The following is a 144179-nucleotide window of genomic DNA, read 5'->3' on the forward strand; positions in this document are numbered from 1 at the left end:
ATTGGGAAGGTTTGAGGAGGCATCAGGAATCAACATTTTCATTTTCATTATACAGGATACCAGTGTCTCAAAAACAAAAACAAAAACAAAAAAACTCAGGGTCTCATATGGTTACTGTCTTTCACACTTTTTTAAAAACATTCTGGTATGTTTTTTTTTTAAGTTTATTTATTTATTTTGAGAGAGTACACAGGTAGGGGAGGGGCAGAGAGAAAGAGAGAATCCCAAGCAGACCCCTACTGTCAGTAGCGTCAGTACTGTCAGCAGAGCCCAGTGTGGGGGCTCAAACTCATGAACCCCTGAGATCATGACAAAGTCAGACGCATAACAACTGAGACACCCAGGAGCCCCCCTTTCATGCTTTCTTAAATGGAAAGCCAAAGAAACACATTTAACATTGCATTTGTATGTATGTGTAAAACAAGAACAAATTTCAGAGAATACCCTGACACAGAGTTCTATCATCAGCACTGTGCTTGTCCTAAAAGTTGAAACACACAAGAAAATTCCTTACATTTTCTTCCCTCCACAGTCCTGCTTCTTTTTGCTGTTCTGAATAAAACCCAGACTCCTCTAACTCCTCTTTCAAATGTATATTTGCCTGGCTTTTTAAATGCGTATTCCACCTTAACTGTGGTTGCTTGACATTGGGTTTCAAAATGGGTACCTCAATAGCTTTTCCAAAGTACTTTGTGTGTTTTCTTTTGAGGACTTCCCCAGATGGGCAGGCGATCCCCAAACTATTTCTGGTGGGGAGATGTCTCCTTTTCTTCTCTGAAACAATCCATGAAATTGCGGAGATAAGAACAGTGGTGAAGTAACCAGTGATTTCTGGCTGCTGGACGCTCCCCTCATTCTTCCTTCTTGCAGAGTTTGAGAAAACAAAAACCCTATCTCAGAAATACCATAGTCTTATTTCCAAAACTAGGGCAATGACATCTAATCTCCACTAGTTTTTTCAGTTAAAAAAAAAATAAAAATATATAAAACAGTAACACTGGCGTTGACCCGCTACTGTAAGCCACGCACAACTCATAAAGGAAACACCAGTCTAAGACCAGTTGGGAGGATTTGTTGCGAGGCTCCAGGTGTAGAGAAAGGCTCTTCGACATTCAGCGGGCCGGCAGTACCCGCCCCTCCCCCCCGCCAAACTCATGGATCCTTCCAAAAGTCCCCCAGTAAGAAGGAAGATTCCAAAAAGTCTTAGTACAGGGTTTGGGGACGTTTCTGGAAGAGGAAGGAAAGGGAAAGCCGCATTGCCCCCAAATCAAATAGAACCCGGTGAGGAGTTGCAGTAAATGGAGACGTAAGTTCACACCCGGAGGCGATCCCCCTCTGGCGGTGGTTCTGCACTCATGAGTTTACTAACTTTTCACTCGCGAGGGTGCTGCATCTGCTGGGCGCGCACCTGCAGCCGCGCACGAGCCCGCGCATGAGCCCCGCTTCCGCTCTGGCTGTTACTGCTTTAATTCGTCGTCAACCGTAGGTGGGAACAATCCAGACGCGGGGGGCAGTCTAGCTTCCTTTTCAAAGGACATGTCCTAGGACAATTATTCGCTGTTAACGTTTGTTTATTTATTTTTTACATTTATTTATTTTTGAGAGAGAGCGCACAAGTGGTGGAGGGGCAGAGAGAGAAAGAGACACAGAATCTGAATCCAAAGCAGGTTCCAGGCTGAGAGCCTTCAGCACAGAGCCCAGGCGGGGCTTGAACTCACAAACTGTGAGATCATGACCTGAGCCAAAGTCAACGCTTAACGGACTGAGCCACCCAGGCGCCCCGCTGTTAACATTTATTTAAACAACCTCCCGCCCTAGAAATGGCAGGACTGAAATGGTTCCCTTCGGGTTTCAAACACCCGCCCGACCATCTGGATATAAATACCGGATCCGGAAGCCTCTCCCTCTCATCTGTCCGGGGTGGTGGGCAGGAGCTGCTGACACTCCCAATTCTGCCCGTTGAAGGGCGCGAGAGCCTGAGCGAGCCCTTCTTACCAAAGTTGGTGACTGATGACGACAGACGGTGGCGGGAGGCTGCAGGGTCCAGCCATGTGCCGGAGTCACCCGCGCGGGCCCCACAGACTTGGCGGGTGCTCCCACCTCCCGGACCCTTGCCTTCCCAGACAAGGTGCACCGACCCTGCCCTGGGCCAGCCCACCCGGTGTTCCGCAGCAGAGGCCCTGGAAAGTCAGAGAGGCGCGTGGCCTTGCACCAAAGTGCTGACTACAGGAGACTCCCAGAGCCCCGGAGGGGGCCACCGGCTTTGATGGGGGTGGTGGAGAATACGAGGAACTCCGCGAGGCCAGACGTCCAATTGGAGAGGGCACAGGAGAAGGTCATAGCAGGTCCAGCTGGAAACCGGGGAAAGGTTCTGGAATTCTAGACAGACCAGGCAGCGGTCCCATAAAATAGCCCGGAAATTGAAATTTTCGTCCCCAGAAATTCCTCGAATGCCCTTGGGGGGGAGGGGGAGATCCTTAAGTTTTCTAGGCCTCAGTTTCAACAATTCAGATGTTTGATACTTGGATAATGTATAAGCATTTATCATAGTATTAACTCTGTTAGTAAAAGTAGCAAATTAAAAAAAAAAACTTTTTAAAAGAAATATTAAACAGTCGGAGTAAATAATAACTGGTTATGAGACATGCAGGTCTGTGTGTGTGTGAAAGAGAGATGCTAAGGATACGAGTAATTTGGGCTTTTTTTTAATGTTTTTATTTATTTCTGAGAGAGACAGAGCATGAGCAGGGGAGGGGCAGAGAGAGGAGACAAATCGAAAGCGGACTCCAGGCTCTGAGCTGTCACCACAGAACCCGACCTGGGGCTCATCATGACCTGAGCTGAAGTTCAAGTGAAAGTTGAAGCTGGCCACCCAACCCACTGAATCACCTAGGCATCCCAGGATACAAGTAAATTCTAACCTTCCACATGAGAATTTGTAAAGTAAGAAACATTTAAACTACCTACTTCCAGAGCTGGAAACCTGGATCATGGAAGCCATACAGGAAGGCAGCCCTTCACATCTAGTTACACGTGGTGCACCTGTCCCATTTGTTAAGACCCATTAGTGTCCCTCCTGCCATGGCTGGGGAGTCCCCGTGAAGGCCAGTGGTGTGATCAGATCTGGGACCTACCTACCTCACAGGTTTAGAATTCTAGCTCTTATTCTGGGTAAGATTTAGGAGACAGACCTTCCCAATTTCCAAAGCTCACAATGCAGGCTTTAATATGCTCTTTCTCAAGCAAAATATTACTACAAGCTAAAGAGTTTTTGGTTCCCAGACATCCCACAGATCTGGGAGAGAACTTTTACCTGACACTGTCTTTCCACAACCTGTTGGTGGCTGAGGCATACAAGGGCCCTCTTCAGTGAATGCTGGATTCAGTAACCATTATGGGGCAGAGGTCTTTCCAGCCTTCAATTCCTGTACTGACAATTATCTACTTTCTTGCCATGCCAGAGAGCTAGCAACCCACACTTCTCTTTCCAGGGCTTTGCCAAAATGCTAACTGAAGTCTGATACCTGTCAAGATCCTCTTAGCCTTATGAGAACCCTTCATCAACACCCCGTTATATTAAAAGACCCATTACAGCTTGTGCCAGTGTTTAAAGAAAAAAAAAAATCATGACACTTGTTAAAACACCGTAAGGCAATCTATTCAAGGGACTATTCAAGGGACTATTGGGATACATGTAGGGAGGCAGTCGGGTCTTGCAGTGGGGCAGAGAAATTGGACTCCACTCTGAATACAACAAGGAAAAGTGGGAATTTATAGCCAAGGAGCATGGTGGGAGTGAGCGGATAGAAAATTACTAAGAGGAAACATTAGGAGCAAAGGGGGATTCTGGCTAAGCCAACATGACCTAAAGGGACTCCTGCAGAAGGCAAGCCAGGATGATCTGACAGCACCTGAAGGATATCTGATCAGGCATCTCCAGGGCCACCAGACTCAGCAGGATAGTTGTTAAAACTGGACAGTACAGATGAACATGGACCCCCAAAGCCAGGTCTAAGTTGAAAAAATGCTCAGGGAAGCCTGAGAGGAGTTGGGTCGGGGGGAAAATCTTTGCCTACAACAGCCCATCCTTCTTCTAGCAACATGGAATAGATATTATCAGCGTGATTCATGAGGCATGTGCCTTCTCTAGAATGCAGGCAAAAAGAAGCATGAGAAACACCGACCGGCAGTGATACCCACCGTGTGTGAGCCTGGTGGTTGCCTGGTGGTTGTGGACGTCTGACCTCACCTCCAGGTTTGTCATGCGGTTCTACCCAAACAGCAAGTGTTTTCAAGACCCTTCACCTTTGTGTTAGCCTCCCAGGTACCCTTCCCTCCTACGTTTCAGCTCAGGTCATGATCTCAAGGTTCGTGGGTTTGGGCCCCGTGTCAGGTTCTGTGCTGACAGCTCAGAGCCTGGAGCCTGCTTCAGGTTCTGTGTCTTCCTCTCTCTCTGCCCCTCCCCCCTAACGTTCTCTCATTCTCTCTCTCTCTCAAAAGTAAATAAACAAAAAAATTTAGGGGTGCCTGGGTGGCTCAGTCGGTTAAGCATCCGAATTCGGTTCAGGTCATGATCTCATGATTCATGAGTTCTACCCCTGCACTGGGCTCTGTGTGGGCAGCTCAGAGCCTGGAGCCTGCTTCAGATTCTGTCTCCCTCTCTCTCTGCCCCTCCCCTGTTTGCACTCCATCTTTTTCACTTGGAAATAAATAAACTTTAAAAAATAACAATAATAAATTGGGTGCCCTGAAACAGCAAGAGTCCTGGAGGCCAGCCTGAAATCAAGGCACCAGCCAGGCCATGCTCTCTATGAACGGAGGGATAGTTCCTTGTCTTCTCACTTCTGGTGATTACCAACAATCGATGCTGTTCCTCGCCTTGTAAACACATCACTCCAACCTCTGCCCCTGGTGTCACATGGCTTTCTTTCTGTGTGTCTGTCTTCACATGGCCTTACTTTTTTCCTAAGACTTTTTTAACTTTTTTTTTTTTGACAGAGGGACAAAGAGACAGAGTGTGAGCGGGGGAGGGGCAGAGAGAAATGGAGACACAGAATTGGAAGCAGGCTCCAGGCTCTGAGCTGTCAGAACAGAGCCCGATGTAGGGCTCAAACCCACAAACTGTGAGATCATGACCTGAGCTGAAGTCGGACGCTTAACCGAGAGCCACCCAGGCACCCCTTTAAGACTTTATTTTAAGTAATTTCTACACCTGACATGGGGCTTGAATGCACAATCTTGAGATCAAGAGTTATGTGCTCTACCGACTGAGCCAGCCAGGCACCCCACATGGCCTACTTACAAGGCATCATGACATTTCGGGCTCACTCTAGTTCAATATAACTGTGTGAACTTGATTACATCTTTGAAGACCCTATTTCCAAATAAGGTCACATTCACAGGAATCAAGGGTTACAACTTAAACATATCTTGCTGGGGGACACATTTCCACCCATTCTGCCCTCAGTTTCACCCCTACCTGCACACTAAGCACATTGAGCATGAGGGAATGGGGTGGAGAGAGGCTGGCAAAGTGGAGGGGCCTCTAGAGTATCAGGAAATTCCCGAAATACTTGGAGTACAGAATTCACGTCTGGGGCAAAAATATGTAGATGGATCCAGGTGTTTAACAGCAGAAGAGTAAACTGGTACACACTGAAATGTCAAACTTGAAAACACTTGAAAGTTTCCCATGCAACTAATGGCAGAGGATGAATTAGAAGGACCTATTCAGGGGCACCTGGGCGGCTCAGTTCATGATCTCAAGGTTCGTGGTTTCGAGCCGTGCATCAGGCTCTGTGCTGACAGTGTGGAGCCTGCTCGGGTTTCTCTCTCTGTATTTCTCTCTCAAAATAAACTTTTCAGTATCTCTGGCTGTGTGCTGGAGAACTTATATAAAATAATTTGTGTCTGATCCCTGTGAGGCAGGAGTAGAATCACCAGCTCTTGCATGGAGAAACTTATCTATGCCTCCCAGCAGTTAAATAATTACAGGGCAAGGAGGCAGATACTGGACTTCTGTGTGCCTGGGACTGAGAGAAAATACCCAAGGTAAGGACACCAGGGTTATAGAACTTAAACTATAGCCCTGAACCTCAGGGTTCAGGCTGTATAAAGATAGAGGGAACAGGACAGGGTCTGTGCTCTGAGAGGAGATCAGGACACACACGTGGTGGGATGCATCGGAATGTGGGATCCAGCATGCAGTGAGCCCTTCTTTTCTGCTGGACAGACTTCAAACTCTTTATGTGGTGTTTAGGGCTCAGGCTTCCTGGGACTCCAGTGAGCATGGTGATAAATGCAGGTGGTAAGCCTAGCAGATGCCAAATGTAACCTGTGTAATGTATCTTTTCTTCTTTCTCCTTCTCTTTCTATCTCTCTCTTTCACACACAACGTAATATGGGCTCCTTGACCAGTTTCCTCTCCCTGAGCCTCAGTGGCCATCGGGACTTGAGCATGCAGAAAGGAAGGTCAGAAAGCACAAATACGCATAAATGGAAACATCCAAAGAACTGCAGTGACCGGTGTTTACCTGCTCAAAAAGTCAAAACCTGTCTAGGAGGAGAAGCATGAAGATCAGTGAGGACTAAGAAGCAGACAGGCAGGGACACCTGGGGGGCTTAGTCGGTTAACCATCTGACTTCGTCTCAGGTCATGATCTTGAGGCTTGTGGGTTTGAGCCCCGCATCAGGCTCTGTGCTGACAGCTCTGAGCCTGGAGCCTGCTTTGGATTCTGTGTCTCCTTCTCTCTGCCCTTCCCCCACTCACACTCTGTCTCTCAAAAATGAATAAACATTAAAAGAAAAAAAATTGAAAAAAAAAAAAAAAAGAAGCAGATGGGCAGGGAAGACAGACGCACCAGAGAAGCTATGTGTCCCCAGGAAACACGGACTCACAGGTCCCCAGGGTCTTACAGCGGCTGGGAAATGCCACAGTGCACCTGTCTCGGTGTGACTTACTTCTTTACCTGAGACGTCCCAGATCTACTTGCTATACTTAGCTCTGACTGCACCGTTAAGCAATCCTCTTCTCCTAAGAGCCCAGGACCCTTAGCTACCCCCACTCTCCTGAGCCCACCTCTAAATGGCATCCACACTGCAGTGTCCCTGATACCCTTCTCTTCCTCCTTCCTTCAGCTGGAACCAAACCTTACAAAAGACTTTTCTCTTCCCCCTTTTTTTTGTCTTTTTTTTTATTATATGAAATTTATTGTCAAATTAGTTTCCATATAACACCCAGTGCTCATCCCAAAAGATGCCCTTTTCAATGCCCATCACCTACTCTCTTCCCCTTTTTTATCAAGCCTCACTCTAGCCTCCTCTGGGCATCATCCCTCAAGACACAAGCCCAGAAATCTGGTTGTTTCGGCTAATCTGAATTTGTCAAATTACAGGCTGGCTCCTGGTGACCTGGCTATGTTGGCATTAACATCCCGAGGCTCACAAACAGCTCCCAAAAGCTAATGTTTGAGGTCTCATTTTTTTTTTTTTTACATTTATTCATTTTTGAGAGACAGAGCGTGAGCGGGGGAGGAGCAGAGAGAGACTGGGAGACACAGAATCCGAAGCAGGTTCCAGGCTCTGAGCTGTCAGCACAGAGCCTGATGCTGGGCTCGAACTCATGAACCATGAGATCATGATCTGAGCCAAAGTGGATGGTTAACCGACAGAGCCACCCAGGCACCCCATGAGAGTTCTATTTCTAACAAGCTTCCAGGGAATGTGGATGTGGCTGGTGTAGGACCACATGGGAGGCAGCATACATACCTGTATTTGTTACAGGTCCACAAGCATATTTTGTGCAATCGTGACCCGAACCCCAAGGGAAGGCATAATTGTTGCCTTTCTTTTTCTTTCTTTATTTTCAATGTTATTTATTTGGGGGGGGGGGGAGAGAGAGAGAGAGAGAGAGAGAGAGAGAGAGAGAGAGAGAGAGAGAGGCAGGGGAGAGAGACAGGGACTGTGAGATCATGACCTGAAGCGAACTTAACTGGCTGAGCCCCCCCGGGTGCCCGTAAGTGTTGCCCTTCTGTGTGCAGACTCTGGGTTTTTAGGAGAGCCGTATACATCACACTTCACTGTGCACAGTTTACTTCCTGCGTTTGGCAACATCTGTCAAGTCTTTTGCTATATCCCATTCGCTGTCCCAGTCTGCAACACAAGCATGAAATACCAAGTCCTCCCTGCTCTCAGGCATCCACACCCTCCTTCTCCTCCCTGTCAGCAGTGGGGTGGGGTGGGGGGAGCGGTTCTCCAAAGACAGGGACCAATAGCATTTGCGTTGGGGTGGGGGGTGGGGAGAATGAAAACAGAGAGACGGATTTAGGATATGTATGGATTTAGGATATGTCAGGTATGTACACAGAGAGACATTTAGGGTATGTATGTATAAAGATATTTAGGAGATATATTAGATAGAGAGCACGCACACACGAATGGGGGAGAAGGGGAGAGGGAGAGGGAAAAGTGAGAGAGAATCCCAGGCAGTCTCCACACCCAGCATAGGCCCTCGAGGCAGCTGGATCCCAGGACCCTGGAATCCTGACCTGAGCTGAAATCAAGAGTGGGCAGCCCAAAGGACAGGGACACCCAGGGGCCCCAGGGCAGAGGAAGAGATTTAACATATGTATACATGTAGAGAGCTATTTAGGATAAGTGTACAGATTGACAGATTTAGAGATAAGGGATTGGCTCTGGAGCCTCTGGAGGCTGGATGAGGTTCAACCACATTATGGAGGAAGACTAACCAGGTTTACTCAAAGCTTCCTGATTTCAAGGTTAATCTCATCTAGAAATACCTTCACAGCAAATGTAAACCAGTGTTTGATCAAAATCTGGGCACCTTGACCCAGCCAAGTGGACACATAAAATATACCATCACACCCTGCTTCTCATCTTACTGGACAGTGTCCACCATGGACTCCCAGACAGCCACACATTCTCACTCTGTCACCAGAGGCCACCTTCCCTATCCTCCTCCCTTCGCAGCTCCCCTGGGCCCTGGACCCCAGCCCCCTCCCTGCTGCTGGAGATTGCTCCCACACAGCCCCTGGCTCCTGCCCAGCCCCTCTACCCAGTCCTAGGAGGGTGTTAGTTCCTCATGAGGTGTGATCTGCCAGCAGCAATTACCCCATTCTTCAGTCACCTATGGGGGATTCCAAGGCTCAGCACTGCCCAATTTCTCTCCACCTCAGGGCAGCTGCTCCCCCTCCTCCTCCCTCCCTTTCCCTCCTCCAGCCCCTCCCCTCCTCCCCCTCCTCCTCACCTTCTCCCTTTCCTCCTCCCCCTCCCCTTCCTCCTCTTCCCCCCTCCCTTTCCTCTTCTCCTTTCTCCCCTCTCCCTTTCTTCCTCCTCTCCTCCCTCCTCCCCCTCCTCCTCCCCTCCCTCCTCCTTCCTCTCTCCTCCTCCATTCCTTCCACTCCTTCCTTTCCTTCTCCTCCCCCCTCCCTTCCTCCTCCCCCTCCTCCTCCCCTCCCTCCTCCTTCCTCTCTCCTCCTCCATTCCTTCCACTCCTTCCTTTCCTTCTCCTCCCCCCTCCCTTCCTCCTCCCCCTCCTCCTCCCCTTCTCCCTTTCCTTCTCTCCCTCCTCCCTCTCCTCCTTCCCCTCCCTCCTCCCCCTCCCCCTCTCCTCCTTCCCCTCTCCTCCTCCATCTCCTCCCCCCCTTCCTTCCCCTCTCCTCCTCCATCTCCTCCCCCTCCCTTTCCTCCCCCCCTCCTCCTCCCTTTCTTCCTCCCTTCCTCCCTTTCCTGCTCCCCTCCACCTCTCCTCCTACTCCTCCCTCTTCCTCCCTCTCCTCTTCCCACCCCCTCCCCCTTCCTCCCCCTCCTCCTCCCTCCCCCCTCCTCTTCCCCTCCCTTCCTCTCCCTCCCTCTCCCCCTCCCCCTCTGCATCTCCCCACTCTCTTCCTGATCTGGAAGCTGCCCTGGCCCAGTTCTGCCTGCTCTTCCCAGAGGCAGCATCTGCACCCACCCATACTTGTCCATCCCAGGGTCACTGCTGTTGTGATTCCACATTTCCACCTCCAGCCTCCATGTTCTCCCCCAAGGGTCATCACTACTTGTCTCTTGGGCATTTCAGACCCAGCAAGTCCAAAATTCCACAACTGCCTTCCAAGCCCTTTCCAGAAACCTGCTTCACTGTTTCCTGGACAAACCCTTCAGTTGCCCAATTCAGGCCCAAACCACACCGTTCCTCATTCCTCTAACATCCACAGCACATCAGGGGGATCCCAGCCACAGCTTGCCAGATCAACTATCTACTGCCTCTTTCCCCTGCGGCTTCTAACTCAGCCCCTGCTCTCTGTGTCCTCCAATGTATTGCATACAGTGATCACAGTAGGAAAGTCCCATCAGGCCATGCCCCTTCCTGAAAACTTCTGAAGGTAAAATCCAGTCACTCTGTTCCAGCTCCTTGTTCTCTCACCATGCGTGCACAGAGGGAAACAAACTCCTGCTTCACAGCCTTTGCATGCAGTTCTCTCTGCTGCAATGCTCTTCCCCACACACCTCTGTTCTGCTTGTTCAGAGCACCTGTTGAAACTTCCACACTCTCTCTGTTCAAATGTCACCTCATGGAGGTCCTTCTAGACTGCCCTGGCAGGCTCCTCCTTACCTGGGTTTTATTTTATTTTGTTTCATTTTATTTTATTTTTATTTTCATGGCATCTATCACCAATAGTGTTATGTCACAGAGGCATTTATTTATTATCTGATTTCCCTTCAAGTTTCCAGAAACCAGGATTTTCCATCCACCACAAGGATGGAAGAACTAGTGGCAGATGGAAAGTATTTCAATCAATCAGCAACAGTAACATAAATGGAATAAACATACACACTGATGCAAGATGGCCAATGGTCCTTGAGCAGAGTCTATGTGCAGGGTTCATACCATGGTGCTTCATGCTGTGGTCCCCGACACAGTCCTGTATGGTGCAGAAAAAAAAAAAAAAAGACATTTCCATGGCTTCCAGGCCTATGCACCTACCTGCTCACTCTCTGACACCCCACTCCTTTAGCTCACCGTGGTGACGGTGGCCTCCACGGGGGACCCTGTTCTCACCCCTGCTGGAGCTTGACTGACTCTCTCAGATATCACAGTCACGATGGAGCCTTGACACTGCTCCACTTCTGCAACACAGATCCAACATAGCAGCCACGTTACTGATTGCACCAAGTGCTTGCCTGCACCCTACCCCCACGAGCTGGTTGTGTGCATGGATGTGCCTGAGTGCTGGAAGTGCCTAGTAGATGCTCAGTAAGTTTGCTAAATGCCTGAACGATCCCAAACATGCACCCAACGAGGTAGACAGCTTCATCTGTTTCCTGGATGAAGAAACTGAGGCATAGAAAGGTTAAGCATGCCTGAGATCACCTGGTCAGGAACTGATGAAGCAAGATTTACCCCAGAGGCTGGCTCTAACCCTGGGGCTGAGTGAAATGTAGAGTGAGGGCATATTCTAAGCTGTGAAGGGCAGACAGGTGACAGGGAGGTGTCAGTTTGGGGGAGGGAAATGGAGTAGGCAGCAGGGAATGATCTGATGCTGTACACAGTCATCTCTAGGCTCCGCATTTTATCTGCCGCAGGGCCACTGGCCCTAGGCAGAATTGTGAGCACAGATTCCCAGCACTCCACAGCAGCATCTCCGGCCAGTCACAGGGCTAGGAGCTCCAGCAGAGGGTGTGGGCGTGACCACCTCAACCCAAACTACCTGGGCTAGCCTTGGTCCAGGCCAAGCTGCTGGCTGGTGCTTCTGAAATTGAGTGTGCCTGATTCCTGCTAACCATGAGTCCAGGGAAAACCTGAAGGGGGTGGCTGCACATAAGATACCTGGGTGGCCGTGCATGTATCTGTCATTTGGGGGAACACTCACTGTTCACAAAGAACTTCACTGCTTCACTTTGGTGCATCTCCTGTTAAAGTCGAATCCAGGTATTTGACAAATGGCGGATCCCAGTAACTGCACTAGTCAGGAGTGAAGATTTGCAGTCTATAGGAAACAGGAGGTGCCCAGGCCCTGAAGTGCGAACAACACAGCTAAGGGATCCAGGTTCTCCTCAGTCCATCCACTTTCTACCCATTTGTTCTGCCAGGCCACTTTCTTCAGGGGAACTGATTTCATTTCTGCTTGGCCTTCAAACAGGATCTGAGGCAAATGGGTTCCGTGTCGTCAGGCGCCGCTCTGGTAGATGGAACCTTTTCTTTGCCTTCTCTTCTGTGGGAAAGTCCAACTTCGGTGTGGAGCAGATGATGCAGAGGGCTGGTGGGAATCGGGTCTGCTCAGGGATCCTGGACATGCCTTCTCCCAGGCTCCAGAGCCTGGAAGATTAGGGATGGGTGCAGGAAGACCCCTTTGAGCCACCAGACTATGTTCAGCATAGGGTAGTGGCAAGTGGCCCTGTCTGGGGGTCCGGCGGCCCTGATTCCTGCTCGCCCCTCACTGTTACATGACTTCAAATACCCTTCGCCTCTCTCCCCAGCACAGTATGCACATCTAGCCGTACCCTCCGCTGAAGCGAGGAATGAGCTTCCCGATCAGCCACTCGTGGCCGGGATTCCCCACAGCCCCTTTGCGCATCCCCCAGGGTTGTCCTAATGCTCAGAAGGGCCTTAGCAGGCAGCCCTATCTCAAACTGTGAATCATCCCTGGAAAGCGCGGGCTGCAGCGGGCTGCGACGGGGAGGAGGGGTCTCCGTCTCTGCAGCCCTGGCGTCCCCGGCGGCTGGGCGTGAGGGAGGGGTTCCGGCTGCAGGGGGGTTGGGTCGGGAGGGTCCCAGGCGGACTCCGGGAATGCAGTGGCCCAGGGCGCGCGGGAGCGTCCTCCTTCCGCTGCCCCCTCCCAGTTCCAACATTCCGGCGCGGCTCCGGGATCGGGATCTGCCCTTCCCGGCGTCCCCGGGCCCCCGGCCAGCCTCCGGCCCGCCCCCAGGCGCGTCCCCAGCGCAACACCGGGGTGGTCCAGACCGCAGCCGCGCGGTGGGCCCCACAACGCCGCCGGCCGGACGCCCGTGTCCCAGCGGGCGCGCGCGCGCGCGCGCGCGGAGCGGGGCGGGGCGCGCGGGCCGGGCCCGGCCGGGGGGTGTCGGATGTCACCCCCCGCGCACACCTCGACCACTGAGATGCGGAGACCTCCCCAGTCCTAGAGCGGAGCAGGAAGTGTCCCAGGGGAGGGAGCCGGAGGGCTCCGGCCTTTCCTTTCCTGCGCGTCCGGCGGGCTCCGCGGCGGCCAGGCTAGCGCGGCCCGCCAAAGGGGACGCGCCGTGGCGGTGAGTGCGGCCCGGGGCTCGGCGGGGCCCGCGCGCTCTGCCCGGTGCCTTCCCGAGCGCCCTGGCCTCCCCGCGCCCCGCTCCCGGCCTCCGCGCGCGCCCTGGCCTCCCCGCTCCCGGCCCCGGCCTCCCCGCGCCCCCTCCTCCTAGCCCGCAGCCCCGTCCTCCGCCTCCGCCCTGACCTCCCGCGCGCTCCCCGCTACCGGCCCCTCAAGCCCGGGCCTCCCCGCCTGCAGTCGCGGTCTCTCCGCGCGCCCGGCCTCCCCGCGCGCCCGGGTCTCCCCGCTCGCAGCCCAGGTCTCTCCGCGCGCCCCGGCCTCCCCACGCGCCCGGGTCTCCCCGCCCGCAGCCCAGGTCTCTCCGCGCCAGGGACTCCGCGGGCGGGGCTGTAAGGCTGCACGAATGCTGTTTTGCAGGCGCCTCCATTTGCTGCACTAGTTCAGCCGCGTTTTCGTGCATGAGCGGGAGACGGGGGCTCGACCAGCCAAGGAGAGAGTCCCTCGGCCTCAGGAAGGACGCCCGGGAGGCCGGGCTGGAAGGATGAGGAGCTGCTGCCGGAGACTTCCGCAGCAGCAGGAGGGCTTGGAGTTAGACTCGGGGAAGGAGGTCCGGGCTGCGAGGTGAGGAGCCTGGAGCGGGTTACGCTGGAGGCGCGCCTGGGGTAGGCGGGGAACGAGGACAGCCTGCCTCTCTGTCTGGCCTAGCGTGCCCTCCTCCTTCCTTTCTGCTGATGGGGCTCTGTCCTCCGAGAGCATGCCCCGCCCCCTCCGGGAAGGCCCCCGGGACTTAAGTTAGCTCATTCATCAGGCATCCTTCTGCGTGCCAGGTGCCAGGTCCCGGGGTGACAAAGGCAGACCCGGCTGTCTGCTTAGGATGATCCGCACAGACCCCGAGCGGGATGCCCCGCTGGGAACAGAGTGTAGAAGGTGGGGCCCGAGCCCCCGCCCAAGCCTAGGGGCAGGTCTGAGAAATATAGAGGCCCGGCAGGTGTGCGCTGGCTGAACTCAGGGAACGTGGGGGCAGGTGGAGGAGAGATTGTATTCCAGGTGCTGGAGGCGGGAGGACACCCAGACACACTTGGAATACTTTGGTGTCATTCTGTATTGGTTTCTATGTTGCAGAGCAAGGGGGTCCAGAGACTGGAGTGTTTCTGATTGCCACTCAGTGGCCTTTGTTCTCTCTCCTGGCCTCACTGGTCTTCCTGTGAAATGGGAGTGAGCTGGAGCCTTATGCAGACTGGAGTCCAAGGCCCTCATGTTTCCCCATTCGTCCTTCCCTTGAGTCCCACAGTGCAGAGTCAGGGTTACTGCTCCCTGATGTCGCCCTGTGTGTGTTTACTGGGGAGGTGCAGGTGTGACTGCGCCAGAGTGCCCCCACCTCACTCCTGACGGAGGAAGGGCCATGAGCAGTACACGGTTGCCTTCATCATGGTTTGAAGAGGACAAGGGGGTGGGGTAGAGGCTCGATGGAAGGCCAGTGCATCTTTAAACACATCCTAAAGTTTGCCATCCAGACTTGGGGGCAAGTTGGGTGGAGGCTGATCTGAAAGCACTGATGTTTTTACATACGTAGTTACCTTCTGCTCTACACTCAGGATGTACCTACCTCTTTTGACTCTTCCCATCTTATGCATGGGCATCATCTGGGCTGTGTGCTTTATCCCCCTGGATTCTGCTGGGTGCCATTAATTCTTGCTCTGTGTGAGTCCAGATCCAGCACCGATGGCTGGCCCTGGGCACCAGCATGGCTGATTTCTGGTCCCGGATCCTCTTTGAAGGCTCCTCCCAGGCACCCCAGGCATGTCTGTGTCTTTCCAGCTCCTTTTGTAAAGGTCTCAAGGGCAAGAACGGGGACTTTGGCTGCGAAGCCTCAAGATAGCAGCCTATTCACTTGTCCTGTCCAGGAGGACCTGGCCACGGAAGGTACCACAGAGTCTCAATTCAATCTCTGCCCTGCATGTGGCCCTGTCGGGCTCCCTGGATGCCTGAAATGCCAGTGACATGTTGATATGCTAGCACTTCTCTCCCAGATCCTCTGCCTCATTTGGCTGCCCCATTAGGGAAATCCTGTCATGATGCTCTTGTGTTGGGGGGGGGGGTCTTCCCTATCTCCCCTTGTGCAAGGGCCAGCCACAATGACCCTTGTCCCATGTCCGAGGACTTGTCCCACGGGTTGGTCTCTGCGGGTTTTGTCACTTTCCCCATCACTGCCCCCCAAAAACTGCCGCAGGAGACCAGAACATTGAAGCCAGTGATTTCTGTTTGGAAATAGGGTCGTCCTCTGCTGCTGACCCCCATCAAATCCCATCATGCCCACAGCCCTGTGTCCCCGAGTCTTGGCTCCGAAAGAAAGCGAGGAGCCCAGGAAAATGAGGAGCCCACCAGGAGAGAACCCTAGCCCCCAGGGCGAGCTTCCCAGCCCCGAGTCCTCCCGCCGCCTCTTCCGCCGTTTTCGCTACCAGGAGGCGGCGGGCCCCCGGGAGGCCCTGCGCCGCCTCTGGGACCTGTGCCAGGGCTGGCTGAGGCCCGACAGACACACCAAGGAACAGATCCTGGAGCGACTGGTGCTGGAGCAGTTCCTGGCCATCCTGCCCCGTGAGATCCAGGGCTGGGTGCGGGCCCAGGAGCCTGAGAGTGGTGATCAGGCTGTGGCGGCCGTGGAGGCGCTGGAGCGGGAGCCTGGGCGGCCCTGGCAGTGGGTGAGCAGTGGGACACAGCGGGGCTGGGCAGCACTGGTGGGGAGGGTGCCTCAGGACCCCTGGCTGCGGAGAAGTTCTGTGTAGAGCCCCACACTTCAGCAAGGCTCACACTGGAGTTTGGTTTCCCAAGAAAGCAGGTTCCATTCCTTGAGGGTCCTGCTTTGGGGCATGGTTCTGTCCTATGCGGGGCCCTGGCGGAGCCTATGGCGGTCACTGTGCAGATGGTCAGCAGGACCTCTCCACCTCTCCCTGAGCACCCTCTCTGTGATTGCAGCTCAAGCACTGTGAAGACCCCGTGGTGATTGATGATGGCGAAGGCCCTCCAGACCGAGAGCCGGAGCGGCTGCCGGCAGAAGCCCAGAGTGACCTTGCAAAGAGCCAGGACAGCCAGCCCACGGCCGTAGCACAGGGCCCTGGGCTCCCGAGCAGAACCCCGGGCCAGCCCGGTGGGGATCCAGGTACTCAGTGGGGTTACCCCTCCCTGTGCCTCTGGCTCTGGACTTGGGTTTTTCTTGCTCATCCCCTGAAGAGCTGTGAACTGTTTCCATGGTCTGGGTCCTTCTCTAGAGCAATTCAGTCAGGATCTCCTGAGGATGTGTGCCCCCTTCACTGTGGTAAATCCACACAGAGCGACCAGGGCTGTGGGTGGGTGTCTGAGACCGCACCATCTCCTCTTCTTGAGGGTGCATCTCCAGACTTGGTTTGGGGAGACGCCTGTGTGGGTGGCTGAGCACAGCCACATCTTGTGTCTCCGAACCTCCTTCCCCAGTGAAGAAATAGCTGCTCTCCGGATTTGTTAGGAAGGTGCAAGGAAATCTACAAGTGCTTCAGAGGGAACAGGGTGGGTTTTTCAGGCCTGAATGTCGCCTGGACCTATTTGGCTATCTGTACAAAGAGTGCCAGTGGTGGCTTGAGGCAGGTGGCTTTGACTCCTCTAGCTATGACTGAGAGCACTCTCCAAGTCCTGGTTTCCTGGCCCACCCTTTGGGGATAATCATCACCCATATGGGTCTTTTGAGAATTAAAGGACTTTACCCACAGAATGCTGAGAGCGGAGACCCTGAGCCCTTCTTGACTTTTGGTCGCGGTAACCACCATGGGAAGTTGTGGTTGAGGGGAGTGACCCCTGTGGGGTGCAGGTTGGTGTGGGCAGACTCCCCATGTTGTACTGTAGTTACACATGCCATAGGAAGCCGGGAGTGCACTCCTGTGACTCACAGAAGTGATCCTTTATAAGCTTTTCAGTTAAAAAAAAAAAAAAAAAAAAACATATTAAGTTTCTTTTTGGGTGGAATTAATCTGACTTTAGTACAGATGTCCAGGCACGCTGGCCTTGTGTTAGTTTGCTAGGGATTGCTTGGCAAAGCATCGTACCGGGCAGGCCCAACAATGCAGGTTTACATCCTCAGAGTTCTGCGGGATAGATGTTCTAAACCAAGGTGCAGGCAGGCTCACTTTCCCGTGAGGCTCCTTCCTTGGCTTGTTGATCACTGTGGTCTCCCTGCATCTCCAAATGGTTGTCCTAATCTCTATTTATAAGGACACGAGTCGTTGGAGCAGGGCCCACCCTTGTGACCTCACGTTAACTCATTACCTCTTGAGAGATCTCTCTAAATGCAGTCATATTCTGAGGTACTAGGATTGGGACACAACTCAGCCCAGAACTTATTCTTCCAGATAAACCTTGTGTGTGCACACAGCCTGGGTCGTATCCTGGGAGGGTCTTCAGGAGGGCGGATAGGAGATCCAGGTGCTGCACCAGCCCAGGCAGGTGAGCCAGGTGCTGCAAGGGGCTTTGGGTCAGATAGGTCAGCTCCAGTATTTCCCCGGACAACAGTAAATGGACAGAGTAGGCATGATGCGAGTTAGTTATCAGGAAGACCTTAAAATTCATCATGACTTGTGGGGATGAGCCTCCAGTAGCAGCTATACAGTTCCTATGTTGTTTTTTTTTGTTTTTTTTTTCCTAAGTTTATTTATTTATTTAGAGAGTGAGAATGGGATAGCATGAGCAGGGAAGGGGCAGAGAGAGGGTGAGAGAGAGAATGCCAGACAGCCTCAGCACAGTCAGCACGGAGCTTGACTCAGAGCTTAAACTCCCAACCGTGAGCTCATGACCTGAGCAGAAATCCAGAGTTTGACACTTGACCACCTGAGCCACCCAGGCGCCCCAGTGTAGTTGCTAATCTTGAAGGTCTTCCTCAAAAGCTAGATTTTGTTTGGAGACAGAGCTCTGCAGAGGGATGTGCATAGTGTCCCTGCACTCATTTCTTCTGGGGACATGTAAGGCAGGGCTGTAGTCCCTCCCTCAGAAGGCAGCAGGTAAGAGAGCATATTAAATCACCCCCTACTCCAATCCTGAGCTTCCACAGCTGGGGCAGCCAGACATCACCACAGGATAAACTGGCACCACAGGATAAACTGGCACAGGTGTCTTGCCTGTGCCATGACGAAAGCTTCGTGTCCCAGGTCCGAAAGGTGAGGGACACTGGCTTCCAGTGTTAGCTTTGGCAGTGATTTAACATGTGACCTAGGGTCAGCCTCTGGGATTTCCTCTCAACCAGGAGATGGTAGTACAGCTTTCCAAGTCTCACTCTGTAAAAGGAGCATATTGTTTTTTTAAAGTTTACTTATTTTTCGGAGAGAGAGAATCCCAAGCAGGCTCCACACCATCAGTGCGGAGCCCGATGTGAGGCTCAAACTCACAAACTGCGAGATCGTGACCCGAGCCAAAATCGAGAGTTGGAGACTTAATCGACTAAGCCACCCAGATGCCCCAAAAGGAGCGCATTCTAAAACACAGCTTGGGTTCACACAGCAACTCCCTGCCAGGTACGTGGCTCCCCCCGCCCCCCGCCGGCTAGCAGAAGCCTGAGGCAGGCAATAAGTCCCAGCCAGAGGAGGGACGTCATAGGAGAATATAGCAGAGGTCCCAGCAGCTCAAGTTGAGGGCAGGTGAGATGACTCTAATTGCACACTCTGCACTTTCACGTGACAGTAGCTCTTCCAAGAGTACCTCACAGCTGCTTCCTCATGCAGCTTTGCAATTTATGAACTTAAAAATCTATAGATGATAGTGGAGTCTACAATCATGTTCATTACTAGCAGCTCTTACTGGCACCACAGCCCCGTAGAGCTTTAACCTTTATTTTCCCCCATATCGCGGTTGAAGCTGAGATCCCTGAACCCATGGAAAGTTGCAGAGCTACCTGATGGCAGCATACAGTTATCCTGATGAGCTGAGTAAATACACAGATTTGCTAACCTACTGTATTGTCCACCTAAAACTAATATAACGTATGTGTACTATACTGGAATTAAAATTTAAAAAAATAAAATAATAGTGGCACCTGGGTAGCTCAGTCAGCTGAGCATCTGACTCTTGATTTCAGTTCAGGTCATGATCGCAGGGTCATAGGTTTGAGCCCCATGTTGGGTTCTACACTGAGCGTGGAGCCTCCTTGGGATTTTCTCTGTCTCCTCTGCCCCTCCCTGCTCATACTCTTTCTCTTAAAAAAAAAATTAAAAAACGGGCACCTGGGTGGCTCAGTCAGTTAGGCGTCTGACTCCGACTCAGGTCATGATTTCATGGTTTGTGACTTCAAGCCCTGCATTGGGCTCTGTGCTGACCACTCAGAACCTGGAGCCTGGTTTGGATTTTGTGTCTCCCCCTCTCTCTCTGCCCCTCCCCCGCTCATTCTCTCTCTCTTTCTCTTCTCTCTCTCTCTCTCTCTCTCTCTCTCTCTCTCTCTCTCTCTCTCCCCCTCCCCCTCTCCCTCTCCCTCTCCCTCTATCTCTCTGCCAAAAATAAACATTAAAAAATTGTTTAAAAATTGGGGGCACTTGGGTGGCTCAGTTGGTCAGGCGTCCAACTTTGGCTCAGGTCATGATCTCATGGTTTGTGGGTTTGAGTCCCGCATTGGGCTCTGTGCTGACAGCTCAGAGCCTGGAGCCTGCTTCAGATTCTGTGTCTCCCTCTCTCTCTGTCCCTCTCCTGCTGACACTGTGCAACTCTCTCAAAAATAAATAAGCATTAAAAAAATTTTATTAAAAAACATCACATATTATATACAAAAAAGCTCCCTAGTGACTGAGCGCACATGACCCAGGCATTCCCCCCTGAAGCCTTCTCATTGGTGACATAAATTCTTGTGGTTCACAAGTGCTTTACCCCTTCAACGTCTTGCAGCCCTCCTTTTGCAGATGAGAAGAGACCTGAGATTTATGAATCCACATTTCCTCTCTTTCAGTTCTGCAAGAGCCTGCCCTTCTTCAGGAGGCAAGTCTGAGGGATACACAGCAGGTAACCGCCCTGCAGCTGCCCCCGGTGAGTGATGTGTGGACAGCCCTTGAAGAACCCCATCTCTGCCCGCCAGCTGTGATGGTGGGAGACAGATGTCCTCCCCCTGTGTGTTAGGGTTTCCCCCTTGTGAAAAAAGGGAGACCTCTCTTTTCATATTTCACAGGGTACTGTCTTATGCAGTGATAACCACAGTGATTGTATTTAGGAAATGGAGGAAAAGCAGAGATCATGTCAGTGCTGTACACAAGCGGGCATGTTGTTGGGGAGTTTCCTGGGCGTTTTTCCCTGTTGTGATTCTGCACAAGGCCATGCAAGACTTCCCTTGTTGGGCGTCCCTGTGGGATGGAAAGCTGGTCCGATAGGGGGTCTCACGCACTTCCTTCCAGCCCCATTGCCTCTGGCCACGGTTTCTCATCACACCCCCTTTGTTTCTCTCTAATGATGTCTTCTGGCTGGCACGCGACTTGGGTATTACAGCCTGGTCTGGTTGCACTAGAAAGTGCATGACAAGAAGGTGTGGACCTTGTCTGGTTATTGTTCCTTACAGATGGAGGGCCATCTGAAGGATGGTAGACACACAGTAATCACGTCCCAAGGTTGCTCTCGGCAATCCTAAGCACAATGCATCCCGCGTAACTTGAAGCCTGGGTACGTGGTACCGGGCACATGGGGTGGGGCGCCTCCTTTCCCCAAGAGCTGCGTTCGTGGGCTCTGTTCACGTGTGTCAGCATCTCCCATGTAGTGTGGTGGCTGCTGAGCACAAGTGTGAGCCCAAGGAGGGAAAATTCAGGTTTCTTATTAAAGATTGAGACTTTTGGCCAGTATGACACACAGAGATGCTGTGACCTTAGTATCTAATGAGCCTTGGTATTCGTCTTTGAATTTCTCTGCGTTCCTGTACCCCAACCAAGGTATTCGTCTTTGAATTTCTCTGCGTTCCTGTAAAGGCCCCAGTAAACAGGAGACAGATTTTGGTAAGTCAGTGCTGTTTCATCACTCTGCTGAAGATCGTTTCTGCTCAGTGCAGTGAAAGTCTTCATCACGAAGGTTTTTGTTTCTCAGTCTTTCTAACATTTTTTTTAAGTTTATTTATTTTGACAGAGAGAGAGAGAGAGAGAGTGAAGGAGGGAGTGGCAGAGTGAGAGAAAGAGAATCCCAAGCAGACTCTGTGCATGTGGCTTGAACTCACAATCTGTGAGATCATGACCTGAGTGGAAATTAAGAATCAGACACTTAACCGACTGAGCCCCCCCAGGCGCCCCTTAGTTTCAATTGTAGTAAAATACATGTTACATAAAATTTACCATCTTAGCTATTTTTATGTACTGTAGTGTTTTTAAGTGTTTAGTAATACACATATTCACACTGTCATGCAGCCCACCTCCAGAACTTTCTCATCTTTGCAAACTGAAACTCCTCACTGGTTCCAGGAATAGCTCCCCGTGTCCCCAGAGAGATGACCATTCTATTTTATGAACTCAGCTACCCTAACTAGCTTGCATAAGAATTACACCTTTGTGACTGGCTTGTTTCATGTAGTATAGGGACTTCAAGGTCTGTCCATACCGTATCCTGTGACAGGACTTCCTTTCTGAGGCTGGATAATATCCCATAGTGTGTATATAATGCATGTTGTTTATTCATTTTTGGTGGACCCTTGGTTTGTGTCCAGCTGTCGTGAATAATGCTGCTGTGAACGTGGGTGCATGTAATGTTTATCTTTTTTCTTTGAGTAACTACCTTCGCATGCAGTTGTGAGAAATATCAGAGATCCCTTGTACTCTTTACGCTAAATGGTAATGTCTTGTGAAAACACAGCCCGAGGCTACAGCCAGTGCACTGGTGTTGATACACACATGATACAGAACATTTGTGTCACCACGACCATCCCTCCTGTTGCTTTTTATAGTGAAATCCATGGCTCCTTCACGCCGTCCTCTCGTTGGCCACACTAACCACAGATGTTGTCAACTTCACAAACGTTGTATAGACGGACCCCTGCCTTTGGGGGTTGACTGTTCAGTCGGCACGGTCTGAGGAGCTGTTTATTTCTGAGTGGAATTCCATGGTCCAGATACACCACATTTTTTTGCCCATGCACTTGTTGAACAATCTCTGGGTTGTTTTCTAGTTTGGGCCATTCTGCCTAATGCTGTTGTAAATATTTGTAAGGTTTTTATGTGAGCGTCACTTTGTGTCTCTGGGGTAAATGCCCAGGTATATAGTCCCTGGGTTGTGTGCTAAGTGCGAATTTAGTTTTGTTTTCCGGAGGGACTCTATGCCATCCCATTCCCATGAGCAGTGTGTGAGTAATCTACATTCTCGCTGCCACCGTTTACTGTTTGCACTGTTTTTTTTTTTTTTTTAAGCTGTTCTGATGGGTGTGCTGTGATGTCTCATTATGGTTTACATTTTCATTCCATGAGGGCTAATAATGTTGGGCATCTTTTCCTGTGCGGATCTGGCCTCTGAATATCCTGTCATCTTCTATGGAATATTTCATCATGACTTTTGCTCATGTTCTAATGGGACCATTTGCATTTTTCTCTTACTTTGAGAGTTCCTTATATGTCCCAGATATTTGACCTTCGTTGGATATGTGTCTTGTAAATGTTTCCTCTCATTCTGGAGCTTGACTTTCCTTCCCTTTGACAGGGTCTTCCCACCCCCTCCCCCCTGCCCCCAACCAAGGTTTCATCCATTTTATTTTACTGTATTTAATTTTTATTTTATTTTTTTTATTAAAGTATAGTTGAAGCCCAAAAGTTTTTAATGTTCATTTACTCCAAATTGTCAGTTTTTCCTTTTAAGGATCATGCTTTTGGTGTAAAGTCTAAGAACTCTTTGCCTGGTCTTCAATCTCAAAAACTTCATCCTATATTTTTGCCTAAAAGTTATATAGTTAAACATTTTCCATTTTAAGTCTATGATTGGTTTAATCCATGATCTGTGATCCAGTTGGATTTGAGTCCATGATCTCTAGCTTATTTATTTATGTATGTATGTAAGTTTCTTTATTTTGAGAGAGAGAGAGAGAAAGCAGGGGAGGGGCAGAGAGAGAGAGAGAGAGGAAGAGAGAATCCCAAGCAGTTTCCACACTGTGGAGCCCAATGTGGTGCTCCATCCCACAAACCCACGAGATCATGACCTGAGCTGGACACTCAATCGCCTGAGCCATCCAGGCGCCCCCGTGATCTCTAACTTATAAATGAGGTGTGACACATTAGTTGTGGCTTATTTGTTTGTGCCAGTGGATGTCTGGTTCCAGCCCCATTTGTTGGAAAGGTTTTCGGGGCTCCTGGGTAGCTCAGTGGGTTTAGGGTCTCACTCTTGGCTCTGGCTCAGGTCATGATCTCACAGTTCGTGAGATCGAGCCCTCCGTCAGGATCTGTGCTGTCAGCATGGAGCCTGCTTGGAATTCTGTCTCTCCCTCTCTCTCTCTGCCCTCCTCTGTGCTCTCTCAAAATAAGGAAGTAAACATTTTTTTTTTTTTTTTAAAAAGGAAGATTTTCTTCCCTCCATTGAATTGCTTTTGCTCCTTCGTCAAACATCACTCGAGGGGCGCCTGGGTGGCTCAGTTGGTTGAGCGTCCGACTTTTGATTGTGACTCAGGTCATGATCCCAGGGCCTGAGATCTATCCCCACATCCATGCTGGGTGTGGAGCCTGCTTAAGATTCTCTGTCTCTCTTTCTGCCCCAGCCCTTTCGTGCACACACTCACGCTTTCTCTCTCTGTAAAAAAAGCAAAAACTCTGTTGAGCATATTTCTATAGGTCTGTTCCTGGGTTCTTTACTCTGTTTCATCGACCTAGGTCTGTCTCTACTGATACCGCACAGCTTTGATTACTGCGGCTATTTTCTAAGTCTTGGAAGTGGTGGCCTTGATTCCTCCCATTGTATTGTTTTCAGAAATTACTTCAGCTGTTTTAGTCCCTTTGTAAAATTTCTTTGTAAATTTTAGAATAATCTTGTCCATGTCTACAAAGAGTCTTACAGAGATTTCGATAGGAATTTTGTTTAGCCTGTATATCCATTTGGGGAGCATTGACATTTTCACCCATCTGAGTCATTCTGTCTGTGAATGTGGGATGCCTCTCCATTTACTTATTTCTTTCTCTCTCTCTTTTTTTTTTTTAAGATTTTTTTATTTTTATTTTTTTTTAAGTAATCTCTGTAGCCAATGTGGGACTAGAACTCACGACCTTGAGATCAAGAGGTGCACACTTCCCCAACTGAGCCAGTGGGCACCCCTCCATTTACTTACTTCTTTGATTTCTTTCATTAGTGCTGTGTGCTCCTTAGCTTGTAAGTAGCTGTGCACGTTTTGTTAAATTCATACCTAAGTACTTCACTTTTTGAGCAATTATAAATGATACTATTTTTTTTTTTTTTTTAATTTTGATTTCTAGTATAAGACATGCAGTGGAAGGGAGCCTGAGTGGCTCAGACAGTTAAGTGTCTTGATTTTGGGTCAGGTCATGATCACAGGGTAATGAGTTCAAGCCCTGTATCAGGCTCGGCACTGACATTGTGGAGCCTGCTTGGGATTCTCTCTACCTCTCTCTGCCACTCTCCCCTACTCATGCGCACAGGCTTTCTCTGTCCCAAAATAAATAAATAAACTTAACAACAACAACAAAAAGAAATGCAGTTGGTTTTTTTGTATGTTGATTTTGTATTCTGTGACCTTGCTGGATTGACACATTGTTTAAGGAGGGATTTTTGTTGGTTTGTTTTTAAATAGAGTCCTCTAGATTTTCTATGTAAACCATCATGCTATCTGCAAATAAAAACTTTTATTTCTTTCCAATTATATGCCTTTATATCCTTTTCTTGCTTCATTCAGCTGGTGAGGACTCTGATCATGTTGTTGAAAAGCACTGATGAGAGCAGATGTCCTTGTTCCCAATCTTAGAGAGAAAGCATTCAGTCTTTCACCATTTGGTATGTTAGCTGAGGGATTTTTGTAAATTCTCTTTATCCACTTGAGAAACCTCCTCAATTCCTGTTTCTCTGGAGTTTTTATCATGGGTGGTTATTGAATTTTGTCCAATGTTACGTGTTTTTGTTTCCATTGATCACATGAATTTTCTTGCGACTCTTAATATTGTGGGTTATGTTTATTGATTTTTGAATATTGAACCGGCCTTGCCTCCCTGGAATAAACGTCTTCTTGCCATGGAATAAACGTCTTCTTCTGTTGATACATTACTGGATTTTATTTGCTGTTACAGTTGAACATTGAACACATGAATTTGAACTGTTTGTCCACTTATACGAAGATTTTTTTTTGACAAATGCAGTACTTTACTGTAATGTATTTTCCTTGCGATTTTCTTAATAATGATCTCTTTTGTCACTTTATGGTAAGAATGCAGTGTATAATACATATGACATACAAAATATGGGTTAACTATTTATATCATCGGTAAGTTTTCCTTATGGTAAAGAGCAGGTGATTAGTAAAGTTTTGGGGAAGTCAAAAGGTATACATGGATTTTCTGTTGTAGTGGGGGAGGGTCGGTGCCCCTAATCCCTGACTTGTTCAAGAGTCACCTGCATTTTAAGAATTTCTGTATCTATACTCATGGGTGAGTATGGTGAATCAGGAAGTGTCCCCTTTTATTTTCTAAAAGAGATTGTTTAGAATTGGTTTTATTTATTTGTTTATTATTTTTTAAATGTTATTTTAGAGAGAAAGAGAGTGTGCATGAGGTGGTGAGGGACAGAGGGAGAGAATCCCAATCCGAGGGTCCATGCTCAGTGCAGAGCCCGACCTGGTGCTCAATCTCACGACCCTGGGGTTGTGACCTGAGCTGAAAACCAAGAGCCAGAAACTCAACCCTGGGCCACCCAGGCGCCCCTAGACTTGGTTTTGATTCTTCAACATTTGGTAGAATACGATAGTGGAACCATATGAATGGGAGATTTTGTCGGGGTGGGGGGGAAGTGGTATTTTAATTATAGAGCCAACTTCCTTAATGGTTACAGAGCTGTTCATGTGATCTGATGGTGGTTGAGTTTTGGTAGTACGCGCTTCTCAAGCAGTTGGCTCATTTCATTGAAGTTGTCAAATGTATTGCATGTAGACTTTCTTGTGGTGTTCCTTTATCGTTTTGGTATGGGCATGGTCTGTGCTATTCCGGTTTCATTTCTGATACTGGAAATTTGTGTTTTTTTCTCTCTCTTTTTTTTTTTCTGTGTAAGTCTTGTTAGAGGTTTTCACTTTCACTGACCTTTTCAAAGAACCAGTTCATTGTTTCATTGGTTTTTCTTTGTTATTTTCCTGTTTTCAGTTTCGTTGATTTCTGCTCTCATCTTGACTGTTTTCTTCTTCCTACATGCTTTGGGTTTATTTTACTGTTTGCCTTCTAGGTTCGTGAGGTGGGAGCTTCAATTATTGATTTGAGACTTTCCCTCAAATGTAAGCATTTTTTTTTTTTAATTTACATCCAAGTTAGCATACAGTGCAATAATGATTTCAGGAGTCAAATCCAATGATTCATCCCCTGTGTATAACATCCAGTGCTCATCCCAGTAAGTGTCTTCCTTAATGCCCCTTGCCCATTTAGCCCATCTCCCCTCCCACAACCCCTCCAGTAACCCTGTTTGTTCTCCATATTTAAGAGTCTCTTATGTTGTGTCCCCCTCCCTGTTTTTATATTATTTTTGCTTCCCTTCCCTTATGTTCATCTGTTTTGTATCTTAAAGTCCTCATATGAGTGAAGTCATATGATATTTGTCTTTCTCTGACTGACTAATTCCACTTAGCATAATACCCTCTAGTTCTATCCATGTAGTTGCAAATGCCAAGATTTCATTCTTTTTAATTGCCAAGTAATACTCCATTGTGTGTGTGTGCACATGTGTGTATACATACCATGTCTTCTTTATCCATTCATCCATCAATGGACATTTGAGCTCTTTCCATGCTTTGCCTTTGTTAATATATGTAAGCATTTTTTAATATAAGCATTTTAGTGCTGTAGATATCCCTCTGAGAACCACTTTGGCCATATCCCACAAGTTACAGTATGATGTGGTTTTACCTTCATTTATTTCAGTGTATTTTTTAATTTCTCTTGAGCCTTCTTTGACCCAAGGATTATTTTAAAATGTGGTATTTCATTTCCAAAGGCTTGAAGGTTTTCCCTTTATTTTCTTTTATAGATTTCTGGTTTGGTTCCATTATAATCCAAGAATATACTCTGTATTTCTTTCAAATTTGTTGGGAGTTTCTCCTCTCCCTCCAGGATTTTGATGACCCAGTGTATGGTCTGTCTTGGTATAGTCCTGTGCACACGTAAAAACAGGATATATATTCTGCTAGTGTTGGGTGAAGTGTTTTATAGAAGTTGATCAGAACCTCTTGTTTGGTGGTGCTATCAATATCAAGTTACTTTCTTCTTATTTTCTGTCAGTTGAGAGCAGGATATGGAAGTCAATAGTAATTGATTTGTCTGTTTTCCTTTGAGTTCTGTCAGTTTTTGCCTTGTATATTTTTCAGCTTTGTTGTTTGGTACATACACATTTAGGATTGCTATGCTTTCATGGACTACCCTTTTATTATATAACGTCTCTAGTAATTTTCTTTGCTCTATCTCATTTGGTATTAATATACCTACTCTTGTTCCTTTTGATTAATGGTTGTGTAATATATACTTTCCATCTTTTTACTTCCAACCTGCCAAATCATCATGTTTGAGGTGAGTTTCTTTTAGATAGCATATAGTTAGGGGCACCTGGGTGGCTCAGTCGGTTAAGCGTCTGACTCTTGGTTTCAGCTCATGGTCACGATAGCATGGTTCATGAGATCGAGCCCCACGTGGGGTTCTGCGCTCACTTGAGAGCCTGCTTTGGGTCTTCTGTCTCCCCCTTTCTGGGCCTCTCCCACTTGTGCGCTCGCTCTCTCTCTCTCTCTCCCCCCCCCCCCAAAAAAATAAATAAACATAAAAAAATTTAGATAGCTTATATTTGGGTCAGGTTTTTTGTTTTTTATTAATTTTAAATATATATTTTAAATTTTTTAAAGTTTACTTTATTATTTATTTGGGGAGATAAAGCACTGGTGGGGGAGGGGCAGAGTGGGAAGGAGAGAGCGAATCCCAAGCAGGCTCCATGCTGTCAGCACAGAGCCCAACTCAGGGCTCCATCTCACAAATCATGACCTGAGCCAATACCAAGAGTTAGACGCTTAACGTTTAACTGAGTGAGCCACCCAGGTGCCCCAGATCAGGTTTTTTAATCCCCTCTGCCAATCACTGTGTTTTAAGTGATGAATTTAGGGGCACCTGACTGGCTCAGTTGGTAGAGCATCAGTTCTTGATCTCAGGGTCGTGAGTTCAAACCCCATGTGTGGTATAGAGTTTACTTTAAAAAAAAAAAATGTCTTATTTAGACCATTTATATTTTTTTAATTTTTTTTTTAATTTACATCCAAATTAGCATATGGTGCAGCAGTGATTTCAGGAGTAGATTCCTTAGTGCCCCTTACCCATTTAGCCCATCCCCCCTCCCCCAACCCCTCCAGTAACCCTCTATTTGTTCTCCATATTTATGAGTCTCTTCTGTTTTGTCCCCCTCCCTGTTTTTATATTATTTTTGCTTCCCTTTATGTTCATCTGTTTTGTCTCTTAAAGTCCTCATATGAGTGAAGTCATATGATATTTGTCTTTCTCTGACTAATTTCACTTAGCATAATGCTCTCCAGTTCCATCCACGTAGTTACAAATGACAAGATTTCATTCTTTTTGATTGCCGAGTAATACTCCATTGTGTGTGTGTGTGTGTGTGTGTGTGTGTGTGTGTGTGTGTGTGTGTATCTTTATCATCTTCTTTATTCATTCATCCATTGATGGACATTTGGACTCTTTCCATACTTTGGCTATCGTTGATAGTGCTGCTATAAACATGGGGGTGTACATGTCCCTTAGAAACAACACACGTGTATCCCATGGATAAATGCCTAGTAGTGCAATTGCTGGGTCGTAGAGTAGTTCTATTTTTATTTTTGGGGGGGAACCTCTATACTGTTTTCCAGAGTGGCTGCACCAGTTTGCATTCCCATAGACCATTTATATTTTAATGTAATTATTGACATGCCTTTTTTCCCATTTGTTCTGTTTTTCGTTTCTCTTTTTTTTTTCTTGCTTTGCTCTGGGTTACCTGAACATTCTGTAGCTTTCCATCTTGACTTACCTAGTGTGTTGTCAAGTATATGTCTTTATATTGTTAAAATATTCAGTGACACTTGTTACAGCTGATAAGGCAGACTTTATTCAGGACCACATGGGGAACATGGCAGGGATCGTGCAGTGGAGAGAGCTGGGGCTCACCTCCAAATACAGCAACGGCAAGTGGGAGTTTACAGCCAGGGAGCATGGGGTAGGGAGGTCTGTGGACAAAACATTACTAGGAGGAAACGTCAGGGATAAGATAGGGTTCCAGCTAAACTGACCTAACAGGATTCTCACCAAAGGCAGGCCACAGACATCAGACTTCACCTAGGGGTGATGGACAATAAGGAACCTAATCAGGTATCAAGGGTTGGGGTTCTGGTTAAACTGACTTATCAGCGTTCTTACTAAACGTGCGTTTTGTTTTATATTATACAATTTTAAAAAGTTTTTAAAGGAATTTTTATTTTTTTTAATATGTATTTATTTTGAGAGAGAGAGCACGCGTGTGCATGAGCTCAGGAGGGACAGAAAGGGAGGGAGACAGAGACTCCCAAGCAGGATCCGTGCCACCAGTGCAGAGCCCAACATGGGGCTCGAACTCATGAACCATGACTGTGCTGAAATTGAAGAGTCGGACACTCAACCGACTGAACCACCCAGGTGTCCAAAAATGTGTGTTTTATAAGGAGGTGCCTTATAGGAGGGCCACAGATGGCCCCAGGAGAAGATTCGGGAGCCTGACTAAAGTTTGGTCAATCAAAGAATCTGTCATGCAGCTTTTTTAGTGATTGCTGTGGGTATTAAATTATGTATGTATGTATTTATATATATAGCTATATATATACATAGATATATATATCTGTGTGCATATAGATGTATACAGATGTATATGTATTGATTTTATTGATTCAAACCAGAAATCAATATATCCATATCCAGATATACCTCTATATTATACATATAGATATATAGAGAGATATTTATCTTATCACAGCCCTTAACATCCCTTCATCCCCCCCCCCTTTTGTATTAAAAGTGATTAGGGGTTGCCTGGGTAGCTCAGTTGATTGGGTGTCTTGAGTCTTGATTTTGGCTCAGGTCATGATCTCAGAGTCATGGGGTTGAGTCCCATGTCGGGCTCTGTGCTGAGTGAGCATAGAGCCTGCTTGAGATTCTCCCCCATTTGTGCTCTCTCTCCAAAATAAAAAAATAAAGTTTCTTTTTAAAAGTGATTTAACTAGTTCCTCTAGATACTTTTTTTTTTGGACAGAAAGAGAAAGAGTGTGCACACGAGCAGGGGAGGAGCAGAGAGAGAGATACACACACAGAATCCGAAGCAGGTTCCAGGCTCTGAGCTATCACTATAGAGCCTGACATGGGGCTTGAACTCATGAACCGTAAGATCATGACCTGAGCCAAAGTCAGGTGCTCAACCGACTGAGCCCCCAAGTGCGCCTCCCAAGATACATTTAGAACTACATCAGACTGTCAGTTATTGAGAAAACTTAAATGGAGAAGGAAAGCCTAGTGCATCTCCTATTTTTGCTTACCATTTTCTTCCTTTTGGTTCCTTCTGTGGCTTCCTTTCCACTTAGATAATTTCCTTCAGCCTTTCCTACAGGGTGAGTCTGCTGGTCAAGATGGACTTGGTTGTGATCCATCTGAGAATGCCTGGATCCCTCCATTCCTGCAGGTGTTTTCTCCCGACATGGGCCCCACGCTGCCCCAATTCCTGTCAGTACTTGAAGCATATGGCCCCCCTCTGCCTGCCCTCCGTGGTTTCTCATCAGAGACGGGGATTTTCTTCCCTCATGTGGGGAAGCTGTCATTTTCCTCTAGCCACTTTTCATATTCTGTTTTTGGAAGTTTAATTAGGATGTGTTTTGGTGTGGATTTCCTTGGATTACCTGTTTGGGGTTGGCTCTGCTTCCTGAATGAGCTGGTCTAACATCTTTTTCCAGGGAAGGGAATTATTGAGGCCTGGTTTCTTGGAGGCGTTTTTCGGCCCTACGCTGTGCGCCCGTCTGGGACATGTTCTTGCAGTCCCACAGGCACCGGAGACTGTTAGAGCATCTCCGCCACAGTTGCCTTTTCCTGTCTTCACAGGTTGACAGACTGTCCTGTGCCCTTCATTCTGCTGTTGAGCTCATCCCTGAGCTCTCAGGTTCTCGGTTCTTGTATTTCCATTTACTTGCTCTTTATATCTTCCGTTTTCACTCACTTTGAGATCGTTCTGGTTCTTGGTGTTGCCAGTGATTTTCTTTCTTTCTTTCTTTCTTTCTTTCTTTCTTTCTTTCTTTCTTCCTTTCTTCCTTTCTTCCTTTCTTCCTTTCTTCCTTTCTTCCTTCTTTTCTTTCTTTTTTAATGTTCATTTAGTTTTGAGACTGAGAGAGAGAGAGAGAGCACGGGGACAAGGAGGGGCAGAGAGAGAGGCAGACACAGAATCCACAGCAGGCTCCAGGCTCTGAGCTGTCAGTGCAGAGCTCTATGTGGGACTCGAACTCAGGAGCCTTGAGATCATGACCTGAGCTAAAGTCAGATGCTTAACCAACTGAGCCACCCAGGTGCCCCTGACTTTCTATGTTATGTTATGACACTCTGGGTCCCCTTGAAACCTGTTCAGGTGGGTTTTCACTCTGACCCCTGCTTGAGCAGAAGACCCCTCAGGGTGGGCTGTCCTGTCCTGTTCCTGCCAGGGAGGGAAGGAGTCCAGCCCCCTCCTCAGTCTCCATGGGCACCAGGGAGTGGGGCTCCTGACTGGGGCAGAGCTCCAGCTGACCATGTGGTCTCCCTAGATGACCACAGGTGTGGGGGCGGGCGGGGAGGGGTGAACTGTTCCAGCCAGCAGGACAGGAGCCCTGGCTCCCGCTCAGCTCTCTCGGAGGCCACTACACCCAGCAGTGGGGTGTCAGGATGCCTGGCATCAGCCTCATGAGGGTGTTCGTTTTCTGCCACAGGAGCAGGCTGGGGGCTGTGATGTTTTCTGCGGTGCTGGGTAGAGGAGAGCAGTGATGCCCAGCTGGCTCAGCTGCTCCTTTCCTGGTCTCGTGGCTGAGACCACAGGCTTTGTTCGGGTTTGTTTTTCTCTGTACCTGGGGTGGGGAAAGGGGGGGGGTGTCTCTGGCTTGCCATCTTCTCTGCGTTCACTTCAAGTTGGGATGCATGAGACATAAAGAATGAGAGAGCTCGTCACCTTGAGATTCCTCAGGGTCCACGCCAGCCTTCTTCCTCTCCCCATTCAGACTCCCATGTGTGTTTTATGCATCAAGGGGCTGGGATTTTAGCTATTCTTAGAGGCAGGAATCAGGGAAAAATAGCTCTGTTTTTAAATTGACGTATTTATGTACTCCATCCACTCTCCTTATAAAAATTGGCAAGACTGGACACCTGAGTGGGTCAGTTGGTTAAACATCCCTCTCAATTTTGGCTCAGGTCATGACCTCATAGTTCATGGGTTCAAGCCCCACATTATACTCCGTGTTGACAGTGCACAGCCTGCTTGAGTTTCTCTCTCCCCTCCCAAAAATAGACACTAAAAAAAAAAAAAAAAAAAAAAGAAGAAGAAGAATGAGCAAGATTTAGCACAGGAGTGTGTTACATGTTCCCAGTTCCTGTGAAGATCTTCGAATGTTTTGTTGAACTTGCGCCCAGAGTTACCTGTGCCAGTTTTTTCTCCCTTGCAGGGATTATGCTCTACATCCTTGCTTCTCCCTGACATGTGAGCATTTCCCCATGAGACAGAAGTCCCCGGGGGTCCCAGGGTGGCTGTGTCAGACTGTGTCAGACTCTGTCAGCAAGTAGAGCATCACAGATCCACCACCTGGCCCTGGCACTGGGGTTTGCTTCCATGATGCTAACTTTGTCCACTGTGATTAGTTCCTATTTCCACTTGGGGTCTGTTCCCAGACACCCATCCAAGGCTAAAGTGAGCAGTTTCTACATCTCCTCCACTTTTGTCTTCAGAATCTGCAGAACCAGAACCACACTACCATCTGAGAGCTCTGATTTCTTTTTTTTTCTTTCAATTTTTTTAGATGTGTATTTATTTTTGAGAGAGAGAGAGACAGAATGTGACTGGGGGAGGGGCAGAGAGAGAGGGAGACACAGAACCGAAGCAGGCTCCAGGCTCTGAGCTGTCAGCACAGAGCCCAATGCGGGGTTCTAACTCATAAACCGTGAGATCATGACCTGAGCCAAAGTCAGATGCTTAACCGACTGAGCCACCCAGGTGCCCCTGAGAGCTCTGATTTCTCAACTGTTTACCAACAGGGGCAGTTACCATCTTCAGGAAGAAAAAAAAACCTTTTTCCTCCACTCTGTTAGGCTCAGTGCCCCCTGTACATTGAATTGACACAATGCAGAGTCACAGGATTAAAAAGATTTATTTCCTGTGCCTGTGGGTTGCCTCACAGAAATGAAATGAAAACCCCAAGAAGGCAGTCAGATCCGCAGGCTGACTGATGCACCATTTTAACCCAAGGCGGTAATTGCAGAGAAGTGACAAGACAGAGGAAAGGGATTGTTAGCTCAGAGGGTTGGTAAATTATGGGAAGGCAAGTATTTGGAGAGTAATGGAAAACAAGGGTTACTTGGTCAAGTGTGTTTTGTTGTCTCTGGTCTGGTAAGAGTCCAGTTCTGTCCTCTCTGGAGATGAAGAGTAATTTTGCCCTTGCGGGTGGGAGACCAGGGTGCTTTTCACAGGGAAGCTTCATGTCCTTCATTTAGGCAGATGGGGGAGAGTAGAGAGCTTTTGTTTTGTAAATGTTTATTTTGAGAGACAGAGAAAAGTATTGTGCAAGTGGGGCAGGGGCAGAGAGACAGAATCTCAAGCAGGCTCTGCACTGACAGAACACACCCTCCACAGGGCTTGAACCCATGAACCATGAGATCATGACCTGAACTGAGGTCAAGAGTCAGTCAACCAACTAAGCCACCCAGGCGCCCTGGGTAGAGAACTTTCTCTGTGATCCTGTTTCTCAGTTGACTGAAAGTCCTAATGCCAAAGTGGCGTATTTGGGATGGACCTTCTAATCCCCTTTGAAACCAACATCAGATTCTGTCCTGCAAACCCATGACTTTCTCAGCTCCATCTTCCATCCTGTGGAACTCGTCTTGGGAGGACAGACTTCCATCATACCGACCTCTTCTAGGAGCAAAGCCACTTACAGCTTGTTCAAATGCCGCCTCTCAGGCTCCTCCATAGACCTACTGATGTAGAGTGCATCGTTACTGAGATGCCTAGGTGGTTCGTAGGCATATGTGAGTTTGAGAAGCCTGTTCCAAACTCCTGATTCGACTTCACACATTTTTTAAATACTCTATTAGTTTATTTTTTTAATGTTTTAATGTTTATTTTTGAGGAAGAGACAGAGCATGAGCAGCGGAGGGGCCGAGAGAGAGGGGAGACACAGAATCCAAAGCAGGCTCCAGGCTCTGAGCTTACAGCACAGAGCCCGACATGGGGCTTGAACCCACAGACCATGAGATCATGACCTGAGCTGAAGTTGGACACTTAAAAACTGACTGAGTCTCCCAGGCACACCAAGTTTGGATAGTTTTTGACAAGTGTCTGCACTCACATAACTATGACCCCAGTCAACATAGAAAACATCTCCCCTCTATCAAATCCCAGAAATTCCCCTGTGCCCGTTTGCAAGTCCTGCTCTCACACCCAGGCCAGCCATGATCTCCCTTTTGCCACTGTAGATGATTTTCTCTCATTCTAGAATTTTTTGTAAATGGAATCCTACAGTACATGGTCTTTTGTGCCAGGCTTCTCTTACTCAGCCCAGTGATTTCAGCGTCACTCACATGTCTATCAATTTTTCCTTTTTTATTGCTGAGTAGTATTCCATTGCACACTGACAGCTGGTTTACCCAGTCACTTGTCAACCCATATTTGGGTCCTTTCCACTTTGGCCATTATGAGTGAGACTTCTAGAACACTTACATGTCTTTTTGTGGATACAGGTTTTTATTTCTCTTGGGCGATTATCCAGAAGTGGAATTGTTGTAGGGTAAGGATGTGATTGATTATATGAGAAATGGCTGTTTTCTGTGGTGGTTTACCACTCAACACTCCACCTAATGAATGAGAGTTCCTTTTGCTACACATCTTCACCATTTACTGGTATTGTCATTTTTTTTTTAGAAAAAGTGTATATTTTGCCCATTAAAATAGGTATCTTATTATGGTTTTAATTTTCAGTTCCCTGTTGACTAATGAAGTTTTTCATCTTTCCATGTGCTGTGGATCATTTCTTTTAATCTTTCGTGAAGTGCCCAAATATTTTCCCTGCTTACTGGGTTGCTTACTGCAGTTTTTTGTTTTGTTTTGTTTTGTTTTAAGTAAGCTCTACACCTAATGTGGGGCTTAAACTCATGGCCCTGAGATTGCATGCATACCAACTGAACCAACCAGGCACCCTTCCCCCCCCCACCCCCCACCCCACCCCCCCACCATCTTACTGTGTTTCAAGAACTTTGTAAAATAGGAGTGCCTAGGTGGCTCAGTCAGTTGAGCATCTCATTCTTGATTTCGGCTCAGGTCATAATCCCAGGGTCATGGGATTGAGCTCCGTGTCAGGCTCTGTGCTGAGCATAGAACCTGCTTAAGATTCTCTCTCCCTCTGCCCCTCTGTCCCTCTCCCCTGCTCACACTCTCTCTCTCTCTCTAAAATAAAAACTAAATTAGGGTGCCTGGGTGGCCCAGTTGGTTAAGCATCCAACTCTTGATTTCGGTTCAGGTCATGATCTCACGGCTTCATGGGTTTGAGCCCCCCATTAGGCCCTGTGCTGACAGCACAGCGCCTGCTTGGGATTCTTTCGCTCCCTCCCTAGCTGCCCTTCCCCCACTCATACTGTCTCTGTCTCTTAAAATAAATAAATAAAAAAAATTTTTTTAATTAAAAAGGACTTGTAAAATATATATATATATATGTGTGTGTGTGTGTGTATATATATATATATATATATATATATGCTGGATAAAAGTCCTTTGATATATTATTGGAAATATTTTCTATCACTCTTCTACAGTTTGCCTTTTCATTGTTTTGATGTCTTATGAAGATTGGACATCAGAGGTCCCGTGTTTTTCTTTTGTAATATATACTTTTTATGTCCTAATGAATCTCTGTCTACCCCAGGGTCACACAGAATTTTCTTCTGGAAATTTTATATGGGTCTTTGATTCATTTCAAGATTTTGTTGTTTTTGTTCTTTGTTCTGGTTTTGGTTGGGGTTTTTTTGTTTTGTGTTTTTGTCATGAGGTGTGAGGTTTTTGTGTTTTGTTCTGTTTTTTCAAACAGTTCATTCTATACCACTAATATTACTGATTTTTTTAATGCAACACATTGGATTTTTTTAATTTTAAAATTAAAATAATATTAATTTTTCTTTTATAAGAGACACATACGTCTGCAATTTTAAATAAGCTGGTTAAAAAAATTAGGAAAAGGAACCATGAGAAAATAGAAAAACGTGCAAAGAAAATACATGAGAATTTCAAAGAAGACAGATGCAGATTGGCCCATAAACCCATGAGAAAAATGTTCATCGAGAAAAGGGTAGTTCCAATGCTGATTGCTCCTTGCCCACAGTGTCATTAGAACCGTAGACGTGGCCTTGCCAGGTGTTGGCAGAGATGTGGGTGAACAGTACAGGTGTGTTGCCTGTGGAGTACAGTTGTGGGTACCCCACTGGAAGAACGATGTGGGAATATTTAATATTGGGAAAGAGGTATGTTCATGTCGACCCTGGAGACACTTGTTCGTGGGCAGGGAGACTGATGAGGGAGTTCATTGGACCGTTGCTCTTAGTAGCAAAGAATTGGGGAAAACCCGAACGTTATTGACAGAACCATACTCTGAAATAAGTCCATGTCCTAGAGCTAGCTACATACTACACGCTCAGGGCAGTCTTCAGCCACTAGGGAAAAGTGTGCAGAACAAAAGAATCCTCGCGCAATTCTCCCAAACAGCATGTTCCATGTTGTTTCACACACATTTTTGCATATATCTCTGAGGATTCCTTAGGAAAATTTCCCAGAAGTAGAATGGGTGTGCTTCTGTTAGCATTCTCCCAAATGTCCAGAAACATGCATTTCTGCTAAGCATGTGTGAGGACCCGTTTTCCTACACCCTCCAGGACCCAGAGGAGCATAACACTTTTTAATCAGATTTAATAAATAAATCTTTTTAATCAGATTTAACCTTTGCTTGGGCAAAGAAAAACCAAGAAGTAATTGTAAACCTACGACTGTTAAATTTCACTTATATTCCTGATGATTGACCTTTAAAGAGTTTATGGGGCACCTGCATGGTTCAATCGGTTGAGCATCCGACTCTTGATTTCAGCTCAGGTAATGATCTCATGGTTCATGGGTTCAAGCCCCACATTGGGCTCCATGCTGATGGTGCAGAGCCTGCTTGGGATTCTGTCTCCCTCTCTCTGTGCCCCTTCCCTGCTCATGCTGTCGCTCTCTCAGAAATGTGTTGATAAACATTAAAAAATTAATAATGAAAGAAATACTATGAATTCTTTTTCATGTTTTTAATGTTTTATTTATTTTTGAGAGAGAGTGAGTATGAGCAGGGGAGGGGTAGAGAGAGAGGGAGACACAGAATCTGAAGCAGGCTCTAGGCTCTGAGCTGCCAGCACAAAGCCTGATGCAGGGCTCAAACTCACAGACCGTGAGATCATGACCTAAGCTGAAACCAAGAGTTGGATGCTTAACCGACTGAACCACCCATGTGCCCCCAAAATGAACAATGTTTACATGACATTTATTGTTACCATCCATTTGTCTTGTAACATTCACAGGAAACTTGAAACCCTCACTTCATGCTTCAGCTGGCAGAGATCTTGTAGTTCCATTTTGCAGAGGATATCTTCATTTATTTTTTTTTTTAATGTTTATTGTATTTATATTTGAGAGGGAGAGAGTGCAAACGGGGGAGGGGCAGAGAGAGAAGGAGACACAGAATCTGAAGCAGGCTCCAGGTTCTGACCTCTCAGCACAGAGCCCAGCATGGTGCTCGAACCCACAAACTGCGAGATCACGACCTGAGCTGCAGTCGGACGCCTAACCGACTAAGCCCCCAGGGGCCCTTCTTTATTGTTATGGTATCCTGGTATTATATGCATATGCTATCACTTTTTAAATTAAAAATTGCCATGGTTCATGACTCAAAGTATAAGAAAAGTCTCCTTGTCAGGACACCTGGCTGGCTCAGTCGGTGGATCATCCAACACTTGATCTCAGCGTCCTGAGTTCAAGCCCACCTTGGGTGTGGAGCCTACGTAATTAAAAAGACAGTAATACATTTTTTTTAAAAAAAGAAAGAAGGCAAAGTCTCCATGTAGCACTAACCATAGGCCCCTCTATAGCAGCAGGCAGCGTTCCAGACTTCTGGACACTTGGCACGTGGGGACCATCTAGACCACCTTCCACATGGGTGCTTTTTCCATGGGTGAATCCCTTAGAGGGATTCCTTCTTGGTACAGACAGGCCCTCGTTCCTCCTCACCAGTGTGTGATGTTCCTGCTGGGAAGTAGCTTAGTTCTGTGACACTGGGCACAGATGTCAGATTCTTTCACTGTCACCTGGAATCATTAATGTTGCAGTGAACAAGCTTGTACTTTGCACATATGCAGCATAAACTCTAAAAATGCAATGTCTGCATTGGTGATTCAGTTGGACACCCCCCATGTACCCACCTCGGAGCTGAGGGTGTCAGGCTGCCCCAGCACTGACAAGGAAGCCAGTGAATGATCAGTGGCCATCCTGTCCCCAAGAGGCATCTGCCATTGGGATTATGCTGAACCCAATCCGTGTGAGGTCATCTCAGGCTACAGTTGGGGCAGCCTCTCTGCCTTCCCTTCCTGGGGCTCATGCGGCTGGGGTCTCGAGGGGCTCTGCCCTTCATCCCAGCTTGCTTTCCCCTGGTTCAGAGCTTCCCTGGACTCAGGCATCCTCGTTGTCCCCCTGTGGTTTCAGAACCGGGTTTCTCCTTTCAAGGATATGATTTTCTGCTTCTCCCAAGAGGACTGGTCCCTTCTAGACCCTGCGCAGACGGGCTTCTATGGAGAGTTCATCATCGGGGAGGACTGTGGGGTCTCGCTGCCTCCAAGTAAGACTTACCCCCTCTCTCCTGAGGCCAGAGACTGGGGGGGGGGGGGGGGGCCGGCATCTGATTGCTTTTCACCCCCAGACCTCATGGGCACTTTGCAGATTGACCATCACCCACCCTCTGTCTGCCACATGTAGATCAGGCTCACCTGGCTGTTTCATACAAAACCAAATGCAACATGTTTCCTGTGCGTCTGGTTTTCTGCCATTTTTTTTTTTTTTAGCGTTTGTTTATTTTTGAGAGAGCAAGAGAGACTGAGCATGAGTGGGGGAGGGGCAGAGAGAGAGGGAGACACACAAAGCAGGCTCCAGGCTCTGAGCTGTCAGCACATGGCCCAATGCGGGGTTCCAACTCACAAGGCGTGAGATCATGACCTGAGCCATGCAGGCACCCTGGTTTTCTGTCATTCTTCTATGGCTCTCTTCACGTCTGATTTCCTGACAGCCCCAAAGGATATGCGCTCATCCCAAAGCTCTTCCTTTCATGTGCTCCTTGTCCTGCCCCCTCCCTGCATGCCCCATGGCCCCTCATGGCCCCTGCGGGTGCATCTGCCCTGGTGCAGAGGTCCCGCCCTCCATCTGGCCTGGGCTCCTGTGCAGACACCTCAGTGACAACTGTGTCCTCCTCTCCATGAACAGGTGACCCGGGCACCCAGCTGCATCTCTCCCAGGGAGAGGAGAACGAGCCCCGGGTTCCAGAGTTGCAGGACCTGCAAGGGAAGGACGTGCCCCAGGTTTCTTACTTGGGTGAGTGATGGTTGCAGAGCTGGGGGGAGTTTGCTGCTGGCCAGGGCAGGCCAGCCTCTCCAGCCTCCCTCTGCAGCCCAGTGTCCCTCCCCCTCCCCCCCATCCCACACTCTGTCTTGCTGGAACATGCCTGGCCTCTTCCCTGACTCTTCCAGAAACACTGTGAGGTTTCAGTTCTGTTGAGTGTGGGGATCACTCTTCCCTCAGCCAGAGCCCAGGGTGTGACAGAAGTCTTTCTTCCCACTGTAAGCAGTGCTGGTTTGTGCCGAACAGGTGCCCCCCTGCCCTCAACTCCCACATGTGAGGTCAGGTACTCTCCAGAAGTGAGGCCAGGGAGGAGGAGAAGGAGGCCATAGCTTCTCCTGGCCAGGCACCAGGCATAGCACCTCTGGATGCCTGGCCAGTCTGGTTTATGTGAGGAAACCAAGGCACAGAGAGGTGCTGGGGCTGAGTGGACAGCAGCACAGCTCAGCAGCATTTTCCCACAACCTCCCTGCCCTGGGGCAGTCCATGTCACCAGAACTCCGTGCCCTGATGCCATGAGATGTCCACCCCTTCAGGGAGACACACTTTGCACAGTATGGGCAGCAGCTCCACACCTCGGCCCCTCTGGGACCTGAAGCTGGCAAATCAGACCAGGCTGTGGCTCACCACCCCCAGCTGGGACGAGGTGCAGACTCTCCGGCACATGGAGGCGGCGGCCCCTGTGCTCCCTCTGCACCGACTGGGTCTGTATCCGTGGGTGCAGGGCCCCAAGCCTGCACAAACCCCACCACAGAGTGGCGGTGAGCACAGGGATGCCCTCAGGACCAGACGGCATTCACATCCACACAGATTCTGTCTGGTGTCAGAGCCCATGTTCCTGCTGCTGGCCATTCTGCCTTACCAAGCGGCTGCCCAGGGCTGCTCCCAGATCACAGCAGGGCATATGTGAGGCTGGCAACTGCAGGGCAAATCAGTTTCTCCATTTTCTTCTCTGGAAAGACTTCCCAGGTCTCCAGCCATTCCAGGTGGAAGAGAGAAGGAAACGGGATGAGCTGCAGGTGCCCGAGTTCCAGACCTGCCAGCAGATGGCACTCACCCAGAGCACCCGCCCAGGTAAAGGGGGTGGGGAGAGTGGGGGGCGGTGTGCAGTGTGTATGCGAGCAACAATGTACATGGTAGGGGGTGTAGCATGGTGTGTGCTGGTGTGTAGTGTGGTGCGCGTGAGCACATGTCTACCTGCCTGTGTGCTGTGTGGTGGGGTCCGTGTGTGCGTGCCTGTGCACTTGGTGTCCGGTGTGAGGCATGCGAAAGTGCACGCGTGTGTGGTGTCCAGTGTGGTGCGTGTGTGCGGCTGGGAGGTAGGGTGGGGTCAGGAACTGGACTCTTCGGGACCCCTGCCAGCTGCAGCTGCTTGGGCTGGTTCTGTTCTGCCTGGATCCCTCAGGTTTGGAGAACCTCCCTTCCTTGCCCTCCCTCTGCGGGTTGAAGCAGGGCTGTGATGTAGGGTCAGAGTCCCTGATCTGAGTCCAGGAATTAAGACCAGGTCTGGGATGGCCGAGTTGAGGGGCCCTCTGGACAAGGAGGCAGAGCCTCACAGGAGTGGCCAGCATGCACTCTGAGCTGTGATGGTAAAAGTCACCACCTGCAGAAGCAAGGACTAAAATACAGCCAGCCTTACTGGTCTCGGGGTTCAGACCTCTTTCCAAACACCAGACCCAAGCTCTGGTTCTCCCTGGAGCCCACTGGGTCATGGAGATTTCCCTCAGTTAGGAAGACGGGCTAACGCATGATCTCTTTGACCCGTGGTGGCATTTGGAGGCAAGACTTGGCGTTGGATTGTGGTATTTCCATGCAGCTTCATGCAGGGCCCACAGTCATTTATGTGTGTGTTTGTGTAAATCTGTGTGCTGAGGGTGATCGTTCATGCAGGCTTCAGCAATACCCCCAGAGGCATGTTGGGTCCTTGCTGGCACCTCCCTGCCCACAGTGTGTCTCACCCCCACCGATGTCATTTCACAAGGGGGACGGATGTTCACCAACATGGAGTGCTCTCACCTCCACTCCCCTTCCTGGGTCCTGACACAGAGTCTCTTCTGAAATGGCACAAGCCAAGGTTGCCGTCTGAGATTGGGGAGGTGCTGGATTCCCAGGAACAGGCACTGGTTTTGTTTTGGTGGCCCATGCTGTGTGACATCAGGGGAGGGGTCTGTACCTGCACAGCCGTGCCCACGCAAGATGCTACGGGCCCATCCATTCATGCCAATCACCAGTGCATCTCAGTGCTGCACAGAGATGGAGCGTGTCTTTTAGCTTCCCACATTTCCTCTGTGAGTCAACTAGTTAATATTCATCCTTGTTTTTGTTGGCTTTTCCCTGTTCACATTTGGTGAGCTCTGTTTAGGGCCCAAGTGCAGCACCACTGTAAGTTCTCAACGAGATTGTGTGCACTGGGTCCTTCTGGCACATCCTGTAAGTAGTTAGGACTCTTCCTGGCTCGTAGACGCTTGCCTTCTCCCTGTGTGCTCTTGGAAGGAGACAGCATGGATCTGTCCTCTCTCTTCCTCTTCTTGTAAGGGCTCTCATCCCAACACAAGGGTCCCAACACCAGTAGGTCCCACTGTCTAAACCTAGCCACCACCACCCCCCACCCCCCACCCCCCACAAAGGCCGCACTGCCTAACGCAGGCTCGAACGTATGAGTACTGGGGGAGACAGATATTTAGCCCGTAAGAGGTACTGTGATGTCTCTGTTGTGCATCTGGGGCACGTGGTCCGAAGTCAGGGGCCCAGGAATACCCTGCACTGCAGATATGAAGCCATGTGGTCAGATGCACAACATCTGGGCTATACCCTTCACATTACCAAGCTGGTGTTCTCTGAGAGAATTTCATAGAAACTCAACATTAAGGGCCTCTTACATATATGCACACGATTCTTCCCATTTTTTTTAAACTTTCTAGGTCTTTCAGCCTATAATTCTTGTTCTGCATTTTAAAAATGTAAATTTATTCATCGTCTCCTGTTTGGTTTTTTGTCTTGTAAGTAAGCCTCCCCACTCTAACATTCTAAGAATATATTTTTTATAATGCCTTTATTTTTTTTTTATTTACTTTCAGTCCACGCTGCCCCTCAGCCCCTCTGGCTCTTGGGGGTCTGTTCATTTCCAGTGCACAGAGTGCCCTTCAGGACACGTCAGCTGCGAGCCAAGGCATGTGCCTCTGCTCCTGGCTCACACGCCGGTCTGGCCGTTTCCTGCCTGCAGCACAGCCTGGCCACAGCTCTCCTGAAACTCAGGGCTGCTTTCTCCCTCTGCTTTAAATTTTTCACCTGCCAAACAGGCGTAATCATCATAGTTGCCAGGTGGGGTTACTATGGTTCTTTTTCTTTTTTTTAATGTTTATTTATTTATTTTGAGAGAGAATCCCAAGCAGGCTCCACACTGTCAGCACAGAGCCCAGCATGGGGCTTGAACCCACAAACCATGAGATCATGACCTGAGCTGAATTCAAGAGTCTGGACACCTAAAGGACTGAGCCCCCCCCGCCCAGGTGCCCTCAGATGGACTCGTTGTTGAGGATTAAATAGTTCATGTAAAAGCACGTAGATAGATCAGTAATTCTTGCCTGTTACCCCACCGTTACCCTACTACTCAGTTCAGCGCCCCTGCGTCCGCCCCCACACACCTTGTTACTCATCAGTGCTGAGCCAAGAGCTCCCTCTTACTCTCTTCCTGCTGCTCTGGGCACACCTCGGAGTCTCATGTTACATACTAGGGATTCTTCACATTGTTGTATTGATGACACACAACAGCATTACTGTTGATTTCTTCCTCCCTCTTCAGAAGCTCCACGTCTATTTTTGTTAACTTTCTGATCTGAGTGGATGTCCTCCCATGTGCATTCTATTAGTCTCGGAGGGCTGCGATACCAAGATACCACAGACCGGGAGGCTCAAACAAGGGTGGATTTTCTCAGAATTCTGGAGGCTGCATGGCTAGGATGAAGGTGGCCGCATGGTGGGCTTCTGAGCCCCCTCCCCCTTCTTGGCTTGTGGATGGCAGTCTCCTCCCTGTGTCTTCTCACAATCCATCTCTGAGTGTCTGTGCCCCAATCTTCTTACAAGGACACCTGGTGGAGCAGGTCCTGCCCTAATGACCTCATTTTAACTTAATTCCCTCTTGAAATGCCTTATTTCCAAATATGCTCATATTCGGAGGTACTGGGGTTAGGACTTGGATCTATGGATTTTTAAGGGGCTGCAGTTCAGCTCATTCCACCCTCGTGTCCTACAAAGTCCATGTTCTCTTCCCATGCAAAGTGTATTCACCCTCTCTGGACATCCCTTAATCTCTTCCAGCACCAGCTCTGCATCCGTAACCTTATCTGAATGTCCTGTAGATCAGGTAGAGGTGAGACCCAAGGCACATCCTCTCTGGCTGTGAATCTGTGAAACCACACGTCCAGTGCTGTACTTCTCAAAGTGCAGTGCTCAGGCTGGCACAGGATAGACCTTTTCATCCCAAAAGGGGAAAATTGGGAAGAAGAAAGGTTCCCAAGCAAGTTTGAGGCCCAGTAGGGCAAATTCCATTAGAACGTAAGGCTTGGGGCGCCTGGGTGGCTCAGTTGGTTAAGGGTCCGACTTCGGCTCAAATCATGATCTCGTGGTTCATGAGTTTGAGCCCCACGCCGGGCTCTGTATCGACAGCTCAGAGCCTGGAGCCTGCTTCAGATTCTGTGCCTCCCTCTCTCTGCCCCTCCCCTGCTTGCACTCTGTCTCTCTCTCAAAAATAAACATTAAAAATTTTTTTAAAAAAGAAAGTTTGGGGCACCTGGGTGGCTCAGTGTGTTAAACGTCTGACTCTTTATATTGGCTCGGGTCGTGATCTCATGGTCATGAGTTTGAGCACCAAGTTGGGTTCTGTGCTGACTCAGCACAGAACCCTCTTGGGATTCTGTCTCTCTCCTTCCCTGTGTCTCTCTCTCTCTCTGCCCCTCCCTGCTCATGTGCACACTCATTCATTCTCTCTCTCTCTCAAAAATAAATGAACTTAAGGCTTGGGATCAATCTCTGGCCAGCACTCTGATCGCCCTTGGGCCCCAGGCTGCTGTAGCATCCTGTCTACCTGGGGACGGCCATTGGAGCCAGCCCTCTTTCATCAAGGCCGACTGCCATGTGTCTCCAGATAGCTCTGCTGGACTTCTCTGTGGAATCCCAGAAGTCTGACGGCCTTCCTAAGGTCTCTTGCTGTTTAGTCTGAGTTGGCAGCGTCCCTGCTCACAGTGCAGTTCACAGGCGTTCAGTTCACCAGACCAGAGGGTCCTCCGCAGCTCTTTCCTGGATTGCCTCCCCTCCGTGGGTTACACCCAGAATCCCTTTACCAAATGGTTATCCGGCCACTTGGGCATTCTCTCCAGAGCATACTTTGTAATTTTTTTCAGTGTGGATAAAAGTGGGAATTTTCCAGGTTCTCAAGTCTTTATTCCCCAGTCTCATGTTGTGCTGTGTCCCCTTACCCTAGTCCCCTTAGGAACAAGTGCTTCATGGCTCTGCTGCTGCCTGGTGTCTGCCCCATGCTCTGTGGCTTCTGGGTACTCCTGCCCTGCTTCTGTATCTCCAGCTCCACCCACCCTCAGGTTCCCTAACCTCACAGAGTGCTCCTTCCTCCAGAGACTAAATCCAGAATCAGCATATTTCTGCTAACATCTCAATTCCTGCTAAGACCTCAAGGGGGTCTCGCAGCACTCCCCGCCCCCCCGCCTCAGTCCCACATCTCACACAGTGAGGAAACAGACCAGATGGGGAGCTGCGTGGTGGGCCTGGGGCTACAACTTCACCCCACTCCCCACCCATCTTCCAACATCACAGACTCAGGATTCATGGAGTCTGTCCGCTGCAGTCTAAAGTACAGAGCAGCTCTACCCATCACCACTGGGGGCGGCTGGCAGGTGTCAGAGGTGACACTGAGGGAAAGCTGACCTGGGTGTAGGGTACTGTTGAACAGCCCTGAGGTCAGCGCAACGAGCCTGACTCCCCTTCAACCCTGAGCCCAGAGTGTGTCACCCAAGTTTGTGCGTGTATATAATTTGGCAAATAATACATCAGTGACTTATGTCCAGGAACAAACAGGGCTGTTCATGTCACAAGTGCCACAGAGCCCCTGGAGCTTGTCAGTGCTCAGCACATGGTAGCTGGTACCTTCCTGGCACTGCCTTTCTAGAATATGGTGTCTTTCTCTTTCCTGACAGCTTTAACGTGCCCTATGACATTAGGTAAGTGGTGTTAACTGATGTGTAAATGGCCAAAACTTCACACTGACAAATACAAAGTCCTTAGAGCTTGTAGGGGTCTCTGCCTAGAAAAGGAGGAAGGAAAGGATTGTGTGATGGGGCCTTAAGGGAACAGGACAGGGAAGGGGAAGAGAATCCACTCTGAACCTCCCTGGGGAGCCTTTGCGGGGGCAGGGCTGTGGCATGGGCAGCAGCACTGAATGAACTTCCGCGTGGCTTCCCTGTAGCCGGAGGGGACGCGCTGACCCCCGAAAACGGCCTGGACGAGGAGGTGACCATCGAGATCGTCCTGTCCAGCTCTGGAGACGAGGACTCCCAGCTCAGCCCTTACTGCACTGATGAGCCGCGGGGCCCCGCCGAGAAGCCGCGCAGCCTCCCCGCCTCCCACCGCAGCGGCGCAGAGCGCGGGGACGAGGTGCAGACGTCATCCAAAAAGTCCTACATCTGCCCCAACTGCGGGAAGATCTTCCGCTGGAGGGTCAATTTCATCCGGCACCTGCGCAGCCGCAGGGAGCAGAAGCCGCACGAGTGCTCGGTGTGCGGGGAGCTGTTCAGCGACAGCGAGGACCTGGACGGGCACCTGGAGAGCCACGAGGCGCAGAAGCCCTACCGCTGCGGCGCCTGCGGGAAGAGCTTCCGCCTCAACTCGCACCTGCTGTCGCACAGGCGGATACACCTGCCGACGGGTGGACTGGAGCCGGTGCCGAAGACCGAGCCGAACGCGGCGGGGGCCGTGGGCGGGGGCCCGGGCGGCCTGCTAGCCTTCCAGTGCTGCGACTGCGGGCGGGCGTTCCAGCGGCCGGAGCACCTGGCGCGGCACCGCAGCAGCGCGCACCTGCGGGGCACGGCGCAGCCCTTCCAGTGCCGCTACTGCGTCAAGAGCTTCTCTCAGAACTGCGACCTGCTTCGCCACCAGCGCCTGCACTTGAAGCGCCGCTCCAAGCAGGCCCTCAATTCCTACTGAGGCGGCCCGGCCTGGCCCCTCCCGCGGTGCACCTGCCCGGGACAGAAGCTCCGTCCTCCCATCCTTCGCTCTCAGGTAGAAATGAGATAGTGGCCGACTGAGCATGCGCTCTGTCTCGGCCGTGCCAAAAAGCAGGGAGGGCGCGTCTCCACCAGCTGTGACTCTTCATCTCTGCAGGTCCTAGAGAACCGTCCCTCCAGAGCTTCCCTGGCAGGGAGGGATGGGACCACCCCCCGGGGTCTGGCCCTTGCCAGCCAGTGTCAAGTACACTCCCTTCCCCTGTACTGAGGTCTGGGGGTACCTGCACTGCTGTCCGGCGGCAAGAAGCTTGGGGTGTGCTGATGGGCTGAGGGTGGCAATAAGGCAGGGTGTGGCCTGTGGGCCTATGACCACAGGGCCAAACACCAGGCCGCATCCTGTCATCAGAAGGCTGAGTCTCCATCACTTCTTGGCCCATAGAAACAACCCACTGCTATCAGGCAGCCCTTTTCAGGCTCAAACCGTGCTGGGGGGCTTTATAGCTCCTGCAGAAGGGAAACTCCTACCCTTTTATTTGTGATGGTGTCTGCTTATTAGGGAACAGGAGCTTATCTAAGGCAAAGCCCCATTTTAAACTGTAGCACACCCACCCCTAAATGCTGTTTCTTTGTACCCTTGAAGGGTCTTCATAGGTGGTTTTGGGTGGACGTGCAGTCCATCGAGTCCAGGAAGGGGGGGGTTCAGCCCCCAGTGAGGGTGTCCTGTTGTGTTTGTCTGGGTGAGCTGAGCCGGGAAACCAGAACCTCACGTGAAGTCATGCTCATGCTGTGCGTATGTGACTTAGTGTGCTGGTTGGGGTCGTTTGCAAGGGCTCCTGCAGAAACCAGATGCCTTAAACAACAAAGGCATCATCTTAGTTCTGAAGGCACAAGTCCAAGATCAGGGTGGCCCCTCCCAGGGGAGGGTCTATTTCATGCGTCGTCTGTCACCTGCCCCCGCACCCCAGGGCTTGCTGGCAATTGTTGGTACTGCATGGCTTCCAGAAGCATCACCCCAGCTCTGCTGTATTCTCACATGGTGCTCTGTGTGTGTGTCTGTCCCTTTCTGGAAGAAATGCATCCATATCTAAGGTCTGCCCGTCCTACTCCCGTAGACTCCCATCTTAACTAATTACACCTGCCGTGGCCTCAGTTCCAAAGAAGGTCACACTCCAGTGTGCCAGGGTTAGAGTTGTGGGGGTTGGGGACACAGTTCAGCCCACAATACCACGTGGTCACGTAATGCTCTCATCCCCAATCCACACAAGGACCAATACAAACACTGTAGCTAGCTCTTCCTTCAACCAGAAGCACGATTCAGACCCAAGCTGCTGCTTTCAGGGTGGGGTGTCCTCTGCACAAGAGCCTTCAAAGTTTGTAGCCTGGCATTCTGGATGGGGAGTGGAATCTCAGGCATGGATGGCTGTGGTCTTAATGCTTCTGGGAGAACTGACCATGTCTACTAGGCCCAGTGACGAGAAGGCCTGGGGACTGGTGAGCAGCTGTGGCCAGTTGTAAAAGCCAGCAACCGGTCAGGTGTTCTGTATTATTTATACACCTGCCAGTGTCTCCTTGTCATTCACTTCATTGTCCTGTCAAGACACCACTCCCCCAGACCCAGTGAGAGAGTGCCAAGGTCCTATAGTTAAATGAGGGCTGTGCCTGTGTAATGACAGCTTCATACCCAGGAACAGTAAGTGTCATAAAACCATTTGGTCCTACCCTCAGTAATAAATAAACTATTGGGGCTCTTTGTTTCAGAAGAATTTGCCTCTTGTATCAATCTGCCAGGAAACGGGGAAAATAAACCCCCCAGATCTTTTAAGGCTAATAAGAAAGTGGAAAATTCCAAATAGAAGCCAGATGCTGTGCACATTTGTCTCGTCCAGCTGTGCTTTTGCCCAAAGGTCCATTGGTGAGTGTATTAACCCACCCACTTAAGACACGTCTACAAGGAGCATTGCTTCACTTACCTGGTGTATTTTATGTGTGAAATCTGATTGTAAGTAAGGAACAAGTGGAATGTAACAGAACTGAAACCTAAAGAGAGGCTGTGTGTTTCTTGAGTATCAATCAGACATCATGAGGCAGCCTCCGATTCCCTGACCCAAAGCTGACCAAGGCGCCCAGCAAACCAGGAGTTGACATTGCTCCTGGGAACCGTCATGGGTGATGTAGCTCAAATCCCAGGTTCATCTGTGCAGAAGAAGCCAGGGCTGCCTGCATTGCGGAAAGCTGCAGGTAATAGGAGGGCTGGCCCACTTGGTTCCTCCCTTCCTCTGTGGGCACTGGGCAGGCAGGTGAGGGGTCTCTACCTGGCCATGGAGGTTCAGGAGTCGAGACTTCTCATCTGAGAAGCATCTGCTCTCTCTGTTCCTCTGATCCCTTGGCATTGTTCCCACAAACTGAACAGGTGCATAATAAAAACTCACTGAATTAATATTCGTGTTAGACTTTTAATTTTAGTTAAAAAAGTAAAATGCACAGCTGAGAGAGATGGTCAGTCAACAGGCCAGAACAATAGGGCTTCAGGTATAATGATCTTGAAAATGTTCCTTCTGGACATCAGACATCCCTGTGTGAAACCTTTATGTCTCAGATAGTTTCCGTCATCTGATCTGAGCCTTCTCTGGAAGAGAAAGGAAGTCACTCTCTCTACACCACGGGTAAGTTGCACTCCTGGTGACACCATAGCTATTTCACTGAACTTTGGCCATTTTTTAGTGCATCCTTTGTCTCCTGAACTCTTGCCATTCCTAAGTCACGCTATAACACTGATGGGAGAGAAGGCACAAGTCCACACCTGCCTTGGACTTGGACGTTGGTCCAAGTTGCTCTTCTTCCCTGAGATGGTTTCCTTCCTCCACCAAAAGCAGAATTTGGACCATGCACAAGCTCTTCTGTTTGCAGTGTAATGTAGGGGATTGGATGACCCCCAATCCTATCAAGCCCAGGCACGTTTTTTGGCAACAAAAGTTGATCCTGTTTTGTCTTAAAAGTGATGGTCCGGCCCACTGGTGCTCCTTGCATCAAGACTACATGTTAAGACATGTGTTCAAGAAGGCAGGCTGGCTAGGAAAGGAGCACTGGGGAATCTTCGTGATGCCACATTGCACAAAGCTCTCTACCAAGTAGCAGAGTCACAGGAAAGGTAGGAGATTCAGGGAGAGTCTGAGATTCTCTAGCACCTCATTCTGAAGCAGATCAGGTACAGAAGCTTTTAAGACATGAAATAAGTTAGGCCAAAGTTCATCTATTTGACTCAGTTTCCTATTCCCAGGCAACAGGTCTTCCAACACATTTTCAAGTCACAGTTTATCCACAAAACCCTTGGAAATGAGACCTTCAGCATATCCCCAAGCACAGGAACACATTATTAAAAGTCTCAAGGGATAGAAATAGTAGGAAGGAGATAAAAAAGGAGTTTGCCTCATGGAGAGCCAGCAAGTAGAACATTAGAATGTGAGACTCATAAACGCCCTGGTCAGGGTTCTGATAGCTAGACCCCAGTGGCTGATATAATGCAGGACCATTTGGGCCAGTGGCCACATCTGAATGCTCTTCCTGGGACTCCCTGTACCTAAAGTAGCCACAAGATTCACCCTCACTAACCAGCTAGGCTCCATAGGTTTCCTTTTTTTTTTTTTTTTTTTTTTAAAGCTTTTATTTAAATTTGTTAGATAACATAGTGTAATATTAGTTTCGGGTGTAGAATTTAGTGATTCAATACTTATATACAACACCTGGTGCTTACCACAAGTGCTCTCCTTAATTCCCATCCCCTATTTAAGCTATCTCCCACCTGCCTCCCATCTGGTAACCATCAAGTTGCTCTCCATTGTTAAGAGTCTGTTTCTTGGTTTGCCTCTCTTTTTTCCATGTTTATTTTGTTTCTTAAGTTCCACATAAGAGTGAAATCCTATGGTACTTTTCTCTGACTGACTTATTTTGCTTAGTATAATACTCTAGCTCCATCCACATTGTTGCAAATGGCAAGGTTTTCTTTTATGGATGAGTAATAATCCATGTATGTATATATACACAGATCTTTATCCAGGCATTTGGGTTCTTTCCATACTTTGGTTATTGTCAATAGCACTGCTGTAAACATTGGGCATGTGTCCCTTCGAATCAGCATTTTTGTATCCTTTGGGTAAATATCTAGCAGTGCAATTGCTGGATGTTAGGGTAGCTCTATTTTTAACTTTTTGGGGAAATTCCATACTGTTTTCTAGAGTGGCTGTGCCAGTTTACATTCCCACCAGCAGTGCAAGAGGGTTCCCCTTTCTGTTCATCCTTGCCAACACCTATTTCTTGAGTTGTTAATTTTAAGGCTCCATAGGTTTCACTGTTAGGAGTGAAATCCCAAGTTAGAGTAAGTAGTCTTGGGAGAAAGAACGGTCATTCAGGATTCCTGAGAATCTGGTATAAGCAAGATAACAACAAACTGCATATAAAATGGAGTTAAAACCTGGCCCCAGGTGTTAAATATATGATGGGGATCAAGGTTGCACTTGTGATGAGCACCAGGTGTTGTATGAAATGCTGAATCACTATATTGTAGATCTGAAACTAATATTACACTGTTAACCAACTGAAATTAAATAAAAACTTAAAAACAAAACATGGCCCCATGTAAGAGAAAACAGTGGGAAACTGTATGGGGATGAAAGGGCTCAGTTTCGTCCCTCAAAAAGATATGTCCTAACCCCCAGAACCTGTGAACATGACCTGTTTAGAAAAAAGGTCTTTGCTGATGTAATGAAGTTAAAAATTTTGAGAATAGATGATCCTGAATTACGTGTGTGGGCCTGAAATCCAAAAAGTGTTCTTAAGAGACACAGCAGGGGGGACACATGGGAGAACGCTATATCAGGCACAGGCAGAGATCGAGTGAGAAGCCACAAGCTGAGGAAAGTCTCAAGCCAATAGAAGCTGGAAGATGCAAGAAATGACCAGACCCTAGAGCCTTCAACACCTTGATTTCAGACTTCTGGCCTCCAGAACTGTGAGAGGACACATTCTGGATGTTTTAAGCCACCCAGTTTGTGATAATTTGTTGTGACATCCATGGGTTACACCAGCTTCTGGTGGCTCCAGGTATCCCTTGGCTTGTGACTGCATCAGCCCAAATTCTGTCTTGTCAAGGCCTCTTCTTCACATCTTCTGCTCTTATAAACTCTCATTGGAATTAGGACCAACCCAGGTAATCCTTGAGGGTCTCATGTCAAAAACCTTAATTTAATTAGTCTGCAAAGACCCCTTTCTCCAAACAAGGTGACATTCACAAGTTTCAGGGAACAGATCATCAAGGGGTCCCCATTCAACTCATTATGGTGATTTCTGAGAATCTGATTCTTTCAAGTGAGGATTAAAATCAAAACCAGCCAGTTAATTGATAATGTCCTACGTCTCTGGCAAATTAAAACTGCCCTTGACCGTCTGGTTTTCCACAGTAAAGAGATGCTCCCCCAGGAAATGATTCTCTTCAGTCAAGAGTCTGGAGTGTTAAACCTGAAGGAAATGTGATGAGTTACCCAAAACCCTCCTTGGCAGGTGGGGGCTGTTTGGTTTTGTCTAAGATCAGAGGCATCTAAGGGAAAGAGCCCAGGATACCTGCTGCTGGGCCAGGATCCCTGGCTTTGCACCGTGAAGTGGAGAGAGGAGAGACAGACTGATACCTCGTTGTGTTGTTAAAAGGAAATAATGGGCCCCAAGTGGAGTCACTCTTGCTAAGCACCATCAAAACTTAATAACCAACCAAATTAATTTCGATCTCTCCCAGGAATAGAATTTTAAACCACTCAGTCTGGAATTTCCTGATCAACACTAGTAAGGCAAACCCACCCTTTCCGCAGAAGAAGGTGATTAACTGAAATAATAATTTCTTTTGTTTATGACATCCTTGTCCCAGCCCCTTTCTGCCTATTAAAGCCTTTCATATTGTACAGGTCCTCAGAGATCAGAGATCGCTTCTGCTTGCTAGATGGTGAGCTGCCTAAGTCAAGTCATTGAATACAGTCAATTAGATCTTTAAACTTACTCAGCTGAGAGGTTTTTTCTTTAAAAAAAAAGTTTCTTTACTTGGGGGAGGGGGGGCAGTGGGTGGGCAGAGAGAGAATTCCAAGCAGGCTCCAAGGTGTCTGCCCAGAGCCTGATATGGGACTCGATCCCTCGAGTCCCTCATGAGATCATGACCTGAGCCAAAATCAAGAGTTGGACGCTTAACCTACTGAGCCACCCAAACACTCCTTTTTTTTTAACAGTATCTATCAAGAGGGGCACCTGGCTGGCTCAGTGGAGAGTATGACTTGATCTTGGGGTTGTGAATTCTGGCCCCATGTGGAGTGTAGAGATTGCTTAAGTAAAACATGAAAAATCTTTTTTTTTTTTTTAATTTTTAATGTTTTTTTTTTGTTTGTTTGTTTTTTGAGAGAGAGAGAGACAAAGACAAACAGTGTGCAGGGAAGGAGCACAGAGCAAGGGGGACACAGAATCTGAAGCAGGGTCCAGGCTCTGAGCTGTCAGCACAGAGCCAGATGCGGGACTCAGTCTTACGAGCCGTAAGATCATGACCTGAGCTGAAGTCAGACATTTAACCAACTAAGCCACCCAAAGTGAAAAATCTTAACTATCAGGATTTTCCACAGAAATGTCACCAATACAGGATGTATATGTGCATATATATACATATATATAGAGAGAGAAAGGGATTTATTTATTCATTTAAAATTTATTTTTTTAAATTTACATCCAAGTTAATTAGCATATAGTGCAACTATGATTTTAGGAGTAGATTCTTTAGTGCCCCTTACCCATTTAGCCCATCCGCACTCCCATGACCCCTCTAGTAACCCTCTGTTTGTTCTCTATATTTAAGAGTGTCTTATGTTTTGTCCCCCTCCCAAATTTAAATTCTTTTTTTTTAATGTTTATTTCTTTTTTGAGAGAGTGTGAACAGGGGAGGGACAGAGAGAGAGAGAGACAGAGAACTGGAAGCAAGCTCTGTTCTGTCAGTGCAAAGCCCAACGTGGGGCTCAAACCCACGAACCATAAGATCATGAACTGAACTGAAGTCAAGCTCTCAACTGACTGAGCCACTCAGACACCCCAAGAAAGGCATTTATGTTAAGTAAATTGCTCGCATAATTTCCAGAGCTGGCAAATCTAAAACCTACAGGGCATGCTGTCCATCTGGACACTCAGGAAAACTTGCAGTTCTAGTGTAAAGGCAGTCTGCTAGCAGAATTTCTTCTTTCTTAGGAAAGGTCAATCTTTTATTAAGGCTTTTGTCTCAGTCAGTTTGGGCTTCAGTAATAAAAGTGCCAGAGACTGGGTGGCAAACACTGATTTCTCACAGTTATGGAGTTTGGGAAGTACAAGATGGAGGCTCTAGCACATCTGGTGTCTGGTGAGAACCCACTTCCTGGTTCATAAGCAGCCACCTGCTTGCTGTGTCCTCATATGGTAGAAGGCGTGAGGGGGCTCTCTGGATTTGTATATAAGGGCACTAATCCTATCATGAGGCTCATGACCTAATCACCTCCCAAGGCTCCACTTCCTCATACCATTACACTGGGGATTAGTTTCCAACATATAAATTTTAGCGGGTTGAGCCTAGAGTTGGGAGAGAGGTCCCTGATTTGGAGCATAGCAGGCTCTGAATCGAGGAAAAGAGGCCACCGGAATTTCTTCTCAGCCTTCTTCCCTGCTTCTCTAGGAGGTGGGCTTGGATAAGCACCCGTGCAGAGTGGGGCAGAACAGAAGGTATCAGGATGGATGGCAGCTGGTAGTGAGTACAGAAGGGTTGGGGTCCTGGGGGTACAAACAGTCAGTCCATAGCGGCCTTCATCTGATTGGCTGCGGCCAACCCATATTATGGAGAGCAATCTGCTTTATTCAACATCTACTGATTTAACATTTTTTTAAAGTAGGCTCCATGCCCAGTGGGAAGCCCAACACCCTGAGATCAAGACCTGAGCTGAGATCAAGAATAGGGTGCTTAACCCACTGAGCCACTCAGACGCGCCAACATCAACTGATTTAAGTGTTAATCTCATCCAAAAACACCTTCCCAGGAGCATCCAAAATTTTTTTGACAGAATATCTGGCCACCATGGCCCCACCACACTGACACATAAAATCAACCACCACACTTAGATTCCCACTTCCTTAGGGGACCAATTCTGTGCAACAAAAGCAAACTCTCCAGGTATCTGGTGCACAAAGTCTTGAGTGAGTTAGAGACTTTGGTTCCAAATAAGCCCTATGGCCAAGTTAATGGCTGGCCAGGCCTAGAGTTGGCTTTTCATCATGAAAGTAAATTTGGGTCTGCTCAAGACAGAGCTCTGGAGACGCCTGGGTGGCTCAGTTGGTTAAGCGTCTGACTTTGGCTCAGGTCATGATCTCACAGTTCATGGATTTGAGCCCCATGTTGGGTTCTGCTGATAGCTCAGATCCTGGGGCCTGTTTCAGATTCTGTGTCTCCCTCTCTCTCTGCCCCTCACCCCACCAATTTTTCTGCCCCTCCCCCCTCACAAAAAGTAAACATTAAAAAAAAAAAGTGGGGAGCCTGGGTGGCTCAGTTGGTTAAGCGTCCGACTTCTGCTCAGGTCATGATCTCTCGGTTTGTGAGTTCAAGCCCCTCGTTGGACTCTGTGCTGACAGCTCAGAGCCTGGAGCCTGCTTTGGATTCTGTGTCTCCCCATCTCTTGGCCCCTCCCATGCTCATGCTCTGTCCCTCTCTGTCTCTCAATAAATAAATGTAAAAAAAAAAAAAAAAAAAAGAGCTCTGTTCCAAGCCTCTCAACTTGTGCTGAAATTCTCAGAGTCCCTTGAGTGTCCAGGGCATTGCTATGATGGAGTCAGCCAGAGCCAACCCTAGCCACAGCTAGGGGAAGCCATGGGTCAGGGCTACACCACTCAGGACACCCCCTTGTGGTCAAGGAAGACTGGCCACCCACCAGTCCCACCGCCTGCCAGGGTCCTGCCATTTCCCTCCTTGCTGACTTTGCACACCCACTTAGGGAAGGAAGAAGAGGGTGGGAGGAACATCCCTTATTACCTCTGCACTATCTACAAGAGGTTCTTAGGACAGACTTCCGAGAATGACTGAACCTCAATAGGGTAAAGAATTGGGAGCCAGGAACTTGAACTTTAGAGGTGAGATGAACCCTCACTGAGGTTCTGAGATGCTGCATGGGTGCAATCTTCCCTGCTCTGTCTGGCAGAGAGGACTCGTCTGCTTTGAAGAAAATGTTGAGCCTCCTAGGATGGGCCCTGGGTGTCCCTGGCTCCCTGACTACACCCGTGCCATGATCTGGGCAGTACTCAAGGCAGCATACGGTGGACAGGTTGACATGATGTCCCCATATGAGCACCCAGCCTCTGGGGTCCAGAAGCCTGCGTCCCTGACAAGCTTCCCTGCTCCACACTTGGGTGTCCACCCAGAAGCCTAAACAAACACCTGTCCTCTTCTCTCTCAACTTCCATAACTCGTGCCTCGAGTTGACTGATAAGGAATGGAGGCCCCTCTTCCTTCCCTTCCTCCCTGCCCGCACCCCGCACCCCAATCCTTCTGTACTACCAGCTACCCCCCATCTTAATACCTCCTGTTCTGCATCACTCTGTGCAGGAGTTTATCCAAGCCCACCTCCTAGAGAGGCAGGGAAGCAGGCTGAGAAGAGTATTCTGGTGGCCTGTTTTCCTCGATTCAGAGCCTGCTATGTTCCAAATCAGTGACCTCTCTCCCAACTCTAGGCTCAACCATTGTTTCCACTCTGACGGGTAAGATTGAAACCCCATGCTGCCCACCCTCTCTTACCTGTCATCCTGAGATTAAACTGCCTTGAGTATGAATGTGCCTTTCACAAGCTGAGCAAAACTCAGCATGGGGAGTGGGGACTCCTCATTTATGGACTGATTTTAAAATCCTTTTATACTGTCTCCTATTTTAGAATGGAATAAGAGGGATACAGGACAAAACATTAGCATGCATGGAGTTCTCCAGAGTGAGTTCACTGTCTCCTCAGAGGGAAATGGTTTGTGATGCTATTTGCATCACGGTGCATCCCTGCCCTTGGAAGTGATGATTATAGAACCACTGGGCATCTTCAGATTGCCTGGCTTGGCCTGTTCATTCCATTGATGAGGAAGCTGAAGCCCAAGCAGGCTTGAACAGCTCATTCACAGGCAGCCAGTTAGTGGTGGGACACAGTGTCAGTCCTTGCACCAGGCTCTCCCAGCCTCAGAGTCTTGCAGGATTTTTTACCTCAATACCCAGGATTCGTTGTCTTGCTACTTCGAAAAATGAAGAGGTGGACACAGAATGAGTGGTAGGCAAAAGTTTATTAATTAGAGTATAAGATTCTAATCTAGTCTTAATCAGCTCAGGTCATGATCTTACGGTTCGTGAGTTGCAGCCCCATATCAGGCTCTGTGCTGACAGCTCAAAGCCTGGAGACTGCTTCCGATTCTTGTCTCCCCTTTCTGCCCCTTCCCTGTTCATGCTTTCTCTCTGTCTCTCAAAAACTGAATAAACATTAAAAAAAAATTTTTTTTAATGGACACCTGGGTGGCTCAGTCCGTTGGGCCTCCAACTTTGGTTCAGGTGGTTTGAGCCCTGCGTTGGGCTCTGTGCTGACAGCTCGGAGCCTGGAGACTGCTTCGGATTCTGTCTCCCTCTTTCTCCTCCCCTCCCATGCTTACGCTCTGTCTCTTTCTCTCAAAAATAAATAAACATTAAAAAAAAAAAAGAAGAATATGAACGCTGTCTTTATAGAGGGCACATTCGAAGGTGAATGCTGTGACTATAGGGAAGTGTCCTTGTTTTATAAGGTTCTGGTCCGCACCTTCTTCCTTCCCCCTTATTCCTTCTCAGGTCCTACCCTTACCGGCTGAACAACTCTAGGTACTGGGTTGTCCATTCCTGATTGACTCAACTCCATTGTGTGAAGAGTCAGACTGGTCATACCATACCCCATATAAGGTATAACATATGTTTTATGGTTTAGCTAGGTATTTTGATTGTCAAATTCCTGAGGGGAACCTGAGGGAGAGTGGTGGTATCTGTTACATTCTTAAGAGGAAGGTTATGCCTGAGGGGATTTGTTGTGGTCAGACGCTCCCAGCATTGTTCCAAAATCTGTGTGTTTCCTTTCCCCAGGGAGCTCAGGTAACCCTTCCCTCTCTGCCTATTTTGTCCCATCTTTCCCTATTCTAAGAGCACTTCTGTGGTTTATGGCGGGAGCAGTCCTTCCTGAAGCTGAGTCTTTCTCACCCAGGGCTGGGACCTGCCTGCAGGTTCATGGTCATCTGTACCACCCAGTCTATCCAGTCCCACATTTCCTGTTGCACCCCACCTTTCCAAACCCAGTTTCTGTGCATGGTCTCAGCTTGTACTCACTGAGCACTGCTGGGGAGAAAAAACTCTCTACCTTCTATTCATTAATTGTGAACCTCCAAATTAAATTGGCAAAATATCAATAAGCAAGGGAAAAGACAGGTTTTTTGTTTTTTGTTGTTTTTTTTTTTTACCCACTTATATACATAAAGTCATAGAAAAATGTGATTCAAGTTGGTGGTTAGAATTTGGGGCTTCTATACCTTCTTAGTAGGGGCTGGGGAGGGACTGAGGGGCACTTTGCTCTGGGAGAAGGAATGACTTCTTAGAAGGGTGGGGAAAGGGTACTTATGGAAACACAAAGGATTTTATTGACTGACAAATGGGCCCTTAGGGCCCTTAGGAGAATAGTTGGGAGGTACAATAGCCTCCCAACAAAGTCTGTCTGGGTGTGGTTCTGACTTCTAGTCCCCTTTCCTGTGATAAAAGCCCATCATCCTTGGTTGACTTTTGGTGAAGCTCCAAGGAGGTGAGGGGGTTGAGGATGTCAGTTCTTTTGGGAGGGGCTGTTTTTAGGCAAATAAGGAATTGTAGGAACTCAAATTCCTTTAGCTCCAAACCTTACTTACCCTATAGTGGCATATTTTAGGGTGGCATGTCCTGACCCCTTCCGTGCTTACCAGGAGCTTGGATCTGTGCTGGATGTTGACCACTCTGCCAATCCTGATGTCCTGCTGCACAGACTGCAAAGTGCCTCATGCTCAAACTACTGTAAGTAGCCATGCTGAGTGGATTGAGGGGCTGGGTGGCAGTGAATGCCTTACTTGTCACTGCTGCCCCCACCACACCCCAGGGCTTCCCCTTGGAGGGGGAATAAAGGTAGTAGATGCAGTTGCTCTCCTGTTAGGATGGACAGTCTGAGAACATGGAACACATGACTTTTGTCACTTTTTTCTTGGTAGAGGTGAGATTTTGGGTTAGGTTTGAAGAGGCGGAGGGAGGAACGTGCCTTTTCTGCATCATCATGGACACTTGGGAAGAAGGAATCTATGACACAAAGGCTTGTGCAAAGCCAGACAGTGTCCTCCTCCCCCAGTCTGAGCTCAGTCTCCTCCACCTGGAGGAGGCCCTCCTGGGGACAGTGGAGGTTGGGGGCTGCTCTGGCTTGTCTGTTTCCTCCAGGTGAGATCAGGGCTTGGGTCATAGGGTGGCCCTGGGTGAGCTTCAGGTCCTGGAGAGTAAGGGTGAAGTCATGATAAATCTAGAGAAGGGAGAATAAAATCATTTCTAATCAGAAGACCCTGGTGTGGTTTGAAATCGGGCGAGGAGGAGACTTTCTGGGAAGAAGACCTGATTTCCCTGCGAGCAGGGAGCAGCCCTCATTGTCTACCCTTGTCCTTTGCTACCTTGGCCGTCAGCCAGTTGGTGAAGAACGTATGGATGGCCAGGACACCTGGGCTTGGTTGCCGTATGCCCGTCGATGGACCCAAACTCCTGGTGCCATGGACCCTGTACTCAGAGGAGCAGCTGTTTGAGGAAGGCAGAGCATGGCTCTTAGGGCTACAGCAGAAGTTGGGTGGTGCCCCTATTTCTGGGTATCTTGTATTCTAGTGCACTTTCTGTCTTGTTAATTAGATCAAACCTCAAATGGGAGGCAAGGAAGCGCTGACTGCAGACATCTTGAAGGCATTCAGTTCTCCTACCTCTAATCCCCTGCCCCTCTCCAGGCTCTCTCTGTCTTTCCATCTGTTTTCCAGAAAGGCACGAAAGTGTAGTGGAGAGACCTGAGGGGACCTGACTCCCAGTCCCACCACTTTCTGATGGCTCTAAGTTGTTTCCTGGGGCTCATTTAACTGCTCTGTGCCTCATCCTGAGGCTCATTTAACTGCTCTGTGCCTCAGGGGCAGTGACCCTCATCCTGGACTGGGTAGTCAGAGGTGCAGCTGTGCCTGCAAAGCCCATAACCCAAGCTCGGCACTGGGTGGGGTCATTGGAACTAAGAAGGGAAATGCACATGCACTGTGTAAGACCTAAACCACAACATGCCCCTCCCTATGGTTGATGAACTGAGAAGCAGAAAAAGAAGTTGGAGAATATCCTATGACCTGGAAGAGACTTGGTGTTTACTTTTTCCGGGAATCGCTGGATCTCAGTGAGAAAAGCTTGGACGATCTTCCCCATGTCAACTCTAATCATCAGGATCGTCCTGCAAAAGAGGCACAATTATTATTTCACAGGTGATGCACAATGGTTCAGAAATAGGTTTAGGGAGACCCAGCTGACCAAGACTCCCATCCAGGTAGCCCGTTAGGTAGTCTGGGCATTCATAGTGTGCTGAGCCAGCAGCTTGTCTAAGGCGTTAGATAATAAATTGCACAAATAACTTTTAAATTACTGCTGGGACAGGGTGACAGATGAGGAACACAGAGAGAATGTGTCAGGGAATGAAAGAGGGCTTCAGCTGCCTCCACTCTGACCTCACACTTTCTAGTAGGGTTCTTTCTGGCTTGTCTCGTGGCTCAGGTGGAAGACCCCGAAGGTAAAGCGGCCCCTGAAATGACCCCCTCAAGCAATGAGGACTGCCCGGAGCCACCAAGACACCACCCAGGACTGACTCCAAGACAATGATTGATTTGACATTCTCTGCCCACCTGTGCAGGTACCCACCCACCTTGGCCCACATTTTCCTTATATAAACCTGGAAGGGGGCACCTGGCTGGCTCAGTCAGTTAAGCATCTGACTCCACTTGGGCTCAAGTCCTGATCTCACAGTTGATAGTTCGAGTTCCGCGTCAGGCTCTGCACTGTTAGTGTGAAGTCTGCTTCTGATCCTCTGTCTTCCTCTCTCTCTGCCCTTCCCCCAACTCTCTCTCTCAAAATACATAAATAAACTTTAAAGAAAATAAACCTGGAAGTATTTTCAGTACTTGGAGACATCTTTGACACGTTAGCCCGCTGTTTTCCTGGGGCTGGCCACACTGAAATAAAATCCTTTTCTGTATCAACACACTTGTTTCTCTGCTGTGGATTTTGTCAGTGGACAATGGCTGAACCTGGTCTGCGGGGGACTCCCAAGCCAGGTGCTCTTGCACGCTGGTGCTCTGGCTGTAGGAAGACTGCTATGAGAAGTAACCATAAAGTGAGATGTGGCAAAAAAATAAAAGTAGAATATAAAGGGACAGAACAAGGCCAGGGTGGCACCAAACTTCAAATTTACCTTCAGAGTCAATTAGGATTGGGATATGGTAAGACCAGGTTTGTGTTTTCAGAGATGGCTCTGCTATGGTGGGGTGAAGGGGGGGAAGTGAGGTGAAGGGAGGAGGGAGTGGGGTGAATGGGGGACAGTGTGGTAAAGGGAGGGGGGGTGAAGGGAGGGGTGCAGTGTGGTCAAGGGAGAGGGGAATGTAGTGAAGGGAGGAAGACAGTGGGGTGAAGGGAGGGGGGCAGTGTGTGAAGGGAGGGGAGCAGCATGGTAAAGGGAGGCGGGCAGTGTGGTAAAGGGAGAGGGAGCTGTGGGGTGAAGGGAGGAGGGTAGTGTGGTGAAGGCAGGAGGGCAGTGTGGTAAAGAGAGAGGGGGCAGTGGAGTGAAGGGAGGAGGCAGTGTGGTGAAGGGAGGGGTGCAGTGTGGTGAAGGCAGGAGGGCAGTAGGATGAAGGGAGGAGGGCAGTGTGGTGAAGGGAGGGGGGCAGTGTGGTGAAGGCAGGAGGGCAGTGGGGTGAAGGGAGGAGGGCAGTGTGGTAAAGGGAGAGGGGGCTGTGGGGTGAAGGGAGGGGGGCAGTGCGGTGATGGGAGGAGGGCAGTGTGGTGAAGGGAAGAGGGCAGTGTGGTGAAGGGAGGGGTGCAGTGTGGTGAAGGGAGGGGTGCAGTGTGGTGAAGGGAGGAGGGCAGTGTGGTGAAGGGAGGAGGGCAGTGTGGTGAAGGGAGGGGTGCAGTGTGGCGAAGGGAGGAGGGCACTGTGGTAAAGGGAAGAGGGCAGTGTGGTGAAGGGAGGGGGGCAGTGTACTAAAGGCAGGAGGGCAGTGGGGTGAAGGGAGGAGGGCAGTGTGGTGACGGGAGGAGGGCAGTGTGGTCAAGGGAGGGGGACAGTGGGGTGAAGCCAGGAGGGCAGTTTAGTGAAGGGAGGGGAGCAGTGTGGTGAAGGGAGGAGGGCAGTGTGGTAAAGGGAGAGGGGGCTGTGGGGTGAAGGGAGGGGGGCAGTGTGGTTAAGGGAATAATGCAGTGGGGTGAAGGGAGGGAGGCAGTATGGTTAAGAGAGGAGGGGAGTGGGGTGAAGGGAGGAGGGCAGTATGCAGAAGAGTGGCAATGTGGTAAAGGGAGAGGGGGCTGTAGGGTAAAGGGAGGGGACAGTTTTTTGAAGGCAGGGGAGCAGTGTGGTTAAGGGACGGGGGCAGTGGCGTGAAGGGAATAATGCAGTGTGGTGAAGGGAAGGCAGCAGTGTGTGAAGGGAGAGGAGAATAGGGCAAAGGGAGGGGCAAAGGGGTGAAGGGAGGGGAAGTGGGTTGAAAGGAAGAGAGCCGTGGAGTGAAGGGAGGGCAGGGGGGTGAAGGGTGGAGCACAGTGGGGTGAAGGGGAGCAAATGGCAGTCAGGGTCATAGTGCAGACTGGAGATTTGGGGAGCAGACTTTCAATGTTGTCTTTCTAGCACATCTGGGATACCCTGCAAGAACCAGCCAACAGCAGTAGACAGGCAGGAGGAAGGAGATGTGAGGAGATGAGGTGTGAAGAGGAAAGAATACATCAGCACAAGTGTAGTGTGGGTCTCACTGAGTTCAGGGCAGCCACAAGGGAGCAGCTGGACAGAACATCTGGAGACTGGAGACAGCTTCAGGCTGTAGGGGAGACCCTGGAGTCATGTCCTATTACTGTAATGGCACCTGTGAGAGCAGAGGAGGTGGCCATGGGAGAAATCATGAAAACACAAGGGAGCCTGGAAGGAGGGAGTCTAGCTAAATGTGTATCTAAAAGACAAAGAGAGGGGTGCTTGTGTGGCTAAAAAGGTTAAGCTTCCAAGTCTTGATCTCAGCTCAGGTCTTGATCTCAGGGTTGTGCGTTTGAGCCCCAGGCATTGGGCTCCACACTGGACATGAAGCCTACTTAGAATAAATGAATGAAAGAATGAGTGAATAAATAAAAGACAAAGAGAGACCATACTGATGACTAGATGTCATGTGGGATCCTGGGACTGATGACTAGATGTCATGTGGGACAGAAAAAGCACATTAGGAAAAAAGTAAGTAAGTCTGAATGATGTATGGACTTTAGCTAATAAGAATGTATTATATTGATATATTAACTGTAACAAGTGTACCACACTTGTGTAATGTTAACCTGAAAATAAGAGCTACAATGATAGACAAATGAGTGTTTATTTCAGAATAAAAAATTGCAATTCAGTGAGCACAGATTCAGGCAGAAACCCAAATAGTGTCCCACTTATAGGATGAAAGCAAGGAGTTTCTAAGAGGAAAAAGGAAGGGGGAAATTACAAGAGTCGGAGAATAGAAAAAAAAGTTTTCTATGTGTGATGACAAGCTAAGTTACACTGATAGACTACTGATTCTATCTTCAGAAAGTCCACAACCATCATTCTTGTGATCAGGATGTCCATTACCACCCCCGCTCTCCAACTTGTCCAGCAATTGCTTAAAACACCTGATATTTTCCCAATCCAAAGATTATATCCGAGTTCATACAAAGGCAGGTAAGTGAGCTTTTCTGCAGTGGCCACTCTGGCTCTATTTTAAAATGTTTCTAGTCATGACAGTTTGTCACATTTTCCCCTTTGATCTTGATCTTTCTCTGAAAGCATCCCTGATCAGCCTTCAGAAGGCAGTGCTGCCTGAGACTGGGTTGACCTCTTGGTGGGTGTCAAGCCAAAAGACACAGCCAGGCCAGAATGGAAAAGAAAGGTTTTGCTTGTGACAAGTAAGGAGAACATTTGGGGTATTTCTCAAAGCAATGTTTCCCTGAACAGCAAAATTGGGGAAGTTTTAAGCTGAGAGCACATACATATTCATGAAGGGGCTTACACAATGGGGAATTCAACAAGCAACTGGGGGAAAAGTCATCTTGAGGTGACAGAGTCCACGTCAGAGTCATGGGGCCAGCCAGGGTCAACATTAGTTCCCTGGCTTTCATTGCTCTGGTATTGGAGTGCTTACAGAGGTTTACATTTGCAAATAGAACTCAACAATGTGTGTCAGGTCAATCTTTACCTTTGAATCAGCACTGGGAGTTTACCACTGATTAGTTGTTGTTGTCCTTTGTGTGATTAGGTTGTCCCCTGGCCTGGTAGTGGCTGCTGTTCTTATATTCCTTTGTTTCCTTGACATTAAGCAGTGATGCTAAGTCATCAAGGATTATTGCTCTTGTTTTCTTCAGGAAGACTCATTCCCAGTGTGGCATGTTTCAAGAGGAGAAAAATGATTTCCTTAGGAGCTTTAGGCCACATTTGAGCCACAAGAGTGCCAGAATGGAAAAAGGCTTTACCGTCAAGTTCCTTTAAGGCCAAATGTCTTCTGGAGTTTTTGGATCTTCCTCGTGTGAGGTGTCATAAGCCTTAGAAATCATTTCAAATTGTTGAGTGACCATTATTTGGGTGGTGTCCTTATAACATGAAACTATACAGAGGACACAAAGTTTTACAGGGACAAGAATTCCAATAATAGTAAAAATACTGAATCCAAATAGGAGGATTGACCCAAACCAGGAAGGAATTCTTGGGGGCAGTCAGCTAAAAAGATCAAAGAACCATGGATATCATTGGACACTGCATTTAACTTTCTAGTTTGTGCCTGGATTTTATCGGATTCTGTTTCTACTTTACAAGAGGAGTTAACCCATGTTAAAAACATATATATCAGGGAATCTCAGAAGATAGCAGAGTAGGAGGATCCTAAGCTCACCTTGTCCCATGGATACACCTAGATAACAGCCACATCAATGCAACTAACCCAGAAAATGACACAAAGACTGGCACAACTCTCTCCACAGTTAATCCTAGACAGGAGGTCACATCTAGAAGGGTAAGAGGGGTGGAAAAGTGGTCAGGAATCAAACTCCCAGTGGGACACCCCAATGTGGACAAGGGAGAGGAGCAGATCCCACACCAGGCACCCCAGACCCTTGTACTGGGAAGACAAACCCTTGTAATATTTGGCTTTGAAAACCAGGCAGGGCTTAACTGCATGAGTTTTTGAAGTCAGTAGGGCATAACTACAGGTACTTTAAAATCCATCATGCTTGGTGCTAGGAGAGCTGGAGGACAATAGGAAACTGTCCTCACCCTTATAGAAAGTATAACAAACAACCTAGTGGAGAAACAGCATAGAAGCACCAGTTTGAAAAGTGCCTAGGGTATATGAGAAGGAAATGTATTTACTAATCTCAGAACTTGTGCTGGAGGGGCATGGATTTTTAAGGGATTTCTCTAAGAATAAAAGAACTTGTAGGCACCATTTCCCTCCTCCCACCCAGCCTAGATACCCAGACACCTGTAAGAACCAGCACCACACTTTCCACATAGCTTGCTAACACCACATATCCCATTCCACATTATCCATTAGATTCACCCCATCCAACCTGCCCCACTCAGCAGGAGTCCTTCCAAAACAGTACCTACTGCATCTCATTTCACAAGCAGCCCTAACAGTGGCCAGCATCATTCCAAAGTGACTCTTGCCCTGGGGAAAGGGGAAGATAACCACATATACCAGTTTGATCATAGCTCCAGAAGTGGGCTGGGATAGATATTTGACCTGATTGCCAGTCCCACCCACCAACAAAAATCTTACAAAGGACAGCACAAGAAAAGAACCTTGTAGTTCAAGGTCACAGCAACCCTAGCAGATAGATTAGGGGCAGACATCTGTTCTGACTGTAGGTTCTGCTCATCACTAAAGGCCTCTCATAGGGCAATGCACAGAGAGAACCCTGCATTTTGATATGCCCACATATCCAGCAAAGGGGCTAAGGGAAGGCACCTGGTCTGACTCAACTATAAGCACAAGGTTGCCCCACAAGGTTGTCCTTGACAGCACAAGGACCAAACCCTGCCCACAACAGGCAAAGGGGTCATTGAAGCTAGCTGGACTAAAGGCAAACATGTCTCAACCACAACAGTAGGGCACATGCAGTTAGACATCCTTGAAGCAACTGGTTCTAGTAAACAAGGGACATTGCACTATAGGACACTATAGGACTTCTTCATAAGTCCACTACTTTCCTAATATACAGATATACTATATCTAATCCTAATATACTACAGGACTTCTACTACAGGATATCCTAATATACTACAGGACTTCTTCATAAGTCCACTACTTTCCTAATATATAGAAATAGAGAATGAGACAAAATGAGGAGACAGAATAACATATCCCAAAAGAAAGATCAGGACAAAATAACAGAAAAAAAAAAAAAAAAACGATAAATGAAAGGGAGATAACTATATGTCTGATAGAGAATTCAAAGTAATGAATAAAGATAAAGATAAAACTAAAGGGGGATGTCATAAAGAAATTCACTGGACTTGAGAAAAACAAGGGAGGACATCAATGAGACCTTCAACAAAGACATAGAAATTATAAAAACAGAACCAATCAGAAGTGAAGAACTCAATAACTGAAGTCAAAAATACCTAGAAGGAATAAATAATAGACTAAAGAAAGCAGAAGAATGGATCAGGGACCTGGAAAACAGTAATGGAAGGCAATCAAGCTGAACAGCAAAAAGAAAGAATAATAAATGAGAATAGGTTAAGGGAACTCAGTGACACCATCAAGTATAAAAACATTTTCATTGTAAGGATCCCAGGAGAAGAGAGAGAAAATGGGGGCATAAAATCTATTTGAAGAAATCATACCTGAAATTTCCCTAATCTGGGGAAGGAAACACACATGCAGTTCCAGGAGGCACAGAGAGCCCCCAACAAATTCAACCCAATGAGATTTACATCAGGACACAGAATAATTAAAATGTCAAAAAATAATGATAAAGAGACAAGAAAGAAGCAAGAGACAAGAAAGGAATATATATAAGGAAACCTCATAAAGCTATCAGCTGATTTTTCAGCAGAAAGTTTTCAGGCCAGAAGTGAATGGTCTGATATATTCAAAATGCTAAAAGGAAAAAAAAAAAAAAACCTGCAGCCAAAGATATTCTATCCAGCAAGGTCACCATTCATAATAGAAGGAGAAATATAGAATTTCCCAGACAAACAAAAGTTAAAGGAGTTTATCACCACTAAACCAGCCTTACAAGAAATGTTAAAGGGAATTCTGTGGAAAGAGAAGGAGTACAAAAACTAATAAAAGAAAAAAGTTCACAGATAAATACAAACATAATAAAAGTAATAGGTTAATATATTTAAAAAACAGTACAGAAGATAAAGCACAAAAGCAGTAAATGGACTGTATCTATAAAAATTAGTCAATGAGGGGCACCTGACTAGCTCAGTTGGAAGACCATGCAACTCTTGATCTCAAGGTTGTGAGTTCAAGCCCCACATTGGGTGTACAGATTCCTTAAGATAAATAAATAAATAAAATGTTTAAAAAATATTAGTCAAGGAAATCACAAAAGGATGTAAAGTATGGCATAATATACATAGTGTAGGAATGTGTAGGAATGTGTAGGAAGTGTAGGAATAAAAATTTAGCACTTCTAGAATGGGTTCAAACTTAAGTGACCACCTTAATATAGACTGCTATATACATAAAATGTTATACATCAACCTAATACTAGCCACAAATCAAAAACTTGTAAAGATATACAAAAATGAAAAGGAAAGGAAAGGAAAGGAAAGAAAAGAAAAGAAAAGAAAAGAAAAAAGAAAAGGAGAGGAGAGGAGAGGAGAGGAGAGGAAAGGAAAGGAAAGGAAAGGAAAGGAAAGGAAAGGAAAGGAAAGGAAAGGAAAGGAAAGGAAAAAACGGAAAGGAAAATATCCAAGCATATCACCGAAGAAAGCGATCAAATGATAAGGGAAGACAGCAAGAGAAGAAACAGAGAACTACAAAAAGGATTGTAAAACAAGTAACAAGATGACAATAAGTACCTAACTACCAATAATTACTTGAGTCAAAATGGACTAAGTGCCCCATTCAAAACACATAGGGTGACTGAATGGATAAAAAAGTGTAGAGAGATAGGCCTAAAGGTGCAGAGATGAGAGAACTGGAAAGCAGGGAGCTAAGACTCTCCAGGAGCCGAATCATCGGCCCCTGGATCAAGCCTCTTTTATTTTTGCAAATTGTCTGATAACAGCAAGCACATACAACATTGTATTTGGCATCTTGACAGGCCCTGCACCTGCAGTGTATTCCATACTGGGTCATGAGTACATCTGGCACCAGACAAAACATTCTTATCCCTGGCCTGGTGCTGGTATGATGTCCTTCTGAAGAGAATATGCAGTCCCCGTGGCCTTCTGTCCTGGGAATGAAACAGCGTTCAGTTCCTTCCTGCTCCATCCCTTTCCTTCAGGACATTCTTACAGTGCCTCCAGCTTCTTGTTCTCCAATGTCTCCCCCTTTTTGTTTGTATACAATGGACTGTAGGAGGACATTGCATAACCCAAATTGTCGGTTGGTTCATTGACAGGCTCGTCATCCCTGGCGCCAGACTGTACATGCAAAGATAAATACCCTGCATATTAATACAAACAGAATAGCAGTAGAGAAACTAAAAATCTTAACATGCTCTATAGGGTTTAATTTTCCCAATCCCTCTGATAAAATTTCTAAGATCTTAGAACTGGATAACATGTCCAGATTTGTTTTGGAAGCCTCCTATATCTCTGCTTGCAGATGTTGAATGTCCATAGACACATTAGAATGTCCAAGCAAGTGTCTCTTAACATCATTCCGTGGCAATTTAGTGTTATTAAATGGTAACAGGGTTACACTTATTGATGTAGCATTCCAATCACATTTTAATGATATTTGTCTTTGTAGGCTCACTAATTGATTTCCCAGCAGTATCACAGCCTGTTGCAGGTCTGCAATTTCACTGGACAGTCTACTGTCACTGTCCCATTGTGTCTTCCAAAGTCGGTGTGATTTCTCATGCCATTGTTGCACAAGTTGTACTGTCTGCACAGGTTGGTATAACGAGACAGCTGCAGTAGCTGCGGCAGCAGTCACAGCAATAATGCCTCTAATAGCTGCGACAAGCATTCCAACAAATCATTGGGATCGATGAAGAATTCGCCATAGAGCATGGTCCATCAGATACATTTCCAGAGAATGTTGCCATGGTTGAGACATGTGAACTGGCAGACACAGGCTGGTGCAAGCTCTAAGTATATATAAGCTTTTGGATGACATATTAAAGGGTATAGAATTGTTAAGACAAGTATATAATGAGCAGTAAACACAGGTTATAATGGTCTCAGAATCATTCCAAACTATGTCCTTTTAATAGTACGTATGGCAAATGGACACAAGCCCGTATGTACTGGATACTATTGACCATGAAAGATAAAGTAGAAATATTGCTGGAGCTGTTTTTATAATATGTGTCCTTCCAATATGTGCTACCCTGGTGGAGGGCATCAGTTAATTTCCAAATATGCTTTTGTAATGGTCCTTGTTGTAAATGAGGACTGAGTGCAGAAAATCCCGCACTGTGCCAAACAATTGAGCCATTAGCAGTGGTGCTGATAGTATGATTATGAACACACCATCGTAGATTTTGTAATGAATTTTTAAGGCGAGCTGAGCCCCTAGGGCTCCAATCAATGACACTTCCTTAGGAAGTATTTAAAAGAACTCGCCCTATCTCCCCTCTACATGCTTCCCAAATCACCCATCCATTCCATTCTGACAATGTACGAGTAGCACAAGATGGAAGCATTGGAAGAGTGTCATTAAGATTGGAGCCAATTGGAGAATGGGCTGATAGTAAGAAAATATGTTTGTGCTGGGTCCCATTTTTAATAATAGACAGCCATGCTTGAGGCTTACTTTTGAGGCAGTGTTTCCCATAACCAAAACATATAGGAGAACCTTCAATCCCTATAGTATAATTCATAACAGTTCCTTCTTCATTTGGCCTATGCAGTCCTCTGCTGTCAAATGGCCCAGGTGTCCATTCAGTGTCATTTGTATATACCGGCATGGGGGAGTCATACCAATCTACGCCCTGATTGACAGGTGGATGAGGGATGTAAGCCCAGTAAGTATAGTTATCAGCACTTACCATAGTAGTGATAACCCCAACCATTGCAAGGAAAAGGTGAGCAGGGGTTTGTGGGCTGTGAGCCTGCATCAATATTTTTTCAACATCATGAATCAGCCTCTTAACTTGTCCCCAAGTAGGAGGTTGAGAAGTCCTAGTGCACCTCAGAAAAGGGTGTGGCACATTGGGCACAATTATTGGTTTCTGGATGGCATTTGACGAAACTCTTCGACTAGTGGGGTCAGGTCAAACCGAGGTCGCTTGGATTGGCTCATGCCTGGGTTTCAAGCGGTGACTGGGTAACCACTGGTAGCCTTAATCTGTAGAGATATAAGCATACCCTCTGCCCCACACAACAACCTCTCCCTTTTCCCAGTATCCCTTCTCATCTTTCCAATATACCGACTGATGAACAGTCTTCATTCTTTTGCTTGTGCCAGTGTACCTCAGCAGCAGGATATGTATGGGGTCCTTGTATGTCCAAGAAATGTAAAGTATATAAGGCACGATGTAATTGTTCCCATGGTGTAAGTCTAAGTCCTTCTTCTTCTCCCCCTTTTTGTTTAATTAACATATTTTTAAGTACCTGATGAATGTGTTCTATGATCCCTTGACCTTGAGGGTTATAAGGCATGCCAGTAAGATGAGTAATTTGTCAGGCTGCAAAGAAATGGGCCACCTTATGAGATACATATCAGTTTTAATGCATTGTGGGATACCTAGAATTGTAAAGGTTTCAAGGAAATGAGCAGTAACGTGCATAGCCTTTTCTCCGGTACGTGCTGTGGGCCTATATATATCCAGAGACGGTATCCACAGTAACATGCACATAAGAGAGTTTACCAAAAGCAGGAATATGGCTAACTTCAGACTGCGAAAGTTCATTTGCCTGTAGTCCATGAGGATTCACTACAGAGATGTATGGAGCCACAGTGAGGGGGTTGCAACAAGGACAGGCACTAACAATGTCTTTTGACTGAGCGTGTGATATAGTGTGTCTATGGGCAAGTCCTTGAGCATTAGTATGGTGAAGCATATGCTCCTGTTGTGCCATTTGTAAGGTGCCTTGTAATAAGTCATCAGCAATGGAATTTCCTTAGGCTAATGGGCCAGGAAGGTTAGAATTACTGCGAATATGAGTGATATATAAAGGGTGTTGCCTATGCCGTATTAATTCTTGTAAATGTAAAAACAGATGATGTAATTCATTTTGTGGAACGATATGTGCAGTTTCAATGTTTAGGATGTTAATTAACCATACATATTGTGAATCTGTTACAGTATTGAAGGAGGCAGGTACAAAATGCAACAATTCTTTAATGGATGCTAATTCAGCCTTTTGGGTAGATGTATAGGGTGTCTTAGAAATAGGACCATGTATAGAAGCTTTACCAAGACCGTTTCCATCTGTAAAATATGTCTCAGCATCTGCCAAAGGCTGGTCTTGAATTATCTTTGACCAAATCCATAATGTAACCTTGAGAAATTACAATATCTCTTGGATAGTGATTGTCTAATTTCCCTATGTAATTGGACAAGGCTATTTGCCATTATATATTAGCTTGGTAAGCCACATCAATTTGTTGATATGATAAAGGAATAATTATAGAGGAGGGATCACCACCATTAAGCACATGTAATTGGGATCGGCCTCTCCAAATTATATTCCCAATTTTATCCAGATGTATGGTAAGAATTTTAATGTCCTTATTTGGTAAAAACAGCCATTCAATGATTCCCCCATCCTGCTGTAAGACCACAGTTGGAGAATGTGGACTAGGAAAAATCAATAATTGATTAGGAACATTAAGTCAAATACAAGTGAGATGACAATTCTAAATATGATTTTCAATCCATTGGAGGTCAGCCTCTGCCTTTTTTGTGAGGACCCTAGGGCTGTTAAGGTTGGGATCACTGGCTAATGTTTGGAAAAGATGAGATAAGGTTTAAGTCGGTATTCCCAAAACAGGTTGCAACCAATTTATATCTCCTAGTAACTTCTGAAAATTGTTTAAAGTTTTTAAATTATCTCAGAGTATTTGTACTTTTTGGGGAATGATTGTTGCCTTGTGAATTTTTGCACCAAGATAAAGGAAGGGATCTTGGGTTTGAAGCTTATCCTCGGCTATTATTAGGCCATATTTGGGTAACAATAATCAAGCAGCCTGATAAAGATCTTCTACCGGTGTAGGGGTTTTTGCAGCAAAAAGATTATCATCCATGTAATGGATAATCAATGCCTGTGGAAACTGAATGTGTAATTGTGAAAGCAGCTGATTAACAAAATGCTGACACATAGTGGGGCTATTAAGCATACCTTGTGGAAACACTTTCCGTTGATAGTGTTTCACAGGAGCCATATGATTGTATGAAGGTACACAAAAAGCAAATGTTTCTCTATCATCTGGCTGTATTAGAGTTGTGAAAAAAACAATCTTTTAAATCTACTATAATTAATGACTGGTTCTGAGGAATCATAGTAGGAGAAGGGAGCCCAGGTTGCAAAGCTCCCACAGGTTGTGTAACCTCATTTACCTTTCTTAAGTCAGTCAACATTCTCCATTTTCCAGATTTTTTCTTTACCACAAACACAGGAGAATTCCATGGACTGGTGGACATTTCTACATGACCTGAATCCAATTGTTCTTGCACTAATTGCTTTAAAGCCTCTAATTTCTCCTTCAGAAGGGGCCACTGTTCCACCCACACCAAGGAAGATGTTAACCATTTTAATGGTAAAGCATAACGTTGTTCAGAAACAGTGGCCCTTACGCTAAATTTGGATTCTGTACAGGATATCCCAGTCCCATATAAGGAGACCACATTTCAGCAGCAATTGGTTCCAAATGCCCATTTGCTTGTTGTCCAAGCCCTATTAATGGATTATAATTCATTTTGGACATCATATTGGTTGCAGCAGGGGAAACATAAGGAATATTAATATATGTTCCCCTTTGACTTAATAGGTCTCTTCCCCACAGATTAATAGCTATATCAGTAACATAAGTCTGGATAGTAGCAGCCTGGCATTCAAGCCCTTTACATAGAAAAATTTCAACACTCTGTTGGATATCAGTAGCTTTTCCTACACCTGTAAAGACTGTGGATACAGGTCGAAGTGGCCAATTCTTAGGCCAAAACTTAGAAGCAATGATGTTGACATCAGCTCCTGAGTCTACCAGGCCAGTAAACAACTTTCTATTAATTTGTAAGGTCATCTCAGGCCTTCTGTCCTTCAGAAATGTTTGCCAAAATACCTGTTTGTTGGTAGATCCAAACCCTCCCTGTCATTCTACGGGCATGGAATTTAAAGCAATGTAAGGCAACAATAGTTGGGCAATTTGATCTCCTGCCGTGACACTATAAGGGACAAAAGTACCAATAATTACTAAAATTTCACCCTTAAAATCAGCATCTATAATTCCTAAGTGGACACGAACTCCCTTGTATGTAAGACTACTTCATCCAGTAAGAAGGCCAATGGACCCTGCAGGAAGAGGGCCATAAATCCTAGTTTTAACCTTATAAATTCCCACGGAGGGTTCGAGGACCAGAGAATCTAGAGCAGGGATATCTAATGCAGCGCTCCCTCATGTGGCATGGAGGAGGTCATGGACAGATTTGCATGATAAGCCTTGTTGCTCACAGGATAACAATGTGGAATCTGATCCCCCATATTGTTTATATTCGGACCCTTGTGGGGGGGAGGGCATTATCCCGTTTCCCCAACCTAGATGTCAGGGGAGCTCCATTCTTAGGGAATTTCGATCTACATTGATTTGCAAAATGGTAGCCTTTATTGCACTGGGGGGCATAACCCAGGAGGTTTAGTATTTTGTTCTGGGGGCCATGGTAGATCATGGGGATTGTTCCGACTAGGCTGTTGGCAATCCCTTTTATAATGTCCCAATTTGCCACAGCGAAAACACTTGGACTGTTTGCAAGGTCCAGTACCTTGAATAGCCACAGCCAGTAGCCCCATTTTATAGACCTCTCAGCCAATATCTTGACAGGCCTTTCAATAATCAGTTAAGTCACCTCCTTGAGCCTTCACTGGGTGTAAAGTTTGTTGGCATTTATTAGCATTATCAAAAGCCAGCAGTTGTAAGAGGAGATCCTGTGAACCTGCCTGAGAAACAGTTTTTATAATAACATCCTTTAGTGGAGCGATGAAATCTCCATTGGGCTCGTTAGGACTCTGTTTGACTTGAACAAAAGAAGGTGTAGCCTGTCCAGGGGTAGCTTTTTTCTCCAAGGCATTAAGGCAGCACAATCTAACTTGTATCACTGCTTGATCATCATACTGAAGCTGAACCTGTATGCCAAATCCTTGTTCAGTTCCGGTAAGTTGTTCTTAGGTAATAGGCACCAGAGGATTTGTTGCAGCATTACACCAGGACTGTATCTGTGCTTCTTCATCCCACCAAGTTCTAAATTGCAGAAATTCAGAAGCATTTAAGACAGTGCAACCTAGCACCTCCCAAATCCCATGGAATGAGTCTCTCTGAATTTGCTAAACCCAGACACCAATCCCAACATATAGGGGGAATTAACACCATATTCTGTTTCAAATGTTTCAAACAAGCCTGTTTCAAATCCTTAATGACTTTAAAACTTAAAGGAACATGATCAAATCATTGCCCTCCCTGAGGGCTGCTGATTAGGAGGAATTTGGGTAATGTTGACAGTATAAACTGCAGGCATACTAGCAGGCATTCAGTGTCCCCTGCAGGCGTAGCTTGTTGAAGCATCTGCATCATGGGGGAAACAGGAACTGTGATGCTCTGAGTGGAAGTATCAATAAATGTTTGGTTTTTTCTGTTTTGTTTTTTTGTTTTTTTTTAATAAGTGGAACATTTAGTTTCTGTAAAAGGGTTGACCAGCTCAGGGCCATGGCATAGTGTGAGAGGCAGGGGAGCAGAAGCTTGAACTGCAACTATCTCTTGGCCATTAACCCAAGGCCCTGTAGATTTCTGTTCCTGCGGTGGTGGGAGTAGGGGCTTGGGCTCTGAGTCCTCATTATCTACAAGCTCATGATCACTTTTAGCCATGAAGGGTTGCGAGGACCAATGCCCCCTTCTTACCCGGATTCTGACTGCAAGGGCTGTAAAGCCAGGGAAATTAAATTACATTAAGACCATACAGAGAGAGGGATTACTTCTCCTTGTTGATGAGCACGGTCCAAAGCACGTAAAACCAAATTCCATCGTTTCTGATTCAAAGCATTTCTGCCAGAGTGCGTAAACCTATAACAATGTTTCTTCACTAAATAAAACAAACCCTCAAACCCGAAATGTTTCACTTTTATCCCTGAGCTCTTTAATAGAGTCTGCAAGAGCTGAATATGTGAGTTATAATTAAATGAGGTGAATCCCCATACTTAGCCTGCAGAAATCCCGAAGGATGAGCTTCCCCAGCTCTAAAGGGATCTAAAGTTCCCTTCATTCCCTTGGCATTTCTTCAGCATGCTGCACACTTCCACCTTCAGGTCCCTGTTCCGGTACCAGCTGTAGAGAGACAGGTCCTAAAGGTGCAGTGATGAGAGAATTGGAAAGCAGGGGGCTAAGACTCTCCAGGAGCTGAAGCATCGGTCCACTGGATCAAGCCTCTTTTATTTTTGCAAATTGTCTGATAACAGCAAGCACATACAACATAGTATTTGGCATCTTGACAGGTCCTGCACCTGCAGTGTATTCCATACTGGGTGGTGAGTACTTCTGACACCACACAAAACATTCTTGCCAGGCCTGGCACCAATATGATGTCCTTCTGGAGACAGCAAGAAGCCCTGGCAGCCTTCTATCCTGGGAATGAAACTGCTTTCAGTTTCTTGCTGCTCTGTCCCTTTCTTTCAGGACATTCTTATGGTGTCTCCGGCTTGTTCTGCAACAAAAAAGCAAGACTGATCTATATGCTGCCAACTAGAGACTATTTTCAGACCTAAAGTCTCATGCAGATTGAAAGGAAAGGGATGGAAAACATTTGCCAAGCAAATCAAAACAAAAAGAAAGCTGGGGTAGCAATGCTTATATCAAACAAAATAGATTATATATTTTTTATTTTTAATTGTTTAATTTTTTTAAATTTTTTATTTTTGAGAGAGAGAGAGAGAGACAGAAAGTGAATGGAAGAAGGGCGCGCGCACACACACACACACACACAGAATTCGAAGCAGGTTCCAGGCTCCCAGCTGTCAGCACAGAGCCCAATGCAAGCCTCAAACTCACAAACTGAGATCATGACCTGAGCCAAAGTTGGACACTTAACTGACTGAGCCACCCAGGCACCCCTAAACAAAATAGATTTTAAAACAAAGACTGTAATAAGAGACAAAGAAAGACACTACATAATCATAAAGACAAAAATCCAATAAGATATAACAACAGTAAATATTTATGCATCTAACATGGGAACACCCAAATAGATAGGCAACTAATAGCAAACATAAAGGAAGAAATCAATAGTAATACAATAATAGTAGGGGACTTTAATGCCCACTTTCATCAATGAATAAATCATCCAGACAGGAAATCAACAAGAAAATGGTGGCTTTGAAAGCACATTGAACCAGGTAGATATAACAGGTATACTCAGAAATTTTCATCCCCAAACAGCAGAAAACTCATTCTTTTCAACTGAACATCAAACATTTTCCAGAATAGATCATATGCTATTCCACAAAACTAGTCTCAATAAAGTAAAAAAGATTGAAATAATGCCACATATCTTCTCTGACCAGAATGGTAAGAAACTGGAAATCAACCACAAGAAAAATATATGGAAAAAAAATACAAACATGGAGATTAAATAATCTTCTACCAAATAGTGAATGGTTCAATCAAGAAATTTAAAAAATGCATGGAGACAAATAAAAATAAAAACACAATAATCCAAAAATCTTTGGGCTGCAACAAAGCTGTTCTAAAATGGAAGATTATAGCAACACAAGTCTACCTAAAAAAGCAAGAAAAATCTCAAATAAACAACTTTTCTTTACCTTACACCTACAGGAATTAGAGATTAAAAAAAAAAAAAGTCAAAAATAAAATAAAGTCCAAAGCCAGAGGAAGAAAAGAAATAAATATTAGACCAGAAATGAATGAAATAGTTCATTCTTTTCAAAAAAAGTTCAAGGAAACTAGGAACTAGTTCTTTCATAAGATCAACAAAATTGATAAATCTTTAGCCAGACTCATAAAGAAAAGATAGATAGATAGACAGATAGATGATAGATAAATAGATATGGCTCAAGTCAAATAAAGAATAAAAGAGGAAAAATAAAAACAAAACATCACAGAAAACAAAAAATAATAAGAAAATATTATAAAAAAAAGTATATGCTAACAAATTAGCCAACCTAGAATAACTGGTTAGATTTCTATAAACATTTCACCTCCCAAAACTGAGAAGGAACAAATAGAAAATTTGAGCCTATTACTAGCAGTGAAATTGAATCAGTAAACAACAGTAAAAAGTCCTGGGCCAGATGGCATCACAGGCAAATTCTATCCAACATTTAAAGAATAGTTAACACCCATTCTTCTTGAACTATCCAAAAAACTGAGGAGGTATGAAAGCTGAATTTGTTCTACATGGCTAGTATTACCTTCTTGCTAAAACCCGGGGAAAAAGACCCTACAAAGAAAGAAAACAAACTACAGGCCAGTATCTGATGAACATAGATGCAAAGTCTTCAGCAAACAAAAAAAAATATTAACAAACCGATTCCAATAATACATTTAAAAACTTATTCACCACCATGAAGTTGGATATTTTCCAGGCGTGTGAGAGTGTTCAATATTTTAAATGTTCAAAAATCACTCAATGTGATGCACCACACAACAAGAACCAGATGATCATTTCAATAAATACAGAGAAAGCATTTGACAACCTATCACCTCATGATAAATACTCTAACAATGTAGGTTTAGAGGGAACATACTTCAACATAATAAAGGTCATATATGAAAAACTCACAGCTATGATTATACTCAATGGTGAAAAATTAAGGGTTTTTCCAGCTAAGACTAGGAACAAAACAGTGATATCCACTCTTATTAATTTTATTCAACACAGCACTGTTAGTCTTAGCCACAGCAATCAGACAACACAAAGAGACAAAAGACATCCAAATCAGTAGGAAGAAGTAAAATTTTCACTCTTGTGGAGAATATGATACTATATATAGAAAACATGAAAGACTCCTTCAAAACACTGCTAGAATTGTTGAACAAATTCATTAGTCACAAAATAAATGTACAGAAATCTGTTGCATTTCTATATACCAATAATAAAGCAGCAAAAAGAGAAATTAAGAAATAAGCCCATTCACAATTCCACCAAAAATAATAAGATACTAGGAATAAACCTAATGAAAGAGGTAAAAACCTGTACTCTTGAAACTATAACAAAAAAACTGATGAAAGAAATTGAAGATGACACAAAGAAATGGAAAAACATTCCATGCTTATGGATCAAAAGAATAAATATTCTTGAGGCAAGGGGCCAAGATGGCAGAAAACCATGGAAATGTTTTGTGTGTCTCTCATCCCTAAAATGCAGCTAGATCGACATTAAACCATCTTGCACACCTAGAAAACTGATTTAAGGTTTAACAACAATATGCATAACCTGAACCACAGAACTCGCAAGGTACATGGTGCAGAGAAGAGAACTGGGGGAGAGAAAAGCCACAGAGAGCAGGGAGCTGTATTTGCTTGCAGAAAGAGGATGGAGACAGGGGGAGAGTACAGAAAATATCCTTCACACCTGCTTGAAAGCAGCTGGAGAGAAAAGAAAGAGTATGCAAGGGACTGAACAAAAAAGGAGAAAGGAGAGTTTAAATTCCATGAAGTCTCTATAAACAGGGGAAGTGCAGAGTCTGAAACTCTGCAGCTCAATACCTGGCGGTGCTCTGGTGGGAAGGGTGAACCCTAGGAGCAAAAAGTGAGGTACGAGGCATCCTCAGGCCACATAGGGAGAGGCGGTTCCCCCAGTAGGAGAACATTTGGTAGAGGCTTTGCTGCGTCCCCACAGGCAAAGGTCCCAGCAGACCCTGGAGACCAACCACATTCCCTGGTGTTGGAATAAGGACATTAAAGGCAGAGCTTGGTGCCAGATGGGCGTTGTGATTTGCCATAATCCCTGAAATGCTGATGCTACACAATCACACTAACATTTTCTAGGGAACGCTGATACTGCTCACAGTCTCTGGGCATTGGCAGTGGCCGGGTGGGCGAATATTCCTGGGGGTGGGCCAGCAAGTGGCCATTGCTCAGCACTCCCTTACCCCAGAGAGTCAGAGTGGGTCAAAGCTGCAGTCTCTTAGAAGTGGGGGGGTTGAGAAACATAGCCTCATCTGAGATAAAACTCAGGATGGAGGTGCCTCATGGCAGACTGACAGCTTGGTCATAGACGGTGTAGAAGTGGGAAATGGACAGAAGCTGGAGACCAAGGAGATGTGCTTGACTGTCGGTTGGGAGAGCACAGAGTTCTGATACTAGAGGCTGGGTAGCTAAGTGATGCCATTTTTACCCCTCCTGATATTAGCATACATGCCTACATGTGCCACAATCCATACCAGTAACCTAAACAGCATCACCTAGTGGAGAGTGGATCCATTACATTAAACCCCGCCCAACTGGGCCAACTGAGCTCTTCAGGAACACCACAAGTCTCTCTTGCATAGTCTACAGACTATAAAGTGCTTCATAGTTTTGTTCTTTTTTTTTCCTAGGAGAAACTGGATGTAATTTCAATCATATTTGATTCTGTTCGCTGCTCCATGTATTCAACTTGTTTTCTTATCTTATTCTTAAATACAGAAAGAGAAAAATATTATTTTTATTTTCCATTTTTTATTAAAAATATTTTCCTTTAATTTTTTCTACTATATTTTTTTTACTTTTTTGTAAACTTTTTATATTCTATTTTACTTCCATCATTTCATTTTATTCTATTTTATTGTATTCATATCATCAAATTTTCAAACATTTTCTATTTGTCCTTTTTTTCCTTTTCTTATCCTTCCCTTTTATCGCTAATCTATCAAGTTTCTTTCAACAACCACACAAAAACACACGTAAGATCTAGTATCCTTTATTTGATTTTTCTTGTGTTGTTTTTAATTGTTTAATTTTTTCTTTACTTTATTAATTCATTTTCTTCCTTCAAAATGACAAAACGAAGGAATTCACCCCAAAAGAAAGAACAGGAAGTAATGACAGCTAGGGACTTAATCAACACAGATACAAGAAAGATGTCTGCACCAGAATTTAGAATCACGATAATAAGAATACTAGCTGAGGTTGAAAATAGATTAGAATCCCTTTCTGCTGAGTTAAATAAGTAAAAACTAGTAAGTATGAAATAAAAAATGGTATAACTGATCTGCAATCTTGAATGGATGCCAGGGCAGCAAGGATGGATGAAGCAGAGCAGCGAATCAGCGATATAGAGTACAAACTTCTAGAGAATAATGAAGCAGAAAATAAAAAAGAGGGAGACTAAGGCAAAATAACACGATACAAGAATTAGAGAACAAGTAACTCATTAAAAAGGAATAACATCAGAATCATAGGGGTCCCAGAAGATGAAGAGAGAAAAAGGGGTAGAAGGTTTATTTGAGTAATTCATAGCAGAAAACTTTATAACCTGGGGAAAGACACAAATATCCAAATCCAGGGGGCACAGACAACTCCCATTAGATTCAACAAAAACCAACCATCAACAAACATATCACAATCAAATTCACGAAATACACAGACAAGGAAAAATTATGAAAGCAGCAAGGAAGAAAAAAGTCCTTAATCTACAAGGGAAGACAGATCAGGTTTGCAGCAGACCTACCCACAGAAACTTGGCAGGCTAGAAAGGAATGGCAGGATATGTTCAGTGTGCTGAATGGGAAAAATATACAACCAAGAATTCTTTATCCAGCAAGGCTGTTATTCAAAATAGGAGTAGAGATAGAGAGGGGCCCCTGGGTGGCTCAGTCGGTTGAGCATCTGACTTCGGCTCAGGTCATGATCTTGCGGTCTGTGAGTTCGAGCCCTGCATTGGGCTCTGTGCTGACAGTGCAGAGCCTGGAGCCTGCTTCAGATTCTGTGTCTCCCTCTCTCTCTGCCCCTCCTCCGCTCATGCTCTGTCTCCCTCTTTCTGTCAAAAATAAAGAAAACATTAAAAATTTTTGTGTTTTAAGAAAGAAGTAGAGATAGAAAGTTTTCTAGACAAACAAAAACTAAAGCAGTTTGTGACCACTAAACCAGGCTGACAATAAATTTTAAAGGGGACTCTCTGAAGGGAGAAAAAGATGAAGATCATACTGTGCATATTTTCAGAACACAACACTATGAAACTCAAAATCAACCATAAGAAAAGACATGGAAAGACCATGGATACTTGGATATTAAAGAACATCATACTAAAGAATGAGTGGGTTAATCAAGAAATTAAGGAAGAAATTAAAAAGGACATGGAAAAGGGGCCAACATGGCAGAGAAGTAGGGGGATCTATACATCCCACGTCTCTCAAACAAAGAAGGGCTGAAGCCAAAGGATTTTGTACCCCAAGAGTCTGGGAGGAAAAGAGACTGAATCTACCAGGAAGAAAATGGGACAACTTGAGAAAAGACAGGTGGGTGATTGCAAACTGAGGGAGATAAAACAGACCATGTAGGCACAGAGGAGAGGGATCCTCCTCCTGTGGAGAGACAAAGGGAAGAGAAAGAGCAGCTGGGGAAGTGTAGGACCGTGTCTGGAGAAGAGAAAAACCTCAGTCTGGGACTGAAAGGGATCCTATCTCTAGCTGTGGGGCTTTCTTCAGCCTGGGGCTGGCTCCCTGTTCATGCACCTGGTGAGAAGGGGAGCCAGCCTTGGGTTCAGTGGTAGGTCAGGGGTGCAGTCCCCTCCCTGGAGGGCTGTGCAATAGTACAAAGCCTGCCTGCATCTGCCACCCCAGGGCTTGGTGGAGAGGTCAGCAGTGTAGTCTGCAGTAGGATACAACGGCCCTCCTTGAAGTGTGCTGGCACAGACAAAGCCAGACAGGACCACATATCAGGCCACACTGAGAGGAGCTTCCCCAGTGCCAGAGTGCACAGAACGGTACTTTGAATCCTAGCCAAGGGCAGGGTCAGGGTAGTTGGTGGAGCGAGAAGGACTGCCCATCTCCACCGGCGGCACAGTGAGGATGACTCAAATGGAGTCCACCGTGTCCAGGTCCATGGAGAAGAGACTGGGGGATTGCCATTCCCCCCACCACCACCAAGGCAGAGCTTCAGGGATCATCCAAGGGACCCAGAATGGAGTCGGGGCAAGCATACACCAAACCATGGCCCTCCACACTGGGTGACTGCATATCTTCTGGAGCTGAACACACCGTGTTTAACCAGATGGACAACTCCTCTAGACCAGTGCTGCAGCATTGCCTGGATTAATTCTAGGTCAATTCTGGATATATAGATATATTCTACCTCAATTTCTCCTGCTTATCTCATCCCTCCTCTAGGCTGGTTACTTTGGTTAGTGGTTTGTCTAAACAGACATATTTAATCCATTCTCTTCATACATGTTCTACACCTCCTTCTTTACATTCTTTTCTCTTTATGGAATAATCAAGCCATAAGTTTCTCTGTCTGGGTAAGTTTATTTTTGTTCCCCACCCTCCTCCTTCTTTATTTTCCTTTATATCTCTATGGATTAAGCCTTTTAGTCTCTCTGCCTAGTCAATGTTTATTTTTTCTTCCCCATCCCTCCCCCAACTCCTGTCATTTCTCTCTTTGTATATGATCTGCCATTAGCACCACCTCCACCCTCTTCTTTACTTGTAGTTGGTGTTTTTTGTTTTTAGTTTTTGGTTCTTTGTTTTTGTTTATTGGTTTGTTTGGTTTGTTTGTGTGTTTGGGTGTTTTGGTCTCCTCTGTGTCTGTCTGTTGGTTTTCCTTTACAGGGCTACTCCAAGGAACAAATCAAAGCACACCTGGTAGAGGATCCAAAATATCACTACAAGTAGGGAAATAAAATAACCAAAGTAACAACAACAGAGCAAGTAACAATCTCCAAAAAAACACCTCCTGAAGGGCCAGGCCTAGACAGTGTATGACCTCCCTTTAATATAGCAGTGCTTGCAGGTGCAGAGCACACAACAAGGTTTTAAAATGCGTAAGGGACAGAAAACTAGCCAAAATGACGAAAAGGAAGAACCATCTTCAAAAGAAATTCCAGGAAGGGGTGACAGTTAATGAATTGATCAAAACCAATTTAAACAATATAACTAAACAAGAATTTAGAATAATGGTCATAAAATTACTTGTTGGGCTTGAAAAAGGTAAAGAAGACAGCAGAAAATCTATTGCTACAGAGATCAAGAGACTAAAAAATAGTCATGATGAATTAAAAGATGCTATAAATGAGGTGCAAAATAAAATGGAGGTGGCACAGCATGGATTGAAGAGGAAGAGGGGAGAATAGGTGAATTAGAAGATAAAATTATTGAAAAAGAGGAAGCTGAGAAAAACAAAGACAAAAATTCAGGATTATCACGGAGACAATTAGAGAACTAAGTGATGCAATCAAATGGAACAATGTACATATCATAGGAATCCAGAAGAGGAAGAGAGAGAGAAAGGGGCTGAAGGTGTACTTGAACAAATCATAGCTGAGAACTTCCCTGATGTGGGGAAGGAAAAAGGCATTGAAATCCAAGAGGCACAGAGAACTTCCTTCAGACATAACTTGAATTGATCTTCTGTATGACATATCATAATGAAACTGGCAAAATACAGGGATAAAGAGAAAATTCTGAAAGCAGCAAGGGATAAACAGGCTCTAACCTACAAAGGGAGACCCATAAGTCTAGTAGCAGACCTATCCACTGAAACATGGCAGGCCAGAAAGGAATGGCAGGAAAACTTCAATGTGATGAACAGAAAAAATATGAAGCTGAGAATCCTTTATCCAGCAGGTCTGTCATTCAGAATAGAAGGATAGATAAAAGTTTACCCAAAAAAACAAAAACTGAAGGAATTCATCACCACTAAACCAGCCCTACAAGAGATACTAAGGGGGATCCTGTGAGTGAAATGTTGCAAGGATCACAAAGTACCAGAGACATCACTACAAGCATGAAACCTACGGACATCACAATAACTCTAAACCCATATTTTTCTATAATAACATTGAAAGTAAATGGACTAAATGCTCCAACCAAAAGACATAGGGTATCAGAATGGATAAAAAAACAAGATCCAACTATTTTCTGTCTACAAGAGACTCATTTTAGACCTGAGGACACTTTCAAATTGAAAGTGAGGGGATGGAGAACTATCTATATGCTACTGGAAGTCAAAAGAAAGCTGGGAGAAGCCATATGATATCAGACAAACTAGACTTTGAATTAAAGGCTGTAACAAGAGATGAAGAAGGGCATTATATAATAATTACAAGGTCTATCCATCAGGTAGAGCTAACAATTATAAATGTCTATGCACCAAATTTGGAGGAACCCAAATATATAAAAGAGTTAATAACAAACATAAACAACCTTATTGATAAGAATGTGGCAATTGCAGAGGACTTTAATACCCCAGTTACAACAATGGATAGATCATCTAGACACAGGATCAATAAAGAAACAAGGGCTCTGAATGATACATTGGACCAGATGGACTTGACAGATATATTTAGAACTCTGTATCCCAAAGGAGCAGAATATACTTTCTTCTCGAGTGCACATGGAACATTCTCCATGATAGATCACATTCTGGGTCACAAAACAGCCCTTCATAAGCATAAAAGAATTGAGATCATACCATGCACACTTTCAGATCACAATGCTATGACACTTGAAATCAACCACAGGAAAGAGTCTGGAAAACCTCCAAAAGCATGGAGGTTAAAAAACATTCTACTAAAGAATAATGGGTCAACCAGGCAACTAGAGAAGAAATTAAAAAATATATGGAAACAAACGAAAATGAAAATACAATCCAAATGCTATGGGATGCAGCAAAGGCAGTCCTGAGAGGAACATACATTGCACTCCAGGCCTATCTCAAGAAACAAGAAAAATCCCAAATACAAAATCTAACAGCACACCTAAAGGAAATAGAAGCAGAACAGCAAAGACACCCCAAACCCAGCAGAAGAAGAGAAATAATAAAGATCAGAGCAGAATAAACAATATAGAATCTAAAAAAACTGTAGAGCAGATCAATGAAACCAAGTGTTGGTTTTTGAAAAAAATAAATAACATTCATAAACCTCTAGCCAGGCTTCTCAAAAAGAAAAGAGAAGGGACCCAAATAGATACAATCATGAATGAAAATGGAAAGATTAAAACCACTCCCTCATAAATACAAGCAATTATCAGGGAATATTATGAAAAATTATATGCCAACAAATTGGACAACCTAGAAGAAATGGACAATTTTCTTTTTTTTTATATATGAAATTTATTGTCAAATTGGTTTCCATACAACACCAAGTGCTCATCCCAAAAGGTGCCCTCCTCAATACCCATCACCCACCCTCTCCTCCCTCCCACCCCCCATCAACCCTCAGTTTGTTCTCAGTTTTTAACAGTCTCTTATGCTTTGGCTCTCTCCCACTCTAACCTCTTTTTTTTTTTCCTTCCCCTCCCCCATGGGTTCCTGTTAAGTTTCTCAGGATCCACATAAGAGTGAAAACATATGGTATCTGTCTTTCTCTGTATGGCTTATTTCACTTAGCATCACACTCTCCAGTTCCATCCACGTTGCTACAAAAGGCCATATTTCATTTTTTCTCATTGCCACGTAGTATTCCATTGTGTATATAAACCACAATTTCTTTATCCATTCATCAGTTGATGGACATTTAGGCTCTTTCCATAATTTGGCTATTGTTGAGAGTGCTGCTATGAACATTGGGGTACAAGTGCCCCTATGCATCAGTACTCCTGTATCACTTGGGTAAATTCCTAGCAGTGCTATTGCTGGGTCATAGGGTAGGTCTATTTTTAATTTTCTGAGGAACCTCCACACTGCTTTCCAGAGCGGCTGCACCAATTTGCATTCCCACCAACAGTGCAAGAGGGTTCCCGTTTCTCCACATCCTCTCCAGCATCTATAGTCTCCTGATTTGTTCATTTTGGCCACTCTGACTGGCGTGAGGTGATACCTGAGTGTGGTTTTGATTTGTATTTCCCTGATAAGGAGCGACGCTGAACATCTTTTCATGTGCCTGTTGGCCATCCGGATGTCTTCTTTAGAGAAGTGTCTACTCATGTTTTCTGCCCATTTCTTCACTGGGTTATTTGTTTTTCGGGTGTGGAGTTTGGTGAGCTCTTTATAGATTTTGGATACTAGCCCTTTGTCCAATATGTCATTTGCAAATATCTTTTCCCATTCCGTTGGTTGCCTTTTAGTTTTGTTGGCTGTTTCCTTTGCTGTGCACAAGCTTTTTATCTTCATAAGGTCCCAGTAATTCACTTTTGTTTTTAATTCCCTTGCCTTTGGGGATGTGTCGAGTAAGAGATTGCTACGGCTGAGGTCAGAGAGGTCTTTTCCTGCTTTCTCCTCTAAGGTTTTGATGGTTTCCTGTCTCACATTCAGGTCCTTTATCCATTTTGAGTTTATTTTTGTGAATGGTGTGAGAAAGTGGTCTAGTTTCAACCTTCTGCATGTTGCTGTCCAGTTCTCCCAGCCCCATTTGTTAAAGAGACTGTCTTTTTTCCATTGGATGTTCTTTCCTGCTTTGTCAAAGATTAGTTGGCCATATGTTTGTGGGTCTAGTTCTGGGGTTTCTATTCTATTCCATTGGTCTATGTGTCTGTTTTCGTGCCAATACCATGCTGTCTTGATGATGACAGCTTTGTAGTAGAGGCTAAAGTCTGGGATTGTGATGCCTCCTGCTTTGGTCTTCTTCTTCAAAATTGCTTTGGCTATTCGGGGGCTTTTGTCGTTCCATATGAATTTTAGGATTGCTTGTTCTAGTTTCGAGAAGAATGCTGGTGCAATTTTGATTGGGATTGCATTGAATGTGTAGATAGCTTTGGGTAGTATTGACATTTTGACAATATTTATTCTTCCAATCCATGAGCAGGGAATGTCTTTCCATTTCTTTAAATCTTCTTCAATTACCTTCATAAGCTTTCTATAGTTTTCAGCATACAGATCCTTTACATCTTTGGTTAGATTTATTCCTAGGTATTTTATGCTTCTTGGTGCAATTGTGAATGGGATCAGTTTCTTTATTTGTCTTTCTGCTGCTTCATTGTTAGTGTATAAGAATGCAACTGATTTCTGAACATTGATTTTGTATCCTGCAACTTTGCTGAATTCATGTATCAGTTCTAGCAGACTTTTGGTGGAGTCTATCGGATTTTCCATGTATAATATCATGTCATCTGCAAAAAGCGAAAGCTTGACTTCATCTTTGCCAATTTTGATGCCTTTGATTTCCTTTTGTTGTCCGATTGCTGATGCTAGAACTTCCAGCACTATGTTAAACAACAGTGGTGAGAGTGGGCATCCCTGTCGTGTTCCTCATCTCAGGGAAAAAGCTCTCAGTTTTTCCCCGTTGAGGATGATGTTAGCTGTGGGCTTTTCATAAATGGCTTTTATGATCTTTAAGTATGTTCCTTCTATCCCGACTTTTTCAAGGGTTTTTATTAAGAAAGGGTGCTGGATTTTGTCAAAGTCCTTTTCTGCATCGATTGACAGGATCATATGGTTCTTCTCTTTTTTTTTCTTAATGTGATGTATCACGTTGATTGATTTGCAAATGTTGAACCAGCCCTGCATCCCAAGAATGAATCCCACTTGATCATGGTGAATAATTCTTTTTATATGCCGTTGAATTCGATTTGCTAGTATCTTATTGAGAATTTTTGCATCCATATTCATCAGGGATATTGGCCTGTAGTTCTCTTTTTTTACTGGGTCTCTGTCTGGTTTAGGAATCAAAGTAATACAGGCTTCATAGAATGACTCTGGAAGTTTTCCTTCCCTTTCTATTTCTTGGAATAGCTTGAGAAGGATAGGTATTATCTCTGCTTTAAACGTCTGGTAGAACTCCCCTGGGAAGCCATCTGGTCCTGGACTCTTATCTGTTGGGAGATTTTTGATAACTGATTCAATTTCTTCGCTGGTTATGGGTCTGTTCAAGTTTTCTATTTCCTCCTGATTGAGTTTTGGAAGTGTGTGGGTGTTTAGGAATTTGTCCATTTCTTCCAGGTTGTCCAGTTTTTTGGCATATAATTTTTCATACTATTCCCTGATAACTGTTTGTATCTCTGAGGGATTGGTTGTAATAATTCCATTTTCATTCATGATTTTATCTATTTGGGTCATCTCCCTTTTCCTTTTGAGAAGCTTGGCTAGAGGTTTGTCAATTTTGTTTATTTTTTCAAAAAACCAACTCTTGGTTTCGTTGATCTGCTCTACAGTTTTTTTAGATTCTATATTGTTTATTTCTGCTCTGATCTTTATTATTTCTCTTCTTCTGCTGGGTTTGGGGTGTCTTTGCTGTTCTGCTTCTATTTCCTTTAGGTGTGCTGTTAGATTTTGTATTTGGGATTTTTCTTGTTTCTTGAGATAGGCCTGGAGTGCAATGTATTTTCCTCTCAGAACTGCCTTCGTTGCATCCCAAAGCGTTTGGATTGTTGTATTTTCATTTTCGTTTGTTTCCATATATTTTTTAATTTCTTCTCTAATTGCCTGGTTGACCCACTCATTCGTTAGTAGGGTGTTCTTTAACCTCCATGCTTTTGGAGGTTTTCCAGACTTTTTTCTGTGGTTGATTTCAAGCTTCATAGCATTGTGGTCTGAAAGTATGCATGGTATGATTTCAATTCTTGTATACCTCTGAAGGGCTGTTTTGTGACCCAGTATATGATCTATCTTGGAGAATGTTCCATGTGCACTCGAGAAGAAAGTATTTTCTCTTGCTTTGGGATGCAGAGTTCTAAATATATCTGTCAAGTCCATCTGATCCAATGTCTCATTCAGGGCCCTTGTTTCTTTATTGACCATGTGTCTAGATGATCTATCCATTTCTGTAAGTGGGGTGTTAAAGTCCCCTGCAATTACCACATTCTTCTCAATAAGGTTGCTTATGTTTATGAGTAATTGTTTTATATATTTGGGGGCTCTGGTATTCAGCGCATAGACATTTATAATTGTTAGCTCTTCATGATGGATAGACCCTGTAACTATTATATAATGTCCTTCTTCATCTCTTGTTACAGCCTTTAATTTAAAGTCTAGTTTGTCTGATATAAGTATGGCTACTCCAGCTTTCTTTTGGCTTCCAGTAGCATGATAAATAGTTGTCCATCCCCTCACTCTCAATCTAAAGGTGTCCTTAGATCTAAAATGAGTCTCTTGTAGAAAGCAAATAGATGGGTCTTGTTTTTTTATCCATTCTGATACCCTATGTCTTTTGGTTGGCGCATTTAATCCATTTACATTCAGTGTTATTATAGAAAGATACGGGTTTAGAGTCATTGTGATGTCTGTATGTTTTATACTTGTAGTGATGTCTCTGGCACTTTGTCTCACAGGGTCCCCCTTAGGATTTCTTGTAGGGCTGGTTTAGTGGTGACAAATTCCTTCAGTTTTTGTTTGTTTGGGAAGACCTTTATCTCTCCTTCTATTCTAAATGACAGACTTGCTGGATAAAGGATTCTCGGCTGCATATTTTTTCTGTCTAGCACACTGAAAATCTCGTGCCAATTCTTTCTGGCCTGCCAAGTTTCAAAAGAGAGATCAGTCACGAGTCTTATAGGTCTCCCTTTATATGTGAGGGCACGTTTACCCCTTGCTGCTTTCAGAATTTTCTCTTTATCCTTGTATTTTGCCAGTTTCACTATGATATGTCGTGCAGAAGATCGATTCAAGTTACGTCTGAAGGGAGTTCTCTGTGCCTCCTGGATTTCAATGCCTTTTTCCTTCCCCAGTTCAGGGAAGTTCTCCACTATTATTTCTTCAAGTACCCCTTCAGCACCTTTCCCTCTCTCTTCCTCCTCTGGGATACCAATTATGCGTATATTATTTCTTTTTAGTGTATCACTTAGTTCTCTAATTTTCCCCTCATACTCCTGGATTTTTTTTATCTCTCTTTTTCTCAGCTTCCTCTTTTTCCATAACTTTATCTTCTAGTTCACCTATTCTCTCCTCTGCCTCTTCAATCCGAGCTGTGGTGGTTTCCATTTTGTTTTGCATTTCTTTTAAAGCGTTTTTCAGCTCCTTATGACTGTTCCTTAGTCCCTTGATCTCTGTAGCAAGAGATTCTCTGCTGTCCTCTATACTGTTTTCAAGCCCAGCGATTAATTTTATGACTATTATTCTAAATTCACTTTCTGTTATATTATTTAAATCCTTTTTGATCGGCTAATTAGCTGTTGTTATTTCCTGGAGATTCTTCTGAGGGGAATTCTTCCGCTTGGTCATTTTGGATAGTCCCTGGCCTGGTGAGGACCTGCAGGGCACTTCCCCTGTGCTGTGGTGTATAACTGGAGTTGGTGGGCGGGGCCGCTGTCCGACCTGATGTCTGCCCCCAGCCCACCCCTGGGGCCACAGTCAGACTGGTGGTGCCTTCTCTTCCCCTCTCCTAGGGGCGGGATTCACTGTGGGGTGGCGTGGCCTGTCTGGGCTACTTGCACACTGCCAGGCTTGTGACGCTGGGGATCTGGCGTATTAGCTGGGGTGGGTAGGCAAGGTGCACAGGGGCAGGAGGGGCTTAGCTCGCTTCTCCTTAGGTGATCCACTTCAGGAGGGGCCCTGTGGCAGCGGGAGGGAGTCAGATCCGCTGCCAGAGTTTTGGCTCCGCAGAAGCACAGAGTTGGGTGTTTGCGCGGAGAGAGCAAGTTCCCTGGCAGGAATTGGTTCTCTTTGGGATTTTGGCTGGGGGATGGGCGGGGGAGATGGCGCTGGCGAGCGCCTTTGTTCCCCACCAAACTGAGCTCTGTCGTCCGGGGGCTCAGCAGCTCTCCCTCCCTTTGTCCTCCAGCCTTCCCGCTTTCGGAGCAGAGCTGTTCACTTATGACCTCCCAGACGCTAAGTTGCGCTTGCTGTCGGAACACAGTCCGTCAGGCCCCTCTGCTTTTGCAAGCCAGACTCGGGGGCTCTGCTTGGCCGGCGAGCCACCCCTCCGTCCCGGCTCCCTCCCGTCAGTCCGTGGAGCGCGCACCGCCTCGCCGCCCTTCCTACCCTCTTCCGTGGGCCTCTCGTCTGCGCTTGGCTCTGACGACTCCGTTCTGCTAATCCTCTGGCGGTTTTCTGGGTTATTTAGGCAGGTGTAGGTGGAATCTAAGTGATCAGCAGGACGCGCTGTGAGCCCAGCGTCCTCCTACACCGCCATCTTCCGGAATTCCGAAATGGACAATTTTCTAACATCCACACAATTCCACAAAAATCAAAGAGGAAGAAATAGAAGATTTGAATGGACTCATAACTAATGAAGAAATTGAATCAGTTATAAAAAATTTCCAAACAAATAAGAGTCCAGGACCAGATTGGTTCCCAGGGGAATTCTACCAGACATTTAAAGCAGAGACAATACCTATCCTTCTCAAGCTGTTCCAAAACATAGAAAGGGAAGGAAAACTTCCATACTCATTCTATGAAGCCAGCATTACTTTGATTCCTAAACTAGACAGAGACCCAGCAAAAAAGAGAACTACAGGCCAATATCCCTGATGAATATGGATGCAAAAATTCTCAACAAGATACTAGCAAATCGAATTCAACAGCCTATAAAAAGAATTATTCACCATGATCAAGTGGGATTCATTCTTGGGCTGTAGGGCTGGTTCAATATTCACAAATTAATCAATGTGATACATCACATTAATAAAAGAAAATGAAAAACCGTATGATCCTGTCAATCGATGCAGAAAAAGCATTTGACAAAATTCAGCATCCTTGTTTAATAAAATCCCTCGAGAAAGTCAGGATAGAAATAACATACTTAAACATCATGAAAAGCCCACAGCTGACTTCATATTGAATGGGAAAAAACTGAAAGCTTTCCCCCTAAGATCGAAAACACTACAGGGATGTCGACTCTCATCCCTGTTGCTTAACATAGTGTTGGAAGTCGTAGCATCAGCAATCAGACAACAAAATAAAATCAAAGGCATCAAAATTGGCAAAGATGAAGTCAAACTTTCACTTTTTGTAGACGACATGATACTCTACATGGAAAACCCGACAGGCTCCACTAAAAGTCTACTAGAACTGATACATGATTTCAGCAAAGTCTCAGAGTACAAAATTAATGTACAGAAATCAGTTATATTTTTATACACCAATAAAGAAGCAATAGAAAGAGAAATAAAGAATCTGATCGCATCACAATTGAACCAAAAATCATAAAATACCTTGGAATAAACCTAACCAAGGATGTAAAAGATCTGTATGCTTAAAACTATATAAAGCATATGAAGGAAATTGAAGAAGATACAAAGAAATCAAAAAACATCTCGTGCTCATGGATTGGAAGAATAAATATTGTCAAAGTGTCAATACTACTCAAAGCTACATTCAATGCAATCCCAATCAAGATTGCACCAGCATTCTTCTCAAAGCTAGAACAAGCAACCCTAAAATTTGTATGGAACCACAAAAGACCCCGAATAGCTAAAGTAATATTGAAGAAGAAGACCAAAGTGGGAGGCATCACAATCCCAGACTTTAGCCTCGACTACAAAGCTGTCATCATCAAGACAGCATGGTATTGGCACAAAAACAGACACATAGACCAATGGAATAGATTAGAACCCCCAGAACTAGACTCACAAACGTATGGCCAACTAATCTTTGACAAAGCAGGAAAGAGTATCCAATGGAAAAAAGACAGCAAATGGTGCTGGGAGAACTGGATAGCAACATGCAGAAGGATGAAACTAGACCATTTTCTTACACCATTGACAAAAATAAACTCAAAATGGGTGAAGGACATGAATGTGAGACAGGAAACCATCAAAACCCTAGAGGAGAAAGCAGGAGAAAACCGCTCTGACCTCAGTCGCAGCAATTTCTTACTTGACACATCCCCAAAGGCAAGGGAATTAAAAGCAAAAATGAACTATTGGGACCTCATGAAGATAAAAATCTCTGCACTACAAAGGAAACAATCAACAAAACTAAAAGGCAACCAAAGGAATGGGAAAAGATATTTGCAAATGACATATCGGACAAAGGGCTTGTATCCAAAATCTATAAAGAACTCACCAAACTCCACACCCGAAAAACAAATAATCCAATGAGAAATGGGCAGAAAACATGAATAGACATTTCTCTAAAGAAAACATCTGGATGGCCAACAAGCACATGAAAAGATGCTCAACGTCACTCCTCATCAGGGTAATAGAAATCAAAACCACACTGAGATACCACCTCATGCCAGTCAGAGTGGCTAAAATGAACAAATTAGGAGACTATAGATGCTGGAGAGGATGTGGAGAAATGGGAACCCTCTTGCATTGTTGGTGAGAATGCAAACAGGTGCAGCCACTCTGGAAAACAGTGTTGAGGTTCCTCGAAAAATTAAAAATAGATCTACCCTACGACCCAGCAATAGCACTGCTAGGAATTTACCCAAGGGATACAGGAGTGCTGATACATAGGGCACTTGTACCCCAATGTTTATAGCAGCACTTTCAACAATAGCCAAATTATGGAAAGAGCCTAAATGTCCATCAACTGACAAATAGATAAAGAAGATGGAGTACTAATTATTTGTATTTGTAGCAACGTAGATGGAGGGTATTATGCTAAGTGAATTAAATCAGGCAGAGAAAGACAGATACCATATGTTTCCACTCATATGTGAATCCTGAGAAACTTAAGAGAAGACCATGGGGAGGGGAAGTGAGGGAAAAAAGTTACAGAGAGGTAGGTAGGCAAACCAGAAGAGTCTTAAATACTGAGAACAAACTGAGGGTTGATGGGGGTTGGGGGAGAGAGGAAATTGGGTGGTGGGCATTGAGGAGGGCACCTGTTGGGATGAGCACTGGGTGTTGTGTGGAAACCAATTTGACAATAAATTATATTTAATATAAAAAATAAAATCAAAGACTGAAAAAAAAAGGACATGAAAGCCAATGAAAATGACAACAGGTATCCCAGAGTTATTGGTCGCAAAGGCAGTCAGAAGAGGAAATACAGGCCATCCTAAAGAAGGAAGAAATGTCTCAGATACACAACCTAAACTTACACCATAAAGAGGAGGAAAAAGAACAGCAAATAAGCCCCAAACCAGCAGAATATGAGAAAGAGTAGAGTAGCACAGAATCAATATTATGGAAATAAAAAAAACATTTTAACAGATCAATGAAACCAGGAGCGTGTTCTTTGAAAGAATTAACAAAATTGGAAACCCCCTACCCAGTTGATCAAAAAGAAAAAGTAAAGGATCTAAATAAATGCAATGAATAATGAAAGAGGAGAGATCACAACCAACACTGTAGAAATAAAAACAATAATAAGAAAATATTTTGAGCAGTTATATGCCAATAAATTAGGAAATCTGGAAGGAATGGACAAATTTCTAGAATCATATACAGTACCAAAACTGAAATAGGAAGAAAGATAAAATATGAACAGACCAATAACCAGTAAATAAATTGAATGACTAATCAAAAATCTCCCAAAAAACTATTCCAGTGCCAGATGGCTTACAGGGAAAGTCTACCAAATATTTTTTGACAAGTTAAACCTACTCTTTTGAAGATGTCTAAAAAATAGAAATGGAAGAAAACTTACAAATTCATTCTATGAGGCCAGAATTACCTTGATTCCAAAACCAGACAAAGACCACACTAAAAAGAATTACAAAACAAATCCTTTGATGAACATGGATGCAAAAATTCTCAAGATACTAGCCAAATGGATCCAACAAAACTTTAAAAGAATTATTCCCCAGGACCAAGTGAGATTTATATTTGGGATGCAGGGCTGGTTAAATATCCACAACTAACTCAATGCAATACATCACATTAATAAACAAAATAATAAGAACCACATGATTCTCTCAAGAGGTACAGAGAAACCATTTGACAAAAGACAGCATAATTTCTTGATAAAAACCCTCAAGAAAGTAGGGATAGAAGGATCATACCTCAAGATCATAAAAGCCATACACAAAAGACCCACTGCTAATATCATCCTCAATGGGGAAAAAGTGAGACCTTTTCCCCTAAGATCGGGAACGTGACAAGAATGTTCATTCTCACCACTGTTATTCAACATAGTGTTGGAAGTCCTAGCCTAACTAATCAGACAACAGAAAGAAATGAAAGGCATCCAAATCAACAATAAAGAAGTCAAACTTTCACTTTTCACAGACAACATGATACTGTATGTGGAAAACCCAAAAGTGTCCACCAAAAAAATGCTAGAAATGATCCATGAATTCAGTAAAGTTGCAGGATATAAAATAAATGCACAGAAATCGGTTGCATTCCTATATACCACTAATGAAGCAACACAAAGAGAAATCAAGAAAATCAATCCCATTTACAATTGCATCAAACCCCATAAAATATCTATGAATAAACCTAACCAAAGAGGTTAAAAATCTATACACTGAAAACTATAGAAAGCTTATGAAAGAAATTTGTTTTTCCACAAAAAAAGGAAAAACATTCCATGCTCATGGATTGGAAGAACAAATTTTGTTAAAATGTCAATACTATGCAAAACAATCTACATATTCGATGCAATCCGTATCAAAAGAATACCAGCATTTTTTACAGAGCTAAAACAAAGAATCCTAAAATTTGTATGGAATCAGAAAAGACCCCAAATAGCCAAACCACTCTTGAAAAAGAAAACCGAACCTGGAGGCATCACAATCCCAGACTTCAAAATGTATTACAGCGGCTCCTTGATGGCTCAGTTGGTTGAATGTCTGACTTTGGCTTAGGTCATGATTTTGTGGCTCGTGGGTTTGAGCCTTGCGCTGGCTCTGTGCTGACAGCCCAGAGCCTGCAGCCTGCTTCAGATTCTGTCTCCAGCTGTCTCTGCCCCTCCCCCACTTGTGCTCTGTCTCTCTGTCTCTAAAATAAATAAACATTTAAAAAATGTATTACAAAGCTGTAATCATCAAGACAGTATGGTATTAACACAAAAACAGACACTCAGATCAATGGAACAGAATAGAGAACCTAGAAACTGACCCACAAACGTCTGGCCAACTAATCTTTGGCAAAACAGGAAAGAATATCCAGTGGAATAAAGACAGTCCCTTTGGCAAATGGTGTTGGGAAAATTGGACAGCAACATGCAGAAGAACCTCGACCACTTCCTTACACCATCCACAAAAATAAACTCGAAATGGTTGGATGACCTAAACATCCTAAACATAAGACAGGAAGCCATCAAAATCCTAGAGGAGAAAGCAGGCAAAAAAACCTCTGACTTCAGCCACAGCAAATTCTTAATCAATATGTCTCTGGAGGCAAGGGAAACAAAAACAAAAATGAATTATTGGGACCTCATAAAGATAAAAGCTTCTTCATGGCAGAGGCAACAATCAGCAAAACTAAAAGGCAACTGATGGAATGGGAGAAGATATTTGCAAATGGCATATCAGATAAAGAGTTAGTATCCAAAATCTGTGAAGAACTTATCAAATTCAACACCCCCAAAAACATAATCCAGTGATTAAATAGGAAAGTTACGAATAGACATTTTCCAAAGTAGACGTCCAGATGGATAATAGACACATGAAAAGATGCTCAACATCACTCATCATCAGAGAAATACAAATCAAAACCACAATGAGATGCCACCTCACACTAGTCAGAATGGCTGGCTATCAATTCAGGCTACAACAGATGTTGACAAGGATGCAGAGAGAGAAGAACACTTTTGCACTCCTGGTGGGAATGCAAACTGGTGCAGCCACTCTCAAAACAGTATGGAGTTTTCTCAAAAAATTAAAAATAGAACTACCTTACAACCCAGCAATTGCACTACTAGGTATTTATCCAAAGAATACAGGAGTGCTGTTTCAAAAGGGTACATGCACCCCAATGTTTATAGCAGTGCTATTGACAATAGCCAAAATATGGAAAGAGCCCAAATGTCCATTGACTGACGAATGGATAAAGAAGATGTGGTGTGTGTGTGTGTGTGTGTGTGTGTGTGTGTGTGTGTAATGGAATATTACTTGGCAATCATAAAGGTTGGAATCTTGTCACTTGCAACAATGTGGATGGTACTAGATTGTATTATGCTAAGTGAAATAAGTCAGTCAGAGAAAGACAAAACATCTTGACTTCACCCATAGTGCAATTTAAGATACAAAACAGGTAAACATAAGGGAAGGGAAGCAAAAATAAAATAAAAACAGGGAGGGGGACAAAACATAAGAGACTTTAGATACAGAACAAATGAGGGTTTCTGTAGAGGTTTTGGGTGGGGGGGGGATGGGCTAAATGGGCAAGGGGCATTGAGGAGGGCAGTTGTTGGAATGAGCACTGGCTGTTATATATAGGTGATGAATCTCTGAATTCTACTCTTGAGATAATTATTGCACTATATGCTAGGTAAGTTGGATGTAAATTTAAAAAAAGAAAAAGAAAAAAATAAAAAAGATGTGATACATATATGTATATATATGTATATGTGTATGTGTGTGTGTGTGTGTGTGTATACACATATATATCAGTCAGAGAAAGTCAGATATCATATGACTTCACTCATATGTGGAATTTAAGAAGCACAACAGATGAACACAGGGGAAGGGAAGCAAGAATAAGATAAAAACAGAGAGGGAGGCAAACCCTAAGAAACTCAAATATAGAAAACAAACTGAGTGTTGCTTGAGGGAGGTGGGTTAAATGGGTGACGGGCATTAAAGAGGGCACTTTTTGGGATGAGTACTGGGTATCATATGTAAGAGATGAATCACGGGTTTGTACTCCTAGAGCCAAGACTACACTGTATGTTAATTAACCTGAGAAAATAATTATGAAATCAAAAATAAAATAAAATAAATAAAATATAAAATGAAATAAAATGGGTAACAACAACAACAACAACAAAAATTGGGTATGAGGGCACCTGGGTGTCTCAGTCAGTTAAGGGTCTGATTCTTGGTTTTGGCTCAGGTCATGATCTCATGGTTTGTGTACTCAAGCCATGCATCAGGCTCTGTGCTGACAGCATAGGACCTGCTTGGGATTCATTCTCCTTCTCTGTCCCTATCGACTCAAGGTCTCTCTGTTTCTCTCTCAAAATAAATAAACTTTAATTTATAAAGGGTATGGAAAGAGAAATAGTAACTTTAAAATGGAGAAATCCTGGCTAACAGTACCTTAACCAGGTGATGAAGGTTAATAACACCACCAATGACTCGTGTTCATGCTATGTATGGCCCAATATAACATAATATCATGTACATGATAATCATCCCTAAATATCTGACCAATACTTTTTTAAGTGTCAAAATCATTAAAAAATGGATCGGAGGAGGGATGCCTGGGTGGCTCTGTTGGTTAAGTGTCCAACTCTTGATTTCAGCTCAGGTCATGATCTTGTGGTTCTTGGGTTTAAGCCCTGCCTTAGGCTCTGGGATGACAGCAAGGAGCTTGTTTGGGATTTTCTCTGCTCTTTCCCCACTCATGCACACATAGGCTCTCTCTCTCTCTCTCAAAATAAATAAATAAAATTAAAACAATGGATCATAATAAAGTGAAAATAATTCATTTTTGTTTTTATTTCCTTGCCTCTGGAGACATGTCTAGTAAGAAGATGTTGAAACCTCGGTCAAAGAGGTTGCTGACTGTGTTCTCCTGCAGGATTTTGATAGTTTCCTATCTCACGTTTAGGTCTTTCATCCATTTTGAATTTATTTTTGTGTATAGTGTAAGAAAGTGGTCCAGTTTTATTCTTCTGCGTGTTGCTGTCCGGTTCTCCCAGCACCATTTGCTGAAGAGACTGTATTCTTTCCACTGGAAATTCTTTCCTGCTTTGATGAGGATTAGTTGGCCATGTATTTGTGGGTCCATTTTCTGGGTTCTCTATTCAGTTCCATTGATCTATGGGTCTGTTTTTGTACCAATACCATCCTGTCTTGATGCTTACAGCTTTGTAATACATATTAAAGTCTGGAATTGTGATGTCTCCAGCTTTGGTTTTCTTTTTCAACATTACTTTGGCTATTCAGGGTCTTTGGTGGTTCCATACAAATTTAAGAATTGTTTGTTCTATCTCTGTGAATAATGATGGTGTTATTTTAATAGAAGTTGCATTGAATGTGTAGATTGCTTTGGGTAGTATAGATATTTTAACAATATTTGTTCTTTGAATCCATGAGTATGAAATGTTTTTCCATTTCTTTGTGTCTTAAATTCCTTTCATAATCTTTCTATACTTTCCATCATATAGATTTTTTAACTTTTTGGTTTGGTTTATGCCCAGGTATCTTATAGTGTGGGGCACAATTGTAAATGGAATTGATTCCTTGATATCTCCTGCTTCATTATTGGTGTATAGGGACCTCATTAAGATAAAAAGCACAGTAAAGGGAACAACCAGCAAAACTAAAAGGCAACCAAATGGGAGAAAATATTTGCAAATGACATATCAGATAAAGGGTTAGTATACAAAATATATAAAAAATTATCAGACTCAACCCCCCAAAAACAAATAATCCAGTGAAGAAATGGGCAGAAGACATGAATAGATACTTTTCCGAAGAAGACATACAAATGGCTAACAGATACATCAAAAGATGCTCAACATCGCTAATTATCAGGGAAATAAAAACCAAAGCCATGATGAGATATCACCTCACACCTGTCAGAATGGCTAAAATTAACAATTCAGGAAAAAACAGGTGTTGGTGAGGATGAAGAAAAAGGGTAACCCTTTTTCACTGTTGGTGGGAATGCAAACTGATGCAGACACTCTGGAAAATAGTATATGGAGATTCATTAAAAAATTAAAAATAGAATTACCTAATAAGTCAGCAATTGCACTACTAGGTACTTATCCAAAGTAAACAAAAATGCTGATTCTAAGAGACACATTTACCCCAAAGTTTATAGCAGCACTATCAGCAATAGCCAAATTATAGAAAAAGCCTAAATGTGCATCTACTGATGAATAATGGATAAAAAAGTTGTGATATACATATACAGTGGAATACTACTTGGTGATCAAAAAGAATGAAATCTTGTTATTTGCAACAACGTGGATGGAACTAGAGTGTGTTATACTAAGCAAAATAAGTCAGTCAGAGAAAGACAAATATCATATGACTTCACTTATATGTGAAATTTAAGAAACAAAACAGCACATAGGGGAAGAGAAAAAAATAAGATAAAAAGAGAGGGAGGCAAACCATAAGAGACTGAAATACAGAGAACAACCTGAGGGTTGTTGGAGGGAGGTGGGTTAAACGGGTGATGGCCATTAAGGACAACACATTTTGGTACGAGCACTGGGTGTCATATGTAAAAGGTGAATCACTGGGTTGTTCTCCTGAAGCCAAGACTACACTTTATGTTAACTATCTTGAAATTAAATACGTGAATTAAAGTTTTTAAGAAATGGATCAGAGGAGAATAAGGAAACATGATAACTAAATGAAACATAGTATCCTGGATTGAAACCTGGAAGAGGAAAATAATGACAATAGTGTAAAAGTTGGTAAAATCCAAATGAAGTCCAGAGTTCAGATAATAGTAATATACCAATGTTAATTTTTGTAGTTTTAAGAAACACACCATGGTTAACATTAAATAAATCTGGTATACTTCAATCCTTTCTATTTTTCTCACACCCTTTCTTTACATCTAAAACCATTCCAAAACAAATATTTATTTTAAAAAGTTACAAATGAAGTATTGAGGAATCTTATGTCTATGTATACTGAATAGAAAAAGGTTGGATAGATACACACTTTGTTATCAATTAATAATCACCTGCAAGGAGGGAGGTGGGAAGAGAGAGCCACATGTGGATTTCACTAGTCACTTGATTGTGACTTGTGATTGTGCATTTTTACAAAGCCTTTTCACTAATTATGTGTATATATATATATATATATATATATATATATATATATCTTGTGAAATTATTATAGAATAAATTGTCTGAAAACCAAGATGGCCAGGTTTTATGATGGTATCTGTTTGTCCTGACAGATAATGCTTATGAATCTCTCAAAGATAAATAGCCCTTCTCTATATGGCTGCTACCAGATAAAGTAAAATTTACTATCTTCATGTAAATTTATTAAAGATTCACAAGTATGTGATTCTTGTTGATGAGTCAGAAAATCAATCCCAAATATATGAGACCCCAGGAGAGGCCAAAATATGGGTTCTATTCAAGCAACCCAGTAGAATAAAGTCTTGGATAAATAGGATAATTTTCTCCCATAGTCTTGTTTTGAGCAAAATCCCAATGCATGTAGGTAAACAAATCAGTTACTCAAGGCCTAGGGAATTACCTCCTCTGTGGTTTCCTGTTTTCCTCAAGGATCCTCTGGGGCACTTGCTGCTGTCATGCATACTTGTAATTATCTACATAACCTCAGAAATCCTGCCTACAAATGGAAACCAAAATATTCAAGTGTCCCAACACCACGCTTCCCTCAGAAAGTAACGAGGAGCATTGCTACTTGGGGAAATATAATGTGATGAGGAAAATCCATGGGTGTAGGTACATGAACACAGGTAAAATGGAAATTAAAAAAAGGCTGATCTGGTTTCCAATAATTATATCTGCTGTTTTGCCCTTCTTCAGGGTAGTATTTCAGTTAATAGAATCCTTCACAGCAACTTGAGAAGCCAGGAGAGAATATTTAGTTCAATTAACTGTGTGCAACTTTAAGAATATGAGACAAACATTAAGAATATTTTTACTGGGGCACCTGGGTGGCTCAGTCAGTTAAGCGACAGACTCTTGATTTCAGCTCAGGTCATGACCTCCACAGTCATGGGATCAAGCCCTACATAGGGCTCTGCACTAGGAGTGGAGCCTGCTTGAGATTCTCTCTCTCTTTCTGTCCCTCCCCCACACATGCTTTCTCTCTCTCTCTCTCTCAAATTAAAAAAATAATAGTATAAACAAAATTTTTAGTAAATTACCTCTTAGATCTGGTTCTTTTTTCAATTTCCATATTCTTGTCTCTAAGAGGTTTGCATACACTCAACCTGAAAATTCAGTAGTCAGCTGATGAGAAGACATAATTTCTGGGTCCCAGAAGTAAACAAACCTAGTAAATATCAATGAAGCAGCATTAACAGTAAATCCTCAGTGCATCTTCATGTTTTTAATAGGAATTTATAAACCACCACTGGTGTCACCAGGATACACCACTCAGTAGTCTTGGTTGGGAGAGTAAAAACTCTTAATAGACTTTTCATGTCTCAATCAGAATTTTCCTTTTGAAATTTTTCTTTTACCCTACCTCAACTGCACTTTTCTGTTCTACAATTTTCTTGTAAATCTATGTTTTATTTAAAATTTTTAATGTCTATTTATTTTTGAGAGTGTGAGCAAAGAAGGAGCAGAGAGGGGAGCCTGGGTGGCTCAGTCGGTTAACCGTCCGACTTCGGCTCAGGTCATGATCTCACGGTCCGTGAGTTTGAGCCCCGCGTCGGGCTCTGTGCTGACAGCTCAGAGCCTGGAGCCTGCTTCAGATTCTGTGTCTCCCTCTCTCTCTGACCCTCCCCCGTTCATGCTCTGTCTCTCTCTGTCTCAAAAATAAATAAACATTAAAAATTTTTTTTAAAAAAGGAGCAGAGAGAGAGATGGAGACACGGATTTTGAAGCAGGCTCATGGCTCTGAGCTGTCAGCACAGAGCCTGATGCAGGGCTTGAACTCATGAACAATGAGATCAAAACCTGACCCAAAGTTGGATATTTAACTGACTGAGCCACCTGGGTGCTCCTAAGTTTATGTTTTATTCATGCCTAGATGCTACCTGAGTAATTAGTGACATGCTCATAAAAATTTACATAGCATGCTTAGTTTCTTCTAACTTGTTCCAACTTCTTAGAGTAGAAATTTCTCCATTCTCACTTCTGTAAACTTGTAGAGAGGGTTATCTTCCCTCTTGAATATAGGCATAAAGTAATTACTTGTTTACAGCTCCTAGAACCTGGTTTAATAATTTTTTCTGAGTTGATCCTGATGTGCTTCATATTGAGCTCCTATAAATAAATCTGAAGGAGAACACACCACTGACTATATCTATTCATCTCTTAATTGATGTATGATGTTTTAGGAAATGACATCCCAATTCCATTCAAATACAGGGATAATAACAGATTTATTTCATGGCATTCTACTTCATACCCATCTATGATTTCTTCTGTGGATTTATGTAACCAGATCCACAGGCAAAGGACTGATAAGTGTTCATGCATGTACCTGTCGCATACCTAACTATGCATATATTAAATGGCTACCTATAACATTGAATTGTTCACCATAGTGAAATTAGTTTGTGATCATAGGATATCCATAGATCTTCATTATTAGGGCTTAACCAAACACGTTAAACAGAAGATTAAGAATTGAATCATGGGGGGCACATATGTGGCTCAGTTGGTAGAGCATGAGACTCTAGATCTTCGGGTCATAATTTCAAGCTCCCTGTTGGATGTGGGGACTAGTTAGTTAAAAAAAAGAATCAAATAAGGGGATATCTGAAAACCCAGCACCAAGACCATGAAACTGAGGGTGGTGGTCTATGAGTTTTGAGAAACATATAGCTTACATTAATTGCTTCCAACCCCTTCTTCACTCCTCATGCTCTCATGATTCACTGTATGTGGAGCTTACTTCTCCACACTATTGATGTTGGGATCTTTGTGTGTGACTTGCTTTAGTTGGTGGAATGTGGTTGGAAATGGTAGAGTCAATCTTGAGCTCAGGCCTCAGTGGAGATCATGTGATTCTACTTGCCCCTGTTTAGCTTTTGCTATTTTCCTTGAGAAGAGCAAGCTGCAGACTGAGAGACATGTGGTGAAGTATATCTGTACCTGACCTTCAGCCTAAAGCAAAACTGACCCACAGATATGGGGACAAGAAAACACATTTGTTTTCATAAGCCACTGAAATTTGTAGAGTTTTATTTTATCTTGCATTATATCAATAACTTATCAACAATAAAAAATATTTTGTGAGGTCCTATAACATTTCATTTGCTTTTGTTTTCCTTGTCTTCTTCTTTTGGTTCAACTAGAACAGTCATAGCCATGGAGGGAGAAAATGAGACATTAACAACAGATTTTATTCTCTCAGGACTCTTCCCCAATATGAAGTATGTCAGCATCCTTATCTACATTATCATCCTGATCTACCTTGCTGCAGTCACTGGGAATATCATTCTCTTCTTTCTCATATGGATAGACATGAGGCTCCACACTCCAATGTACTTTCTACTCAGCCAGCTGTCTTTCATAGATCTGGCCCTCATCAGCAGCACTGTTCCAAAGATGATGATAAACTTTTTCTCTGGAAGAAAAGACATCACACGTCTTGCCTGTGGAATCCAGATATTTTTCTTCTTTACTCTTGGGGGTGCTGAATGCATACTCTTGACCCTTATGGCTTATGACCGATATGTAGCTGTCTGTAACCCTTTGAGATACGTAGTCATTATGAACCACAGGGTCTGTCTGCAAATGACCATAGTGTCTTGGATTGGGGGCATATTAGCTTCCACAGCCCACACATTCTATACCATGAATCTACCTATCTGTGGTTCCAGAGAAATCCACCATTTCTTCTGTGAGATGCCAGCAATCATGAAGATCTCATGCAAAGACACTTCCACCTATGAGCTGGTGGTCTTAGCGATGGGCATTGCTTTTATCATTGTCCCTTTTGGACTTATCATGGCTTCCTACACTTTCATCTTCCTTGCTGTTCTTCATACAAAATCTTCCCATGGCAGGAACAAAGCCTTGGCCACGTGCTCATCTCATCTTACAGTGGTAAGTTTTTATCTAGGACCATGTGTTTATATGTACATGACACCGGGTTTTTCCCACACTCCTGAGCAAGAACAGGCTGTATCTGTATTTTGCACTGTCCTCACACCCATGCTAAATCCACTCATCTATAGCTTGAGAAACAAAGATGTGGTGAGGGCTTTTCATAAAGTCCTGAGGAAGCATCCAGTCTCTAAACAGAACACATAAATATCAAGGTGGAAAATACCTATCTAGAGTTAAGGGTAAAGACTCTAGAATCATCCACAGCCACATTTTTTGGCATGAAGAACTTTGCCGTAGCCCTGTTAGCAAATTACCTCATCGATAACTGACAATATTAATTCAATCATAAATACTTTGTTAGAAAGTTTCTCTCAGTTTATGACCATTTGTTTCCAAAATTGATTAACCTAACTGCTGTTCTTCATACCAGTTTATAAGCATAAACAAAGTTCCAATCTTCCCTTTTTGGACCTGCAATATTTAGACATTTCTCAGTGTTCTTGAGTCTTACCTCTGTTTGTTGTTGGTGGTGATGCAGGTCTTCTTAATTCCTGTTGTTAGAAGTACAAACTTCTTAGGAAAAATAAGTGTGACTGATATGTAAAAAGGAATTGATATTATTAAGAAAAACAATAATAATTCTCTTGAATTCTCTGGCAAACTTGACATGTTGGCTCTATTCTCCCTGCTTGCCTTGTGTATAAATTTTCCCAGTCATTCTCAGATTAGCATGACTCAGTTTATGTATAGTTCAAAAAGATTCTCCCTTCAGAAATGGATGTACCTAGCTTTGAGTAAAAATAATGCCACCATTAGCAAGTGTAGTGGGTTTTCTCTTTTTTATTTTTATTTTTAAATATTTATTTGTTTGTGTGTGTGTGTGTGAGAGAGAGAGAGAGAGAGAGAGAGAGAGAGAGAGAGAGAGAGAGAATAAATGGGGGAGGGGCAGAGAGAGAGGGAGACACGAAATCTGAAGCAGGATCCAGGCTCTAAGCTGTCAGCACAGAGCCAGACACAGCGCTCAAACCCACAAACCCTGAGATCATGACCTAAGCAGAAGTCAGACGCTTAACCAATTGAACCACCCAGGCCCCACAAGAGTTTTCTTTTGGTTTAAAGTCTTTGAAAGCTCTCCTTAGCTCTAGCTTCAGATTCTTCATCCAGTAAGGGCAGTTGAACTCAAGTTAGAGTGAAGATAAATGTCTTAAAAAGCTTTACTTACTTGTCACCTATCTAGAGAAGGTAACCTTTGGCCATGTTATATATTCAACAGACTCTCTGGAATCAGTAAATATTCAGAATTGTCTTTTTCCTTATGGAATACTTTTAAGCTCTGATGAGACACTGTAATTCATGTATAATAATTGGGTAAGTGGGTCACCTTTGATGCACAGAAATGAAAGCAATTGAAGTATTTTGGGGAATGTAGGTCTATGTAAAGTAATTGTAAGGTTTACCAAAAAATGGAACAGATTGGACCAACAATAAGGTTCAAGTGACCCATAGAGATGAATAAAGTTTTACCGTTGGTTATATGAATATTAGTGGGAGTTGCATTGGACTTCTCAAGATGAGACCCATGACTGCATGTGGAAACATGCAAACACAGATTGTTGCATATGACCAGAGTGGATGATGCTTCTACTGGATAGAACATAGAGATGAGCAGGAAAGCTAATCAGCTGCTACTGAGATGATGGGCTGTGAAGGGACCCATGAAAGGCTTGTCTCTGACGTTGTGACCATGCAATCTTGGGCAATCCCAACTTTCACATGACAAAAGAGATAAACTTCTGTTAGAATTATTTAGTCCCAATAAGGCCCAAGTCAAGATTCTCTTGATGTAGACCAAGTTTTCTTTAGTGTTCTGTGATTAAAGATATGATTCTCATACTAGCTCATATGAATCATAACAAAAGTTTATGAGTGAAATCTATTGCAAAATTCATAATTAACAATAACAAGCAAGCCATGGCCCATGGGGAATACAAATTAATTGTAGCATATATTACTTAACACTGCTCACCTCATCAAAAACCAGAAAGCACTCTAAAATCTATTGATGGATATAATGTATGGAAAAAGGCATCTTTGTGCTGTGCTGGTATAAATATATACTGCTATGCATTTTTTTGGAATACAACTTATTAAAATATATATTTCTTCACATTTTTTCTCAGGAATTACCCTTTGGAGAATTTTCTGAAATAAATGAAATAAAAAAGTATTAATACTTAACATTTGCACATGCGTAATTTTTGTGGTATTGTTTACTCAAAGATTGGCAACAACCAGTCTGATAATGGTTGAATAAATTGTGGTACATCCATATCATGGGAAAATGCACAGCAATTATAAATAAATAATGAATAAAAGCTATTCAAGATAATTAGAAGGATCTTCAGAAAAACAAATTTGAGGAAGAACTCAAGGTTTGAGTGGAGGGGAAAATACATCATAAAAGCTTGTATTTTGGTGGAATAAAATAAACAATGACCTCAAAGCTGCTATATATGTTTACATTTGTTTGGTTTTTTTGAGGGAAACATAAACTTTGTTGGAAGAAGTTAGTACTAAGAAAAATAACAGATGCTCCTCTCAGAGAGCATCCTCTCCAAGTGACAAAAATAAAGACTTTAATATATTTAGGGAGATAGAATTGCATTACATCTTAGTGGTTTTGTATTTAAAAATTTAAAATTCCCTAAACTTATTTATCAACTAAACACATATTAGTACCATATAAACATCAGTGGTACAATTTAGCCCTCTCAAAGAGATTATGTAATTTAATCCTCAAAATATATTTTTATGATAGGGCAGATGAAGATGTACTCTCAGAGATGATTCATTATGGTTAAGTAATTTTGAGGTCTTTTTCTCTTAGATCTCAACTAGATGGAATTTTCTTTCTTTCTTTTTTTTAATGCTTATTTATTTTTGAGAGAGACACAAAGTGTGAAAAGGGGAGGGGCAAAGAGAGAGGACACACAGAATCCAAAGGACGTTCCAGGCTCTGAGCTGTCAGCATAGAGCCCAATGCAGGGCTCAAACTCCTGAACTGCAAGATCATGACCTGAGCCTCAGTCAGATGCTCAACTGACTGAGACACCCAGGCACCCCTAGATGAAATATTCAAATAGAAAATCCTAGAGAGAAAACTTCCCTAAAATTCAAAATCAAATAAGAAAATAGACAACTCATTTTCTTTGGATTTTTATTTCTAAGCATATAAAAATGTTCAGTAAATGTCAGTGATGATGATTTCTAATGTATAGTTATCTAAAATGAAGTTATTTTTCTTATAGATATTACCACATGTGGCTCCTTGTTTTTTGCAGAAGACCCTTTTTTCTATTCCTTATTTTTTTATTTGATAATGTATATGTTTACATTTGTGTGCAAGTGTATTCAATGAGCTTTACTCTAGTTTTATTGAGATATAATGGATTAATATTGCCGAAGTTTATTTTTTATTTTTGTTTAACATTTATTTATTTTTTAAAAATGATTTTATTATTTATTTTTTGAGAGACAGAGTGTGAGCAGGGAAGGGACAGAGAGAGAAAGACAGAATCTGAAGGGGGCTCCAGGCTCTGAGCTGTCAGCACAGAGCCTGATGCAGGGCTTGAACTCACGGGCTGAGAGATCATGACCTGAGCCAAAGTTGGCACTTAACCAACTGAGCCACCCAGGTGCCCCTAACATTTATTTATTTTTGAGAGAGAGAGGAGAGAGACAGACAGACAGAGACAGAGACAGAGAGCAGGGGAAGAGGAGAGAGAGAGGGAGACACAGAATTCGAAGCAGACTCCAGGCTCTGAGCTGTCAGCATAGAGTTCAACATGGGGTTCCAACCCATGAACTGTGAGACCATGTCCTAAGCTGAATTTGGATGTTTAACCGACTGAGCCATCAGGCACCCCAACGTTGCCTAAGTTTAAAGTGTACAAGACGATTAATTGGTGCCTGTATAAATTGCAAAGTATTTACCACAGTAAAGCATATTAACACATATTTAACTTTAAATATTATTTTCTTGTTGGTGATATGGTGAGAACATTAGAGATTTACTATCTTTTTTAATATGAAAATTATTGTCAAATTGGTTTCTTTTTTGATATTTTATTTTATTTTTAAATTTGAATTTTATTTAAAAATTTTAATTTATTTTTATTATTTTTTAAATATGAAATTTATTGGCAAATTTTTTTCTATACAACACCCAGTGTGCATCCCAACCGGTGCCATCTCTCAATGCCCATCACCCACTATCCCCTCCCTCATCCCCACATCAACCCTCAGTTTATTCTCAGTATTTAAGAGTCCCTTATGGTTTGTCTCCCTCTCTCTCCGTAACTTTTTTTTTTGTTTTCCCCCTTCCCCTCCCCGCTGGTCTTCTGTTGAGTTTCTCAGGATCCACGTATGAGTGAAAACATGTGGTATCTGTCTTTCTCTGCCTGACTTATTTCACTTAGCATAACTCTCTCCAGTTCCATCCACGTTGCAACAAAAGGCCATATTTCATTCTTTCTCATTGCCACGTAGTACTCCATTGTGTATATAAACCACAATTTCTTTATCCATTCATCAGTTGATGGACATTGAGGCTCTTTCCATAATTTGGCTATTGTTGAAAGTGCTGCTATGAACATTGGGGTACAAGTGCTCTATGCATCAGCACTCCTGTACCCCTTGGGTAAATTCCTAGCAGTGCTATTGCTGGGTCGTAGGGTAGATCTATTTTTAATTTTTTTGAGGAACCTCAACACTGTTTTCCAGAGCAGCTCGACCAGTTTGCATTCCCACCAACAATGCAAGAGGGTTCCCATTTCTCCACATCCTCTCCAGTGTCTATAGCCTCCTAATTTGTTCATTTTAGCCACTCTGACTGGCATGAGGTGGTATCTCAGTGTGGTTTTGATTTGTATTTCTCTGATGAGGAGCGACGTTGAGAACCCTTTCATGTGCCTGTTGGCCATCTGGTTGTCTTCTTTAGAGAACTGTCTGTTCATGTCTTCTGCCCATTTCTTCACTGGATTATTTGTTTTTCAGGTGTGGAGTTTGGTGAGTTCTTTATAGATTTCGGATACTAGCCCTTTGTCCGATATGCCATTTGCTAATATCTTTTCCCATTCCGTTGGTGGCTTTTTAGTTTTGTTGATTGTTTCATTAGCAGCGCAGAAGCTTTTATCTTCATGAGGTCCCAATAGTTCATTTTTGCTTTTAATTCCCTTGCCTTCCCCAAAGGGAAAAGTAAGAAATTGCTGCGGCTGAGGTCACAGAGGTTTTTTTCCTGCTTTCTCCTCTAGGGTTTTGATGGTTTCCTGTCTCACATTCAGGTCCTTCACCCATTTTGAGTTTATTTTTGTCAATGGTGGAAGAAAATGGTCTAGTTTCATTCTTCTGCATGTTGCTGTCCAGTTCTCCCAGCACCATTTGTTAAAGAGACTGTCTTTTTTCCATTGGATACTCTTTTTCGTTGTCAAAGATTAGCTGGCCATACTTGTGTGGGTCTAGTTCTGGGGTTTCTATTCTATTCCATTGGTCTATGTGTCTGTTTTTGTGCCAATACCATGCTGTCTTGATGATTACAGCTTTGTAGTAGAGGCTAAGTCTGGGATTGTGATGCCTCCCACTTTGGTCTTCTTCTTCAATATTACTTTGGCTATTCGGGGCTTTTTGTGGTTCCATACAAATTTTAGGATTGCTTGTTTTGGCTTTGAGAAGAATGCTGGTGCAATTTTGATTGGGATTGCACTGAATGTGTACATAGCTTTGGGTAGTATTGACATTTTGACAATATTTATTCTTCCAATCCATGAGCACGGGATGTTTTTCCATTTCTTTGTATCTTCTTCAATTTCCTTCATAAGCTTTCTATAGTTTTCAACATACAGATCTTTTACATCTTTGGTTAGGTTTATTCCTAGGTATTTTATGCTTCTTGGTGCAATTGTGAATGGGATCAGTTTCTTTATTTGTCTTTCTGTTGCTTCATTATTAGTGTATAAGAATGCAACTGATTTCTTTTTTCTTTTTTTTTCAACGTTTTTAATTATTTTTGGGACAGAGAGAGACAGAGCATGAACGGGGGAGGGGCAGAGAGAGAGGGAGACACAGAATCAGAAACAGGCTCCAGGCTCCGAGCCATCAGCCCAGAGCCTGACGCGGGGCTCGAACTCACGGACCCTGAGATCATGACCAGGACCGCGAGATCGTGACCTGGCTGAAGTCGGAGGCTTAACCGACTGCACCACCCAGGAGCCCCTAATTTCTGTACATTAATTTTGTTTTCTGCGACTTTGGTGAAATCATGTGTCAGTTCTAGCAGACTTTTGGTGGACTCTATTGGGTTTTCCATGTATACTATCATGGCATCTGCAAAAAGTGAAAACTCGACTTCATCTTTGCTGATTTCGACGCCTTTGATTTCATTTTGTTGTCTGACTACTTATGCTAGAACTTCCAACACTATGTTAAACAACAGCGGTGAGAGTGAACATCCCTGTCATGTTCCTGATCTCAGGGGGAAACCTCTCAGTTTTTCCCCATGGAGGATGATACTAGCTGTGGGCTTTTCATAAATGCCTTTTATAATGTTAAATATTTTCCTTTTATCCCAACTTTCTCAAGGGTCTTTATTAAGAAACTATGCTGAATTTTGTCAAATGCTTTTTCTGCATCAATTGACAGGATCATATGGTTCTTTTCTTTTCTTTTATTAATGTGATGTATCACATTGATTAATTTGTGAATGTTGAACCAGCCCTGTAGCCCCAAAATGAATCCCACTTGATCATGGTGAATAATTCTTTTTATAGGCTGTTGAACTCCATTTGCTAGTATCTTGTTGAGAATTTTTGCATCCATATTCATCAGGGATATTGGCCTGTAGTTCTCTTTTTTTTTTTGCTGGTCTCTGTCTGGTTTAGGAATCAAAGTAATGCTGGCTTCATAGAATGAGTATGGAAGTTTTCCTTCCCTTTCTATTTTTTGGAATAGCTTGAGAAGGATAGGTATTATCTGTGCTTTAAATTCTGGTGGAATTCCCCAGGGAAGCCATCTGGTCCTGGACTCTTCTTTGTTTGGAAATTTTTTATAACTGATTCAATTTCTTCATTGGTTACGAGTCTGTTCAAATCTTCTATTTCTTCCTGTTTGAGTTTTTTGGAAGTGTGTGGGTGCTTAGGAATTTGCCCATTTCTTCTAGGTTGTCCAATTTGTTGGAATATCATAATATTCCCTGATAATTGCTTGTATTTCTGAGGAGTGGTTGTAATCTTTCCATTTTCATTCATGATTTTATCTATTTGGGTCCCTTCTCTTTTCTTTTTGAGAAGCCTGGCTAGAGGTTTATGAATTTTATTTATTTTTTCCAAAAACCAACTCTTGGTTTCATTGATCTGCTCCACAGTTGTTTTTTTTTAGATTCTATATTGTTTATTTTCTCTGATCTTTATTATTTCTCTTCTTCTGCTGGGCTTGGGGTGTCTTTGTTGTTCTGCTTCTATTTCCTTTAGGTGTGCTGGTAGATTTTGTATTTGGGATTTTTCTTGTTTCTTGAGATAGGCCTGGATTGTAATGTATGTTCTTCTCAGGACTGCCTTTGCTGCATCCCAAAGCGTTTGGATTGTTGTATTTTCATTTTTATTTGTTTCCATATATATTTTTAATTTCTTCTCTAATTGCCTGGTTGACCCATTCATTCTTTAGTAGGATGTTCTTTAACCTACATGCTTTTGGAGGTTTTCCAGACTTTTTCCTGTGGTTGATTTCAAATTTCATAGCATTGTGGTCTGAAAGTGTACATAGTATGATCTCATTCCCTTTATACTTATTAAGGGCTGCTTTGTGACCCTGACCCAGTATGTGATCTATCATGGAGAATGTTCCATATGCACTCAAGAAGAAAGTATATTCTGTTGCTTTGGGATGCAGAGTTCTAAATATATCTTCAAGTACATCTGATCCAATATATCATTCAGGGCCCTTGTTTCTTTATTTATTCTCTGTCTGGAAGTTCTATCCATTGTTGTCAGTGGAGTATTAAAGTCCCCTGCAATTACCACATTCTTATCAATAAGTTTGCTTTTGTTTGTGATTAATTGTTTTACATATTTGGGTGTTCTTAAATTTGGTACATAGACATTTATAATTGTTAGTTCTTCCTGATGGATAAACCCTGTAATTATTATATAATGCCCTTCTTCATCTCTTGTTACAGCCTTTAATTAAAGTCTAGTTTCTCTGATATAAGTATGGCTACTCCAGCTTTCTTTTGACTTCCAGTAGCATGATAGACAGTTCTCCATCCCCTCACTTTCAATCTGAAGGTGTCCTCAGGTGTAAAATGAGTCTCTTGGAGACAGCAAATAGATGGATCTTGTTTTTTTATTCATTCTGATACCCTATGTCTTTTGGTTGGAGCATTTATTCCACTTACATTCAGTGTTATTATAGAAAGATATGTGTTTAGAGTCATTGTGATATCTGTAGGTTTCATGCTTGAAGTGGTGTCTCTGGTACTTTGGGGTCCTTGCAACATTTCACTCACAGAGTACCCCTTGGATCCCCTTAGGATCTCCCAAGAATCCCCTTAGGATCTCTTGTAGGGCTGGTTTAGTAGTGATGAATTCCTTCAGTTTTTGTTTGTTTGGGAAGACCTTTATCTCTCCTTCTATTCTGAATGACAGACTTGCTGGGTAAAAGATTCTTGGCTGCATATTTTTCCTGTTCATCACACTGCAGATTTCCTTTCTGGCCTGCCAAGTTTCAGTATATAGGTCTGCTACTACCCTCTTGTGTCTACCTTTGTATGTTAAGACCTGTTTATCTCTAGCTGGTTTCATAATTCTCTCTGTATCTTTATATTTTGCCAGTTTCACTATGATATGTCATGCAGAAGATTCATTCAAGTTATGTCCAAAGGGAGTTCTTCGTGCCTCTTGGATTTCAATGCCTTTTTTCTTCCCCAGATTGGGGAAGCTCTCAGCTGTGATTTCTCTCTTCTTCTTCTGAATTCCTATGATTTGGATATTGTTCTGTTTGATTGTATCACTTAGCTCTCTAATTCTCCCCTCATACTCCTGGATTTTTTTTTAATCTCTCTTTTTCTCAGCTTCCTCTTTTTCCATAGTTTTATCTTCTAATTCACCTATTCTGTCCTCTGCATCTTCAATCCCAACTCTGGCCACTTCCATTTTATTTTGCACCTCATTTATAGCGTTTTTTAATTCATCGTGACTATTTTTTAGTCCCTTGATCTCTGTAGCAATAGATTCTCTGCTGTCCTCTATGCTTTTTGAAACCCCATGATTGATTTTATGACTATTTTTCTAAATTCTTGTTCCATTATATTGCTTAAATCGGTTTTGATCAATATGTTACCTGTCGCTACTTCCTGGAATTTCTTTTGAGAATTCTTCTGCTTCATCATTTTGGCTAGTTTTCTGTCCCTTATGTGTTTTAAAATCTTGTTGTTTGCTCTGTACTTGCAAGCACTGCTATATTAAAGGGAGGTCATACACTGTCCAGGGCCTGGCCCTTCACGAGGTGTTTTTTTTAGAGATTGTTACTTGCTCTCTGTTGTTGTGACTTTGGTTATTTTATTACCCTACTCATATTAATTGATTTGTTCCTTGGAGTAGCCCTGTAAAGAAAACAGACAGACAAACAGGAGACAAAAATATGCAAACACACACACAAAAGAAACAAACAAACAAAAACAAAAACCTAAAGACTAAAAAAACACCCCAAAACACTGACTACAAGTAAAGAAGAGGGTGGAGGCTGTGCTAATGGAAGAGCACATACAAAGAGAAAAATGACGGGAATGGCATGGGGGTGGGGGGAGAAAAAATAAACATTGATTAGGCAGAGAGACTGAAAGGCTTAATCCAGAGAGACAGAAAGGAAAATAAAGGAGGAGGTGAGGAAAATGAAATGAAGATAAAGTTACCCAGACAGAGAAACTATATGACTTGATTATTCCAGAGAGTGAGAAAGGAGTGTAAAGCAGGAGGTATAGAACATGTTTCAAGACATTGGGTTAAATATGTCTGTTTAGACAGACCGATAACCAGAGTAAACAGCTTAGGGGAGGGAAGAGATAAGGAGGAGAAATGGGTTGGGGGAGTATATATCTATATATCCAGAATTAACCTAGAGTTAATCCAGGCAATGCTGCATTGTTTGTCCGGAGGAACTGTCTGCAGGGTCAGTGCTGCTCAGGTGGATAGGCAGTTACCCAGAGCAAAGGGGCGTGGCTTGATGTGATCTGGACCCACCTCCACTATGGCCCCCAGGAGTGATCCATGAGGCCCCGCCTTGGTCGTGGTGGGGCGGGCGGGTGGGGGGGGAGGGTGGCCGGAAATGGTAATCCCACAGTCTCTTCTCCACGGAGCCAGATCCTGTTGACTCAATTGGAGTCATTCTCACTGTGCTGTGGGCGCGTAAGGGGCAGTCCTTCTCTCTCTGCCATCTTCCCTGACCTTGTGCTTGGCTAGGATTCAAAGTCCCGCTCCTTGGGCTCTGGCACACCTCTCAGTGTGGCGATATGTGGTTCAGGCTGGCTTTGTCTGCGCCAAAGCACTTCAGGGAGGACTGTATTCTCCTACTGAAGACTGAGCTGCAGCCCTCACCATCACGAGTCCTAGGGTCCGGATGCAGGCAGACTTTATTTTTTTCCACAGCACTCCAGGAAAGGGCGGTCTTTTCCTCCTGCAGACTGCGCCCTTGGCCCAGCCACTGCACCTGGGATGGTGGACGCAGGCAGGTTCTGTACTATCGCACAGCCCTCTAGGGAGGGAACCGCTTTCTCCAGCTGTGGAATGAGCCCCTGACCTACAACCGCACCCAGGCCTAACTCCCTTCCCCCCCAGGTGGGCGAACAGGGAGCCGGCCCCAGTCTGAAGAAAACCCCACAGTTAGAGATCGGATGCCTCTCTGTCTCAGTCCGAGGTCTTTCTCCTGTCCACGTAAGGTCCTGCACTTCCCTAGCTGCTCTTTATTTTCCCTTTGTCTCTCCGCAGAAGGAGAGACAGTCCCCTCCCCTCCGTGCCCATGAGGCCTTTTTTTTTTATCTCCCCCAGTTCGCAGTTGCCCACCTATCTTTATTCCAGATTTCCCATTTTATTCCTAGTAGATTCAGTCTCTTTTCCTCCCAGGCTCTGGGGTTCAAAGTCCTTTGGCTTCAGCACTTCTTTGTTTGAGAGACGCTGGAAGTATGGATTCCCCCTACTTCCTTTGCCATGTTGGCCCCCAACTCTAGAGCTTTACTTTCAAAGCAAATTTCAAGTTTATAATACAGTGTTATACTAATTTCCGGTGTACAAAATAATGATTCAACAATTCTATACATTTTTCAGTGCTCATCAATATGAGTATATTCTTCATCCCTTTTATCTATTTCATTCATTCCCCCCACCAATCTTTCTCTGACATCCCCTAGTTTGTTCACTGTATGAGTCTGTCTTTTGTCTCTTTCCCCATTGTTTTGTTCTGAAATTCCACATATTAGTGAATTTATATAGTATTTGTCTGACTTATTTAACTTAGTACTATACCATTTTGACCTATCCATATTGTTGCAAATGGCAAGATTTTATTCTATCCAATGGCTCATTGTAATATTCCATTGTATATTACTGAGCCATTGGATAAGTGGGTCACCTTTGATGCACAGAAATAAAAGCAATTGGAGTATTTGGGGGAAAGGTGGTCTATGTAAAGTAATTGTACCAAAGTAATTTACCAAAGAATGGAAGAGATTGGACTATTAATAAGGTTCAAGTGACTTGATGTGATATATATGTATATATACATCTTTATCCATTATTTTGTGTATGAATATGTGTGTTGCTTCCATATCTTGGCTATGGTAAATAATATTGCAACAAACATAAGGGAAGTTGTATCTTTTTGTATTAGTATTTTCATTTTCTTTGGGTAAATATCCAATAGTAGAAATTCTGGATCATATGGTAATCTGATTTTTAAATTTTCGAAGAAATTCCATACCGTTTTCCACAATGGCTTCACCAATTTACATTCCCACCAAAAGTGCACAACGGTTCTTTTTTCTCCATATTCTCATCAACACTTGTAATTTTTTTGTGTTTGTGACTTTAGCCTTTCTAACACATGTGGGAAGATATCTCCATTTTGCATTTATTTTTGTATAGTGTAATAAAGTGATCAAGTTTTATTCTTTTCTATGTAGCTGTCTAGTTTTCCCAGCACCATATGTTCAAGAGATTGTCTTTTTCCAATTGGATATTCTTTCCTGCTTTGTCAAAGATTAATTGACCATATAATTATGGATTTATTTCTGGGTTTTCTATTCTGTTCCATTGATCTATGTGTCTATTTTTGTGCCAGTACCACAGTGTGTTGATCACTACAGCTTTATAGTATAACATGAAGGCTGGATTTGTGGTGCCTCCAACTTTACTTTTCTTTCCAAATTTGCTTTCTCTATTCAAGGTCTTTTGTGGTTCCACACAAATTTTAGGATTATTTGTTCTAGTTCTGTGAAAAATGCTGTTGGTATTTGATAGGAGTTGCACTGAATCTCTAGACGGCTTTAAGTGGTACGGACATTTTAACAATATTGGTTCTTACAATACATGAGCATGGGATATCTTTGCATTTTCCATTTGTTTTGTCAATATATTTTTAAACTTATTTAAATTCAAGTTAGTTAACATACAGTATAGTATTGATTTCAGTAGAACCCAGTGATTCATCACTTACATATGACAGCCAGTGCTCATCCCTACAAGTACCCTCCTTAATACTCATCATCCATTTAGTTCATTTCCCATCCACCTACCCTCCAGAAATCCTCAGTTAGTTCTCTGTCTTTAAGAGTTTCTTATGGTTTGTTTCCCTCTCTGTTTTTATGTTATTTTTCTCTCCCTTCCCCTATGTATATCTGTTGTGTTTCTTAAATTCCACATATAAGTGAAATCACATGTTTTATAGTTCTCAGAGTACGGGTCTTTCACCTCCTTAAGTTGGTTTTTAGATATTTTATTCTTTTTGGTGCATTTATAAATGAGATTGTTTTCTTAATTTTACTTTCTAGTATGTCATTATTAGTGTATAAAAATGAAAATGATTTCTGTGCATTGATTTTTGTATCCTGCAATCTTATTTAATTCATTTATCAGTTCTAGTAGTTTTTTTGGTGGAGACTTTTGGGTTTTCTATATTTGTAGTATCATGTCATCTTCAAATAGTGGAAGTTTTACTTCTTCCTTACCAATTTGGATACCTTTTATTTATTTTGTTGTCTGATGGCTGTGTCTAGGACTTCCAGTACCATATTAAATTAAAGTAGTGAGAGTGGACCTTCTTATCTTTTTCTTGATCTTAGAAGTAAATTCCTCAGTTGTTCACCATTAAGAATGATGTTAGCTGTGGGTTTTCTTTTCTTTCCTTTTCTTTCCTTTCCTTTTCTCTTCTCTTCTCTTCCTTTCTTTCTTTTCTTTCTTTCTTTCTTTCTTTCTTTCTTTCTTTCTTTCTTCTTTAAGTTAAAGTTAGTTAACAAACAATGTAGTATTCGTTTTTGGGAATAGAAACCAGTGACTCATCACTTCCATGTAACACCCAGTGCTCATCCCAACAATTGCCCTCCTTAATACTCATCACCCATTTTAGCCCATCCCCCACCTACCTCCCCTCTAGCAGCTCTCACTTTGTTCTCTGTATTTAAGAGTCGCTTATAGTTTGCCTCCCTCTCTGTTTCTTTTTTGTTTTGTTTTGTAAAATTAAAAAGAATGTTTATTTACTTTTGAGACACAGAGAGAGAGAGAGAGAGAGATGGAAAGACAGAGCAGGAGTCTGGGAGGGGCAGAGAGAGAGAGAAACACAGAATCTGAAGCAGGCTCCAGACTCCGAGCTGTCAGCACAGAGCCCGATGTAGGGCTCAAACTCACAAACTGCAAGATCATGACCTGAACCAAAGTTGGTTGATTAACCAATTGAGACACCCAGGTGCCCCTTCTCCCTCTGTGTTTTAATCTTATATTTCCTTCCCTTCCCCTATGTTCATGTGTTGAGTTTCTCAAATTCCACATATGAGTGAAATAATATGATATCTTTCTTACACTGACTTATTTCACTTAACATAATACTCTCTGGTTCTATCCGTGTTGTTTCAAATGGCAAGATTTCATTCCTTTCCTTACTGAGTGGTATTCCATTGTGTGTGTGTGTGTGTGTGTGTGTGTGTGTGTGTGTGTATATATATATATATATATATATATATATATATATATATACACCACATCTTTTTTATCCATTCCTCAGCAGATGGCTTTTTGGGCTCTTTCCATAAATTGGCTATTGTTGATAATGCTAGTATAAACATTGGGGTGCATGTGCCCCTTCCAATCAGCATTTATTTTTATTTTTATTTGTTTTTAAATTTTATTATTTTAAATTTACATCCAAATTAGTTAACATACAGTGCAACAATGATTTCAGGAGTAGATTCCTTAATGACCCTTACCCATTTAGCCCATCCCCTTTCCCAAAACCCCTTCAGTAACCTTCTGTTTGTTCTCCATATTTATGAGTCTCTTCTGTTTTGTCCCCTTCCCTGTTTTTATATTTTTGTTTCCCTTCCCTTATGTTCATTTGTTTTGTCTCTTAAAGTCCTCCTATGAGTGAAGTCATATGATATTTGTCTTTCTCTGACTGACTAATTTCACTTAGCATAATACCCTCCAGTTCCATCCACATAGTTGCAAATGGCAAGATTTCATTCTTTTGGATTGCTGAGTAATACTCCATTGTATATATATACCACATCTTTTTTTTGCCAGTTCCATCCACATAGTTGCAAATGGCAAGATTTCATTCTTTTGGATTGCTGAGTAATACTCCATTGTATATATATACCACATCTTTTTTTTGCATTTTATTTATTTTTTTAATATGAAATTTATTGTCAAATCGGTTTCCATACAACACCCAGGGCTCATCCCAAAAGGTGCCATCCTCAATACCCATCACCCACCCTCCCCTCCCTCCCACCCCCCATCAACCCTCAGTTTGTTCTCAGTTTTTAAGAGTCTCTTAGGCTTTGGCTCACTCCATCTCTAACCTCTTTTTTTTTTTGTCCTCTCCCCCACAGACGTCTGTTAAGTTTCTCAGGATCCACATAAAAGTGAAAACACATGGAATCTGTCTTTCTCTGTATGACTTATTTCACTTAGCATAACACTCTCCAGTTCCATCCACGTTGCTACAAAAGGCCACATTTCATTCTTTCTCATGGCCACGTAGTATTCCATTGTGTATATAAACCACAATTTCTTTATCCATTCGTCACTTGATGGACATTGAGGCTCTTTCCATAATGTGGCTATTGTTGAAAGTGCTGCTAAAACATTGGGGTACAAGTGCCCCTATGCATAAGCACTCCTGTATCCCTTGGGTAAATTCCTAGCAGTGCTATTGCTGGGTCGTAGGGTAGATCTATTTTTAATTTTTTGAGGAACCTCCACACTGTTTTCCAGAGCAGCTTGACCAGTTTGCATTCCCACCAACAGTGCAAGAGGGTTCCTGTTTCTCCACATCCTCGCCAGCGTCTATAGCCTCCTGATTTGTTCATTTTAGTCACTCTGACTGGCGTGAGGTAGTATGTGAGTGTGGTTTTGATTTCTATTTCCTGATGAGGAGTGACGTTGAGCATCTTTTCATGTGCCTGTTGGCCATCTGGCTGTCTTCTTTACAGAAGGGTCTATTCATGTTTCCTGCCCATTTCTTCACTGGATTATTTGTTTTTCGGGTGTGGAGTTTGGTGAGTTCTTTATAGATTTTGGATACTAGCCCTTTGTCCAATATGTCATTTGCAAATATCTTTTCCCATTCTGTTGGTTGCCTTTTAGTTTTGTTGGTTGTTTCCTTTGCAGTGCAGAAGATTTTTATCTTCATGAGGTCCCAATAGTTCATTTTTGCTTTTAATTCCCTTGCCTTTGGGGATGTGTCAAGTAAGAAATTGCTGCGGCTGAGGTCACAGAGGTTTTTTTCCTGCTTTCTCCTCTAGGGTTTTGATGGTTTCCTGTCTCACATTCAGGTCCTTCATCCATTTTGATTTTGTTTTTGTGAATGGTGTAAGAAAGTGGTCTAGTTTCACTCTTCTGTATGTTGCTGTCCAGTTCTCCCAGCACCATTTGTTAAAGAGACTGTCTTTTTTCCATTGGATATTCTTTCCTGCTTTGTCAAAGATTAGTTGGCCATACGTTTGTGGGTCTAGTTCTGGGGTTTCTATTCTATTCCATTGGTCTATGTGTCTGTTTTTGTGCCAATACCATGCTGTCTTGATGACTACAGCTTTGTAGTAGAGGCTAAGGTCTGAGATTGTGATGCCTCCTGCTTTGGTCTTCTTCAAAATTACTTTGGCTATTCGGGTCCTTTTGTGGTTCCATATGAATTTTAGGATTGCTTGTTTTGGCTTTGAGAAGAATGCTGGTGCAATTTTGATTGGGATTGCATTGAATGTGTAGATAGCTTTGGGTAGTATTGACGTTTTGACAATATTTATTCTTCCAATCCATGAGCATGGAATGTTTTTCCATTTCTTTGTATCTTCTTCAATTTCCTTCATAAGCTTTCTATAGTTTTCAACATACAGATCTTTTACATCTTTGGTTAGATTTATTCCTAGGTATTTTATGCTTCTTGGTGCAATTGTGAATGGGATAACTTTCTTTATTTGTCTTTCTCTTGCTTCATTATTTGTGTATAAGAATGCAACTGATTTCTGTACATTGATTTTGTATCCTGCGACTTTGCTGAATTCATGTATCAGTTCTAGCAGACTTTTGGTGTAGTCTATCGGGTTTTCCATGTATAATATCATGTCATCTGCAAAAAGTGAAAGCTTAACTTCATCTTTGCCAATTTTGATGCCTTTGATTTCCTTTTGTTGCCTGATTGCTTATGCTGGAACCTCCAACACTATGTTAAACAACAGCGGTGAGAGTGAACATCCCTGTCGTGTTCCTGATCTCAGGGAGAAAGCTTAGTTTTTCCCCATGGAGGATGATATTAGCTGTGGGCTTTTCATAAATGGCTTTTATGATGTTTAAGTATGTTCCTTCTATCCTGCCTTTCTCGAGGGTTTTGACTAAGAAAGGATGCTGAATTTTATCAAATACTTTGTCTGCATCAATTGACAGGATCATATGGTTCTTATCTTTTCTTTTATTAATGTTATGTATCACATTGATTGATTTGCAAATGGTGAACCAGCCCTGAGCCCAGGAATGAATCCCACTTGATCATGGAGAATAATTCTTTTTATATGCCGTTGAATTCGATTTGTTAGTATCTTGTTGAGAATTTTTGTATCCTTTTTCATCAGTGATATTGTCCTGTAAATCTCCTTTTTAGTGGGGTCTTTGTCTGGTTTTGGAATCAAGATAATTCTGGCTTTATGGAATGAGTTTGGAAGCTTTTCTTCCATTTATATATTTTTTGGAACAGTTTGAGGAGAATAGATATTAACTGTTCTGTAAATATCTGGGATAATTCCCCTGGAAACCCATCTGGCCTGGCAGATTGGGGAATTTTTGATAACTGATTTAATTTCTTTGCTCGTTATGGGCCTGTTCAAATTTTCTGTTTCTTCCCATTTGAGTTTTTGTAGTGTGTGTGTCTAGGACTTTGTCCATTTCTTCCAGATTTTCCAGTTTGTTCGCATATAATTTTTCATAGTGTTCTATTATAATTGTTTGTCTTTCTGTGGTGTTGGTTGTGATCTCTCCTCTTTCATTCATGATTTTATCTATTTAGGTCTTCTCTCTTATCTTTTTGAGAAGTTTGGCTAAGGGTCTATCAGTTTTGTTTATTCTTTTAAAAAACCAGTTCTTAGATTCATTGATCTCTTCTGAGATTCATTAATGTCTTCTACTGTATTTTTGGATTCTATATGGTTTATTTCTGCTCTAATCTTTTTATTTCTGTTCTTCTGCTGTCTTTGAACTCTCTTTGCTACTACCTTTCTAGTTCCTTTAGGTGTGAGATTATGTATTTGAGACCTTTCTTGCTTTTTGAGATAGGCCTGAATTCCAATTTAATTGCCTCTTAGGACTGCCTTGCTGCATCTCAAATGTTTGGACTGTGTGTTTCCAATTGCTTCCATGTATTTTTAAATTTCTTCTTTAATTTACTGGTTAACATATGCATTCATTAGTAAGATATTTTTTAACCTCCCTTGTGGGGAATAAGCTTAGGAATTCCCTGAGCTTGCACCGATGGATTAACAAGGCATAAAGAATTAGAAAGTCATAGGATGTACACACCCAAGTTTTGGTAAACAAGATTAGGTAAGTAAGATTAGGTAAATGGTACAAAGACCCCAAGAATAGGACAAAGGTATAGGAATAGGGAATCTCAGTATGAAAACATCCAAGATGAAGTAAAAAAGATTAAGTAATCAGGGAGGAAGTGCCCCCAACTTAGTACTATAGAAGAAAGCTGCTTTCACAGGAAAGAAGGACCAATTAGGTAAACAGGTAAATAAAGCTATCACCAAAGCAGGGTCAAATTGCCCAGAGTGGAGCTAATTAGGAAAAGAAAGGTGCCTTGTTGACCCTGAGGTAGCATGCTCTGTCTTTCTTGTCCCCTAGGCCAGTTTAGGTAAAAGGAGGTGGGGCCTTATGTCTGTTGTAAACAACCTTCCACCCAAACCCTCTTTTCCCCATGCCTGTGAGTTAATGTTCAGAATTTCATTGTCTCTTTGTGCATGCCCATCATACTTGTAAGACTTCTGATTTTAATAAAAACGGAGAATAGACCCTTACTCCAGGCTTTTGTCTCCTCCTGGACATTAGTCTCTCTCAAAATTTAATCCTGCATCCCACCCTCTTGCTGGACGAGGGAGAACTCTAGACCCAGGGTCTATGACACTCCATGTATTTAAAGGCTTTCCAATTTTTTTCTTGTGGTTGATTTCACATTTAATTGTGTTGTGATCTGAAAATATGCATGGTATATCTTGATATTTATGTACCTTAATGGCTGATTTTTGACCCAATATGTGATTTATTCTGGAGAATATTTCATGTGCACTTGAGAACAATGTGTATTCTGTTGCTTTAGGATGAAATGTTCTAAATGTTCTGTTAAGTCCATCTGGTCCAGTGTGTAATTCAAAGTCATTGTTTCCTTGTTGATTTTCTGTTTAGATGATCTGACCATTGTTGTAAGTGGAGTATCAAAGTCTCTTACCATCATGGTATTTCTATCAATGAGTTTCTTTTTGTTTGTAATTAATTGGTTTATATATTTGGGCGCTCCAAGTTGAGGGCATATTTACAGTTAGTAGATCTTCTTGATGAATAGACCCACAATTATTGTATAATGCCCTTCTTCATCTCTTGTTACAGTCTTTTTTTAAAAAAAAAAATCTAGTTTTTTGATATAAGTGTGGCTATTCCAGCATTTTTGTTCTCCAATATCATGATAGATGGTTCTCTATCCCTTCACTTTCAATAGCAGGTGTATTTAGGTCTAAAATAAGTCTCTTGTAGGCAGCATATAGATGGATCTTGTTTTTTAATCCATTCTGATACCCTAAGTCTTTTGATTGGAGCAATTTGTCCATTTACATCTAGAATGATTATTGAATAATATGAATTTAGTGCCATTGTATTGCTTGTAGTATGGTAATCCTGGTGATGTTCTCTGATCCTTTCTAGTCTTTATTGCTTTGGTATTCTTCTTTTTTTTCTCTCTCTCTCTCCTCAGAGATTCCCCCTTAAATTTTCTTGTGGGGCTGTTTAGTGGTATGAACTCCTTTAGCTTTTGTTTATCTGGGAAACTCTGTCCTTCTATTCTGAATTCCAGCTTTGCTGGATAAAGGATTCTTGGCTCCATATTTTCCCCACTGAGCACATTGAATATTTCTTGCCACTCTCTCTTGGTTTGCCAAGTTTCAGGGGACAGGTATGCTACTAATCTTATTGCCTGCCGTTTTAGGTTAAGGACATTTTGTCCCTAGCTGTTTTCAGAATTCTCTTTTTATCATTGTATTTTGCAAGTTTAACTCTGATATGACTTGGTGTTGACCTGTTTTTGTTGATTTTCACGGAAGTTCTCTGTGCCTCGTGGACTTGGATGCCTGTTTCCTTCCCCAGATTGGGGAAGTTCTCAACTATAATTTCTTCAAGTAAACCTTCTCCCCTTTTCTTTCCCTCTTCTTCTGGGACTCCTATGATATGGATAGTGTTTTGTTTAAAGTAATCAGTTCCTTAAGTCTTGCCTCGTAATCTAATAATTTCCTTTCCCTCTTTTTTCAGCTTCAGTATTTTTCATAATTTTATCTTCTATTTCACTTATTCTTTCCTCTCCTTCTTTAATCATCTATGTCACTGTATCAAGTTTGTTTTGCATCTCAGCTATAGCATTTCTAGTTTCATCATGACTAGTTGTTAGGTCTTTGATGTCTGCACCAAGGGTTTCTCTGGCATCTTCCATGCTTTTTTTCAAACCCAGCTTGTAGTCTTATGAATGTTGTTCTAAGCTCTTATTCATGTATATTGTTTATATATCTATTTTGAGCAAGTCCCTGGCTATGATTTCTTCTTGAACTTTACTTTGGGAGAATTCCATCCATTTGTCATTTTGACTAAGTTTCTAATTTTTTTTGTATGTTTTGAACACTCATTATGTTTCTTGCACCTGAGAGTTCTACTATGTTAAAAAGGGGTCATACGCTGTCCAAAACCTGACACTCCAAGAAGTGTTTCTTATGTATGCTGTTTGGACTCTGCTGTTGCATTTTGGCTGTTTTTTCCTACCAGTCAGTTTTATATAGATCTCCCACTTGCTTGCAGTGGTGTAATTTTGGACCTTTAGGTGTGCTTTGGTTTGTTTGTTGATATAACCCTGGGGGAAAAAAAGGAGGGGAATCCCAATCCAAAAAGAAAAAGAGAGAAAAGAAAAGAAAGAAAAGAAAAGAAAGAGAGAGAGAGAAAGGAAAGGACAAAAAAAAACCCTCCAGAAAAGCAAATCTATAATTTTGTTTTCAGAGAAAAAGAAAGGCATAAAAAAGAAAAAAGAAAAAAAATAGAAGGGAAAAAACAAAAAAAGAGAAAAGAATACAAAAGTCTGAACCAAAAAAAGAGAAAGGGAAATGAAAAAAAAAAAAAAAACCAACAGAAACTACAAGCCTGATTCTAGAAGAAAAAAGGAAGGAGAAAGAAACAAAGAGAAAATAACTGTAGGTTTTATTTTGAAGCCCTGAAATGTCAGTGCAGTTAGTGCATTGAGAATACTGGCTGTGTTAGTCTTCTGGAGGAGATTCTGATTGCTTTGGCTCAGAGTCAGTCTTGCACCAGTAAATAAGCAGTTGCCAGGCAAGCGGGAGAAGGGCTTGGTGTAAGCAGGTCCTGCCTCCACTGAGGGTGACTGCCTTACTCTCTGAAGTTCCACCCTGATACTGTTGGGCAGAAAATGGTGCCACCCCATCTCTCATCCCTGGACTGGGGATCTCACACCTCTCACAGTTCAGGCAGCCGTCACAGAATGGGAAGGACAGTCAGCTTGCTCTGTGCCACAGCTCTTCTGCGTTTTCTTTCTTTGGCATACTGTTGGGATTCAAAACCCAAAGTCTTAAAGTACCCAGCACCACACACATCCATTCCTTTCTTCTGCAATAGAGATGCTCCATGCTGTGTGAAGTCCTCTGTTCCTGAGAAACAGTCCCAAACCCACACAGTGTGCAGAATCTATGGTGTAGTGCCACTAAAAACAGCTAAAGTTATGTTCCCTTTGGGTGCACATCGTCCCCTGCTGATGAAAGGCCTTTGGCTGGCGCCTGAAGAGACTTTTGTCCTTGGGGAGGCAATATACCCTCTTCCTGAAGTACTCCATCCAAGAAGGGGACTGTTCTCTCCCAGTGTTCCCTAGAGATCCCTGCACTCCGGGGCCAGGTCCCTCCTCCCCAGGAGAATGTGCCACAGCTCCACTCTTGAGAAAGTTGCACAAAACCAAGAGTTTGAGGTCTAGACACTTGGTAAAAGAACTGGGAAACTGGTCCAGAGAGGTTTTCCTCTTGTGCTAACTCAATGCTGCATTTTCTCAACCCCTTTTTCATTCTCTCCCCTTTGCCTCTCCAAATAAGGAGTTCCCTCCTTTCTACACGACGGCCACTTTTTCTCTACCCCCGTACACCATACCCCGTACACCTCGCACCTGTCAAACTGTGTCCTTCCAATTATGGAGATCTTTCTGAGTCTACAGATTGATTTCTGGGGTATTCCAAGTGATCTGATCTCAGTACAGCTGTGTTTGAGGGATGAAGAAAGTTGAGGGTCCCCCTACAGATGGAGGGGTGGTGGAGGGTCCCTCACCATCTTAACTCCTCTTCCTAGACCATTGTGTTTTTATTTTCATTTGTCTCTATATATTTTTAAAATTTACTCTTTGCTTTTTGGCTGACCCATTCATTGTTTAGCAGAATGTTATTTAGCCTCTAGGTATTTGTGTTCTTTTGAATTTTGTTCTTGTGACTGATTACTGGTTTCATACAGTTGTGGTTGGAAAAGATGCTTGATATTATTTTAATTTTTTGAGCATATTGAGACTTGTTTTGTGCCCTGACATTTGCTCTGTTCTGGACAATGTTTCACATGCACTTGCATAAAATATTTATTCTGTATTTTTTTTCTATGGAATGTTCTCAATATGCTTGTTATGTCCATCTGGTGCAGTGAAAGACATTGTTGAAAAACAGTTTCTTTGTTCATTTTCCGTCTGGATGATACATACATTGATGTATGTATTAATACTGCCGTATTAAAAGCCCTACTATTATTGTATTACTGTCGGTCTCTTGTTTCACTTGCTTCCCATATTTGGCTGCTCCCTTTTGAGTGCATCAGTATTTATCATTATATCCTCTTGCTCAGCCTTTCACTTTATCATTATTTAGTGTTCTTCTTTGTCTCTTGCAACAGTGTGTGCTTTAAAGTATGCTTTGTCTGATATAAGTATTCCTTCTCCAGATTTATTTTAGCTTCCATTCTCCTGGAGCATCTTTTCATATACCTGCTTGCCATGTGGACATTTTCTTTTGAAATGTATTTATTCATGTTTGTTGCACATTTAAAAAAATGTTTATTTGTTTATTTGGAGAGAGAGAGAATCCCAAACAGCCTCTCTGAGTCAGTGCAGAGCCAGATGCAGGGCTTGACCTCTTAAATGCTTGATCAACTGAGCCCCAGGTGCCCCATTTGTTGCCCATTTTTAATCATTTTTATATCTATCTATCTATCCATCAACTTCTGTGTATCATGTGTCTATCTACTGGTCTTTTTGTTTATTTGTGGTATTTGTCTTCCTCTGAGTTACTTATTTTGCTTAGCTTTATACCCTCTACTTCCATCCATGTCATTGCAAATGGCAAGATTTCATTCTTTTTTAAGGATGAATAATATTCCATTATGTGTGTGTATATACATATAAACATACGGCATATATATGTGTGTATGATGTATAAACACAGATATATGTGGCACATCTTTTTTTTAAATTTAGTGATTCATCATTTATACATAATACCCAGTGCACATCATAACAAGGATAACACAGCTTCTTTATCTACTGACCAACTAATGGATACTTGGGTACCACTGCTTCATTACCTACTGTTCAACTGATGGATACTTAGGCTTTTCCATATTTTGAGTACATAAAAATGCTGCCATAAAAATAGGAGTGCATGTATCCCTTTGAATGAGTGTTTTTGTATTCTTTTGGTAAATTCCAAGTAGTGTGATTGCTGGATTATAGGGTAGTTCTGTTTTTAACTTTTTAAGGAACCTCCATACTGTTTGCCAAAGTTGCTGCACCACCTTGCATTCTCAAAAACAGTGCATGAGGGCTCATTTTTCTATACAACCTCACAACACCTGTTGTTTCTTCTGTTGTTGAATTAAGCCATTCTGAAAGGTGTGAGGTGATATCTCATTGTAGTTTTGATTTGCAGTTCCCAGATGCTAAGTGATGATAAGCATCATTTCATGTGCCTGTTGGCCATCTGCGTGTCTTCTTTGGGGAAATATCTATTCATTTCTTCTGCCAAGATTTTTTTTAACAAAAAAATGTTTATATATTTATTTTGATAGAGATTGAGCAAGTGAATGGGGAAGGCAGAGAGAGGAGAGATAGAGAATCCCAAGCAGCTCTGCACTATCAGCATGGAGATCAATCTTAAAAACAATTAAATCATGACTTGAGCTGAAATCAAGGGTCAGTGACTTAATCAACTGAACCATCTATATGCCCCAATATTTTTTTAATTTTTAACTTTAATTCCAGTTAGTTAACATATAGCGTTATATTAGTTTCAAGGGTACAATATAATGATTCAACACTTCTATACCACAACACACGCTTCTATACCACCACACCCAATGGTCATCACAACAAATGAACACCTTAATTACCATCATCTATTTAACCCATCCTCCCACCCATCTCCCCTCCAGTTACCCTCAGTTTGTTCTCTAAAGTTAAGAATCAAGAATCTGTTTATTGGTTTGCCTTCATTTCTCCCCCATCACTTATTTAACCAACTCTCAACACCACTTCTGTGAACCATCGTTTTGTTTTGTATCATTTACAGTCTATTTCTTGGTTTGTGTTTCCTCTTTCACTTTTTTCTTTTTTTTTTTTTTTTTGTTTCTTAAATTTCACATATGAGAGAAATTATATGGTATTTGTCTTTCTCTGGCTTATTTTGCTCAGCATAATATACTCTAAGTCCATCCACATCATTGCAAATAGCAAGATTTCATTCTTTTTGATGGCTGAGTAATAGTTCATCATATATATATACACACGTACATACCACATTTTCTTTATCCATTCATCAGTCAATGGACACATCAGCTCTTTGAATAGCTTGGCTATTGTTGATAATATTGTTATGAACATTGGAGTTCATGTACCCCTTCAAATCAGATGTGTCATTTGCAAATATCTGCTTCCATTTCATGGGTTGTCTTTTAGTTTTGTTGATTGTTTCCTTCACTTTTGAGAACTTTTTATTTTGTTTCCAACAGATTATTTTTGCTTTTGTTTCCCTTACCTCAGGAGACATATCTAATAAGAAGTTGCTATGGCTGATGTAAAAAATGTTACTGCCTATGTTGTCCTCTATGGTTTTAATGGTTTCCTATATCACGTTTAGGTCTTTCATCCATTTTGAGTGTATTTTTTGTAATTGTATAAGAAAGTGGGACAGTTTCATTCTTTTGCATGTTGCTGCCCAATTTTCCCAACACCATTTGTTGAAGGGACTGCCTTTTTTCCACTGGATATTCTTTCCTTCTTTGTCAAAGATTAATTGACCATATAGTTGTAGGTGCATTTCTGGGTTTTCCATTCTGTTCCATTGATCTATGTGTCTGTTTTTGTGCCAGTACCATACTGTCTTGACACTACAATTTTGTAATATAACTTAGTCTGGAATTGTGATGCCTCTAGCTTCGCTTTTCTTTTTAAGGTTGTTTTGGCTCTGAAGGGCTGTTTTTGGTTCCATATAAATTTTAGAATTGTTTGTTCTAGCTCTGTGAAAAATGCTGGTGGTATTTTGATAAGGATTGCACTAAATGTGTAGATTGCTTTCAGTAATGTAGACATTTAAACAATATTTATTCTTCAAATCAATAAGCATGAAATATTTTCCATTTATTTGTGTCTTCTTCGATTTCTTTCACAAGTGTTCTATAGTTTTCAGAGTATAGATTTTTTACCTCTTTGGTGAGGTTTATTCCTTCGTATCTAATACACACACACACACACACACACACACACCCCACCTCTTCTTTTTTTTTATTTTTTTTTCAACGTTTATTTATTTTTGAGACAGAGAGAGACAGAGCATGAACAGGGGAGGGGTAGAGACAGAGGGAGACACAGAATCTGAAACAGGCTGCAGGCTCTGAGCGGTCAGCACAGAGCCCGACGCGGGGCTCGAACTCACGGGCCGTGAGATCATGACCTGAGCCGAAGTCGGACGCTCAACCGACCAAGCCACCCAGGCGCCCCTTTTTTTTTCCCCACCTCTTCTTTACCCATTTATCAGTTGATGGACATTTGGATTCTCTCCATTCTCCATAGTTGGAGATAATGATGTTATTGTTGATAATAATGCTATAAAAATTGGGTGAAAGTACCCCTTTGAGTCTGCATTTTTGTATCCTTTGGATAAATATCTAGTAGTACAATTGTTAGGTCATATGGTAGTTCTATTTTTAGTTTTTGTGAGGAACCTAGACACTGTTCTCCCGAGTGGCTGCACCAGTTTGTATTCCCACAAACAGTGTAAGATGGTTCCCCTTTCTCTGGATCCTCACCACCACTGTTATTTCTTATGTTGTTAATTTAGACATTCTGACAGGTATGAGATGGTGTCTCTTTGTGGTTTTGATTTGTTTTTCTCTAATAATGAGTGAGGTAAGTATCTTTTTACATGTCTGTTAACCATCTGGATGTCTTCTTTGGAAAAGTGTCTATTCATGTTTTCTGCCCATTTCTTAACTGTGTTGTTTGGTTTTGAGTGTTAAGATATTTATAGTTTTGGACACTGACCCATTATTTGATGTGTTATTTATAAATATCTTCTCCCATTCTTTAGGCTACCTTTTAGTTCCTTCACTGTGCACAAGGTTTTATCTTGAAGTCCCAATATTTCATGTTTGCTTTTGTTTCCCTTGACTCCAGAGATGTGTCTAGTAAGAAGTTGCTCTGGCCAAAGTGAAGGAGTTTGCTACCTGTATTCTCCTCTAGGTTTTTGATGATTTCCTGTCTCACATTTAGGTCTTTCATCCATTTTGAATTTGTTCAAACACCATTTGTTGAACAGACTGTCTTTATCTCATTGGATAGTCTTTCCTGCTGTGTCAAAGATGAGTTGACCATATAGTTGTGGGTCCATTTCTGGATTTTCTATTCTGTTCCATTGATCTGTGTGTCTGTTTCTATGTCAGTACCATGCTGTCTTGATGATTACAGCTTTGTAATATAGCTTGACATCCAGAATTCTGAAGCCTTTAGTTTTTTTTTTTTCTTCAGGATTGCTTTAGTTATTTTCTTCCAACCCAGGTGAATGGAATGCTTTTCCATTTCTTTGTGTCCTCTTCAATTTCTTTTCTAAGGTTCTATAGTTTTCAGAATAGAGATATTTCAGTTCTTTATTTACGTTTATTCCTTAACATCATTGTTTTTGGTGCAATTGTAAATTTATCAATTATTTTGTTTCTTTTACTGCTGCTTCAGTGTTGATATATAGAAATGCAATAGATTTCTGCACATTGATTTTATATTGTGAGACTTTGATGAATTCATGTATTAATTCTAGCAATTTTTTGGTGACATCAATCAGTCTTCTACATACAGTAGTATGTAGTATGTAGAAATCACATCTGCAAAGAGTGAAAGTTTGACTTCTTCATTGTCCATTTGTTTCCCTCTATTTCTTTTTGTCATCTTATTGCTCAGGGTAAGACTTCCAGTACTACGTTACATAGTAATGGTGAGAGTGAGCATCCACATCTTATTCCTGATCATAGGGTAAAGGCTTTCACTTTTCCTCATTGAGATGATATTACCTATGAGTCTTTTTTTTTTTTTAATTTCAATCCAAATTAGTTAACTTATAGTGTAGTATTGGTTTCAGGAGTAGAAGTTAGTGATTCATGACTTACATATAACATCCAGTGCTCATCCCAACAAGTGTCCTTCTTATTGCCCATCACCCACTTGGCCCACACCCTCACCCACCTCCCAATCCAGCAATTCTCAGTTTGTTCTCTGTCTTTAAAGGTCTCTTATGGATTGCATCCCTCTATTTTATCTTATATTTCCATCTCTTCTTATCTGTTCATCTGTTGTATTTCTTAAATTCTGCATATGAGTGAAATATATGATATTTGTTTCTCTCTGACTTATTTTGCTTCACATAATACACTTTAGTTCTATCCACATAGTTGTAAATGGCAAGATTTTATTTATTGATTGATCTCTGAGTAGTTTTCCATCTTCTTTACCTCATCTTCTTTATCAATTCATCAGTCAATGAACATTTGGCTCTTTCCATAATTTGGCTATTGTTGATAGTGCTGCTATAAACATTGGGGTGCATATGCCCCTGTGAATCAGCATTTCTTGTCCTTTAGATAAATACCCAGTAGTGCAATTGTTGGGTCATAGGGTAGTTCTATTTTAATTTTTTGAGGGACCTCCATATTGGTTTTCAGAGTGACTACACCTCTTTGCATTCCTCCCAACAGTGCAAACAGATTCTGCTTTCTCTGCTTCCTCTCAAACATCTGTTGTTACCTGAGTTGTTAATTTTAGCCATTCTTACAGGTGTGAGGTGGTATCTCATTGTGGTTTTCATTTGTATTTCCTTCATGGTGAATGATGTTTGAACATCTTTTCACATCTGTGTTCACCATTTGGATGTCTTCTTTGGAAAAGTGTCTATTCATGTCTTCTGTCCATTTTTTTTTCACTGGGTTATTTATTTTTTGGGTGTTGAGTTTGGTAAGTTCTTTATGAATTTTGATACTAACCCTTTATCTGATATGTCATTTGGAAATATCTTCTCCCACTCCGTTGGGTGTCTTTTAGTTTTGTTGGTTGTTTCCATTGCTGTGCAGAAAATTTTATTTTGATGGGGTCACACGAGTTCATTTTTGCTTTTATTTCCATTGCCTTCAGAGACATGTCTAGTAAGAAGTTGCTGAGGCTGAGGTCAAAGAGGTTGTTGCCTGTGTTCTGCTCTTGAATTTTGATAGTTTCCTGTCTCACATTAAATTTTTCACCCATTTTGAATTTATTTTTGTGTATGGTATAAGAAAACGATCCAGTTTTATTTTGCTTGTTGCTCTCCAGTTTTCCCAGCACCACTTGCTTAACAGACTGTCTGTTTTCCATTGGATATTCTTTCCTGTTTTGTTGAAGATTGCTTGGCCATACATTTGTGGGTCCATTTTTGGGTCATTTATTCTGTTCCATTGAACTATGTGTCTGTTTTATGCCAGGACCATACTGCCTTGATGGTTGGAGCTTTGTAATACAGCTTGAAGTTTAATACAGCCTGAAGTCCAGAATTGTGATGTCTTCAGCTTTGGTTTTCTTTTTCAATATTGCTTTAGGTATTTGAGGACTTTTATGGTTCCATACAAATTTTAGAATCACTTGTTCTAACTCTGTGAGGAATGCTGGTGTTATTTTGAATAGGGACATTGAATATGTAAATTGCTTTGGATAGTACCAACATTTGAACAACATTTCTTCTTCTAATCCATGAGCATGGGATGTTTTTCCATTTCTTTGTGTCTTCTTCAATTTCTTTCACAAGCTTTCTACAGTTTTCAGTGTATAGATCTTTTATCACTTTGGTTAGGTTTATTCCTAGGTATTTTATGGTTTTCGGTGCCATTGTAAATGGAATCAATTCCCTAATTTCTCTTTCTGCTGCTTTGTTATTGGTGTATGGAAATGCAGCCAATTTCTGTACATTGATTTTACATCCTATGACTTTGCCGAATTCATGTATCAGTTCTAGCAATTTTTTTGGTGGAGTCTTTTGAGTTTTCCTCATAGAGAATCATGTCGTCTGCAAAGAATAAAAGTTTGATTCTTCCTTGCCAATTTGCATGCATTTTTTCCTTTTTGTTGTATGATTGCTGAAGCTTGGATTTCCAGTATGATGTTGAACAACAGAGGTGAGAATGGACATCCTTGTCATGTTCCTGACCTTAGGGGGAAACCTCTCATTTTTCCCCCATTGAGGTTTATATTAGCTGTGGGCCTTTTGTATATGGCCTTTATGAGGTTGAGGTATGTTCCTTCTATTCCTATTTTCTTGAGGTTTGGTATCAAGAAAGGATGCTTTGTTTTGTCAAATGATTTTCCTATATCTGTTGACAGGATCATGTGACTCTTAACATTTCTTCTATTAATGTGGTGTATCACACAGATTGATTTGTGGATATTGAAGCAGACTTGTTCCCAGAAATATATCCCATTTGCTCGCAGTAAATAATTCTTTTAATGTGCTGTTTGATTAGATATGCTACTATCTTGTTGAGAGATTTTGCTTCCATGTTCTTTAGGGTAATTGGTCTGTAATTATCCTTTTTATTGGGGTCTTTGTCTGGTTTTGGAATCAAGGTTATTCTGACTTCATAGAATGAGTTTGGAAGTTCCCTTTCATTTTTTGGAACAGCACCAAAGAATAGGTATTTACTCTTCTTTAAGTATTTGATAGAACTCCCCTGGTGAGCCATCAAACCCTGGACTCTCGTTGTTGGGAGATTTTGATTACTGATTCAATTACTTTTTTGATCATAGGTCTGTTCAAATTTTCTGTATCTTCCTGTTTCAGTTTTGGTAGTTTATATGTTTCTAGAAATGTATCCATTTCTTCCAGATCATCCAATTTTTTGGCATATAATTGTTCATAATATTTTCTTATTATTGTTTGTATTTCTGTGGCATTGGTTGTGATATCTCCTCTTTCATTTGTGATTTTATTCCTTTGTTTTTTTCCTTTTTATTTTTGATAAATCTGGATAAGAGTTTAATGATTTTGTTAATTCTTTCAAAGAACCAGCTCCTAGTTTTCTTGATCTATTCTACTGTTTTTTTTTTTTTATTTCAATATAATCGATTTCCCATCTAACCTCTTTATTTCGTTTATTCTGCTGGTTTGGGGCTTTATTTGGTATTCTTTTTCCAGCTACTTTAAGTGTAAGGAGAGGTTGTGTATTTGAGACATTTCTTCTTTCTTCTTCTTCTTCCTCTTTCTATTATTAGTTTATTTATTTATATTCAGATTGAGAGAGTAGGAATGAGGGAGGGACAGAGAGGGAGTGAAAGGATCCCAAGCAAGCTCCACCCTATCAGCATGGAGCCTGATGCAGGCCTCAAACTCGTGAACTGTAAAATAATAACTTGAGTGGAAAACAAGAGTTGGATGCTTAACTGACTGAGCCACTCGTGCACCCCAAGATTACATCTTGTTTGTAGCATTTTTAATTTTGGCCTGACTAGATTTTAGTTATTTTCTCTCTGCAGAAATGTATTCTCTGTTGTCTTCTATGTTTTTTTCAACCCCAGATGGTATTTTTATAATCATGGTTTTAAATTCTTGTTCAGACATCTTACTTATATCTGTGTTGATTAAATCCCTGACTGTCATTTATTCCTGTTCTTGCTTTTTGAGTTAATTCCCCCATTTTGTCATTTTGGAGGTAGGAAAAAATTAATAAAATAAAATAGTTAATAAAACGAAACAAATCAAATAAAGGAAGGTAGATCCTAGGTATGTTTTGGTCTGCCTGTTGAGAGAAGCTTGATAGAAACTAGCAAAAAAGAGAAAGGAAATATATAGTTAATTTTTTTAATTAAAAAAATAAAATTATGTGAAATAAAATAAAATAAAATAGAACAAAAATTTGCTATTTCTGTATCCAAGAAAGAAAAAGATAAGAAACAAAGAAGAAAGAAAACAAGAGTAAAGCAGAAACAAGAGTAAAGAAAACAAAGGAACAAGCAAATGGAATGAAACCTGAGTGAAGCTAGATCCAGTCTCACTTTTGCAGCACCCTATGGTCTATAGAGTAAGTAAGTGGAAGGAACTTGTGCTGGTCTTCTTAGGGATGTACTTGGAGGGTGCAAGTGGGTAGGGTTTGATGTAATGGCTCCATCTCCACTTGGTGGCACTCATTAGCTCACTGAGGTCATTGTGTGTGTGTGTGTGTGTGTGTGTGTGTGTGTGTGTGTGTGCGCGCGCGCTAGAGGTGAACATAGCTTCACTCTGCTCTCTAGTCTCTGGTGTGGGAATATCGTGCACTTGCAGACACACGATCAATCAGCCTTTCTTTGCTTCAGGCTTCTGTCTGCTCCCCACATTTACCTTGTCTGTGTTGAAGCTGTATACCTGCCAGGTGGCGCCTCCTTCCAGAGTTTTATCTCATATGGGGCTCTGTTTCAAAACTCACACTTCATAGACCACCTGAAGCTTGGAGTCACACTGATTCTCTGGGGAAGGCCCTCAGCAAACAATGGGTATCAACTTTTCCCAGAAAATGTTTGTGCACTTGCATGGTGGCAGAGGCTCAGAGATTATGGTAAATCACAACATACAACTGGCATCAGGTTTTGTTGCACTCTGGCAACTTGATTCCAATATCAGTAAACATAACAACTCTCTGGGTTCTCCTGGGACTTGTGCCTGCAGGGAGGCTGTATGGCCACTACCAAATGCACTCCAAGCAGAGGAACCACTTCCCCCCTTGTGCCACACAGATCCCTCAGACTGCACATCCTGCTCCTGGGGATTCACTATAGTTCCTCACCAGAACACCGGTAGGCACTGTGCTCTGAAATTTCAGACTCTGTGCTCCAATGTATAGAAAAATGGTAATACTGAAACCCTCTCCTTTCTCCTTGTTAATGGCTTTGGGGAACATAATTCTTGTCCACTTCCCTGCGAGTTTGTTCATTCTTTCTCTCTCTCTTTCTCTCCAGCTACTTTCAGGGGGAGTGCATTCCTTCTTTGATTCCGATGCACTCTACTCTCTCTCCCTTTCACTTTCTCCGTTTTCTTTCCACAAAAATGGCTCCCTATCTTCTGTGGCACAGTTTTTTCTCTCCCCCAATTCACCTCTCCGCATTGTGTAGCTGCCAAGTTCTCTTGCTCAAGTTATACAGAGTGTTGCATTAATCCTCAGACAAGTTTCCTATGTGTTCAGAATGGTGCTGATCTGGCTGTGTTTCAGGAACAAGACAAGCTCAGGGTCCTCTTACTACTCTGCCATCTTAACTCCTTTCCCAGCTGTATGTCTTTCTTATGTCGCTTTTATGATGTTGAGGTATATTCCATCTATTTCTATTTTGTGAGGTTTCTTATCAGGAATTGTATTTTGTCAAATGCTTTTTCTGCATCTATTGAGAGGATCATATGGTTTCTTTCATTAACATGGTGGATCACATTGATTGATTTGCAGATATTGAGTCATTGCTGCAGCCCAATAATAAATCCCACTTGATCGTGGTGAAGAAATCTTTTAATGTACTGTTTATTTCAATTTGTCAGTATCTTGAAAATATTTGCATCGATGTTCATCAGGGATATTGTCCTGTAATTTCCTTTTTAATGATGTCTTTGATTGGTTTTGGAATCAAGGTAATGCTGGTCTTGAGGAATGAGTTTGGAAGTTTTCCTTTCCTTTCCTTTCCTTTCCTTTCCTTTCCTTTCCTTCTATTTTTTTTTGAACAGCTTGAAAAGAATAGGTATTATCTCTTTTTTTTCTTAAAAATATTTATTTAAATTCAACTTGGTTAAAATAAAGAGTACTTATGGTTCTAAGGGTAGAGCCCAAAGTGCCTTCCTTAATGCCATCACTCATTTTGCCCCTTCCTTAGCCACCTCCCTTCCAACAACCCTTAGTTTGCTGTCTGTATTTAAGAGTCTCTTATGGTTTGGGGTGCCTGGGTGGCTCAATTGGTTAGGTGACCAACTTCAGCTCAGGTCATGATCTCACAGTTCATGGGTTTGAGCCCCGCATTGGGCTCTGTACTAAACACTTGCTCGGAGCCTAGAGCCTGCTGCAGATTCTGTGTCTTCTTCTCTCTCTGCCCCTCCCTCATTTGTGCTGTGTCTCACTCTGTCTCTCAAAAATAAATAAATGTAAAAAAAAATTGTAAAGAGTCTCTTATGGTTTGCCTTCCTCTGTTTTTATCTTATTTCTCCTTCCCTTCCCCTATGTTTATCTGTTCTGTTTTTTAAATTCCACATCTGAGTGAAATAGTGAAATCACATGATACTTGTCTTTCTCTGACTTATTTTGCTTAACATAATCTTGTTCCATCCACATTGTTGCAAATGGCAAGATTTCATTCTTTTTGATTGCTTAGTAATATTCCATTGCATGCATGTGCGCATGTGTGTGAGTGTGTGCACGTGTGTGCGTGCGTGTGTGCACACACATACCACATCTTCTTTATCCATCTATCACTTGATGGAAATTTGGCCTCTTTCCATACTTTGGCTATTGTGTATGGTGCTGCTATAAACATTGGGGTGCATGTGCCCCTCTGAACCAGCATATTTGTATCCTTTGGATAAGTACCCAGTTGTGCAGTTGCTGGCTTGTAGTGTAGATCTATTTTTTTTATTTTTCGAAGAACTTCCATACTGTTTTCCAGAGTGGCTGCACCAGTTAGCATTCCCTCCAACAGTGTAAAAGTGTTCCATTTTCTAGGCATGCTCATCAACATCTGTTTTTTCCTGGGTTGTTCGTTTCAGCCGTTCTGACAGGTGTGAGGTGTTATCTCATCATGGTTTTGATTTGTATTTCTCTGAGGATGAGTGATATAGAACATCTTTTCATGTGTCTGTTAGCCATCATCTTCTTTGGAAAAGTGTCTATTCATGTCTTCTGTCCATTTCTTTTTCACTGGGTTATTTGCTTTTTAGGTGTTGAATTTGGTAAGTTCTTAATAGATTTTGGATACCAACCCTCTATCTGATATATCATTTGCAAATATCTTCTTCCATTCTGTTTGGTGCCTTTTAATTTTGTCTATTGTTTCCTTTTTTGTGCAGAAGCTTTTTATCTTGATGAGGTACCAAGAGGTAGTTGTTACTTCTCTCCCATTTATTTGAGTGATACCAGTTATAAATAAAGTGATACCATTTATTTGAGTCCATCTCTTTTTTTCTTGTTAAGTCTGGGTAGGGTTTTTTCAGTCTCCTTATTTTTTTTTTAAAGAACCAGCTGCTGATTTTGTTGATCTGTTCTACTGGTTTTTGTTTGTTTGTTTCTATACCATTTATTTCTTTTCCAGTCTTTATTATTTCCATTCTTCTGCTGGCTTTAGGCTTTATTTGCTGTTCCTTTTCTATCTCCTTTATGTATAAGGATGGATTGTGTGTTTGGGACCTTTATTGCTTATTGAGATAAGCCTTAATTGCAATGTAATTTCCTCTCAGGACTTTCTTTGCTGTATCCCAAAGATTTTAGGCTGTAATGTTGTTTTTTTTCATTTACTTCCATGTATGTTTTAAAAATTCTTCTTTAGCTTACTAGTTATTCCATTCATCCTTTTATAGGGCGTTCTTTAACCTCCATGTTTTGAGGACTTTCCATATATTTTCTTGTGGTTGATTTTGAGTTTCATAGCACTGTGATATGAAAATATGCATAGTATCCATCTTCTATACTTCTTGAGGCCAGTTTGTAACCCAGTGTGTTATCTATTCTGGAGAATGGTCCATGTGTACTCAGGAATAACATGTATTCTGTTGCTGTAGGATGAAATGTTCTGAATATATCTGTTAAGACCATCCAGCCTAGTATATCATTCAAAGCTATTGTTTCCTTGTTGATTTTCTGGTTAGATGATCTGTCCATTGCTGTAAATGGGATGTTAAAGTTCCCTACTGTTATTGTATTTTTATGAATGAGTTTCTTTATGTTTGTGATTAATTGATTTATATATTTGGGTGCTTTCAAGTTGGGGACATATATATTCACAATTGTTAGATCCTCATGATGGATACACCTCTTAATTATGATATAATGCCTTTCTTCATCTCTTGTTATAATTTTTTATTTGAAAATCTAGTTTGTCTCCAGGATGCCTAGGTGGCTCATTCAGTTAAGCACCTTACTGTTGATTTTGGCTCAGGTCATAATCTCACGGTTCACGAGATAAAGTCTGCACTGACAGCATGAATCCTGCTTGGGATTCTCTCTCTACCTTTCTCTCTGCCTCTCCTCCAATATCTTTCTCTCTCAAAATAAATAAATCCACATAAAAAAATAAAATCTAGTTTGTCTAAGTATGGGTAGTCTGGCTTTCTTTCGTCTCCCACTAGCATTATTGATAGTTCCCCATCTCCTTAATTTCAGTCTGCAGGTGTTTTTAGATCTTAAGTGAATCTCTTGTAGGCAGTGTATAGATAGATTTTGTTTCTTTATCCATATTTACACCCTATGTATTTTGATTGGAGCATTTAGTCCATTTACATTCAGAGTGATTCTTGAAAGATACAGACTTAGTGCCATTTTGTTGCCTGTAGAGTTGGTGTTTCTGGTGATGTTCTCTGGTCCTTTTTAGTCTTTGCTACTTTGGTCCTTTTTTTTCTCCACTCAGAGAGTCCCCTTTAAAATCTCCTGTAGAACTGGTTCAGTGGTCATGAACTCCTTTAGTTTTTGTTTGTCTGGGAAAGTCTTTATCTCTCCTTGTATTTTGAATGACAGTCTTGGTGGGTAAAGAAATCTTGGCTCCATATTTTCCCCATTCAGCATGTTGAATATTTCCTGCCACTACCTTCTAGCCTGCCAAGTTTCAGGGACAGTTTTGCTGCCAACCTTATGTGTCTACCCTCATGGGTTTTGAACTTTTTGTCCTGGTCTGCTTTCATAATTCTCTCTTTATTTTTGTATTTTGCAAGTTTCACTATGATATGTTGTGGTATTGGCCTGTTTTTGTTGATTTTGAAGGGAATTCTCTGTGCCTCTTGGACTTGGATGCCTGTTTCAGAGTTAGAGTTTGGTGAAATAAACCTTCTGCCCCTTTTTTTCCCTGCTCTTCTTCTGGAATTCCTATGATACGGATAGTGTTTTGCTTGATTGAATTGCTGTGTTCCTTAAGTCTTCTTTTGTGATGTAATTGTTTTCTTTCCCTCCTTTTTTCAACTTTATTATTTTCCATTATTTTATCTTCTATATCACTTATTCTCTTCTCTGCTTCTTCAATCCTTGTTGTGAATATATCCAGTCAGTTTTGCATCTCATTTATAGCATTTTTTTACATTCCAGCCTGACTAGTTTTTAGATCTTTTATCTCTACAACAAGGGTTTCTCTGGTGTCTATATGCTTTTTTTTTTCAAACCCACTAGTAGTCTTATGACTGTTATTCTAAATTCTTGTTCAAAAATATTACTTATATTTGTTTTGAGCAAGTTCCTGTCTATGATTTCTTCTCGACTTTTTTTTTTTTTGAGGCGAATTCCTCCATCTTCTCACTTTGGCAAAGTTTCTGTCTTTTGCATGTTTTGAAAGCTGTAATTTTTTCTTCACATGAGAGAAATGCTATATTAAAAAGAGGTCATACACTGGCCAGGGCCTGACACTTCAAGAAGTGTTTCTGCTGTATACCATGTGCATTATGCTGTTGAGTTTTGGTTGCTCTTTCCCACTGGTTAGTCCTCTGCATGGGTCTTCCTTGCTTGCAGTGGGAATGTTTGGACCTTTAACTAGGTGTGCTTTGATTTGTTTGTTAAAATAAGTCTGGAAAAAAAGAATAAAGAGAAAAAAGACTGATCCCTCAAAAAAGGAGAAATGGCAAAAAAAAAAAAAAAGAAATGAAACAAAAACGACAATCAAAAAAATAAGCCTGTTTCCAAATAAAAGATCTAAAAAAGAAAAAAAGTTAGAAAAAGAAAAGAAAAGGGGCACCTGGGTGGTTCAGTCAATTAAGCGTCTGACTTCGGCTCAGGTCATGATCTCACAGTTCTTGGGTTGGAGCCCCACATCGGGCTCTGTGCTAACAGCTCAGAGCCTGGAGCCTGCTTTGGATTCTGTGTCTCCCTCTCTCTCTGTTCCTCCCCCGCTCATGCTTTCTCTCTCTTTCTCCTTCAAAAATAAATAAAAACATTAAAAAAAAATTTTAAGAAAAATAAAATAAAAAAAGGAGACTGATGCATAAAAAAAGAGGAAAGGGAATTAAAAAATGCCCTAACAAACAAACCGAAAACTATGAGCCTAATTCCAAAAGAAGAAAAGAAGAACAAATTTTTTAAAAAGTCAATCTGGTCCTATTTCCACCAGAACTGCTGGTGGTGCTTTGAAGCACTCTATTTTCAGTGCACTTGGTCTATGTGGGGTGCTGCCTGTGCTTGTCTTCTGGAAGAGGGGCCCATTTCATTCAGTCAGAGTCAGTCTTGCCATAGTAAACAAACAGTCCCGGGCACAAGAGGGTGGGGTTTTGTGTAAGGAGATTCTACTTCTGGGGGCCGCTGTATTGCTCTCTTAAGTCTCACTGGGTTGGTATTCAGGGGAAGATGGTGCCACCCCAATC

The 144179-nt window shown here is 43.1% G+C and overlaps 2 protein-coding genes and 1 long non-coding RNA gene across 14 annotated transcripts; 2 read left to right on the forward strand and 1 right to left on the reverse strand.

The window, feature by feature from the left end:
* Nucleotides 1–270: 270 nt before the first annotated feature.
* LOC128314817 (uncharacterized) lies at nucleotides 271–13052 on the reverse strand. 3 transcript variants are annotated; one of them, XR_008296906.1, is made up of 5 exons: nucleotides 11871–13052; nucleotides 11021–11127; nucleotides 10832–10922; nucleotides 1319–1541; nucleotides 271–863 (listed from the first exon to the last, which is right to left on the reverse strand). It is a non-coding gene; the product is annotated as an uncharacterized LOC128314817 (long non-coding RNA). The 3 variants fall into 3 exon arrangements; XR_008296909.1 differs by lacking the exon at nucleotides 11021–11127; XR_008296905.1 differs by lacking the exons at nucleotides 271–863; nucleotides 1319–1541 and having other exon boundaries at nucleotides 9898–10922.
* Nucleotides 13053–13118: 66 nt separating this feature from the next.
* ZNF496 (zinc finger protein 496) lies at nucleotides 13119–50015 on the forward strand. Of its 10 annotated transcripts, none has more exons than XM_053218599.1 (11): nucleotides 13119–13263; nucleotides 13680–13883; nucleotides 14974–15185; nucleotides 15582–15961; nucleotides 16236–16419; nucleotides 20212–20288; nucleotides 21176–21238; nucleotides 39444–39576; nucleotides 40215–40322; nucleotides 41307–41420; nucleotides 46822–50015. In XM_053218599.1, exons 2-11 carry the CDS (start codon nucleotides 13804–13806, stop codon nucleotides 47556–47558), a joined length of 2088 nt encoding a protein of 695 aa, XP_053074574.1. In that variant the 5' UTR covers nucleotides 13119–13263; nucleotides 13680–13803; the 3' UTR covers nucleotides 47559–50015. The 10 variants fall into 10 exon arrangements, with proteins under 10 accessions (XP_053074574.1, XP_053074576.1, XP_053074589.1 ...); XM_053218601.1 differs by having other exon boundaries at nucleotides 39465–39576; XM_027050669.2 differs by having other exon boundaries at nucleotides 13122–13263; nucleotides 15081–15185; nucleotides 15535–15961.
* A 55286-nt stretch (nucleotides 50016–105301) lies between these two features.
* LOC128314917 (olfactory receptor 2T11-like) lies at nucleotides 105302–106249 on the forward strand. The gene has a single exon (XM_053219649.1). The coding sequence runs from the start codon at nucleotides 105302–105304 to the stop codon at nucleotides 106247–106249; it is 948 nt and encodes a 315-aa protein (XP_053075624.1).
* Nucleotides 106250–144179: the final 37930 nt, after the last annotated feature.

Source organism: Acinonyx jubatus, chromosome A1, assembly GCF_027475565.1.
Source record: "Acinonyx jubatus isolate Ajub_Pintada_27869175 chromosome A1, VMU_Ajub_asm_v1.0, whole genome shotgun sequence".
Classification (NCBI taxonomy): Eukaryota; Metazoa; Chordata; class Mammalia; order Carnivora; family Felidae; genus Acinonyx; species Acinonyx jubatus.

What these genes read in the sequence shown, in the direction of transcription:
- ZNF496 (XM_053218599.1), top strand. Translation starts at nt 13,804, where the DNA reads ATGAGGAGCTGCTGCCGGAGACTTCCGCAGCAGCAGGAGGGCTTGGAG. An exon ending in AAGGAGGTCCGGGCTGCGAG is followed by an intron (nt 13,884 to 14,973) that starts GTGAGGAGCCTG and finishes GTGTGAGTCCAG; the next exon opens with ATCCAGCACCGATGGCTGGC. An exon ending in CCGCCCTGCAGCTGCCCCCG is followed by an intron (nt 20,289 to 21,175) that starts GTGAGTGATGTG and finishes ACCCCAACCAAG; the next exon opens with GTATTCGTCTTTGAATTTCT.
- LOC128314917 (XM_053219649.1), top strand. Translation starts at nt 105,302, where the DNA reads ATGGAGGGAGAAAATGAGACATTAACAACAGATTTTATTCTCTCAGGA.